The 127,503-nt window shown below is 36.9% G+C and overlaps 4 protein-coding genes across 5 annotated transcripts; 2 read left to right on the top strand and 2 right to left on the bottom strand.

The window, feature by feature from the left end:
* Positions 1-26,325: 26,325 nt before the first annotated feature.
* On the bottom strand, positions 26,326-50,475 carry LOC139123229 (dnaJ homolog subfamily B member 14-like). Its single transcript, XM_070689352.1, has 9 exons — positions 50,126-50,475; positions 44,583-44,748; positions 42,352-42,497; positions 39,034-39,192; positions 36,983-37,098; positions 35,892-36,001; positions 34,493-34,547; positions 33,684-33,792; positions 26,326-33,166 (listed from the first exon to the last, which is right to left on the bottom strand). The coding sequence occupies exons 1-9, from the start codon at positions 50,256-50,258 to the stop codon at positions 33,051-33,053; spliced, it is 1,110 nt and encodes a 369-aa protein (XP_070545453.1). The 5' UTR covers positions 50,259-50,475; the 3' UTR covers positions 26,326-33,050.
* A 208-nt stretch (positions 50,476-50,683) lies between these two features.
* On the top strand, positions 50,684-75,873 carry LOC139123226 (gastric triacylglycerol lipase-like). Of its 2 annotated transcripts, none has more exons than XM_070689344.1 (7): positions 50,684-50,886; positions 64,781-64,898; positions 66,552-66,750; positions 68,098-68,347; positions 68,981-69,208; positions 71,290-71,358; positions 74,356-75,873. In XM_070689344.1, exons 2-7 carry the CDS (start codon positions 64,856-64,858, stop codon positions 74,584-74,586), a joined length of 1,020 nt encoding a protein of 339 aa, XP_070545445.1. In that variant the 5' UTR covers positions 50,684-50,886; positions 64,781-64,855; the 3' UTR covers positions 74,587-75,873. The 2 variants fall into 2 exon arrangements, with proteins under 2 accessions (XP_070545445.1, XP_070545444.1); XM_070689343.1 differs by lacking the exon at positions 50,684-50,886 and adding an exon at positions 55,704-56,010.
* A 1,635-nt stretch (positions 75,874-77,508) lies between these two features.
* LOC139123225 (gastric triacylglycerol lipase-like) lies at positions 77,509-87,592 on the top strand. The gene is made up of 7 exons (XM_070689342.1): positions 77,509-78,011; positions 79,457-79,574; positions 79,985-80,183; positions 81,402-81,651; positions 82,355-82,594; positions 83,614-83,682; positions 84,233-87,592. Exons 1-7 carry the CDS (start codon positions 77,751-77,753, stop codon positions 84,461-84,463), a joined length of 1,368 nt encoding a protein of 455 aa, XP_070545443.1. The 5' UTR covers positions 77,509-77,750; the 3' UTR covers positions 84,464-87,592.
* Positions 87,337-89,797, bottom strand: LOC139123227 (histone H2A.V). Its single transcript, XM_070689345.1, has 5 exons — positions 89,658-89,797; positions 89,413-89,490; positions 89,171-89,284; positions 88,296-88,425; positions 87,337-87,960 (listed from the first exon to the last, which is right to left on the bottom strand). The coding sequence occupies exons 1-5, from the start codon at positions 89,658-89,660 to the stop codon at positions 87,899-87,901; spliced, it is 387 nt and encodes a 128-aa protein (XP_070545446.1). The 5' UTR covers positions 89,661-89,797; the 3' UTR covers positions 87,337-87,898.
* Between the last annotated feature and the right edge of the window lie 37,706 nt (positions 89,798-127,503).

Genomic DNA, 127,503 nt, shown 5'->3' with positions numbered 1-127,503 from the left:
GAATCCTTGCATTATTTAAGTTGGATGTGAAATCGGGTGGTAGGTTGGCGCCAAACTTTGATCTGCCATCTGGTCCCAGTTGACCTATCGGGGAAAAAACACGACACTGAGTCAGCTGACTTTTACAACCCGGATTCTCTCACAGGCTCACGGAACGTTTCGTAGATCGTCGTCGGATGGGTAGTGACTGACATTGTCAGGCCGAAGGCCGAAAGTCGGTACTGTACGACGTTCGGCCTTCGGCCTCACAATGTCAGTCACTTTCCATCCGACGACGATCTACGAAACGTTCCGTGAGCCTGTGCCTAAAATAGGGTGTTTGCTAAAAGATGTTTAAATAAACGAATGATCAATTTATCAGCCACTTATTTGAGCTTCATCGTTCAAATTAGTCGGAAGAGATTGAATTAAAGTAGTGATTTGTGACGATTCTTTGCATATTGAAACTTCGAAAACTAATCAGACATTATCAACTGTTTTCTTCACCAGTTGTTCCTTACAACTAAAATCATCATCGCACTCGAGCTAGAATAACTGACACATCATGATCTACAATGGAAAGAATTCACACATTTATGATCAGGATGAAAAACAAAATACATCCGTCACGTGGCAAAATTGCCTGGATATATAGTGATTCTTAGGGCTGCTTATGATGTCTTAAACAACTGTGAAGATTCCACGAAAAACAAAATGACGAATTGAAAGTATTTCCCAAGTTTTGGAACGATGACTACAAATTTCGTCATTTTTCGGGGTGATAAAGTTACTTGGACGAAGAACAGTTGAGATGGTACAGCACAGTTCTCCCTAAAACCATTTCAACGAAATTTGCATTTGTGTATACTATGAAATGATAAAAAATGGAGACAGTGGCACCGTACCAACAGGAGAAACACGACAATATCACCATGTCAGCTGTATTTACAAATACTTCATTACATATATTTCATTTAGTTGGTTCTTCTGCAAGTTACTCCGATTCGCAGAGGGCACACTTTCACTTTCGGCATTGTGAGCAACTACAACTGAACATATATGTTACCATATTGGCCTATCTGAGTGTGAAACTGAAAAAGGTCAGCTACTAGTCATCGAATAATTATGATTATACACTGAAGAAACTAAAAGAAATGAAGTAAAGGTGATATTCAGTCATGTGGTGAACTTGAGCGTTTTCTAGAGACTCTATCAAGGTTATCGAACTTTTGAAAGAAAAAAGCGAGTGACGTACCATTAACAATCGTAATCCTGGCGTAAAACAGCAGTAGAAAGATTATTGAAGTATTCTTCATAATGTACAGATGTTAAATCATGATATTTCATTTCCAGACTGCTACGTCATCTCTTCGGATGTCTTCGTTACCTGTCGAGAAGATGGCATTGTTGTGATAAATGCGTGTGCTTGACAGCGTGTGGTCATTGGTATGACCTAAAGGTCAGGTAAAGACGCACGACAGAAAAGTTACGTGAAGGCATTTATTCATGAGTTTTCTCGGCAATCTGAATGTGCTTTGTTTATCATGCAGGCATGTGTTGGCGAAGGTCACCATTTGATCTGCTGGATCAGTGGATGAGAACACAGAGTGCGGTTTTTACAAGAAAACACTTCACCGAATACACGACATTTCCATTTCTCTGCACTTTGCAAGTTAAATGTAACTCTCCAGACATACTTGAAATCTCTCAGCAGTCTGTTTACTGGTGTTCTGACTAAAACCCTATATCTTTTATCACTTAATGTGATTCTTTACTGGAAGATCGTTTACTCCCGGTGGAGTTGCACACGGGAGAACAATGTCAGGGTAAATAAAACACTGTTTTGCCAAGGAATGGAAGGTTCCTAATCACATTAGGCATGTTGTGTCAATCCTCGAGCGTCACCTTCACATTCCAAACACCGAGTATTCATTTAGGTCGTTTCCCCGGATCTGTCAACTGAGGGCGGAATTCGCCACCACCATGGGTAAATTTTGCTCAGTTTGTTGACCTTTGTTATGGAAATAGACATTCTTTCAAATAGTTGCCTTTATCACGTGATTATATAATGTTTCCAGATGAACGTGTATACTTGATTTCCTTTTTGAAGGTTAGTATTGTAGTGACACAATGGCATTGGTAACACCTTAAATATGTATTTGTTTGTATAACATTTGTCATTGATTCTATTTTTTGTTGTTTTTTATTTTAAATTCTTCTGCACGCATAGCGGTTGTCATGACATTTCTAACAACTCGAAATACTCCTAATTCATTTTAATGAATTGTGTGTATCATTTTTTCTGAATTGATCTGTGAAAGTCTTTCCCGAATGTTGAGTTCCCGCTCTTCATCCATTCACACCACGTTCTGTAGATTTTTTTTCTGTGAAAGGGGGATAATAGAAATCACTGAGAAATGAGAAGAGTATAGAAATTTAATCCAAAACTTTGCTATACACAAACCAAACAAATGCGTCACATCGCACTCGCTGTACCACAGTGAATTTTCAAACCCTAACATAGCTCCGACGTTTACGAATTTTAAGCCCCGACACAGAAAGGAGTGGCATGAAGCCGCGAGTGATATTTGTTATTTCCAGCTTACCAGTTGAATGCCTCGATAATAGTCGGAAAACTTGTAACTTCAAAGAACACTTTCTCTATTTCAGCTGTCATCTGCGGCCCTTTCAGCAATGACAATGATAAAACCTCATTCCTTGAGACTTCAACATTTCTGACCATTTCAAGACATGGCTTGCAGTTCTAAACTGTCACATTAAACACGGTTCCTCTATGAGGGACCGTGCATTAAAGGAAAACCAAATCGTGACCGTGTTGTGTCCGCATAACTGGGAAAGGCCTGCAGCTAAAGTACGGAGCTTGTAGATTGTGTACATTTTGTAATGTAAAAACTAGTGGGGCATTAATGTAACGAAATTTGCCTCGTACTATAGATTGGTGTCGTATGTCGTCAAAGTACATTGAAAAAAGTCCATTGGAAAGGAGCCTATCATGACATTTAATAACCAGCTGAGCTTAGCCTAAATGGTTTCAACGCCACGGGACTTACAAACAATATCATCTGGAACACGAAATCTACATGTAACTGTTCAGCACAATGCTTGAGCTAAGATCGTTAATCCACGACTCGAAGATATCCACACAGGAGGTGGCAGGACGCTGTCTAAAGAATACGTTGTTGCCATGGCCATGGTTTGAAATTAGACAATTTCTCGCGGCGAATAACAGACAATTAATGAAACGTAAGATTTGCTCAATCAACATGGATACAACAATCAGAATGTAACATGTTACATTTTGCGGTGTGTATATCTCTTTGTTTGACAAAATAAACTGTACTGTCTCCGATTAGAATGAGAAAAAGTTTAAAATACCAAATAAATTTGATTTAAGAGTGAGAAAATAATGATCTTACAAGTTCGGTCCAACGTCGAATTGCCTTCTTTTGTGATTTGAAGAGAAGCAAATGGGATTCTCATTCCATTTTATTATTGAAAGGGGTCGTTACACCATGTGGTAATTGCATGGTACAACAGGTGAAATGTACCACTTCCGTTGGAATCTTCACCACAGTACACGTAGAGCCCCAGGCGTTGCTGTCTAGCCTGTATTGCGCTGAATACTGCTAATTTCTTTTCACCTTTCCTACAAACAAGGTGTTGTGCTCTGAATACTAGTAATTTCTCCACAAATAATCCTATCAACAAGAAAACTGTTAACATGGCGGTTTTTGTCTTTTTGTCTTTTCATTCGAAAAGTACGGACAACCAAGTCATTTTGCACCTTACTCTAGCTGATCATCGATACTGCATGATAAATTTATTCTGACTGAAAAGCGTATACCCGTTAGGGCCTGGCTAATTGAGGATTACCTCCAGGACCCACACACCAGTCCGTTACCCGCCCTAATTGTTCTCTGAAATTCCAAAATCGATGAGACGGCTCTGTATCAATATTGACCAAAGTCCTTCAGTCTAGTATCCAAAATATTGTCGAGTTTGAAATAAGCTTATGAGAATCAATTGAAAATCTCACTGAACGAGGATTCGCCTTCGTTGGCAGAACAATAGCGTGGTGTTGTTTTGGAACTTCTGATATGACTGTGTTCAATATCGCATCATTGTGTCCGTATTATTGTGAGACATTATCGACTGAAGCAGACTGTATCCTAATCTATGTAAACAGATGTAAACAGTGTTTAAAGTCCCGATTACTTTGTCTTGATCGTCTGTCAATTCTTGATGGACATATAGCAGACAAGGTATCGCTATTGTGCATCGCATGTTGACAACTGAATTGACTTTGGAAGCACTATTGCACAGGACACCTAGAATATTTTTTTCATGCCTGACCATTTACGTTGTAGTGGATGGCAGTGTATTGAAGTGAAAGGTCCAATACCTACTACAAAGGTTCTTCTACTCATCACAGCAGAGTTTAGTCGTACAGACAGAGTGTGGTATTCACGTGAATCTGGCTTCGACAACGTGATCTAAGCTAAGCCTCTTCAAAAGTTTAGCAACACCATTCTCTGAATCCTCAAGAGGTTCAAGTCGACTTTAAAAAGCGCTCAAAAGTTGATCGCCGGGATTTGTCAAGCCCTAACACGTCTTACATCGACTCGTCGCCTATTCCCCTGCCAGTACCTCCCAAACCGTCCCCATCTTGACGGTTTGTTGACTGTCGGTTTTCGTATAGATATTGAAAGCGCAGACTTAATTGATCGTAAATGTAAATTAATAATGTATAGCAAATCAAGGCCATATTTCACAGCTATACTGGGGCAAGACAAGTGCCGGGAAACGTTCTTGGTAGTGCACACTTCTAACATAGGAAACTTTTAGCTCCCATCTAATTGTCGTTAATCTAATGTTGTTGTTCGGGTAAAAATTAAAACAGTTTATGTCACTCGCTGAATGCACGTGTTCATGAGAGAGGGTAATCCTTTCACCGCCATGGTTTTGCTCACACCGATTGTTTTCGACAGAAACTGTGGATCTCGTCGCAAAATCTGTCTGCCGTTTTTCTGACAATATCTTTAAAACGCAAATGTGCAAGAAACGTTTTCAGAGAACAGTATATAGGATCGTGTTGAAGTCAGAAAGGACAATATACATAAAGAAATACGTTTTCATATCATAATGTGGTTGTTTTTTAAAAATGGAGTGTGGTATCCAGTCGTTCGAAGATATATGAAAGAATACCGAATACGATTTGAACTAAGTTAGGATAATTGGATGGTGAAGTAATCTCGTTTTAATCTGCAAATGTAAGCTCACCGGCTTTTCTTTTTAAGTCATACACATGTTTTGAGTACTTGCAACATTTGGCTATGGGGCACCTAACACTTTTGAGAAATTTGAAAAATATGAAGATCCAATTATCCCAAATTAGTTCCAATCGTGTTAAATTACGTTTACCCATGGAATATCTAGTAATCTGGCAGAAATAACGGTGCTGAAAATGTCTTTTTTACCCAGTGGTCAAGGCAACGCTGTTCCTACATCTGACGCCAATACTATAGCAAACTAAACATCTTCAAACAGTTCTTGTTCCAAGCTAAATCCGATCACAGGCGGCACGGTACGGATATCCCTGAGCCTGTGTCTCTTTCAACCGTTCGAAGGGCGAACATTTCCATCGAAAGATCTTTTGCGATTTTGTACTGTCGCCAGGAAACACCAATTACCTTTAACTTAAGAAATATTTGCCATTGACCCAAAGCGGCACTCATTAATTTCTCCTCAAAATGGGACTCCATGGTAGCAACAGGTCACGTGACTGCACTTATCTTGATTTGTGCTCCAACAGAACAGATTCAATCTAACTTGATAGGATGCGGGTATTTTTCTTCCCAGGTTTCGTGCTGATAACTCGATTTTTTATAAGTTGAAGATGCGTGTACGGGTATTTGGGTAGTGTGTCGAGGTAAAAACGGGCGACTCGTCACTTTTGTGCTAAAATTTCAAGCAGCAATTGGCTTTTTTATCGTTTTTCCATGACGTTAACGACAACGGCACGGTAGGTTTTCCTATCCATAGTATGTTTTCAACATGTTTGAGACTCTCTACCAGGTCTATGGACAGTGTCCATCAAAGACTATATTATACAATGTCATCACTTTAAAAACGCGTAAATCAAATTATAACGCCAGGACATCTCCATACCTGAAAATATTTCAAATTTTCATTTCATTTACACCATGCTGGTCAAGAAATGCGCTTACGCGTAAAACTATTCGAAATATACAAGTTGTTTCTTAGGTCAGTCAGTTAGTCATAGGTAGTGTTGATTGTACTCCATAGAGTGACAGATTCACTCATGCAGCGAAAAATTGCAGTTCAAAGGTCACAACATCAAAAGTGTATCTCATTGGAACATTCCAACCGATTGTGTCAGAGGACAAGGTCAGCAAAGGTCAAGATGACAAAGCAGTCTCCTTCAGGTATGAACATTAGTGGATATTGTTAGTTTGTTGCTAAGGTGAAAAATGACCTCATACTGAGCAGGCAGGTTTGCAAGACTGTGTCACTAACCTTTCCTGAAAGCTAAAGGTTTTGCAGAGTACGAAGTACTTCATTGACCTGAATAAATCGCGCAAGACTTACTTTTTGAGCCGTTGCCAAAATATCAAGAATTGGTCTCACAACAAAGCCAAGAGGACATAGTTCAACTCGCAAATAACATGTCGGATCATCATCAATTGCTTTCCTAAAATACGTCACTTCTTAACGTGTGTAAACAGTTTGAAACTAGACAAGATTTAGAGATCTCGATGAATCGCTGAATCCCAATTCACTTTTTGTCGAGTCCGTTAAAGACACCTATAGAAAACAAAGACAGCGGTCCGTCATTTATTCGGCATAATCGATACGAATACGAATACATGGTAAAGATGTCGAGGGTGTTCTTTTATCTGGTGATTAGCGGAGCAGTTTGCGATTTTAACTTAGGTGAAGTGTACGTGTATCCGCAAAGCAAAGCCGTCCGTAAAGGCTCTGTCATTTTCAAAACCAACAACAGACTTATTCAAAAAAGTGTGTCGCTTGAGGGATGCATAGGCCCTACATACCTGTATGCTTGGCCTCTGTTGTCTCTTTGTCATCCCGTAGACCTTTCTTGTGCTTTCTTTTTCATAGTTTCAACATCGTTAGCACCCTTTCAGAAAAATAGCTTGCTTTTGTATGTTTTTGTGAAGTGGTTCAGCGCAGTACAGTATTGATAGACTAAACGAAGACTAAAGGGTGTCATTTATTCAAGGATGAACGGTCAAACGATGTTTTCTCGACTACATGATTGAAAGGCCCGGCACGCAAACCACAAAACAGCGCTGCGTTATACATTGAAAACAACAAACATGCTTGTACAGCGTACTTCGGTTCAGTACTGTACCCCGGATAAAAGACTATGACAAATAAGATAATTAAGTTCTTCTCTAATTATAGGGAGAAGCTCGTTCGCGCGATCTTGTTTGCGTACAAATATGAGCACTGTATTCACAAATGTTTAAATATTTACATGCACACATGATTTTGTATATATATATATATATATATATATATATATATATATATCATTGAGAGACGTAGAAAGTTTGTTCAATATGGAAGAAAGTCGTTTTCAACATATATATATATATATATATATATATATATATATATATATATATATATATATATATATATTATATATATAATCATTGAGAGACGTAGAAAGTTTGTTCAATATGGAAGAAAGTCGTTTTCAACATACCACAATGGCACGCAAGGTAAATGAATAAGACGAGTCAATGTAATCAATATTAACTGATTAAGCAATTGTCCATACCTTTTTTCAGCAAGCTAAATTATCGAGAAAGTCCTTCCTATTACTACACTTGTCTTCAGACTGTTCAAATAGTTTTATAAGAGTTTGCCAACAACAAATACGGTCTGACTCCACGGCGAGGACCGACCAGTCACTCTATTACCAGTGCAAGAAACCCACATTATGCAGGCACCATATGGTACCTCATATATTATTCATGTCGATTTCTTTTGAGTCTATTGTTGCTGAATGCGGTGTGTTAACAGTGGTTTCAATGAAAAATTAATTTCTCTTTATGTTGCGATAACTGTTTATTGTATTGTTTTTAAATGCTATGACATGGTGACAGACAAATTTATATGTATATGGATAACAATAGTACCCTCTCTCTCTCTCTCTCTCTCTCTCTCTCTCTCTCTCTCTCTCTCTCTCTCTCTCTCTCTCTCTCTCTCTCTCCACAAAGACGCAGGACGGGGTTTTGTGTACGTGTGGCGCAAGCTAACTTTGGACAATACACGGCTAATTACTAGAAACAGAGAGTGTTTACATTTGACGGCACCATGACATTTCTAACGGTACTATGCGAATTAACGTATAAGAATTAATGTTTATCTTGACGGCAAAAAAGTTTATGGCGTAATGAGTTCATTTTGTAATCCAAAAAGCAGAAATTTCGAGAGGTCAACGTACTTCGCGAAATATCTTCATCCATTAACACCATATGTGTCATAATTGCCAAAATTAGCATTCCAATTAGCCTACTAATGTCATCCGTCATGTTATCTTTAAAAGTGATGTAAAAGTGATGACATGTAAGAGATGGAATCTTTGCATGCCATTTCTGTAGCATTGAAAGCTTTGTAAGACGTCATGGGCTTCCATGCGGAAAATTGTAGAATAAAATATATAAAAGATTCAAATTAGTTGTTCAAGGGTTGGGAAAGTTTAGATTTTCACTACATCTGAAATAGTGTTTTTTTGTTCCATGCATTGATATATGCTACTTTATACCTGCAAAAGCAAACTCATTTTCGAAACAGGATATATTTCACTGAGCCGCTAATTTGAATACAGGTAGGTGACCTTGAAATGCAAGCATAACTCTGCTACATCCAAACACCATCCATTCACGAGCTCGCCGCATAACTTAACTGTCAAAACAATACAACGTTGCCGCGTTCGTTTCCTTTCACCGGGGCTTTCAGGAGGTGGACTTAAGATACAGTTAAGATTCCAGTAGACAATGACGGGTCACTGAAGATCACTGATTCGTGACACGGGTTCCTTTGTGTCGGTGAGACTTTCCCAGGCACGGAGGCCCGTCAATATGCGCTGAAAAGTACGCAAGGATCATTGTATAAGATAACAAACATGAAATGACATTCTTGTGCAGCATGCATTCTTCAGTGGCGAACGGTAATGTGTCATTATACCATTACGAGATGAGTGTCCTTTCTTCTGAGTTAGAGCTCACTGTACCAATTCGACACGAAGGAAGATCATGTCTGGAAATAAACAACGGTCACGAAAGAATGTTTTCTTTGGACGGACTTTGGGATACCTACTTTCGACCTTGAAGTCGAACGTTCCGTAATTCTTTATTGATTTATTCATTAATGGGTCGACTTGGTTGAGGTAGCCGTCCACTGAGAAAGTACATAGGGTCAATTGATAAAACTAAAGGCTTGACTTTCCTGCCCCGAATGTAATGAGATTTATGTGAATAAAATATTCCTTCAACATATAGTCCGACTACTTCGCGGCCGAGTCTCAACGAATCTAAGTGTTTTTAAAGCACCTGAATTCTTGTCGTAAGCATTTTCACACGGCACACTTTGTTTGTCGTATTTTCTCAGTAAGTGATGCGCACTGTTTACCCATCATGCAATTCGCCACAGAATGGTGGTAATTCCCGCACAATGTCCTGCACAGACCACTGAACTTTTTGTGAAGTTTTGATTGTCATTTTTCACTTCAGAGGCTTTGTAGCTGTTGTGCTGAAACCAAGCGCCTCGGCTTAAAAACTATTCTTCAGACACACAGTGGAAGTGGGCGAAACAGGATCCTAATCGGGCGGCCTCGCACAGAAGTTCTCGACAGAGAGCAACAGTCGAGATCCCTAAGTGCCTGTTCAAACATGAACAGAGACAAGGATGGTTCTCTGTGTGAGACGGTCAGACAACTATCGATTCTGAGGAGTATTGTCGACCGCAATAGTGATTTGAAAGGAGCTAGTGTGCCTACTACAGTAATATTACCCCACAAAACGGTACCCGTGTCACATTCTGCATTGTTTTACCTTTATCGTCGCCCTTAAAATAAAAATAAAATTTTGTTTGACAAATTGTCTTTAATTGTCATCCGATACAGGGGCGGGTCCAAAACGGCGATTCTAAAAACCGCTATCCAGTCTTGACGGTGGTATTCAGATCGTTATTTTGATGGCACAAAATTAACTATAATTTGGTTCATACGTCACAAAATATTCACAATTCTGGGATGGTAGAGTACATTTTTTTAATTGAGTGTACAACGATCGAGGGTGTAGGGGAATTTTTTGGGGTTGCAACATTATAATTGTAGGGGCAGCTTCGGTTGATTGTCAGTTGTCCAGCTGTTGATTGTCAGTGTTCCAGAAAACGAGTTCATTTTCCTCAACCTCCTCCTAAAGTATGTTGGAATACAAAAGATCAACCCTGCAAATACATCATATTACGTACGATATACAATGTTGTTGTCGGCAAGTGAATTCTATAGTTCGGAGTTGAACTCAATTGTCAATTAATGATCCTGGATATTACAAACACACAGGTGTATTGGCAAGATGGACTGGAGGTACTATGGTCGGACACAAGACATTTCGAAATGATGCCTGAGGTGGTGCCAGAAGCACTATTCTACAAGCAAATAAAAAAGTCTTGATAAGACAAAACAGGAAACAGCTAATGGACTTGTAGTGTTTATTTCATGGTACCTTTGAATGCTAGTGATCATGGGTGAATTTAATGTATCAGGGATAATGCTTATTGAGTTCATATCAAAATAGGCGCTTTATCATCATTGTGATGCTTTGCAGTGAGCACCACTGACCGATGACTAGCTACACGCGCACCACATGAAGTCGATTGGCCAAGAATGCACATCGCTTCAACTATTATAAACCATGAACCATGCGTATATCGTTTTAATTGCACGTTGCTAACGACAATACGGCGAACCCCATATCGGGTAATGATCATCGTTGACGGATAGGTGCTACAATCGTCAAAGTACTGCTTGTTTTAGTTCTACTTGATAATCGCAGTGCGAACGAGGTTGACGGCGGAAAAGTACTTTTTCACCAATTATGAAGTGAAAACTCTGGAGTGGCAATATTTCAGGGTTAGATCTGTCACAGTCAGAAGTTACTCAAAAATAGTAATGACATTGAAAATAATCCAAGGCACTCGGCTAAGCGGCATGTAACTGAGTGGATTTGTATGGATTTATTCCTTAAATAATTGCCATGGGAGTGAGGTAGACAGCAGTGATTTGTAAACAAGAAACATCTACTTTAGGATGGCCATGGCTACCGATGAGCAATTAATCCATAAATGACACACTTCCCACGATTGGTCATGTCTGACAATTAGCATGTTGGCTGCAAATCTTCTTACCATTCCTCTAAGCCCCATCCATGCAAACAATGCTTCTTTTCACTCCCCGTTCAACATGGATTAGAATATTTTTCTTCTGTCGATCTGAAATTAAGTTTTCGACGTCTTCCCACATGATAATTAAGATTAAATTCAGGTATGCGCTGCAGTCTGCGATATAAGATGCAGATGTTTTGCTGCCGTCTGTTTCATGGATAAACACGAACCTCGGAGTTCAAGGGGCAACAGTCAGAGAATTGGAAGAAATACACAACACTTTATTTGATAGCAGAGCACCACTACCTTTTAAGAATGAAAGGCAGACACTTCTATTGTTGTGTCATCATAATCTATAGGATTGTAATCCGGGCATTATTTCCAGGCAGATTCACACAGAAGTCTACTCTAGGCATATTCCAATAATCTGTCTATCCCTGACTAACCATAGACAGTAGAGGGGGGGAGACCCCTCCACAGTCTACGGACTAACTTACAGTCTGATGGAATGACGGTGTGGAACATAAGAGTCAAAGCAGGAATACAAAGTACAATACAACAAAATTGACCGTGACATGCCTTATATAGCCGCGGTGGAGGATAGATAAAAATGTAGTGGGCTGCAATGATGGCCTTATATTGACTGAGAAACGATGACTCAACGCTCGAATGCTAGGGGATTTATTGATCAGGGTAGACAAAGTTTTATATGTTCCCATCCGATTCACCGATGTAGAATAATTCGCCAATTTCAGACAACTGGACAGGTTCCATCTAAGCGGATGTGAAAATGAAGATTGTTTCCAAGTCGATCTGGCTCAATGGAATGGGAGTTGGAAGCCAGGAATTTGAAGGAGAGTTATTCCGCTTCATCTATCGAACGAGACGGCTGCGGCGGCGACAGTGCTGTTCAACCGAGTGATCAACCCCTAGAAACGTGTTTTTGACCGTTGTGTTTACGCTTGTCAGGTTCGTCAAGACGATATGAACTCTCTTCACTGCATTTTACATCGCATTCCACGCCCTCAAACACCCGGGATGCGGCAATAACACAAATAAGATGATTCGTACCGCAAGATATCTATCAATCTCTATGGCAACGACTCCCTGTTTGTTTGAAGTGCTCGGAAATATGTTACTTAAAACAATTCTTTTCAAAGTGAACCACCATAAACACAATGGTTATACTTGAAGAGCTCTTATTCATATAGATCTTGAAATATTCTGGTCACTTCGATTCAGTAAAGAGGTTAACTCAGTCATGCCAAGATCGCTGATTGGTCACTTTATCTTGACCTTGACTTTTTTAGACAATTTCGATTACATTTTGATCGCAAAGTTTAAAGCTCAGGCCGTTGACGTTAAAACGTTAAGAGTCGCCCGACACGAATATCTTAAACTTTCAATCAGATCGTGGATACTTTCTCAAAATTGCTTGGTTATTTTCCGAATTTTTTTTCTAAAACATGACGGTATACGGCAGCCTAGGACTAATTCATAAGCATGTAAAATTATATTGCAGATATATCATCATTCTGTAACATCGGTGGTAAGACATGTGAAATGGACTCTATCGGATGGAAAATGGTATTTTCTTAAAATTGTTGTTTCATTTTTCAAGCTGCCAACCTGAATGGTAGGAGTCACTGCAAACGAGACAGCCTCTCCAATTATGTCAACAAATCGATACTAAAGATTTTACGAACGAAATGTTCACCGGATTTTCTACAATGAAAAGAGATGATCTTAAAGCCCTGGTTTTCTTATTTCGGGGCATAAAATAACACGTTGGAAGAACAGCCACTCAAAGTTTCAAGTGGATAATGTCCACATTGAGTTTGATTATTCAGAATGCTGCTTTTTGTAGCAATAACAAACTGGCCAAAACAAGCACAGGTATAGTTGTAGGAACACTTTCTTTGCCGTGCAAATCAGTTTGTTCGGTAAGACGATAGACCGACAGAGTCGTGCGGGGGCTTTCTGTTCGATAGAAATGACTTTGTAATCATCTTGACCGGTCTGAGATATCGTCAGCATGTTTTACCTTTCTGCACCCTCCCCCGCCCTTGATAAGCACCACTCCAAGATCTTAGAGTGTGGCGGGGCATGGCAGTTCGGATAGAGCACGCGTTTTATTTGTGAAGGCGAAAAGGTTTTGTCTTCAGTAAATAACTATAGGTGGCATCTTTTGTCTCGGCCTGTTTCGATGTTATCAGTGGCCATTCTGAGAGCTTTAACGCGTGCAAACCAATCATCAACTGTCCGCTTCTGAGGTATTGTCATTACATTTTTCCAATTCTTCTTGAATGATGGTCAAAGAGCGTCCTGGGAGCCTCTTACGTGTCAAGATGATTGATTGATTGATCGGTGCCGGGACGAAAACAAATGCTCCCTCGGTCGGCCAGTTCGACTTCACGGGGCTTAAAAGGGAATGGCATTTGCCAAGGTTTTATGTTTTTCCAGCCAAACGGAAGGGTCGTCTGAAAAGATCCATTAAACGAGTCTTATTTGGCTTGCATAATTTAAGAACGATGCCGTAGATAGGGTCTTTGAAATCCCATTTCTTTCCCAGTTTATGAATAATTGATCCCTTTAGTTTCTAGTGGTAAATATTTCGCCCACTAAATTTAGCTTGTATAGACAGTGTGTGATGTAACCTAGCTAGGTCCCTGTCATGGGGTGCGTATTTATTGATTACAGCAAACAGTGTCTCCGGATTGATTTGTATGCCGACGGGTTAAAGACGCGGTATTCTAACATCGATTTCTAGGGCGTTTAATTATAGCCGTGGCAAGGTTCATTATCAAAAAAACGGTCAAGGTGTTCCGTTACATTGACAGTAAATCATGATCTGATGATCAAATTAAACATTGCTTTATGATATGATAAATCTTCCTTACTGACCAAGCGATAGATTGGTCCATTTCATTTGATGCGATGCAAATTCAATTCGCATTTCACACGTCCGTAGAAACAATGCATGCAGTTTTACACGATTAGTCCTAAACAGAAAGTTATACGCCCCATGATCTTGTTAAAGCTTTAAGCTGGGTGCAAATACTTGCCCCAAAAGTACATTCACCATAATCCAACAGCCTCGATTGTATATGATTTGGTCAAATTATTCACCAATTAAAGACGTTTATGGATTTCTTCTACCGTGGAATTTCCACTAAATCCATTGGTCACGCTAATTAGAGTTGGGTTCTTTGTTCTTAAACCCATTTTTGAACAAACTGAATGAAATTAAGCCCATCTAATGAACTGTTATGGTATGGTCAGCATTCTTCAAACCATTAGAGAATACAAAACCAGCTATGCAGTTGCCCTACAAAATGCGCCTTTCCTGTTTTCTGCAAAAAGTTAAAAAGTTCCCAGGAAGTTCAATATAGAATATCCTTTTTTCCAAACACAAAAGATGCTATGCTCATCGATCAATCATTAGCTGTGTCATTTATATTCAATGATCAGTGGTTTGAACAATACTTGTTCCTTACAGTAGTACCACGCACCATCGAGTCGTAACGACACAGTATAGGAACGTTCGGCCTATACGTTCAAAGTATTAAAAATGAAACGTTTCTGATTCTGTTCTGAGATATTTGCATCTATGTGGTGGTATCGACATACAAGGGAGCGCCGTATACGTTTAAAAAGTGAAAACCACCTTAATTGCAGTTTTTCAAGGGAGTAAGTACGTGCTTGATTTTCGAGTCACGTGGATTTACCACATGCCACTGATCTGGCATTGTTGTGACAAAACCCTGTCAGGATCGCGAGGACTACCAGGAATTTCAAGGACGTGGAAACAGGAAAAAGGTCAAGTTTGATACAGTATAACTCCTTCGACCATCACTATCGGTGAACTATGAAGTCATGCGGTGATTTACCCAAAAGAGGGGTCACATAATTGAGTAGCTTATTACTCAACGTGCTTTGCAAGGTCAAGTTCATCAAAACCATTTTCTTAAAATGATAATCAACGATCAGCTATTTCTTTGAAATTTCGGTTACAAATAATTTTTTTCCAAAATTGTATATAGTACTCGTCTGCACACCACACAGATATTTAAGGGATGCCGATTCTAGCAAAGAGCAATCTGCGTATTTGACAAGCTATCACGCATTCGGTACTTATCTACTTTCAGTTTGTATGTTAATTCTGTTACAAAAAGCTTTCAGCACACGTGCTTACAACGGAAACAGGGGCAAAAAATTTGTTCTGCCTCGTTTTAAAGAAAGTGTTGTGTAACTGAAATTCATCCAAACCAATCATTGAAGGGAAACAAAAACGTCATATTGTCACTAACAAATTCCTAGCTAAGTGCATAACATCAACATGGTGTGAAATACTTTTGCCTATTTAAAAAAAAACTGTACCCAGCTTTGTCATGCATGTACAATAATATGTACCTCTCAAACGAGCAAATATTTTCACTGGTTGGACGTTACCGAGATGTTTCAGTGTGTTTGTCAACTGAAAATGAAGCCTGCTGCCGTTTTCAAGACGGGACAACACTCTCTTTCTCTCAATTACTTCCCGTATTTCACACGTACCCTCAAATTGTACACCTATTCTCATAGAAGATTCCTGTTTTTTTTATTCTGATTAACCATAAATTAAAGGCATTGTCTGCATGGAATTCCAGGTACTTAACCTCCCCCCCCCCCCTCTCTCTCTCTCTCTCTCTCTCTCTCTCTCTCTCTCTCTCTCTCTCTCTCTCTCTCTCTCTCTCTCTCTCTCTCTCCTCTCTCTCTCTCTCAGGCTCTCTCTCTCTCCAAATGAACCAAAAGTAATTTTGTGTACATATTGTTAGTTGTTGCTTTTAGTTTTTAGGATTTTAAAATACTTTTTAACGATTTATTTTGTAAGCACGGGTAATGTGTTCTTGAATAAACATTTACTACCGTTATAACAGTACGATTTTCAAAACATGAATTGCATCATCATGAAGTATGGTGGCTCGAGTGTATGAAATATTTCGGACCAGTGCACTTGTGTAAACAAGTGATAGATTCGGACCAAGCTAAACCATTGAAGAGAAGCAAACTATTCACTGTTTTTCCTCAGCGACAAAAGTGTTAATCCGTGAGAGATGTCAGTATTTCAACGCTTAAGTTAAGCTGGATATCAGATTTATGCTGAAAGTGTAAAAACTGCCTGTCTCACTATGATGCATTCAGTGTTTCCTTTCTTACAAAATTTAAGGGAAATCTTAACTAACAATCAATATCTGTTCTTCTTCCTTCAGACAAACTATCCAAATGTTTCTGTTTTCGTGACACCTTTGTTTTAAAGTGACTTAGATGATTAAGGAAAGTGAGTTTCTGGTAAACCTGTTAGGCTTGCATGACTTGGCGAGACCGTGACTTACTCCTGATAAAATTACCAGTGTTATTGACATTTGAAGACGCAAGTACAAGTTGAGTGTTTGCACATTAAGCCACTATGTTGACTTTGTTCTTTAGCCGGAGGGTGTCAACGGGCCAGACGATCTAAATTCAAGTAGCCAGTTTGCCAGTCAGTTAAATTTCGTCACGTGACTTGATATGCAAATGAGATAACCTGTTGAAGGTTGGTTAGAAAACTGACGAACGGTCAGGCAGTAGCTTTTAAATCTAAAGATTCGCAGAAACATATAACTGAGGTACTTTTGATTTTCTTATATATGATTAAAGATTCTTGTATGAACTCGTTAGTTGCAGTATTTTCTGAAAACAATTATATTACCTGCTGTGATCTCAAACGAAATGCAGGCATAGACGGAATGCCCGTTGAAAGGACCCTTTCTGCAATTAGAAACAATTCATTGTTCGTGATTTTGTTATGTAACTATAATCGCTGTAATATCAAACAAAATGACACGTTTCTCCCGCTCCGTTGAATGCCTAAAAACAAAGACGCCCAATATTCATACAAAAAGATGACAATGATTGACATGGCGATTAATGCAAAAATAGTTTCTTTATGAATATTATCGTAATGACCGTGAGAAAAGAGACTAGACCGAGGAATCTTGTGTTGGGCATGCTCATAAACAGAATTATGCCCCGAGTGTGATTATCCTATGAACTAAGTCTTATAATATTCTCACATTTACAAAACTGATATTGACATTTATTTTTCGAATGTTTCTTTGAGATACACGTGCTCGCCTTGCTGTTGATAATTTCAGGGAGCGTCTTGATTTAAAAGCGTTGCCAATTATCAACTATACTATATAGGTGATATACAATTGCTCGTCCCAGTCACGAAATAGAACACTAATATTGCGGTAAATAATTGAGTTATGCGTTGTGTGACCCACGATTCGAAAGCACAGACAGTTGAAGCGAGGCTTGTGCCCATGCATTAACAGCGATTAGTTGCGTTCATCATTTTGCGTTCATCGTCATTTTTTAATCTATCTCACCCTTTTCAACAGTAAGATATCATTTACTATCGGGTTTTTATGAATGAAAGCTAGCCTCTCGTTTTGAGTTCTTTACCACAACCGCTCCGTTTCCGTTCACTCTGGTTTTGTTCAGGTTGGTTTTTTCTTCTTTCTCACTTTTCACCTATCACCTCCAAAACAAGCAGCGGGCATACAAGTGTTTGATGTTTTAAGTTTTTCCGGTTTCAGGTGTAGTGTCACCGCTGCCAGTGTATGACGCTGTGATTTCTTGGCATAATAACTGATTTCAGATCACAGTATAAGTTCTTTCTTGTAGGGTTTCTTACTTCTTCATTCCATTTTTATATTTTATTTTGTGTCCAACTCCTGTCTGTGTTCATGAAGAATGTTTTGCATTGTTGCCATTGTGGACAGAAATCTGTCTATAACTCTGTCCCCGTTTTCCAACCTTTGTCGTCCGCGGTTCTTTGTTTCATTTTAACGTAGGACAGGGCGATACTCGCATTGTGCGACGTGAATGCTCTTGTGGAAAATGGCCACTTCAAATGTTTAGAAAACACAACATTTATCTGCGGCGTTACAGAGAGCTTTTCACGACCGAGGACAATAGAAGTACCCTGTGTCTGTAAGACACAGCGATAAATCAAACCACACAGAGACCTGACCAGACCATGTTTTATTGCCAGCTTCACCAATCGATTTCCTGTTCATCTGAGAAATTGGCAGCCGTTTCTGGAAAATAACGGTTGCTGGAGACAAGGTTATGTTGCAGCACCACTCCTCTTCCAAAGATGAATAATGCAGAGTCATCACAAACAAACAAATGATATCTCAGTCGGCCAGGATTTAAACGATCTCGGCGTATAAATTCATAATAGTGTTTGCTGACTCATTTTAATAGTTCTAATTGCATTATCGCTAATAACGCAAGCTTCCCTCTACTGTAATGACTTCGAATGATGTAAACCCTATTACAAGCTGCCTGTCTCAGAAAAAACACCTAAGAACTGTAAAACTTTTCTTGATACCATGGTCATTTAAAACTTGTACACTTATTTAATTCATTTCAAAAAGGTCAATACCAGGTCACTTTGATTGTAAAAAAAAAGGTTTGCGCTGATGTCTAGTTTTAAAATGGAAGAGGTTATTGCTAGTTTTGAAATAAAATAGTATCAAATTCGGTAACCTAGCAAGTAAATTTTAAGTTCCTTCGTTTAAATCACTATGCGCAGTCCAAAAAAAGCTAAGCTTTTTTCAAACGATATAAGAGTGTCACTGAAAAAGAATGGTACCACATGTTATAGCACTTCCAAAATTGTCTCATTTTTTCACAAGTCGTGCATCACGCGGGAACGTTATTACAAGAGAATTGGTGTCGTGAAAGTGCCCGCTGAAAAGTCGAGATATGTCAAGCATGCATTCCAATGAGATCAAAAAGACTTGTTACAATTACGACGACACTTTGTACCAGGCTTCTTTAATGTTTGTTTTGGGCTAAGTCAGCAAGCTGTCACATCAGAGTGTTAACATGCCACAAATGGACCTTAATTGAAGGGTAAAATTTAAAGATACCTGTCAAGCGAGGCTGCCAGCAAAAACAGATAACTTGTACAAAAAGATGCTAAAAGCACAGCAACCATTTCATCAACATCTTGCTGATGGGTACATTTTGATCTTGTTATTGGATTTCAAAAGCTTGTCAGGTAATGATAAATGAGGAAATGGAATTTCTGCTATTCTATACAACCTGGTTATCTGGTATGAATCGCTATGCTAAATTTAATATCTTGTGTTGGCCTGTATGGGATTACGAATTCGCCAGGTTAACATTGCTAAGTAGCGTACTGCCTTTGGACATCCCTTGAAAGCCCTCCTTGCAATACCTCCCGAGGCGATGGCTTGCGAGCTGTTGTTTCCCTCCTCGGCCGCAAGAGTGACCCATTCTGCGCGGCACAATAGTGACACTTTTAGAACGTCCAGGCTTTGTTCTTATAGGGTATGACAAGTACGAGAACGTGAGGGAACGCCAAAGTTGTCCCGCGGCAGAAAGCCTGAGTCCTTATCGGGGAAAGGGGGGTTAAGAACAGACAGAGCTCTCTTCTGTCCATGCATAAAACCTACAGAGTGCCAGAAGGAGGAGAAAATGGTTTTGGTAATCCAAGTCCACACTAAAAGGACCGAACGTGTGAAATTTTGTAGGAACACCATTAGTCCGCTTTGAGGCTTTCATATATCATGTACCCTCCTCTCGTTCCTACACGACGATGAATGGCAATGACTTGTCTATATAGCTCTCTGGTTTTTAAGTTATACGATTTGTTCTCCACCATACAGGTAATAATACTTCAACGAACGTTCATAGTGAGCATAGACCCGAAAAGAAGAGCCCATGTTTTGAGCACGACACTGAGCTGACGCGGCTCTTTCAAATCTTAGGCTTCTGGGGTCTTAAAACCCCAAATATGCTCAGGGTTTAGACCAAGCTTGGCCAATCTGTACTTGTTTGCAGGTAATGCAGCTTTGCATAATGATCCCCGTTTTTCAAGTAATTAACTCTTCGCACGTAAACTGGACCTTGGCTGCCATTGAAATGTACATATTTGATGATGTCATGGCGACGTCTCCATGCCACTGGAATGGCCCTTCTTACATTAACCTTATTAATTATATGCGTGGAGCGTGTTTCTATCTAAGTGCACGATGATCTGCTAAGGAGGGCACCTGCATTCATATACTAGCATGAGAGTTTGAGGTCTATATGTACTTACAAAATGTTGTTAAATGTCGATGGGCCCCCAAATCGTTTTCGGTATACCACATGGACTTGTTGGCATTCCAGAATTCGTAAGTATAGCGGTATATACGCTACATTTTGCCAATTATCTTTTTGCAAAGGCATCAACCAAATCATCGTTCAACCCAAATCAGTGTTCTGACTCCGCCAAGGACAAAACATACACGATAAACAACATTGTTGCTTTCACAAAGTAAGAGGTAGTAATAGAGGTTAGAACAAGTTAGAACATAAGAGCTTTACAGAAATTTGAGAATGGGTAAACTTCAGTAGTACGGACACATCCCTTCCTCAACTGCACGACCAGAAGTTTATAAGACGTGGTTGGCATCTTGTTGGGTAACAAAATATCCACGTGCTGTTAGCAACCAGGGAAAATCCAGCCAAAAGTTAATTTACCTGGTTTTTTATCGCTATTGCGCGATGGGATTTAGGGCTTTACCCTGAGGGCTAACATGTTTTGTTTTTAGGGCTTCGATAGCCGCTGGGTTTGCACAAAACAAATGAAGCCACGCTTTTGTTTAGATTGTAACTGTTCCACCCACAGCAGCGCTACGGTCTGTGTACCGCCTTGTTTGTCTCTGCACACCTTACTTTATTTTCCCTCCCATTGTTCCTGATCCCTTTGTGTACCGAATGAAGACACGAGCCCGATTCACTTCTCGTGTTCTCCCGTGTTTTACGGTTTCAATGCGTATTTTCACGCTCGCGGAATCCTGCATCGCATTTGTGTGTACTTGTTTATGTCCCCCCTCATGACTGGGTTTCACTTGTAACTCGAACTCGATATGTGCGCTGTGTTCTCTGGAACTTTAACCCTCCCAATGAGTGCGCTTAAATACCAATAAAAGAATGTCATTAGGCGTTATAATCGTCGCCGCAGTTTGCCTGCTCAGTTTATAGTCCCACGGTCCCAGAACGTTAAATTTAGTCGGCAGAGTACTGTCGATGAAAAGCGTGGGCAAGGGAAACTGTCGCCACTCCTGTAAGCCAGGCAGTCCGACACATTAGTACCTTTGTATTCATGAGAATAGCCGATGACGACAGGAGGCATGCAGGTAGCTCGAGCGGGACGGGAAACAAGTCCCTCTTCAAGGTCACCAACCTTGGAGTAGCACCGTTTGAAATGATCGCCAGTGCTATTTTATCGATGAACTATGTGCACAATAATGACCGGAGAGCACCCATTATCCTACCTTTGATTAATGGCGCAACGCAACGGTGCATTTTTTTTTCACTTTCAAATGCATTTTATGGGTTTGGCCGGGGCAGAGATTCTCCATGTGAAAAACAACACAGCGAGTAAGAACTCTATGAAGCGTACCGGGCGTTTATTTTACCTTGAACATTACTGAGCCGTAACCGGGCCAATGTTCACAAATGCAAACCTAGGCTTCTTGTCCAGTTTTCTCATTCCATCCAAACACGTTTTGTTTTGTAAGTACAGTTGAACCGAAGTAACGAACCCGAAATTATAGAAAAACCACCTGTTGCTCAGTTTCCGCCTATCAGCGAGGCAGCACGCATTTTTTTAAAAAAAAGTCTTTGCAATGAAACTTTCGTATATCATCGCGGAGCACGGTACATTCCTATAGAACAGGCAGCAATGATGGTCGTTTTGTTCCCTGACGAGACGTATTCAGATAAATACATATTAAGAATTTAACTTCATTAAGTTTGGATGGAGGGGTGTGGTGTCTTTTAATGAAAACCCAACTGAGTGCATTGCCCCCCATCACCTGCCAACTCAAGTCTATCCTCACAAATTAGTCCAAGTGAGTAGAAATATGAAAACTTACCAAGTTGGTGGTCGACACCGCTTCGTAGGGGTCCTGCCTTTCAAGGTTGTCCCGCTCCTTGGGTCGATGAAGTTTATCCAAGACGGTTGAGCGGACATACAAGGAAACACACTAGTATTTGTCAGGCACACAGGTTATATACCGTGGGAACCGCCTTTGAAAACGAGTCGGGGAGCAGGTCAACAGACCTTCAGCTCATGACCAAACGAACTGAACGGTTTTACCCTTCTTCCAAAACGTGTCTCGCCGTTAAGTCTGAAACAACGATTCAAAGGATTTCCCGTTACGGTCTTCTTCTCACTGAACGGAGAGCGAGAGTTCCAAAACGATTTCTTTGGGTGTCTTATCGATTACAAGGCGCAGATTAATGCACTACGTCACTTAACGTCAAGACAGTGGTACTCGATCCTACCCGTCTCTTTTCAGCCAGTGCCTTGTTTAAACATTCATGTATTCAGACAGGGCAGTCTGTTGTGTCGCCCGATGCCACCTATTGAAAGGCAAATACTTTTAACGGGGGCCAGTGGTTGGCCACTTTACCTATTGAGTGTGGCTACGTCCATTCTTATTCAAAAGCTCGGGACAATCCGGTTTTGTGTCTCCCGAAAAGACGTTTGTTCCCGCCTGGGACAGGTATAAGCACTTTTACGCAGGCAAAATGACTTGCATGTTGTAAGCGACTCAGGTACATACGCTTTAGTGCTCACTTGTGCTTTCTCTTTTGCAGGGTTTGCAGCAGTTGCAGAACAAAATAGAAATTTCGAAGTACCAAGTCCATGTAGATACTCTGATATATCTCTGAATCGTTTTAATGACAAACAAGATCGAATACCAAGGTGTTGGGAGGGTGTGAACAAGTCTAATTAACCAAAACAAGAGCATAATTAAAAGTTAATCTCTCAATAGTCAACTATCAAAATGCTCGTCAAGGGCCATGCTTTATTGTAAGCGAATAATTCTATCACAGTTTCTGTTTAAGAAACATGTGTTGTTTTCCCACACTCAAAAAGCAAAACACTGGACCCGTTTATGAGTCCCGAGTTGTTTATTTAATAAATCGTCAAAAACTGTGATTCCAAGAATGAATTATTACTTAGAGATAAATTTACGTGTTGGTAGTTTTTACTGTTCAACACGTGATATTCCCTACCCTTAAAATATCAACCTACCGCGACTAGATCACAGCAAAAATGACCATGATATCTGAGTTTAAAGGGAGGTGGTCGTCGGAACTGCGCCTGTGCGACTTTCTTGTTTACAAACAATGTATTTCATGCACGATATCCATATACATCAAGTCAACATAGCTGCCACATTTAAATTTTACGATCTACATTATGACAAATAAAAAAACATGATTTAACATTCGTCAATCGCCAACGCACATTGAATGCAACGTTTACATTGGTCGTATGGGTTTCATACGACCTTTGAGTGCAGTTCTGACGATCGTCTCCCTTATAAGGCAAATGTGACGACGGTTGTGTATGTGGGAATAATGATATTGTGATGATGAACATTCAAGAGTGACTGTTCAAATATGAACCAAATCTTCATAAAATTAATTGCTGTTTTCTCATGGAATGTGCATGTCTCGTCTGATAGTATCGACTTGATTTGTTAATAATTTGTGACAAATCGAGGTATTTATAATTTTTTTTTGTAATATGTTAGCTATCATATCATGTTTTACCGAAAAGTCAAAATAAATACTGACTTGATGGTGGGCAAGGAAGTCAAGAGAAGTAAGTTATATTCCCCGACAGTAAAAACAAGAGTACTAGTATTAATATTTCTATGTCCAGGGGGCGCCGTGGTACAATGTTTTGTCGTGGGGAGACCCAACTAATTGTGAACACATCAATTGGGGTGATGTCACAGTATCACTTACGTTCACTTACATTACGTTCAGAAGTCGATTTCAAACTCATCTGTTTTTTTTTAATCTCAATCCCCTGAAAATTACCCATAAAGTTACAGGCAAGTGTGGATTTTGTACACAATGCCTGATTCTAAGGGACTGGTCAGTTTCTTCGGCCGGGGGGGGGGGGGGCGGTGGATTATGTTTTGCTGACGTCAAAAAGTGGCTGACCCCCCCCCCATTCCAAATTTTGAAAACAGGGTGACCCCCCTATTCCAAATTTTGAAAACAGGGTGACCCCCCCCCCCCCCCGCACGCGACAACTGTAATATGTAATAATATAATACTGTAATATATATATATATATATATATATATATATATATATATATATATATATATATATATATATATATATATATTGTGTGTGTGTGTGTTGTGTAATATATATATATATTATATTTTATATATTATATTTTACATACATTTATATTTTAACTGTCATTCTGTGTTTTAATGAAATTGTTGGTATGTCAGTTGTAAGATAGGAATTTCAAAGTGTCAATCTTAAAGTTTGAATACAGTACATTTGAATGAGCTGTGAATGTATTTCACACTTTCTATGCTTAACCAGATGTCCTGAACTGTTGTACAGAAATGGATGTCAATCATTAATATCGAACAGGAAAAAGCAGTAAAAACTTTGATGGGTGTTAAGACTTGCCAGCCATCCAATTAAATCTCCTGAGGAACCATAGAGAGGCATTTTAGCCAAATCTGATGTGTGCAGAGTCTGAGATGACCTTTTCTTGTAACATTGATATTTGTGCATGTTGCTTTCTCATACTGAATTCTCAAAGAGAGAACAGAAAAGTATCAGGAATTTGTCATGCTTTTCATATGAAATGCAGATTTCATAATAGTACACTTTCACTTAGCAAACATCAGATATCTCTGGCATATATCTCTGATTTATTAAAGTATGGCGCCCGAAGGGCGCGGAGAAAAATATGAAACATCCTGATATCTCTGATATATATGTCTTGTATATTAAAGTAATGCACAGGAATTGTGCTGAAAAATGTCTGATATATTAAAGTAATGCGCTTGAAGAGCATGCTGAAAAATATTGAACATACATATATCTCTGATATATGTATGCCTGATATGTTAAAGTTGGGCATTCTGAAAAATATGTCTGATTATTAAAGTTACACGCCCCAAGGGCGCACCGAAAAATGCAACTGGATGAAATTTGTGGCTGACATGATGCATTTTAGGCAATGATGAGCCTGTGTTGAAATTCAAAAACACACTGACCCCCCTATTGGGCATTTCAAAAACATGGTGACCCCCCCTATCACCAAAGTCAAAAACAGGGTGACCCCCCCATGAATCCACCGGCCCCCCCAGGCCGAAGAAACTGACCAGTCCCTAAACCCCGTTTTGACATGGTGCCACCGTGGAATTACATGGAGACCTGGATTACTAGCTTTGCTCTTTTTGTCATGCAAATAACCGGTGTTATTATTTAAAGTTTTGGACCTGGCCTGACTTGACCTTGATTAATACCTGCCAAAGGACAGGTTACTCATAATTAAATGTTTAGAAAGTAAAGTCTTGTACTTAGTATCTCAGCCATTCATGTTTGTTAACCAATTCAGACTATGATAGTATCATACACAGAACATATGAGCCAGAACATTGTAATATTTTCTTGAAGTTGTCTGTTGAGCAAACATGACAGTGTTCAGCTGTTGAGTATAGACTGTATAGTTGTGGTACACACTTGTTATTCTTGAGGCAACTTTGAGTGTGGAGAAGTGTCACTGTGAATAGCACAGCACTGCAATAGTCACTGTATGCTAAAAATATCACAAAACATTTCAGGAATACTGAATCATGTTTGAAAACAAGTTGTGGTGAAATGAAAATCACAAAAAGTATAAAGTTAAAGTTGCCACCTCTGGCAAATTCAATGATGAGCAGCTGGTGATTTGCTTTTCATTATCAAGTCAAGAAACCTTCCAGAATACCCTAAATTTCAAATATTTTTTTATTGTCATAATAGTCATTGATACAGAGGTTTGCAAATATTACAGGTTTATTTACAGAATAAAGAAACTATAATCCAACATTTATTGCCATCTAAAACAACAGAACTGTCATTATTATCAATTAGGTTTACAACTGGTAACTTAAGAGTCACACACAATTGTGTTTCTGATTTTCAAAATTTGTTGAAATGAACAACCATGGGATAATTTTCTTGTCTTGAAATTGAATAGGGTGAATGAATCCTCTCAGGATGTGCTGGTCTGAGGACCTGAGCCGAGACACCATCATTGGTCCTCCAGGCCAAGGTTGATGGCCCTGTGAGGTTATGAACTACAATGAGAGCATTAAAATGGGCCAATGAAATGGTCTTTTTCCCTGTTAATGTATGCATTTGAACAGCATTATGGGAGATATTCACAATGGTACTCCATCCAAAAAGTTTTCCTGGCAAGGAATATCAGTGATTTATGGATTGTATGTTTTTGCTACCAGACCTAGCACCAGGTAAGACACAGCTGGCGTTAGTGGACTGCACAGCAGGGCGTAGCAGATCCTATTAAGCAAGGATAGATCATAAATACATATAAGGTGCTCATGATGTTGTTGTAGAAATGGTGGGCCTGCGTCAGGGTCAATAGCAGGCGAGGTGTGAAATACATCAGGCATTAATACAAATACTTTAAAATCGGACAATCTTTGGAAAGGTGGCAAAAGTAGACTGGTCAAACTTTTAGACAATGCCCTTTCGTACATTTCCCCATCCAACAAACACATGCACTTAATCACTAAGAAATGAACATACTTTTTCCCCCGCAAGCCACGGGGAGTCATTCTAAGATGTATGTGTGCGTGAAACCATTTCACTGACCCTTTTAACTGGTCTGGCAAAACCACTGAGATAGCTGATACACTATTCTGGTCAAATGATTCTGTAATCTCACAGACCAGACCACTGGATCTGCTCAATCCAGCAGAGTGATATGACACCCATGGCAATGTTATCCTTCATTGAAAATGATGAAACTTTATAAATATTAGTTTTGTCAATTATAAAATCTGTATACACTGCAGACATTTCCCCCTCTTTTGTATGTTTGATAGCGTAGTATAAATAATTTATCGTGTTGTGAGTGACAGAAATATATCAGTGCACACACACACATCAGAGCTAACAGTGAGAACACAGGTCTTGGTTCTGATGTGCAACAACTATTTTGAATTAAAAATACCGATATTTAAATGACAAAAATTTGCTTTACATGTGTGAAGTGAAACTGTCTGGCAGAATTGAACTAGATGAAATAAGTTTTCATCCTTACACACCCTTTTCCAAATATAAACATCCAACAGCTATTGAAAACAACTGCTATGTACATTTTGTACTACTGTCCTGTGGTAACAAGGTTACCTGGTTCATTGCTGATTCCCGGAAAACAGGTCCACACTCACCGGGTTTTGGGGGAAAACTATGGTAGTGAAAGGGTTAAACTTACAGAAGATGAGATTTTGTGGCTCTACTTTGAGATCCCTTAGTTTCACAGTGGAAAAAAGTCCCTCCTAGACTGCAATATTCCAAGTATACAAATTCTGTTCAGATTCTCTGTAGAGGACAGGAGAAATTATGAATTGGCCTATTATGAATGAAACACTCTCTTAGTTTGGTGGTGCAGCTTTAGCAACATGAATTTTGGGCACTTGAAACAAAGAAAGATAAATGTTTATAAAATCTGGGTTTCAGTCTCCGCCTTAAATGAAGCCTGCCCTCTTGGAACACATTAACCATTGAGCTAAGGGTGCCTTTTTACGACCAGCATGCATCTGGAGGCAACAGATCCATAGTTTTCTAAGGGGACTTCTGGGATCAGAAAAGCTGCCCCCAGCTCAGTGGTAGAAGCTGGCTTATAGCAGCCCTGAAAATAATATATTCAAAGAATACAATGACAGACTAGTATAGTCATAGTGATGCCAGTGGTTTGAACACTACACTAAGCTATAAGAAAGAAATACACAACTCATTTTATCTTTGTAAATACATTTGTCATCAAATTCATCCCACATCTGCAATCCTGTATAAACTTGATAGGTTTCCATCCTGTACAAAAATGTTTCCAAAATAACCCTGAACACATACATCTTGTTTGCAAACATAAGCATCTGTACCAGAGAGAACCTGCAAAATAATGGGGCTAATGTGTAGTGTCTTGGAAGATTGTAGCGTGTTGATTGGCTGGATATCATTGTCATCAATGAATCATTTCTCAACAGCCAATCATCTACACTGTAGCCATGGTTTCAGACTCCCTAAATTGCTGTAAAGGATTAAAATCTACCTATCAGATGTGACCTCCTGAACTGCTGCACATCAGCAGAATAAAAAGTAATTTTACTTTCACTGTTTTTGTCTCGTACAGGCTACACAGGCAATGTAGTGTGGTGTAAAGCAGATGGTCAGCCATGCTGGATTACACTCCATGGTGGACAAAACTTGTGTACACACCCAGAGCTCCCTGCAAAAATGATAATAACCAACAGTGTACAATTGTTATTCAACTGAAAATCCAGTGAGGACTAGCCAACTGGTTGTTTGGCATTTTTCTAGAACTTGGCTTGTGTTAGTTTTCCTTTTGTATTTTTGATCAGGTGTACTGGTACATGGTTATAGTGGCTGTTGGTTTTGCGATCACACCACCATCAATGTGACAGAGTTAACTCTTTCAATGTGCAATCCCTCAGAAGGTCGTATCTGATTGGTAGATTGTCATCATTTACAGCAACTTAAGGAGTCTTGAACTTGGGCTATTTTCAACCCGATTGGCTGTTTGGAAATACATATAATCAAATAAGAACAATGAATTTCAAGCAACCAATTGGCCAAAAGCTTCAGAGACACTACATATCAGCCTAGGTTTACTCTTTCAATTTACTGTGTTCAGATTTTAATAGCCCACAGACTTTGGGTGAGTCTGAATCCTATACAGCAAGTTGCTGAAAATGATATGAAGCATAACAATCAATCTATATAGTGTATTGTGAACTATTCCATGGCACAAATGTTTTACTGAACCAGTCAGTCAAACATGGATAGCAATTTTTCTAAGTGTTACATACATCACAAATAAAAACCCATTTACAAAGAGTCTACACAATGATCTTTGAAATAAAAATATTACAACTTTCCAATCTTAAATCCATGTGTGTGTGAAATGAAATACAGATCTATTCTACTTTGGCATGAAAGGGACTAGAAATTTACTTGAAATCGTTGAGGTATGTCTCTATTTTAGAATGAAATATCAAAAATAACAAAAGTGCATTAAGCAGATCACTGTGAAGTCAATATTAATGTGCATACAATAACTAGTGTCTAATTAGAAGCCTGAGAGTGATACTTAGGGGTGGGGGTGCATGGTGAGGATAGCATAACATCTTCAAACAATCCAAGTCTGGCTTTTTGATTTTAAATTCTAATGGGTATTGGACAGGCATTATTTCAAACATCATTGAGTAAATCATCAGCATTACTTGAGTGCAGTATGGATCCTGAGTAAAATCTACACATAGATGGACACATTCTTCATCAGAATGTGTTTTTGATGTACTGACATCTTGTTGGCGTCCATTCACAGCAAGTAAGTGAGCAGTGTTTCAGACATTTTGACTGGTATATTACAATAGAAAGAATTTTCGGGCTGATACTGTGGTGTATTAACCCCTGCTTACTAAAGATGGCTATTACAACCTTCAAGTCTCATTTCAGTGATCAAAAGCATTAGGAATTGTGGTTATCTTCTACCTTCTATGCAAAATAGGAGATAAATGTACTTTGTGAAACTTTATCTTTAACTGACATGGTATAAAATGTTACACTCCAAGTGTACACCTTTGCCAACAAATCAAAAGAGTACAGTGTTTATGGTTTATTGGTTAACAGATATATTTTGTCTGACACTCCGAGAAACTGCTCACAAAATCAACTTGTCCTGCACATGGTCAACCACTGATGCAGGATATGAGCATTTGAACTCTAGAGGGCGATCTATCAACAGTTTGAAGAGAGCTAGAAGATGAAATTAGATATACAAAGGAGTTAGTGTAGAGCTTTTAATGTTTTAAAAACTTCAATTTCAATACTTTGGTGTTTTAATTGCAAGCTTATTTTAAATGATCCCACTGTTGTAAAAACATTAGGCTTGTGAAGGAACAAAATGTGTCTAATAATGTGTTGCAAAGTTCTACACATTTTCAATCTTTGCAATTAATATTTTACAAAAACTCTTACAAGAAGCAGGTAAGAGAAAATAACTAAGTATTGAAACCAGAAAGGAAATAAATGATTGCACATCAATGAGTCTGAAATTGACTCTGAAAAAATATGGCTATCTCACAAAGTATTACTCAGGATTTCAAAATAGCTGGGAATTTAATCGTCCTGTCATGGTAAATACACATTTGAGATCTACCACTGAAAACACTCCCAAGCCTACCACTTTCAGGATGACATCTTGTAAGACTACGATGGATGGACAGATTTTGCAACATATAGATTACAGAAATAAAATGGTTGTGCTTTGCTTTTGATATGGCAGAAAGGGAACATTAGTGTCAGAGAAAAACATACTCGGTACCTTCCACCAAAAATTTTATATCTTTGAACCAAAATCACTGTTTTAGCCGAAGAAAATATTGATTTCCATTTGTAAGACATTAGGTGGGATGACAGGAATTTTCATTGAAAATTATAAGTTACCGTTGCCAAGAACAATCATGAGAATGCCTTGTCACATGAAATGAGCAGAATTACATCAAAACTGGATAAATGAAGTTAAACTCTGATGGATAATAACTTTGGTTAGCGGCTTGTACTTGGCATAATCATGAGATCCTAGTGGCATTATTTGATGTCCAAGATGACAGGAATATCAGCTGAGCCAGTTATGACAAGGGTACTAGGGTACTGCAAAACACATAGCTAGAGGCAGGGTAGTACCCTTCAACTTCATTGGTAAGAGGAACAGCCATGCCTGCAGCAACAGATTTTCCAGTCTACAAGAAGGGGTGTCTCAACAATTTTCACTTTTCAGTTGGTATCAATTCAGACTAGTGTACACAATGGCATTCTTTCACACTCTCATCACCATGGTTTGGTCCACTCCCATTGTTTCCTATGGTAAAAGTTGGACTTCTACATTTGGAAAAAGGGGTGGAAAGCTTATGCTCTTTTTTCCCCTTCCAGTTCACTCCTCTTTGGCACAAACCCAGAGCACACACCTTCTGGTTAATCTGTCTCTTTTGTTTGCATACGTAGATGATTTTACAGCAGAGTGTGGAAAGGCAGAGGCTTCACAGTCAGTCATAACAGAAATACACCTTATAAAACAGCACTTATCAACTATGAGTGTTTCATTTGCTTTTATCTAAAGAACACTAAGATATATGGTACTGCCATCAAATTGAATCCAACAGAGATGAGAAAAAATACCAAGAATAAAAAGTTGCTTACAAGTGAAGATCAACTACCAGTATCTCCATGATCAGGTCATGAAATGCAAGATGACGGAATGAAACATTTCATATTAGAGATGAACAGAAAAACAATTAGGAATGCAAGATGTAAGCCAAACCTGTAACACAAATTTATTCATATAAAATTTCTTTATCTTAAAATGGGTTATTTTTGTAGATTATGAGATCATTATAAAGACTGAGGTGTCCAACTGATTAGATTGATAATGTATCTATAATAGATGCCTCTTGACAGCATGCCATATGCACAGGTGCAATCACACATTCTCCTGTAGTAACTTGCACTATTTTGCTGGCATTCATATTTGTGTGTGTATGATGTAAATTTATTTTTTCACAAGTCGTGTATCTTTTGTGGTAGCTACAGGCTGTTTTGATGAACAGCCGACAGGAGCTGACGTGTGTGTGTCCTCTACGACTTTTGAAAGTTTTGTTTCCGGGATATTTTGGGTGTGATGGGAAATCAGATTAGAAGACCCTTGCATTTCCACTTCAACAACATGTTTTGCATATTTAACTACAAAATGAAAACTGGAGACATTTAAAATCTCTGCACATTTACAACATTTCAAACAGCTGATCAAATATCAGGGCCAAAACATTCATCTGCACAAATGTTTGAAATATTTCTCTTCAATTCTCAATACTTGTCAGTCTGCCATCTTCATTTACTAAAGAAGCTTTTCTTCATGTCACAGAAAAAATTCAAGTTAAAAAAAAGTTTTCACAACTACACTGTTATTTTATTTCTATACTGTTCATTAATTTACTTATGATTGCAAGATTTTCACACTGTAGGGTTTGTAAAAAACTCTGCAGTTTCAACTCAAGTACTCTCAGTGTACGCGTAATGTCCATGTAAATTTTGTGGCTACACTGAGGTTATTCCACCAAACACAGTTCCACACGGAACCAAACAGAAAGGCACACAGCAGATACTGTGATATCATGGCTTAAACTTTATACCTTACCACCCCTATGGACTTCACATTTTGGTAGAGTCCAATTATAACATTGGTTGGATGCGTCCATCTTTTGCGATTAGAGGTAAGGAGAAGCAATTTGACTTCCAATTTTTGATGACATATTTTTTTCTCCTGTGAAGTGCTTATACGGTTTTCTTGAAGACGCTGTGTGAGTAGATTTCTATCAAGATGTCTTCCAGAAGATTCTTTCCTTCTTCTATCCCTGATTATAGAGCCTCCGAAGCGTATCGCAAGACGGTGTACCCAAATTCATGGCCTTTTCATGAAGCTTCCGGTCACTAAAATATTTTGCTTTGTAAAACAAGTTTTCCTCTGTAATTACAGAAAACAAGACAGACACAGTTAACAATCCTGCTATAAACTTTGTTGGAGCTGGTTACCATTGAGCTATGACTGTAAAATTACACCTCCAAAAGGTTGTCTCCATTTGATGACCTTTGACATTTGACATAGCATCATGGCAATCAAAATGATAGACCTAAATGAGGCAGCCGAGGGTAGACGTTTTTGGTTAAAAATGCCAAGATATGGCTTAGACTTTCAGATATGTTCAATGTTAATGTATGAGGGGGGTATTATTTCACATTTTCTTTGACTAAAAATATACCTTAATGTTTACTCATAAGGGTGATGAGAACAAATTGTCACTCACATTTATACAAATTTCATAAATTTGTTATAACAGCGCCCTCTATCAAGCAAACATAGATGAGGACTGTCCATTCAGTACAAGAATAATTCCCATAAAAGCAAGAAATTTTAAGCAAAATGAAGATGTACAGCACAGAGGACAAAAATGTTAATGAAAATCAACAGTATTGGTGCTTACTATAATTTTGCTCTTTCCAACATTGATTTCGAAGATTTCCCACATACTCCTCTTCTACCATTCTGTCAACTTCACGAACTCTGCCCTGAAATTCTTTAAGAAAATCTCTCTGCAGAGCCAAAGAAGAAAAAAAACATATCAGGTGTGTGTTTGGATATCACATATCACATATCAATTACAATGCGCTTTGTGACCTTTCACCCATATCTTTTAATATATGGGTCAAAGGTCAACCCTGACTTCATAAGCAATCAGCTGAGTGAGAACATTGATGAACCATGACTGGGAGACAACTGAGAAATAATACAATATTTTTACTAAAGTAAAGGAACAGAGATAGGTGGAACGAGAACACTGATGGATTCCTGCTTTCCATGACATGACTAAACTGATATAATAACAGCAACAAACCCTGGTAATATGTACTGGCTTGGTCTTCAGAACAAAAAAGTCAAAGCAAATCTTTTCACTCTTTAAGGTAAAGCTGATGGATATGTAAATGCTGAAAACGCCTGATCATCAATTTGTTAGATAACCATGTTATCACTTTAATTTCAAACTCAGTTGGAAAAAGTGATGGTGCTGCTGATAAATAAATTGGCCAGTTTTAAACTGTTTGAAAATTGTCTTTATACAACATATGTGCCCTGGATCAGAGGCAGATACATTTACACTGTCAGACATGGGTAAGCACAGTGTCTTTCAGTGATATGGGAATTTAGCTTGATGACAATATCCCATATGCTACAGTGGGACTGATGTACTGGTAAAGTGGCTAAAGTTTGCTGAAGACTGAAACCGACACTGACCTTGACATAGTACTTGACATCTAGATTAAATGTTCTCCTTTCTTCTGTGAATTGACTGTTGAAAAAACAACAATTGATAGACATAAGTCATCTTGTAAGGAATGTAATTATTTGCTGTGTTAAGGTACAGGTAGAATGTGCCTTGGGGACAGATATTTTGGACTCTTTAACTAATGCAGTACTCTTTAGTCTACCACTTGTTGAAACTTAGTTTGAAGCTGTCAGAGTAAATAAGGTTTTAAACAGTTTATTTTTGTTAAAATCAAAAATTTCATTTTCCCCATAGAGTTAACACAGGGAAAGCAGCCATTTTGAATTTCAAGTGTTGGTAAATATTTGGTGATTTGTTTCTCTTGTTCCAAATTTTGCACATTGACCCCTGATTTTCATTCTTGGTTTTAATACGGGTCTTTTAAAGTTTTCTCACAGAAAGTTGGAGCACAAGTTTAAGTCTTTCAATTTCAGCCACCCTTTGGGTTGAAAACTGTACGGGGGTGCCTTAATCAACTGACTTACCCTTTGGGTTGAAAAGTGTACGGGGGTGCCTGAATCAACTGACTTACCCTTTGGGTTGAAAAGTGTACGGGTGCCTGAATCAACTGACTTACCCTTTGGGCTGAAAATTGTACGGGGTGCCTGAATCAACTGACTTACCCTTTGGGTTGAAAAGTGTACAGGGGTGCCTTAATCAACTGACTTGCCCTTTGGGTTGAAAAGTGTACAGGGGTGCCTTAATCAACTGACTTACCCTTTGGGTTGAAAAGTGTACAGGGGTGCCTTAATCAACTGACTTGCCCTTTGGGTTGAAAAGTGTCCCCGATGCCTGAATCAACTGACTTACCCTTTGGGTTGAAAAGTGTACAGGGGTGCCTGAATCAACTGACTTACCCTTTGGGTTGAAAAGTGTACGGGGGTGCCTGAATCAACTGACTTACCCTTTGGGTTGAAAAGTGTACGGGGTGCCTGAATCAACTGACTTACCCTTTGGGTTGAAAAGTGTATGGGGGTGCCTGAATCAACTGACTTACCCTTTGGGTTGAAAAGTGTAGGGGTGCCTGAATCAACTGACTTACCCTTTGGGTTGAAAAGTGTACGGGGGTGCCTGAATCAACTGACTTACCCTTTGGGTTGAAAAGTGTACGGGGGTGCCTGAATCAACTGACTTACCCTTTGGGTTGAAAAGTGTACGGGGTGCCTGAATCAACTGACTTACCCTTTGGGTTGAAAAGTGTACGGGGGTGCCTGAATCAACTGACTTACCCTTTGGGTTGAAAAGTGTATGGGGGTGCCTGAATCAACTGACTTACCCTTGGGTTGAAAAGTGTACGGGGGTGCCTGAATCAACTGACTTACCCTTTGGGTTGAAAAGTGTACGGGGTGCCTGAATCAACTGACTTACCCTTTGGGTTGAAAAGTGTACGGGGGTGCCTGAATCAACTGACTTGATAAAAGTGATAACACTACAAGAACAAGAATTGGCAACAGTTGTATCATGTATGCATAGGATGCCTGCAAAGAAAAAGAACAACAAAGTGATGAGAAACAGATAAACAACATGTTCATTTACAAGCTGTAACATCTAACAGGTATGAAACATCAACTTCAAAATATTTTGTCCCGCTTTTTCATCTAATGATGCAAACTGACCTACAGTTTATGCACTGCATCTTAGCATATAAACTTGCCATCATAAAGAAACAAAGGTATTATTTACCAAGTACTGACAGCATAAAATCAAACGATCCAAAACATTGGCTATGGCTACACCCTCTTTTCACAATTAATAAACTAAATTTAATTAATCAAATGTTTAATTCTTGATGAACTTTGAAATTAATCTACATACATCCACGTTCCATTTAATTTGATAATCCATCTCTTCCATGCCAATCAATAGTCTGAATATGCATGTTCATTTTTGAAAAAATCAGAATTGCATAAACTATTGGCAGCTCTTTTCAGTTTTAATTTCTCATATTTTTTGAGTGAACTAATTTTCATATTTTTTGAGTGATCATCAACTTTTAAAATCCATGTGCTTCTTAATTTCATCAATTCTATGGTACATTTGCAATGTTGAGATATTTATAGTTATGGGATGGCTATGAACTCGATCATCTTGACCTGAGATGCTTGCTCTAATATCACATGCCAATTTAAACCCTTTCAATGTCATGGTTTGACCCAAAGCTATTGTTATCAATAGTGATTGTGGACCTGCTTACAGGAAGTTAGGGGTGGACAGTTTGATATCTGGGGAGATTGTTTCTCATGAACATACTTGTGTGTCAATTGAAAATTCTTGCACAATAACCCATGTAAATATTACCCTGACGATGACAAATCTGGGAAAATGGGCAATTTTTCCGTTTCATACAACCATATTGCATTCAGTGATTTCAGATGTATTAAGGACACTATTCCTTCTACATAAGAACAGTGACAGTGACTTGGGGGAGGAGAGTGTATGACAAACAATTTATAACTTACATCTGTCTGTGTCTGCTGTCTTCTATGTGGTCTGTGTTGTCTGTGGACATGTACCCGGCCTGTTGGCATTCCACCACCAAAGAACATGTTAAATAACTCTTCAGCAGAAATGTCCCCTGGAAAAGAGAAGGAATCAGGCTGAGTCTCTTGCCAACATGTGAAAATTTGAATCCATACACAGAAACCCCTCCTTTGACCATAGACCTTTAGAAAAAGCGGGACTGGAAACTGCGGTCTTTTCTTTGGTGCTATATGAGTTATAATCCAAAAACTGAATTAAAGTTAACAGCATGGATGAGCTGTGATTAGTGACAGCTAACCTGTGGCATGTGAATATGCAAAGCAGACAGCCTTGTGAATTGCCTATTATCATTGTCAATGTCAAGACTACAGTAGCCATACTTCTTGCAATCTCGCAAGTCAAAACGGAAGCTCTGAAAACTTACACATACATTATCTCACAGAGTTCATATACTAATCATGAGATGAACTTTGACTTGGGTTAGAGAGTGTTATATTTACAGTTTCATGTGCTGTTACATGTAACCCTGATGTCGAAAAACTTCATTGCCACAGCTGCAGAGAAGAAGTCTCATCAACAATGTTGACCAATTGAGTTAAAGCCACAAAAATTTTGTTTTGGTTTTACAAAATGGTAAAGTTTGATTCACTCAAAAGTCATATTGGTCCAGTACAAGAAACATGTAATGAAGAAATGGAAAAGTACAAATGTTGCGCACTTTAACCAAATGTCAAACACGAGATGACGAGGAAAATTATACAGATAACTCGCTGAAAGACAACAATATGTAAACAATGGCTGACCAAGTTCAAGATGATGCTATATGAATACATTTCATCCAGGATCCATCAAGAAAATCCAAACATTTGTGATCCCAACATTTGTGAGTATGACCATTTCATGGGCCCTTTCAACTAAATAATGGCAAAGAAAGCATTCCATGTTATGAAAAGGTCTTGATGACATTAATTTCTGACAGCATCTGTGAAATCATTGTGCAAACCGTTTATCAGTAAAAAATCTACATAATTAAAATTTATACGTCAATGCAAACCACGAACCATAATGTGCAGATATCATATGTGAATTTCAAATAAGTACCCTGGGACCTTAAAAAACATGCAGCTTTATGAAGTGATATATTTAGACTGCTTGTATTGTTACAGGCTGCACATGTTGCATTTACAAAGCATAATTAGTTTTTTGAGTAAGTATTTTACGCCAGATATTTTTTTCGCAATATTGCAGTCAAGCAATCATTCTATGCAAACACTCTCACTATGACAAATGCTCAAACATATAGGTGTTCAGTTTTTGTGCATATCTAAGCTACTCCAAATCCTGGTAGAGCGATGGAACTTTAAAGGGAGGTAGTCATTGGAACTCTGCTCAAAGGTTGCCAGGGACCCCTACAACCGATGTAAACACTGAATCTAGGCTATGTTGGCGACTGATAAAAGTTAAAACATGTTTGTTAACAATGGATATCGTAAAATGTAAATGTTGCAGCTATGTTGACTTGATGCATCTAGACATCATGCATGAAATGCATTGTTTGTAAACAAGAAAGTCGAACACGCACAGTTCTGACGACTGCCTCCCTTTAACTCTTTAACCAACATAGTTTGGCCTGGACCAATTTACTAGGAATTGGGATGAACGGGTTAATGTGCACATGAAAGTCAATTCTTCTGACAACGCAATTGCTTTAAAAATGTTGTGTGTTGTGATTGCATTAAAACTCTACAAAGTACAAAAATAACATGATATACCATGTCAGAGGGACAATCTGTCAATTAGGAAAATGCAAGCCTTTGGATACAGTGCACATACTGTATTAAAGTTAGACTATAGTCATGAATGCAATAGTCTGTCACGGAGGATGTGTAGGACAGACTGTAATTTCACCTCTGTTTCTTTTCCTGAACAAGTGTGCCTTATCCTCATAATCATGATGTCCCTTTATTAGCCATTCCTTGTTTTCACTTATTTCCCCTTGAACACGATCTTTCCATCAATCAATCCTTACCTTCAAAACCCCTTGTGAAATCCCAGTCATCATCATCGTGGTGGTGATGGTGGTGGCGGTAGCGTCTCCTCCTGACCGTGATCTCATCTTCACTGCCATACTGGTCGTATCTTTGCTTCTTCTCAGGGTCACTCAGCACAGCAAATGCGTTTCCAATTGCTGCAACAACAATTATTGTATACTTTTCACAATCCTCTCTGAGCATAGTGCTATGAGTAAAAACCCCCATGTTTGAAAAAATTTTCAACATTACACTTCAGCCCTACTAGCTCAAAGAAATTGAGTGAGAAATAAGCTATTTTTCTTCTGGTCAGTGTCACTGCATGGATGTGCCTGATGGAAATGGTAATAAAACAACACACAACGAAAACTGCCAGGTCAGTAAATAGCAGTATTGAGCTAAAACCAATTTTCACTTTCATCGTATTCTCAGATACAAGAATTCATGCAACAGCTAACACACAAGTACTTATGTTCAGGTTGGAAGTGGTAGTGCCATGGAAGGCCAACCAAGAAAAAAATAGCGCCAATGGCACTTGATCACAACTGGCACATTGTGAAACTACTCTATCTCTGGGTACACCTGTACATGAAATACTGAATGGGTAGGTGCTGCGGGTTTTGGAGTTTGTCAGTAAATGCACACAGAAAACAAAGTCCCGAAGTAGCGAATTCCAGCCATTTTCAAACCACAGTTTGTCAGTGGGGTAAGCAATATTCGCAAAAATCACATTTCCAGGCTAATAGACTATGTTTTACGAAATCACACGTCCTTATTACAAAATAAAACGATCTTTGTCTTTAAATCAATGCGCCAGTAAACAGGTCCAGCAGCTAGTTATGTCATCAAGTCTGTAATGTTAAGGGTCATAACAAATGTGAGAAATCTAAAACATTAAATATGTTGTTTTTTATCAATTTTATTACCAAAAGCGCATGAAAATCTCTGATACTTTGAATCAGCCATCCTGCATATATGTGTTGTAACATTCATCAAAACCTCATTTCTGTTCCACAACTCATTAAATAGTCCACAATGCAGGATTGGTGTACATTCCAAACCCCTAAAATCAATTAGTTAAAGGGGGGTTAGAAATTTCCCAAAACTATCTAACCGCTGCTCCGTTTGGCTCCATTTTTCGGAATCGGAACCTTGGAATTAGTCTGAATATCTCTACCAAATATCAATGCAGTCTGTTCAGCGGTTTTGACTTTTTGTCGTTTACGGAAAATGGACACTGTCCACCACCGGTTGAAGCTAACCCTATATCACAACTTCCAGATGTGATAATGACCTATGGTCAATATGTTAAAAAATACCGCCAATGGCGCTTGGACATAATGACCGCCTAGTATTATCGGCATTTATCAACAACCACACTCACTGTTAATTAGACAGACCACGAAGTCAATGAGCAACATATAGCTGAAAGACTATTTTTCACATTGTGATTTTAAGTTCATTTTTATGAGAAAAGAGACATGTATATGTATATGGAGAAAAAGCAGAAGACATATTTGTAAATTGTTTGTTAAGTGACAATCATATATGCATCTCTTGAAATTTTGTGGTTATAAGGCATAACAGTAGTGTAAGAATAATGAGGTTAGAGTAAGTTAGTAAAGCTAAGTTGACAGTATTTAAGATTACAAAATTATACACTAAGCTGGGGAAATCTGATTGAAATTAATGTTGAAAAGTAGCAAAGTCATGGTCATCTTTTGTCTAATACCTTGTGTAAGTTCATGAACTTTACATATATAAATCTTGCTATAGATTTGTTGCTAATGGGCAATAACTGTGTTTCAGATCATTTGAGAGCAATCTATCCATGACAGGTTTAAATTGTAATATACTTCTATTTAAAGGAGAGAAACTTCTCAAATAATTTTTTTCCCTGTAATTTGCTGTGAGAACACATGGACAGATGCTCAGGACTCTATGCTGGTGCTACCTTGATACTAACCTACAACTTGTAACGTCATTGTCTAACCTGTTCACCCCAATTTCCTGTAGACAGGTCCACACTCTCCATTGATAACAATGGGTTTGGGCCATACCATTGTAGTGAAAGACTGTAACATGTGAGGTTGTGGATACTTAATCTCTGGAATGTCAAAGTCTGTATATTGACTCAAGGATGTTTACTTAACAAATGCCTAGGGTCATCTCAAAAGTGAGAATCTAAACTATGAAATATGTTTTTTTTAATGATTTTGATGCCCAAAAGACCATAGAAATCTCTTATACTTCGAATCAGCCATCCTGTATATTTCTAACATTCATCAAAACCTCATTTCTGTTCAACAACTCATAAAACAGTCCACAATGCAGGATTGGTGTACATTCCAAAACTACATACCGGTATATGAAAGACCCCTAAAATCAATTAGGTAAAAAGGGGGGTTAGAAATTTCCCAAAACTATCTAACCCGCGCTCCGTTTGGCTCCATTTTTCGGAATTGGAACCTTGGAACCAGTCTATGTATCGGTATCAAATATCAACGCAGTCTGTTCAGCAGTTTTTGACTTTTTGTCGTTTACGGAAATGGACGACATCAAACACCGGTTGAAACCACCTCTATATCACAACTTCCAGTTGTGATAAAAATGGTGTGTAATGTTACTATTATAATTCTGTTCCGACATGACTGAATTTCACCAACTTGCTAGGATAATGGCCCCTGAATGCCAGCTTCTTGGCACACAAGTTCAATGGAAAAGGAAACCAATGTACACCACAATGATATGAAATCCAAAAGACCACAGGGTACACATATTTAACACTGACACTTCAAGTATCATGGACATACAGGTACAGGCAGACAGTGGAACACCTTGGGGCAATCAAATGTGTTTCTTAGGACAAGCATTTCCTCATCTCTCTCTGTATTTCTTTCTCTACGGACTATTTTAGTTCTCAGTGAGACAAACACTGATAAAACATGAGATCGCACATACATATTGTGTTCTAGTTTTCGAATAATTCTTGCATAAGTAGATACTTTTACTTTCTGAATTTTCCTCAGTCAATTTTCCTGGCTCAACTGACTTACTAGAGTTCCTCAACAAATGATAAGGGCAGCATGGTCAATTCAAAAATTAACAACCAGGATGTGAATGTACAGTGTAGCGACTGATTCTATGCTGAGCTGGTACAGACCTGTGTTCTGACCATCCAATTGCCTCAGCTGACATCACTGCAATCAAAAACTAGTCCAAGTTATTACGCATACAAGACAGAATAGCCTTACTATCTTTGAGTATGTCCTAAACACACTCCAAGCCAAATCAAAATAGGCAATTTTCATCGTTACCTTTGAATGCTTCAGTAGCGCCAGGAGCGTGGTTTTTGTCTGGGTGAAACTGTAATGCTAACTTTCTGTAGGCTTTCTTCAATTCGATTTCAGATGAGTCCTTCGACACACCAAGAATCTCATAGTAGTCTTTACATTTTTTTATCCTGTCATGAGAGATAAAGCACATTTTCAACATGTTAAAGACATCACATTTATAAGATCAATTTTATCACTATTACCGTTGCTGATGCTCAGACAGCACATGAGACCATCACTTTATTGGTTCATATAACTTGAATCACTGCACTTAGGATGATATTCAGTGATCGTTTTCTCACATATGTTACTATGCTTGTGCCTGTGCCATTAAATTGGCATCTATGCGCACCCCTTTAGTACGCTCATGCAACAGCATGCTAGTTGCTTATTCTTGTCTTGTCTGTAGTGGCCCTCAAATGATATGGTTTAATTCCTTTTTTCACCCAACAAATGTTTTATATATGGTGTGTGCCATACAGTGTGTTCATTCGAAGCCGGCAGCTGGTGAAATTGGACAGCTGTAACAGCATTTTGCACAGAATTTGATAATGACTTTCGCAAAATATCACAAGACATCAGGTGGTTAATGTAAACAGCTGGTATTTGGGCTCAACCACAACAGCAATCTTTTTACTATGTTGTCACTCCATTTGGGCTCAGAGTAGTGCTGCAGCCATACATGCATTGTGTCTCTGGCTGAAGGTAAGCCCTGACCTAAACCCATTTTAGGATGCTTATGTCACAATAGATGGAGACTAAAACGACCGCTATGGTTGGTGATTGCTTTTTGATGAAGGAATATGCCAAGTACAGTTGTCCTGCAGAAGAAAATTCAGTATCATTTGTAGGACTCCTATTTGATTTATAGTGTTAGGGCCATTTTGTGTCATTTTGAATAACTATGTACAGCAGAATATTTAAACAATGTGTTTACCAATACTCATTCATATCAGAGCAAGATACGGCAAATAGGGGATTTGTTTACAAGCGTTTTCGCAGTAGGTACATCAATTGTCTCTAAATGTAAACTCTACACTTGACAATGCTTTACTTTTTTTTAAGTTTTTCAGTTTTTATTGTGATATTTACCATGAATAGTGGTTTGAAGAAACAGAGTCAGGAGTATAATTTTACATGCTTTGTGATATTCACCAAAGACTGTATTCAAACTATTTAACTGTGACATAGTACAATAACAGTGGTTTGTTTCAACTTTGGAAAACCGGTCAGTTCTAGATTTCCCAAAACAATAGTTTTAATATCCATGGTTAACTACTTGCTTGAAAATATCAATGAGTACTCTGTTTAGTTCAGTTGGAAACACATTTGTCAGCAGCTGTCTATCTAAGATTACACTTGGGTGCATAAAAACTGGTTAACTTTTGTCAGAATTGCCATACATGAAAGAGGAGACATACTCCCATACTAAAGTACAATACATGAAAGAGGAGACATACCCCCATACTAAAGTACAATACATGAAAGAGGAGACATACTCCCATACTAAAGTACAATACATGAAAGAGGAGACATACTCCCATACTAAAGTACAATACATGAAAGAGGAGACATACCCCCATACTAAAGTACTATTCTTTTCGACATTGTGTTTGAAAAGGGAATATAAAATTAGTAATGCCCTTTCTCAGATTGCATCTAAGGACATTTGATAATGTTTTGTAGAAATTGGCATCCAAGAGGCATATACACGTACTCCCATTTGATCTCTCCCCCAAAAAGTAATCTTGTTTGTCTTTCTCAGATTGTGCATACGGGCATCAAATCTAGCTGACAATTTAAGAAATTAAGGTAAGAGAGGTGGGATAGCCCCCCTCATGCTCATACTCTCAAAAGAAAGCACTCTTGTTTTCAACTTTATCTTTTCAACAAGAACACATTTTTAGCAAATTTCTTTCTCCAATTGCACCTTGGGCATTAAAATTGGTTATTTACTTTAGAACTGCCATGGAAACACCCCTTCTCATGGTATACACTACCCATCTGCCATTTGTGGCATATAGTGTACATTTCTCCACCTGAATAAAATTCTACTGCAAACCCTGCTCACACTTATAATACTGATATCAATTGAAACTTTGAAGAAAAATTTTCACTCGTGTTAGTTACTTGCGTTGCAATGTCCTGAGAAACGATCATCATGCATAGTGGCTATGTGAGTCTCTAATGTGTGACTGGCGTGACAGACTTACTTTTTCACAGCTTCCATCTGTTCTTGCGTGTATTCAACTTTGATTTCTCCATTTTCTTTGTTTTCTGTCTGTGACTGGTCTCTCTCTTTCTGTTTTTCATTCTGTCCACTTTTGGTTTGGTGTGACCCTACTGAACTTCCGTTCTTTGACAACGACTCTAATAAAACTGAAGAATATAATTTACAGGTTAAGTATATACAGACATTTGGGACTGTTGAAATAACTTCTTCTCAAGTTTGACTGCTGACAAAAAATAAAATAGTTTCTTTGTCTTTCTGGTAACATTAGCCTTGATCTGAAAAAAAAAATGTTCACAATAGATTTCAATACCATGTGTGACATTAGTTAGACATTATGTCCCTCAGTCCCAGTGTTTCATTGGTGTGACCTATCTGTCATCAACTGGTCAAAGTGCATATGCAATCAATAGATGATAATGAAAATATTTACAAACTTAAATACAAAGGTTTGCCAATTTTACTTGGACTAATTTCATGAAGAGGATTCCTAGAATTTTACTGGAAACTTACGACCTCAAACTTCTTGTCCCTTCTTTCTTTCTTCAGCTTTCACAAAATATTTGTGTGACATAGCAACTGCATCATGACCAAACAGAGTAACATCTACAGTAACATGTGTGTACACTGTACAGTACCTCTTGCCATTAAAACTCTGCGTCTTGCAAATTTGACTTTCACACTCAAACCACTGTTATCAATATAAGTAAGGATCAGAAAGCCAAGTTGGCCAGTACAGCATACTAAATATGTATCATGTTCAGTATTAAAATGTAAAAATGTGATTTTTTTTTACCTTGTTATAATAATAATAATAATAATAATAATAATATTTTTATTGCTTGCTTGTAAATATAGGATTTACATCACATTTGTGGCAATAAAAGTGTGATACAAAAATAAGTTAAAATTTTCTTCAATAAAGATAAAGTATTACAGTATAATAATAGTAGCTAATAATAAATATAACTAGGTATTTCTTTGTTTATATAAAGTAAAAATATAATCAGCAAGTTGTTCATTAAAAGATAACTCTTGTTTTGTTAGTAGAGAAATAAGCTGATTTTCAGTATCGTCGTTGGGAAATTGATTTTACTGAAAAAGTACTTTCTTTGGACTTTGTATTTCTGACAGACTAATAAAAAGTGTGTTTCATCTTCAATACTGTTGGTGTTACACTGATTGCAGTATCTTTCAGTAATTGGGGTTTTTGGAACAGTGTGTCTCCCTTTTTCAATTGCTAGATCATGATTGCTAATGCGAAGTTTGGTGAGCAATTTTCTTTTCTCACCTTGCAACTGTGTTAAGTAGGGTTCTAATCTAAAATTACGTTTTATTTTGGCATACATTCTTAGTTTACTATTTTCATCAGTGATCAACTTTTTCCAAAAGACTTCATAATTGTTTGTTAAATTTGTTTTCATTAAACCAGTTATAACTTTGTGGTGTTTAAGTGATGGAGCTTTATCAAGGAGAAAGTCCATTCCATTGTCTTTAATTAAAGCACTTAAACAGTTAAACCAGGATCTATTGTTAGTGTTGTTTACCATTTGCTCCAGAAAAGCTTCTTTAGCAAGATTACAATGTGGCAGTTGTACGATATGAAGCCAGTGTTTAACAATATTAAGTTTGATCTCAAGTAGAAGTGGGAATTGTCCTAGTTCACCCCTCACAGCGGCATTACAAGCTTGTCTATTACACTGTAAAATGTTCTTACAAAATTTGAGGTGAGTTTTTTCAATTGCTGATTTATCCCACTTCTTGTAATCCATGAAATCTTGTCCCCAAATCTCTGAGCCATACAGTAAAACAGGTTTAATGAAAACATTGAATAGATGTAGGGAAAATTTTATCTTTTTGTTGTGCAATAAAATCCTTTTTAAACTATACAAAGATTTTGCTGCTTTATCAGCCAAATTTGTAATTGTGTCACTAAAACTACCGTTTGATTTAATTGTCAGTCCTAAGTATGTATAGCTCTTAACAGATTTGATGCATGTACTACCATAGTTAAATAAGTGTTTATCTACCAAAGGAGATTTACTAAAATTAATTGCTTGGGTTTTCTGTAAATTAACATCAAGTTTCCAATTGGAGCAAAATGTGTGTAGTGTATTTAACTCCCTTTGTAGACCTTCTTTTGAAGTAGAGATTAAGACTAGGTCATCAGCGTAAAATAATGAGTTAACTGGGGTATTATTCAACACTGGTGGTTGAGTATTTACTTTGTCTAGATTTGTTTTCAAGTCATTGACATATAAATTGAACAGACTAGGACTTAGAACACAGCCCTGTTTTACTCCTTTTTCAACTTTCAGGCTGGGCGAGATAAAATTATTTGTTTTGATGTGTATTTTTGTGTTGTGTACATGTGTTTTATAAGTCTGTATAATTTGCCATTAATGTTATTTTTGAGAAGTTTATGGAAAAGACCAACTCTCCATACCGAGTCGAAAGCCTTAGCAAAGTCAACAAAACAAACATAAATGTTCTGCTTATTGTTAATATTTATGTATTATTGTCTTCAGGGTAAATATGTGATCTATTGTGCGATGGTTTTTGCGAAATCCAGCTTGATTATTATGTATAATATGATTGTCATCTAAAAAACTATTTAGCCTTTCATTTAGAATGTAAGAAAAAACTTTTCCTACACAACTTCCGACAGAAATGCCCCTATAATTTTTCGGGTCATATTATCTCCTTTTTTAAATAAGTGTGTCATAATGCTTGTATTCCAGATGTCTGGAAAGTTGGATGTATCTAGAACTGCATTAAATAATTTAGCTAAGGGTTTACAGAGAAAGGGGGAACCATGTTTTAACAACTCTATACAAAACCCATCAATCCCTGCTGTTTTACTTTTTAAATTTCTAATTGCTGATAACACTTCATTAGTTGTTATTGACTTATCCAGCTGCTGATTAGCCTGATTCTTAGTTTCTTCAGATGTTAAACTATCAATAATTTGCTGTTGGAAATCATTATACCTGTCATTTTCAATTGAGCAAGAATTTTTGTAAAATTCCATCCATGTTGCTGCTGAGACACTATCTCCAGTATTATTATCTTTATCATTATTTTTTAAGTACTTGATCAATTTCCACATATCATGTGAATTGTTGGCATGTAGACTGTTTAGTTTGTCTAAGTTGTTTTGCCAGAATTGCAATTTCTTATTTTTAACAAGTTTTTTAAACTTCTTTTTCTTTGTGTAATAGATAATTTTTAACTGACTGTCATATGGAGCTTTGTTTAATAGTTTTGCTGTTGCTATTAGGTCCCTTTTTGCTGCATCACAGTTTTTGTCAAACCATTTTGATTTCTTTCTCTTTAAATTTTTCTTTCTCTGCTTTTGTCTATTAAAAATTCCACTGCAGGCTTTATCTAAGATGTCATTAAAATGCTTAGTGGCTGAGTTAATGTCAGATTTGTTATTACCAATATTAGTATTCTGCAAAATCTTTTTGTAGCTCATCTGATGCTAATCTATCCGTGTAATTAAAAACACATAACTTATCCCATTTCCATTTTTGGGGCATTTGTAACAAATTCACAGTATCTGTAACACTGCTTGAATTAAAATTTGTTAGTTTGAGAAGAGTAGAAATTTGACAGTGATCTGAGAAAATTGTGAAATTGTGTATTTTAAAATACTCAAAGTTATCGATGATGTCTGTTGTTGCAAGACCATAATCTACTACACTGTTTCCATTCCAGTGGTAACATGTAAATTTTCCACAAATATCTCCAGGTAGTCTGCCATTCATAATTCTTGTATTTGTGGTTTTACATAAATCTATGAGGTTTCTACCATACTTATTTTCGATCTTATCCATATTGCAGCGATTAAGATGTGTATCAACAGAATATCCTGGTGGAACTGGTATATGATTTGAGAAATCATTGTCAATAAAATCTGGCAGTAATCCTACTCTGGCGTTAAAATCCCCTAAAATCATGACAGATCCAGAACAGCTATATTTTGTGATCAACTGTTCTAAACGTTCGAAAAATGATTCAGACTTATGTTTGGAATTTTCTGGTGCGTTGTAAACAAAGCAAATAAATATATCCTGTTGTAATCTGAAAAAAACTTTTGAAAGTTTGCACCACACCATGTCTTCAACATCTGAATGAACCATTTTTACACCCTTCTTTATAGTATTTTTCACCAAAAGTGAAAGACCACCCCTCTGTTTTTTCTTTTTTCGGACAACAGAATAGTCATAGTACCCAGGAATGTGAAAAGTATGTTTCAATTGTTCTGTGAGCCAAGTTTCTCCAATACCAATAATGTCATGTTGAGTAATATTATTTATAAAGTCACTGTCTTGAAACTTTCTCTCTTGGTAACCCTGTATGTTCCAGTAGGATATTGACAGTGAACTTTGTATATTGCTGTTTTTCTGAAATGTAAAGTTACTCATATCTGTTGATTGGTATCATTTGCCTATGGCTTTGAGGTGTATCAACATATTTTGGCAAAATGGGGTGATTTCTAGACCAATGAAAACCTTGTGTTGCGTCCCCGTATTGCTGTACCACCGGATTAACAGGATGTTGAAAAAACTGTCTTCTCCTGAAAAGGTTTCGGTTCACACCAAGGTTTGGAGCGAGCATATCCTTAATATTCCTTACTAACAAAGCTGTACCCTGGTCATTTAAATGAACATTGTCATGCAAATGTGTTGCTGCATTGATATTGTTGTGATCGATAAACACTAAATTATTATGCATATTGCACATTTTATGCAGTTGTGTGTTTAAAGCATGGAATAATGAATTGTTTTGTCTTGGAATGACTTATAGTTGTTCTACGCACAGTAGCAGAGTGAATTTGAAATTTTTCATGGCACCAAAGGCCAAAAACTGGGAGGGGTGTTGAGAGGGATGACAGTACATTTTCGATTAATATTCAACATCAGAACAACAAAGAGTAGTCTAATAACCTTACACTGCCCATCACTATGAGCATGATATGATGTCCCCTCCAAAGAACACGTATCAATTGAATTAACACGGCTATCCGTACACTCCATCGAAACAATTCTAAAAGTTCAGGCCAAGAAAATACTGCCACACATTCCCTCGATCAAAACCGACAAAATTACCGAAATGCTGAATTTACAATGACGAAAAAGAGGGAATTGAAATGCTCTATCACAGTGTCGGAGGGACTGTGGTTCCGATCCCAACTTCAACTTATGTATATATTGTATGTAGTTGGAACTTCTACCCTATTTGTTTCAAAATGGTTTGTGAATCCAGTCAATTGTCACACCCCGAAACATGAACAAATCAGTACACTAAATTTTCCGGTGTTAGGAATGTAAAATAATTGACATCAACTCGTAATAATAACTGTAAATGGTGATGAGTTAATCGACACATCGGTACAATTCTCTAGATGCACCGGTTCTAGCTTCGATGCACTGTAAATGTACATGTACAATGTAGTCCTGCCACTGGTAATGTGGTCGACATACACCAAACTTGTTGTTTACAAGGAAGTGAAAACCTTACCTTTAGCCCTTTTTGATGGGTAGAGTCTTTCTGCTTTCTGTAAAAATTTTACGGCCTTCTCTCTTAGTCCTTGAGCGATACATTTTTGTGCGATTTCTATACATCGCTCGCTCTCATCTTTATTGCCGTCCATATTGGATTCTCATTCGACTTCCATTGCACCACAGCATTTGTAGTAACAATGTGACATGGCAAAATTGTTGTCTAGTAAACAGGATAGAAAGAAAATATATGAGCTAAAATTAGGAAGAAGTTCATGAGTAGAATTAAATGCCAGTTTATCTTAGCATAAGACGCAACATTAGACTCAAGAGGAGAAAATATTTTTTCGAATAATTCTACTACAAATTCTACATTTAACTAACTCGTTCTGGTACGCAATATTTGATTGGACAAAGTCATCGTTGTCTCTTATAAAATTTATCAATTCAGTCTTTGGTATTTTCATACTTGGTAAAATCTATATAAATAAATATTGATTTTGAAATATTGATTGGGGTATATCAAGACAATTCGCGATTTAGGTGATTGACGCTGGCATGCGTGTCAAAGGTTAATATTAGCATATGGATGAGTAAATTCTAAGCAATGAGTGAATACAGGATTAGCCCTACAGGTGTGCAGCATTCACAATGTCACATGTCAGTTCTGAACAGGGTTCTGCACGAAACAGATTGGTCGTTCGATTCACAAGTTTTACGATAATTACACAAAATCTGTGAAAATGGACAGCTTTGCACCAGGAACCACCTTCGCATGACGTAAGTTGAAATTTGCAATTGTACCGGTATGTTATTTTTAATATCGTTTTCTTATTTGTATACAGGTCCATGATACAGGTGTTTGCCATGAATGATTTTAGAGCTGAATTTGAAATTCAGTCATTGATCCTGTTTTTATAATAGTACCCCGTCCATACAGTTTATCAGGAGTGGTCAATATAGGTATTATATTAGAGTCTGTTTAAGCTCGCCCAGACTGGCTGGTCTGAGGTTAGTCTGTTAATAAAGCCCGCCTAGACTACTGGCTGGTCTTAGGTAAAAAAATGAGGTACACAGGTCCTTTTCACAGAGAACTTAAATCTGGAACAAGTACTCACAGTTCTGTATCACTGCTACATTGTCTATATATATATATATATATATATATATATATATATATATATATATATATATATATATATATATATATATATAATATATATATATGGATGGATTAACGGACAGTGTACGTCATCTTTTATTGACAAGAGGTGTACATAATAGGCACATTCTTAACATGTTGCTGATGCCGTTTTAGCTTTGTTCTGCGTTTGTTTTGTTGTATTGTATCTTGTTATTTTTGGTATATTATGTATTTTTTTCTCTTCTTTTTGAAGGCTAAATAAATAAATAAATAATATATATATATATATATATATATATATATATATATATATATATATATATATATATATATATATATATATATATATATATATATGTTCTAGTGTTATATGTAAGAGTGTCGAGCTAGAAATCCTGTCACTCTATCTGAGGATTGCAAGATGAATGAAACTTAAGTAATAGATTTCATTACTTTGTACTTGAAGTAATCTGTTTATATATATTATATATATATATATATATATATATATATATATATATATATATATATATATATATATATATATATATATATATTAATAAGATGCTTCGCAGAACCTTGCTGAATGAAATCATTAGTTCCCAATTATGTTGTGTTAGAGCTTTGTGCGCTACCAAAATGATTGAGAAGCGGCAGATCCAAAATTGCTGAAGTGCATTGACATGATGGGTGTGAAGGTGAAATTCGTCGCCTACAGAGATATCCAGATAGAAAATGCATATTTTTCAACAGTTTTCTTTGTAAATTGTGAAGTTGGTTTGTGAGTCATTTTTGTCATGTTCACAGTGTTATATTTACAGTTACTACACAGTGTTATACACTGTGTAAGTAACTCTCGCCATAAACTGAACCTTGGCAATGGCGTCACTTGCATGTTTTTGCATATATCATGAACTAAATAGGGGTTTCCAGAGGGTTGTTTAAGTAAGCAGAGATTACAATGTGTAATATAGGACTTTATTATTCATAATCATAATTTATTGATAATTACAATTATAACAACAATTGGGTTTCCAGACGGTATTTACACAAAATGGACAACATCGTTTGTAAAAAAAAGGTTTTAATGTTCTGTAACATTCATATTAATAATTTAATAAATATTCATAATTGATTTTTGATAATAGTAGGAAAAATCATCACAAATAATGCCTAATCGATCTATGATTCCACCAGCCCAAAACATGAATGTCCCATGGCGACAGAGAAATCGACATTAACGTCACCTGATAGAAAATGTTTTACGCCAATTAAGATAAGCGATGCTCCTTATACGTCTCTCCAAAGAAAGCATGTAAAGTTCTGTCCCGGAAAATACTATTTTACTGGATAATTTTTCTGGTTGATGGAATTTGGTGGGGGGGGGGGGGGGGGGGGGGGGGCAGTACAGGCGATTAAAAGCACTGCGTGAAATCGCGAGATCTCCTGAGACTGCAGAAAAAAATCACATTTTTCGTGAAAAATATGAATTTTTAGCATCTAATTTGTGCACCTCCGTATTTTTGACCGTACAGAGAAGGCAGGGGCCAAAAACCGCATCCTTCTGTGATCTGGTATTTGAGAACGGCAGGCTGAAAAATCTTTGGCGACAGTGTGTAACCCGCGAACTTTTTATTATATTGTACTAACAATTTTATTTATCAAATTTCAACACCACCTAGTAAGTCCTGTCCATACAAATGACAGTGAAGATCTAAGGAAAATTTAGTTCTGTCTATCGATTGCAGGATACATGAAACCTAATCAACAATATACTTTATTTGCATTTTTAGCTACTATAGACTATAGTCTATAGAAGCTATTGGGATGGGTATCTGTCCAGCGTCTGGCGTCAGTCTGTATGTTTGTATGTATGTATGTAACGGTATGTATGTATGTATGTATGTATGTCCGTTTGTGTGGCGTCCATCCACTCAAATATGAGAACCGCAGTACTTACTGATTTGATATTTGTTGTGTAGATGAAAAATATGATTTTGACAAACAATTTTTTAAAATTTTTTAATGTTGTCGAAAATATGTAAATTAGCACCAAAAAAGGCGTTTTTTGTAAAAAATCTTCTTCTTTATAACCGCTGGTCAGACAGCTTTGTTATTTAGTATACAGGTCCCAAGGGATAACCCAACTTAGATTTGTTCAAATTGTGATAAAATATGCAAATCTGTATTTTTAAGGAATTTTTTTGTCATTTTTGGTCAAAACTTTATTTTATCAAAACCGCTTGTCTGACAGCTTTGATATTTGGTATACAGATTCCTGCAGATCAACTTAATATGATATATTGAATATATGATGAAATCTGCAATTTTGTATTTTTGGTGCAATTTTTGCCATTTTGGTCAAAATATTTGTTTCTCAAAAGTTACTCATCTGATAGCTTTGATATTTGGTATACAGGTTCCTAATATCTTAATGTAATATATTGAAATGATGATGAAATCATCAATTTTGTATTTTTGCAGCTAATTTTGCCATTTTTGGTCAGGCCATCCTTTAATGAGCTATCAAAGATATCCACCTTCTTCATCAATACATGTGTCACAAAAAGTTATTTTCTACATAACACAGCAGAGCTCTGTCAACTGTTGGGGCGCTTGTTTTTCAAAACCGCTAGTCAGCTTTAATATTTGGTTTACAGGTCCCTAGGATGACCTTAGTGAGATAATTTCATACAGTCAGGAAATACTTAATTTTGTATCCATGTCTATAGTAGCTTCAGGGACTTTGGCCCTATGTTTTTATATGAGAGAGAGAGAGAGAGCGAGATTATGCAGATAGATAGATAGATAGATAGATATGTATACACACACGCTTACAAATTAGCCTGTCCTTTCATGCAGATGCTTAGACTAAGTTTCAATTGTTTGTTCTTGAAGCTTTAGCATGGGGAAAGTTGTCTTGCATTCCTGTTGAAAATAAATTGTATGCACCAACTACATCTCAAAACTGGCACTTTGCTTTCCTATTGTGTTTGTCAGAAGATTTCAGATTGTGCATGTTGTGAATTATTTAAGTCATTATTTATGCTAAAATTGTACTCAAATGATAAATAGTGAAGATTTTTTGGCAGTTTAGGTTAGAGGCAATTTTGAATCAATTTCTCGCGTGTCTCCAAAGAATGAGTTTTTTTCAGATGCATCAAGGCTGGGTTTGGTTTTTTTTTTGGGGGGGGGGGCCATAAGATGCTATGACTTCGTTTGTATATATTTTTGCTGATTCATCCATTTTATATGAAATTTGCAGCATGGACACTCTGTCTCACAAATAATTTCAACATTGTGGTCCAGTCTACATATTCAGTGTAACTTAGACAATGTGTAATCTTACCATCAAATACACTAACAGTTGGAAACATGTGATAGTAACAATAACTTACATTAGGCCAAAAAAATAAAAAGTTTGTTTCTCATCCCCATGCGCGTTAGTTCAGACCCGCCGCGTCACCCCTTTTTTTCTGCTCAGGAGGAAATAAAATGAAAAAATAAAAAATAAACGCAAAAATAGGCGACGATAGTGCATAACACAGTGCTGTATAAAAGAGAACTGTAAACAAAATAACTGACACTAACATTCCATCCATAACTGTACACATATGTCACCATTATATTAAGCTGTCAAAACTCTGCATTGCTGCACTAAAAGTCAAACCACAGAACTGTTGCTGTACAAAAATACTAAAGCAACACTGCTTGGCATCTATCTGTGCGTACATTCCATGTTTTTTCATGCGTTCTTGTTGGTTGAAGAATAAATAAAAAAAAATTTGAGAGAAAAAAAAACCTGTCATCGCATCATTTTTGCAATATGTTTAGGATGAGAAACAAACATTTTATTTTTCTTGGCCGCCTTAGCAGTGTACCAAATGTGTAACTCGCTTACATGTGAGTTTATTTTAATTGTTGTTATACACTTAGAAGTGTGAGGGATCACAACCATTTTCAAATGATGATTACCACCAGGAAATTTGCAAAGATATGCTGTAACAAATCATAACTATTTGTTGTTCACCAAAACTATCATTCTAATTTCTCAAGCAATATTAATCATTGCATGTTTTATCAGCTGATGCTGGGAGGAAAAAATAGGAAAGCTGAAATCAATTACTTACATAATGATCACAGACTGTCATAATGGAAGACGTGGAGTAACTGATGAGAATAGAAGTAAACTAGGTATTGTCAGACGCAAGGATAAATTTCAAACATGTATATCTATCTCTTTATTGCATATACTCTGTGTTTTAATGATTTCTTTTATATATTTGGACTTTTCCTCTGTAAATTTTATGCTCAGGACAAATTTCACTGTATCTGTGTTATGGAGTGATCAAAATATAGCTCATCCGTTCAGGATGCATCACCCCTGCTTCTAGTGGAATCACCCACTACAGTTAAGGTATTGTTTCCAGGGGGTATTACAGGTCACATGATGAGTGTAAACAATAGGTACCTATATACTGTGTGTGTGTCATGTGTGTGCAGGCAGCAAGCAGCCGAGTATTGTAGTGCTGTGAAACAGATATCCCACTCACATACTATGACACCATGCTTCAACATAGTGCTTGCACTGTCCTTTTGGTTGTAGTCTTGCTTTGCCAAGCTAGTATCTCAGAATCCTCAATGTCTCAAGGAGTCAGTATTTTTCCAAGGCTGATTATGGCAATTGTGCCGAAGAAGCATATCAAGAGTTAGTGAGAGCGAAACTCCGTCAGCCCGACCCAGAAACCAAAATGAACGTGGTGAGTTTATCAGTGTGAATTTTTCGGATCTTTTGTACAGGAGTAGATGAACCAAACTGTAGAAGGTAAATGACTTGAAGCTGATAGGGTTTGACAAAGGATGTTTTCATATCTGGCAAAGGTATACCGTAGTTACATAACAATCAATATGGAGAGGGTGTGTATGGCTGTATATAGCAGTACATGGCATGCGTGTAATAACAAACAACTGCCGGTGTCATTTTAATATTTCACCTCTTTTTCAACAGACTATGTCATGTTGCTCAAAGTTAACTAGGTCACATATGCTGTCCGTTTCTCCTCTCATAAGTCGTAGATTTCTGTCCTTTTTTTCTTTTTTGTCAAGATCTTGTTCTCTCACTGTGGGAGTGTAATCAGTGTCTTGTGATATGTTCATTGTTTATGACTTGTTTTGTTATACCTTACACTATAGCTATGCTGTCCTAGGCTTTATTTATTTCACTGTATAATAGATCAGCAGTTGAAATCTGGTCTGAAAACTCTAACGAAACAAATAATGAAGTACATAAATGTATGTTTAAACCATATATGCATGGAAGTAGCCTAGTATCTAAAGCAGAGTCTTTGGCCTTGGAGTTTTTTTGTCTCCGCCACATTCTGAAGGCCAAAAAAATTCTGTTTAGGGACTGAACTAACATGGGAACTGGTTTAATAACTAAAGGATTAATGAAACTAAATAGTCTAGAACCTCTAGGCAGTTTTTTGGGTACGATATGTTTTGAAGATGTTATCAGCTATACCACATAATGGCAGTTTATGATCGTTCAGAATGCGAGAGTAGTTGGAAGTGATGATTATGCCTATGGCACATTACTGCACCTTAGGTTAGAATCAGTGTGCCTGCTGTCACATGTCATGACGTAGTGAAAACCCCTGACTCATTGAAATTACAAGTCATTTGACGCATAACTGACACAGCTGTAAAAAGCCTGTCAATGTAAAGAAATGCTCAGTTGATTCATAATTTACAAATAGATAACATGCAATACGTCATTTCTATTAGTTTCGGTGTGATAATATGTGCAGGGTTAATAACCTGTGTGAATTAGAACCCAAAATATGATTGCAAAATAAATTATTACCAACAAAGATGGTGCAAGAGAGCTTCTTTGTTCACACATTTTAGTTGTGTAATACATGGATCTGAGACTTGTTTGTGTGTTTATACTGCATGTGTCCTTGCTCATTGTTTTGCTATGTTGATTCAATGTATCTTTAATCATAACGCATAGATGTCTTCAAGGATGTGGCAGAGCTTTTATAGGTATTGTATTTAGTGTTGTAAAGCTTAGATATATCTGGAAAGATATCTGGGAGGAGGGTTATAATTTTTCTGATTGTTTTGCTTTACTGTTTTTTTCAGACACAGTTTAATAGTGAAGTCTTCCCTTGAATAAAGCTTTTTAGAAATCTGTATGTTTTTGCCCAAATACATGAAAACTTTTAAGTGCATTCATTGTTCTTTGTGTTATGTAGGTCATTTCCCCCACACTCATCATGACCTGAGTTCAATTAGTCTAGAACATTCTCAAGGTCACTGCCCTTGATGACCTCACAACCTTGAATTCAATTAGTCATGTTTGGAATGTTCTGGAAAGTTGATTAGTTGTGTAAGGGAGATAATTTTAGAACAGTAATTAGCATGTCAATAAAAGTTCTAGATTGTTCTTATATGCCTTTATAAAAGGGACGTGCACAGCTTCCAGTCAGACTTTTGGGATCGTGTCTCTTGTGTGTTACTAAACTCCAGCAGTAGTCATTCTCAAGACTTTTCAAGACCTTCACTGTCAACGCTGGATTTATACTGTGGACTTTGTGCAACTTCAAGCCTGCAAGCCAAAGGACTGTTCATTCATCCGACAGACTGTTACAACTCTGAGACTGGAGCTTTGCCGTCCCAGCTGAGATAAGTAGTCTGTACACTTTTAAAGCTTGTACTCTGTCCCTGACTTAGCAATTAGTTTTATTTTCATAATAAATTTGTTTAAACGGAAACTGCTGAGTTCACCCTTTTGTTCGTTTTCTCTGCACGTAACAAATTGGGGGCTTGTCCGGGATACGAACATTTTGAGCCGTTTGACAACATTTTGCCAGCCTTTTTAAAACTACTGTATACTGTGAACTCAGCGAAATTTAATCATGGCGGAATTTAAACCAGAGGAAATGGATGACCTTGATCAGGACACATTTGATTCCCTCAGAAAAGACGACCTCATTGCACTGGCCAATTTCCTTAAAGTAGAAGTCAAAAGATCTATGCGCAAGAGGGAAATACAGTACCGTATTGCCAAACATCTAGTTGATTTAGGCCAATTTGAGGAATCCACCCTGAAAGATTATGAGCCCGAGTCTACCTCTGAACTCAGAAAATTAGAATTAGAAATGCAGACAAATTTGGAGATCAAGAAACTAGAATTACAAATGGAAAAAGAGAGACAGGCATTAGAAAAAGAAAAAATACAAATGCAATTAGAAATGGAGAAAGACAGAGAGAGAAAGATAGGCAGGAAAGATTAGAAATGAAACGTTTAGAGCTTGGACAGTCAGGAAAATTCTTCCCTTCGGACAAGTTTGACATCACTAAGCATTTCAGGTTAGTTCCCCCTTTCCAAGAAAAGGATGTTGATAAATATTTCCTTCATTTTGAGAAAATTGCTCAGAGTCTGAGTTGGCCTAAGGAGTCCTGGTCTATGCTTTTGCAGAGTGCTTTGGTGGGTAAAGCCAGAGAAATTTACATTCAGTTGTCAGTAGAGCAGGCTTCAGATTATGATTCTGTGAAGGAATTAATTCTCAAGGGTTATGAGTTGGTGCCTGAAGCTTACCGTCAGAAATTTAGGGATTGTGAGAAGGTAAAGGATCAAACTTATGTTGAATTTGCTCGAACAAAAGAACAACTGTTTGATCGTTGGTGTTCTTCTGAAAAGGTTAGTCAGAATTATGACAAATTACGACAACTTGTTTTGATTGAGGAATTTAAAAGGTGCATCCGGAGTGACATCAAGACGTTTATCAATGAACAAAAGGCAGATACATTGGAGGTTGCTGCACGTTTGGCCGATGATTATTCATTGACCCATAAATCTTCATTTCTCAGCAAACCATCCCAGTCTTTTCCATACAGAAACAATGCAGGTAAATTTAACTCCTCCTTTTCATCCAAGAATTTTCAAAGGACAGTAGGAAATCAAATGACAACAGTTCACAAAATTCAAGTAACACTCCCACATCATCAGATCCCAAGTCTCAATCTCCTTCTGACAAACAGTTGGTACACTTTCTTGTAATTATTGTAAGAAAGACGGCCATTTAATGTCAGAGTGTTTCAAATTGAAAAGAAAACGTGAAGGTCAAAGTGGTCAAAGTGGATCTAAGCCAACCGGCTTTATTTCTTCATCAACTCAATTAGAGTCTAATAATGTGTGCAACACATTTTCTGAGGTTAAACCCCTCTCGTCCCCAATTAATGAGGTCAAGGTCAATTCTTCTCAAGATAGCATTATGGGTATTTTCGAGCCATTTATTCATAATGGTTTTATATCACTTTCTAGTGATTTCTCTTCCGCTACCCCTGTCAAAATTTTAAGAGATACCGGGGCTTCCCAGTCTCTTTTGTTGGCAGATACCCTGCCGTTTTCTGAAAAGTCATTTTCAGGTTCTAAAGTTCTTATTAAGGGGTAGATTGTAATGACTACATTCCTGTTCCTCTCCATAATGTCTATTTGTCTTCGGACTTTGTTTCTGGACCTGTGGCTTTAGGTATTAGGCCTTTTTTGCCTTTTGAAGGGATTCACCTTCTTCTTGGAAACGACCTTGCTGGGGACAAGGTCATTACTAATCCACTTGTGACTGATAATCCTAGTTTAGATCAGGATCCGGAGCCAATTGAACAAGAGATACCCGATTTATTTCCTTCATGTGCCATTACTCGAGCCATGTCAAAGAAAACTTCCGAGAATCAAATACTCTCAAAAATAATGTCACAGATGTTGACTTAAATGACACCTTTCTCAGTCAGGTGTTTGACACGGATCATTCCGTTATCCCTCGTGGATTTGAAACTTCCAGTAAAACTTCTGCGACCAAAGTCAGACATTTTCTAGATCAAATCTCATTGCAGAACAACACAAAGACCCAGATATTTTGTCTTTGTTTGACAGGGTAGATGATGAAGATAAAACTTCAGATAGCTCTGTTTCCTATTATACAAAATCTGGTATTCTCATGCGTAAATGGAGACCTCCAGATGTTTTGGTTGATGACGATTGGGCTATAAAACATCAAATTGTGGTTCCAAAGCCTACCATGCTGAAATATTGCGCCTAGCCCATGAAACCCCCTGGGCTGGTCACTTAGGGGTCAGGAAAACTTATCACAAAATTCTCAGTCACTTTTATTGGCCTAATCTCAGGCAGGATGTAGCACATTTCTGTAAAACTTGTCACACATGTCAAATGGTAGGAAAGCCAAATCAGACCATTCCAAAGGCCCCTTTACAGCCAATTCCTGCATTTCAAGAACCATTTAGTAGGATACTAATAGACTGTGTTGGGCCCTACCAAAAACAAGATCAGGAAATGAGTATATGTTGACAATTATGTGTACATCAACTCGGTTCCCAGAAGCCATACCACTGAGAAACATAAAGACAAAGACTATAGTGAGAGCTTTAGTCAAATTTTTCACTTTATTTGGCCTCCCTAAATGTGTCCAGTCCGATCAAGGCTCCAACTTTATGTCTGGAATTTTTCAACAAGTAATGGATCAGCTAGGCATTAAACAGTATAGGTCATCCGCCTATCATCCAGAAAGTCAGGGTGCTCTTGAGCGATTTCATCAAACTTTGAAAAACATGATTAGGACCTACTGTTTTGACACAGAGAAGCAGTGGGATGAAGGAATTCATTTTCTGCTCTTTGCTGTTAGAGAGTCAATTCAGGAGTCTCTTGGTTTTAGCCCATTTGAGCTTGTATTTGGACATACAGTCCGTGGCCCACTTAAGCTCGTTAAGAGAAATTCCTATCAGACGATGATGATTGTCTGAATATTTTGCAATATGTGTCAGATTTTCGTACAAAACTCTCTAAAGCATGTGAATTAGCCAGAGAAAATCTTGAGTCATCTCAGCAGTCAATGAAAACCAGATATGATAAAAGCACCTCAAAACGGAAGTTTGAACCAGGTCAAAAAGTTCTTGTTCTACTTCCAATTCCTGGCAAACCACTCCATGCTCGTTACTTTGGGCCATATCTAATGATAAGAAATTGAGTGATTTAAATTACATCATAATACACCTGACAGGCGAAAACAAAAACAGCTATGTCACATAAATATGCTTAAGCCATATTTGGATAGGGATAATCCTACTATAACTCAGCCTGTCAGTGCAGTCAGTTCAAACCATTATGAAGATAGTGATACTGAAACTGACTTGAGTGAAAATACTCTAAACTCAAAGCTGGGCTCGGTCAAGCTTCAGAACTCAGAAATCCTGGAGAAGCTGGAGTCTACAAAGTTGGCACACCTCCAGCCAGAACAACAACAACAGGTAAAAGAACTGCTCCACGAATATAAACACCTATTTCAAGATGTTCCCAACGAGGACAAACGTCATCTATCACGACGTTGATGTTGGGGACAGTAAGCCTGTAAAACAACATCCATACAGACTGAATCCAACAAAAGCGAAATATCTCCAGGAAGAAGTCAAATACCTGCTGGACAATGACTTTATTGAACCCAGTAAAAGTAACTGGAGTTCGCCGTGCATACTTGTTCCCAAATCAGACCACAGTTATCGTATGTGCACGGACTTTAGGAAGGTCAACACTTTAACAAAGACAGACACTTTCCCAATCCCGAGGATTGATGACTGCATCGACCGAGTGGGAAAAAGCCAAGTATGTGACAAATTTGATCTACTGAAGGGATTTTGGCAAGTCCCTCTGACGGATCGTGCTCGTGAAATATCCGCCTTTGTTACACCAGACGGATTGTTCCAGTACAAGGTGATGCCATTTGGAATGAAGAACTCTCCGGCAACGTTCCAACGGATGATCAACGACGTCATATCCGGGCTAGACGGGTGTGCAGCTTACGTTGACGACGTCGTCCTGTATACTGACACCTGGGAGGAACACATCAAGCTCATGCGGAAGTTCTTTGAGAGACTGAGTAAAGCAATGTTGACTATCAACCTTGCCAAATCTGAGTTTGGTTGGGCGAGGGTGATTTACCTCGGACATACTGTAGGACAGGGTGAGGTAAAACCTGTTGATGCCAAAATCAGTGCCATTTCAAGTTTTCCCATACCAAACTGCAAACGACAACTGATGCGCTTTCTCGGTATGGCTGGTTACTACAGAAAATTCTGTCCAAATTTCTCCACAATTACTGAGCCTTTTGACTAACTTACTTAAAAAGAAAGTAAAGTTTGTTTGGTCAGAGCAATGCCAACAGGCATTTGATACACTTAAAGCCATACTGCAAAGTGCCCCAGTGTTGTCTGCACCAGATTTCACTTTGCCATTCAAATTAGCTGTGGATGCTAGTGATACGGCTGCTGGTGCTGTTTTATTGCAAGAGGATAGTCATGGTGTAGATCATCCTGTTTGCTATTTTTCACGCAAATTTAACAAATCCCAGAGAAACTACTCTACAATTGAAAAAGAGTGTTTATCTTTGATATTAGCTTTACAGCATTTTGAAGTTTATGTTACTTCTTCAAATCAGCCAATAGTGGTTTATATTGATCACAACCCTCTTGTTTTTCTGCAGAAATTTAAAGGCAAAAATCAGAGATTGCTAAGATGGAGTTTAATGTTACAGGAGTTTAATCTTGATATTAGACATATCAAAGGCAGAGACAATTTAATTGCAGACTGTCTCTCTCGTATTTAGAGTTTATTGTTGTTCACTTTCAAGAAATTTTATTGTTGTTCACTTTCAAGAAACTTTACTTTAGAGTAAAACAAAATTTGAGTACTTAAATCCTTTTCAAGATTACATTTGTAAAAGAAAGATTTTTCATTGAAAAATTTTCTTTTTTTTGAAGAGGGGGTGTGTTATGTAGGTCATTTCCCCCACACTCATCATGACCTGAGTTCAATTAGTCTAGAACATTCTCAAGGTCACTGCCCTTGATGACCTCACAACCTTGAATTCAATTAGTCATGTTTGGAATGTTCTGGAAAGTTGATTAGTTGTGTAAGGGAGATAATTTTAGAACAGTAATTAGCATGTCAATAAAAGTTCTAGATTGTTCTTATATGCCTTTATAAAAGGGACGTGCACAGCTTCAGTCAGACTTTTGGGATCGTGTCTCTTGTGTGTTACTAAACTCCAGCAGTAGTCATTCTCAAGACTTTTCAAGACCTTCACTGTCAACGCTGGATTTATACTGTGGACTTTGTGCAACTTCAAGCCTGCAAGCCAAAGGACTGTTCATTCATCCAACTGACTGTTACAACTCTGAGACTGGAGCTTTGCCGTCCCAGCTGAGATAAGTAGTCTGTACACTTTTAAAGCTTGTACTCTGTCCCTAACTTAGCAATTAGTTTTATTTTCATAATAAATTTTGTTTAAACGGAAACTGCTGAGTTCACCCTTTTGTTCGTTTTCTCTGCACGTAACATTTGTCACAGTTGCTAGTGAACTCTAGGCATTATTTCTGTGTGGTCATTCAATGTCACATTATGCATACCATGTGCTTAATGTGATGAAGAAAAAATTAATTTCTTTTTCCATATACATATTAATACCAGAGGTTTTGTCTATGTATACATGTTTTGTTCATGTTTTCAGTCGAAATCAAAGGACTGATTGCCAGTTAGGTAATACAATACTGATTCAGACCACCAAGCAGGCTGCACAGTGGCTAGCTTCTGATTTTTACACTCACAGTGTTAGAAAGCTGAGGACAATGCTAGAAAGCTGAGCAGCTTTCAGGAAGTGTTAATCTTTCATACAGATTGAAAAATTTATTCAGGAAAGCAAGCATTACAACACAACCCTTGGAAGGTAATTTCTGCAAAACTTTGGTATTGCAGAACAATGTATTTGAGCTTCATGCTGGATTAGGAAAAAACTGTTTATGGAAATAGTCACATTGTATATTGAATAAGGGTCTTTTGCTCACATACTTTTAAGGTGATCTTCTAATGTTGCTAAAGGCACTTTTAATGGTAATAGGTCCAACTCTGCCCTAGCAAATCATTATGATGTTACAGAAGTCCAATCAGCTGAACTGTTGGTTATTTCTTGTTTTTGAACCTTTGATGTAAAAAAGTCCTTATTTACCAGTGCTTTCTCACCAACTATGATAAAACTAGAATTAATATATAGTTGACAATCAATAGTTTTGCAGAAAAATGAAAAAAGAATGGGTTAAAATCAGTCTTGAAAAATTGTTCATCTCATAAAAATATGACATGTTTACTCCTACACACCCCTGGATAATCTTTTTGATGTGACTAAAACTCTATCAGACTTGGTTGGTTTGAGTGTGCATATACATTGTAGACACTTAAAACTTTGTCACATCATTTGCAGTGATATCAATGAGATTAAAGTATCGAAGTTAGGTCTGTCTTTCCTTATCAACAAAAGACCCATCTTCACCGTAAATTCCTTGCAATGTTACCAGCCAATAATAAAATGTCAGCTTCAGGCCCATAAAAATATTGATGGCAATATTGCATAAGAGCATTTTTCAGTTTATGACATCTCAATCTGCTATTTTATTGCCTTCCAGACTGAACTGATCACAAGTAAAGGGTTTCCATGTGAAGATCACTATGTACACACCGAAGATGGATACATCTTGTCAATGCAAAGAATTCCACACGGTCGGAAAAATGCCTTCTATAATGGTATGTAAGTTGCAAATCACAGCGTGTCTGTAATATTCATTCAGCTAAATTTAGCCAACCTATACTACATGAGGTCAATTTTCATGTTTTGTTATTTTGAGATTATATTATGAAGTTCTAACATACTGACCACAGCTTGGCTGTAATATTCATGCTGCTAGAAAGGTTCATTAACGTCTTAGTAATGTCAACACTAACTATTTTTGGGACAGTAAACAAATTGTCATTAATTTGTTCCTGTTTTCAACTCAAATAAATACAGTCAACTCCGAACAATACAGTTATGTCCAAATTATGTGTGTTGTAATTTTGTATATTGGAAATGCTCAAAGTCCAATGATTACATAGAGATTAATTTTATGTTTTACATGCACAGGCTACCATGACATTTTTACAATGTTATTTTTCTCATACTGCCATAAAAGTTCTACTCATACAAAATCTTTAACTGATAGATGTAATTGACAGCAATCCATATAAATAAGTTACTTTACTGTACAGACACTGAGTAATGGAAGGCTGGCAATGGGTTTGTAATCCATGTGGATAATATTAGAATTTCATTTTCGATCTAATCAAAAGTAATCCGTGGCAAAATGATGTGCAGAACAATGGTTATGTAATAATCACCAACCTTACTTCAGTAATTTAGATCACATGATTTCCTTGTGACTGTCACCTGATAGTCATCTCACCAGCATGCAGGATGTTAATGTGGATTATGTTAGAATTTCATTTTCGATCTAATCAAAAGTTATCTGTGGCAAAATGATGTACAGAACAATAATTACGTAATAATTACCTACTTCAGTAATTTAAATCACATGGTTGTGACTGGTGACTGTCACCTGATAGTCATCTTACCACATGCATGCAGGATGTTGTCTTAATTATATGAAGGCATAGAAATGCATAAAGTCTTTTCAAGCTTGGCAAAATAAAGTCACAGCAACAAGCAGTAATCTATACCATGAAGTAACATATTTTTTGTTTTTTTAACTTATTTTTGGGTGACTTATTTTCTCACCAGCAGTTGCACCCCTCCCTGGTCCCCGTCCTAAGATACACCCCCTATCACTGGACGTAAATCCTACCATAAATTTGCACACAAAACAGAGGTTAACCAAAGTTACATGATCAAAGGAGTACAAGTTGTTTTGATGTAAACATGATTTGTCTTTGGCAAACTGTAATTGGAGCATAATTCTGTACATTGCTATTGGTATATTATTCCCCTTTTCCTGTATAGCATTTCTGATATTTTAGTTTTGATTAGCGATGGTTAGATTTTCTCCGAGTCTGTGGGCTGTAATTTACTGTATAAACACATTTCATCAAAATTTGTCTTGATTTAATTTTGCATGAGTGATGTGAGCATGTTCAGATATAAATGATTGTGAAATATCTGCATGATTGAGTATTGGTGAGTATAAACCTATACCTGGCCAAAGCACATATCGGCAAAGGAAGCAAAAGATAAAAATGTTTATACGAATAGGAGACAAGGAATGACTGAATTGGTTGTAAATCTTTATGGAAACATCAAAAACAAAAATAAATTGTCAAATGACTAGTTGGCTTATCTAAGCAATCGTGGGAGTTTTGTGAGAGGTCAGTTGTGTAAAATTAATAATTCATTTCTTTTTTATTCAGATTCCAGACCAGTAGTGTACTTACAGCATGGCCTGCTTGGTGATGCCACCAATTTTCTGACAAACTTGGTAGATCAAAGTCTAGGTTATATCCTGGCTGATGCCGGCTATGATGTTTGGTTGGGCAATTGCAGAGGGACGACATACAGCAAAAATCACATCAGTCTCTCTCCAGAAAGAAAGGAATTCTGGGAATTCAGGTCAGACCAATGGTATTGCATTTGTAGCGGAAGTTACCTGCATAACATAAGGGATTTCAGTTTGAAATTTTCCTAAAAAATCAAAATAATTTTGTAGAATTATACATTGTGATTTGATTGATCCAAAATGCTAACATTTATATTAATACCATACTCGGTTGTGTTAAGGTAATGTGCCTCAAAAGTGAAAATGAAAGACCATTCTCTTTCTAAATCAAGAATAAAAGTCAGGGGTCAGCATGCAGTTGTTTACAAGAGAAACAAATTACATTGACTGATATTTTCAAATTGGCCACCATCTCTGTGTTAACTCTATGGAGAAAAATAAACTTTCCTACTTTCAAAAAACTAAGACGATGGAAATTTTTCTTACTCTAAGAGCTTTAAAATGAGCCTCCCACAAGTGGTAGATCAGAAAAGAATTGTAGAAATTTGAGAGTCTGAACAGCTATCCCTGAGGCACAGTCTGTCTTGAGGTTTCAAGTCTTATGACATTTTTAAATTTCTACATGTTGAAACTTTTGCAGACATTCTATCTTCCTTTTATTCAGGGTTAAGATGATACATTCATGATAAGCTGCAACCTATTTATATTATTAAGGAAATATGCCATCTCGATCAGATTAAGTAAGCGTGTCAGTTGTGTATACAGCTTATATCAGAAAAGACTCACTCAAAAGTTTTTTCTAGTAATAAAAAAGTGATATGAAAGTCAAAGTCTTTCTCATACAGTATGTGGTTGTATCATACTCACAGCAATACTGGATGTCTCAAAGTTTTATGTCATGTTCACTGGACAAAATTCTTTTTTATTTATTTATTTATTTATTTTATTTATTAAATTTATGACGAAACAGACAAACAAAAACCAACAGAGCAAGAACAGATGTAGACTGCAAGATCCCTCACTTGAGAACACTCCCTACGCTCCCCTCCTCTACGTAGAGAGTGATCTTGAGCGACGGATCTTCCAGTCTAGAACAGATGAAAACTATAATCAAAATGAATAACAAATGCACACAATACCAGTAGTCTTAAGCAAGTTATAACATCATATCCAGGCTACATAAGAGTATGCATGTGTTATTGTTCAAGTAACTTTTTATCCAAGCACTAAAGATAGTGTTTGAGATAGCACAACAAGTCAAGTACATTGGTTTTGTCATATATGTTAGCTGATAGGGTAACATTAATTCTCACACTGTGGCTATCATTGAAAGAACCATATAAGTTGTAAGTACTACTTTGAAAGGAGTTTTGAAAGATTTCTTACAGATTAAGGAATAGATATTTGATTGTTTTGAGATAAACATTATCATACTGATAATTTTTTTTTTTTAATTTCAGTTGGGATGAGATGGCAAAGTATGACCTGCCAGCGTTTATCAACTATGCCCTGAATGTGAGTGGCCAATCACAGCTCTACTACATCGGTCATTCTCAAGGTACCACCATAGCCTTTGCAGCGTTTTCACAGAACAGAGAACTTGGCAAGAAAGTGAAGCTATTTACAGCATTGGCACCAGTGGCGACAGTTGGTTACAATGAAAGTCCTATTAGATTTCTGGCTGATGAAAATATCTACAAAGGAATTGAGGTGAGCAGATGACAATAACTCCCAAGGCTTGCTACAACCAAATTGTTCCATACGTGCCAAGTTGGTCAGTGTTGCAATGATCAAATGACACATAACCAAACAGTGTCAACTTTGCCTTGATGTAGATTGGAAAATATGTTGCTTGGGGGCACTTTGTACATCTGATTTCATGGGGCACCCTCAAGTGACAGATCTTTAGTTTGGTCTCACTCCCACTTGGGACTTGGATATGCATTAAATTGAGCAAAGGGACTTAAACGTGAAGAAACATTTTTGAAAGTCTTGAATTCACGTAGTACTTTTCTGAAATCCTTGTGTCACTCAGGAAGTCAAATGTTAAATGTTGACAGGATAGTAAAACACAATGCACAGTAATCAATTGATGTACATGTAGACTATATTTTCATAAAATTTTACCTAAATGACAGGTAATAAGTATTTTAGAGTCAGAACGACATACGTAAATATTTGGAAAAATGGCCATCATGTAATCATATAATGGCATAGTGATCACTGGTGTATGGTAAAAATTGTATGTCCAAAAGACTCTTGAAAATAGCACACTGAATATGTTATCTGTACTCCCTGTTGATTGTATTTATTTATAATTCTGTGTTTTTCAAATCATATCAGGTTATACTAAATACCCTTGGAATACATGAATTCTTACCGCACAGCAAGCTGATCGAGTATATTGGAAATGCTGTATGTGGAAAGAAAGAAACTGTCATCATCTGTGAGGTAGCCATCTTACTGATTGGCGGGTTTGACTGCAATCGCATGAATGCATCTAGGGTGCCTGTCTATGTCAGCCATACACCTGCTGGTACCTCAGTACAGAATATGGCCCATTGGTCCCAGGTGAGTGGCATTGTTTGCTTTTGTCGGTACAAAGTCTTGTTTTTAGGGCAAATGGGTGCCAATGCCATAGTCAGCCTGTGTGCATCATGTACATGCCATTTATGCTGATCAAAAAAGAGCATAACAGACTGTCATACGCGACATAATTATACACCTACTGCCGTAACCTATGGGAGTTTGACCGTCCAATAACTTTCCGTATTGTGTATAGTACGCGGAGTCCCAAATACGGGAGACGCGCGACGCTATGAGTGTACTGCTGTACCATGTGTGACTGGGAAGTTCTATTTTAAGGTGTAATATGCAAATTTTCAGGGATTTGTAGCAATTTTATTTCAACAATCGCGCGCGCTCCACTCAAATGGCGCGTGCCGCATCCCTCAAAATTTACCATAGAATTAGTTTATACAGACGATTAATGGAGGGCGATGTATAATAATAAGGTTATACACAAAATACGGCCCTGTATGGACGAGGGCTCAGTGAGTGACGTATTGGACTCGCCTTCAGCACGTCCAATACATCACTCACTGAGCCCTCGTCCATACAGGGCCGTATTTTGTGAATAACCCTACATTATAAACATTATCCTTTTTCTCATCAGAGAAAACGTGTACTGTCATGTACTAAACCCTTACCATTCTAGCTTGGTTGCAAAACTTTCATTTTAAAATCTGCTTTACAATATTCTGTCACTGCTACATAATACTTTGGATTCAATATTACCTATGATGTTAAATAATATCTGCCCATGAGTAACAAACATGAACCGTAATTCATTCAAGGTTCTTTAAGGACTGAGGAATGCCCTTTACACAAAATATATCAAGGGTTGTTACACATTCTATAAAAGTCACTGGTTGTTAAACTTTAAAACTTACACTGATGGAAGAAATTTCTGAGTGTTCTTAGTATTTTTTTACTTTACCATTTGATAGGAGAGCCACTTATAGTTTTTGCCAAAACATTCTCCTTCCCACCCAAGTCATCTGCAGGCCAGGTACATTTTTGTTATGAGTATGTTCTGCAGTACATATGGCATCATATCATCTTGGCAGACTTCTCCAAAGCATTGCCATCACCAAGAAATCAGCTTTCTGGCTTTGTAGTATCTGGATTTCAAAGCAGCACTGCTCACTTTGTGCAAAATGAGACGGCTAGAATGGCTAACTCTCTATTTGTGATACTCTATAAAGACATCACACATTTTATTCAGTAATTCTTCTTCATAAGCAACTTTGAACTGCTAGCTGCCATGTTGTAACTTTCAACATGAACAATGTGTAACTTGAAACAGAATATTAATGTGCATTTTGGATCATAAGCTACAACCAAAGACCCTATAAACACAGAGTTGATGGGGGGGGGGGGGGGGGGGGGGGGGATTGCTTCAACAATAATTCATAGCCATGAACTTGATATTTTTCATTTCTGTGTGTAAGATAGCACAGCCAATCAAGAAAGTAAGGTACCTTGGTATTCATGTTTGTCTTAAAATTGACTTGGCTGTGAATTTCCTGTGTTATTTTCACTGTGTTTCAATAATTCAGACATGCTTTCCCTCATAGACTCACATTTCATATGAACAGCGCCCTCTGTGTCAAGTTCGGATAAAAACATGACATTTGTTGCTACCTGTTTCTTTGTGGCTGTAAAAGGAAATTTATGAAATATCTACACCCAAGTAGCACTTCAGATTAATATGGATAATAGCATGACAGCCATTTATGAAAGAGACATACTTTACTGTACTAATGCTGCATGTACAGATAAACTTTTCGCAAATCTCAAACTGAAGGGTCCAACATTTGAGGACGTTCCATATTCAAAAGAGGAGTTAAGTGTGATTGCGCGGCACCCTCACACAAAGTGCCTTCCAGTCTATGCAATGCATACAGTTCAGCAGGTGTTGATGGATCACACAGACAACTACCCGATAACATAAAACATATTTTGCCCTTTCAGATTGATCACAGAGAATAGTGAAAAAATACTGAGGAATTTTCATGGAAGGTTACGGTATCATCATTTTATAACTACGTTGATGATAAAAATGACTTCATTATGTTGTTTTATTTCAGATGATCAAGTCTGGTAAATTTCAAATGTATGATTACGGCATATTTGGCAACATAAAACACTACAACAGGGTAAGTTTCAGTAGATTATCCACTTGGTCGTTTAGTGAATATTAACCCAGTTTAAAATTCCCATGTGGCTACAACTCACAACTACAACTGTGAAGGGCCAGAACCTGTAACTTTTGTTGAATTTGTCATTATTTTTGTATTGTAATGTCAATGGAAGTTCTTGTTCTACTCCCCAAAGCATGTTTAAAGGGAAGTGGTCGTTGGAACTGCGCATGTGCAACTATATATAGATGCATCATGTCAAAATTCAAATTTTACGATGTACATTAAGACCAACATGTTTTAACTTTCATCAATCGCCAACGTAGCTTGGATACAGTGTTTATATTGGTCGTAGATGTCCCTAGCGACCTTTGAGCGCTGTTCCGATGACCACCGCCCTTTAATCACATGCTATTTAGCTTGTCAACACAGCATCTATACATGTAAAATGCACCCTTATTGTTTTCATTTGAATTCTACTCAAGACCAGAATTCACTTGTTAATAACAACAATGCAGTCTACACATGTACAGGCTGAGTTGATAAGCTGAATACCATGTATTTCAACTTACTTTGGAGAGAAGAACAAGAAACTGTAGTTTACAGCATCAACAAAAATAGTGAAAAAAACCATCAAAAATTTAAGCTACTGGCCCTTTAAATTAAATTGAAAGCAAATCTAACTGTCAACCAACTTTCATCTGTAACTCACAAGTTCCATCAGATTTGATGAGTCATCTATTCTATACATCACTGCATTGGATCTCCATGGAAAAGTTAACAACATACACATCCTGTTGTACGTTGCTTTAAATTAGAATGCACTTCGGCGATAGATATTCGGACACAGAAGCTTTCACAATATCCGTACGCGGCATGTCTGGAGTGAAAATAGAGGAGTTTCAGCTACTTTGTTTGTCTGCTTCAAACAATGTCTGGCTAGAATTACACTGTCATACACATGTAGATGCTGCCCCTCTAGATATTCCTTTGTACCCACAGTTTTTAAGTACATTTGTCTGGTATTTTCATGGAAAATCAGTATGGTGAATCCAATGTGCAGAGAAATTTGGTTAGGGAATAAACTTATATGACATAGGTATTGGTACACGTAGGCCCATGGATCTGATCAGAGAACGGGACAGTATCTATATCATGCAGGTTAGTTAGTATTATATGGGTATGCAATTTTTCACGGTGTTTGGTTTTCATGTTGTACACCACATCAGGTAGAGTTGCTGAATTCTAAGAAGGCCACCACAACTGTCACAGGTGACTTAACATAACAATAGTGTTTGAATACACTCACCTCGTATATCATAGGTAGTGATCTTTCAAAATAAAAAGGTCAACAGTTTTTGCAAAATCATGCAACTTGCCATATCAAACATATTCTTTGGATTATTCTGGGGGTTGGGATTTAAGCAGTGTGAGTCATCTAGCATGTCAATTATAACATCCTGTGGTTTATCTTTGTTTTGCAAAAAACACTGAAAATGACCACATTTTGGCGAGTTACAGCAAGTGTATGGTATTCATCACACCTCCATTACATGGAAGTGTGGCTGTACACCCGTAGCTGTACAGACATTGAATTCAATTTATGAAATTCCTGCTGATATTTTAGAGGTATAGACTTTTCTTCAGCCATGCTTGGTCAAACTTTTTCAGATTTTTACCTTCTTCTTATCTTTATGCTATAAAATAATGGCATCATGATATCAAGAACATCTGGAAACACAGCTTCTGGCATTATCGTTTGTTGAAGGGAAAACAATCATCATTGCCATGGTAATAGTTACACAAAATTTCATAAAAAAACTCTTTCTGGTGATATTCCAAATTATTGTCTGATTTATGTAGGGCACTTTCTAACCTTAAGACTTTTGTACCAAAGCTGTGACAGTGCGACATGATATTAGTCTGGATATGCAGACTTTTAAGTGTATGCTATTGAGGAAAGTAAATAGTGCATGAAAAGAGCATGCTGCTACTTTGACACAACCAGCCTTTGTTGTGATGGAAACCTTATTTGCACAATGTCAAAGGTCAAGGTCACAGGGTCAGAGCGGAAGGTCTGTACTTCCTATTTCAAAAGGTCTTAAAATATGAGTCAGATTAGGTTTCTGGTGATCACTGGTGAAAAAATAAAATCCTTGTATAATCAGAGCAATACAGACGGGTATTTTTTTGCTTTTACTGTAAAGTTATGTTAACAAAAGAGAATAGTTTGTTCAGGATTATGGAAATCATGAGAAAAACAGTCTGCAATATTCATGCTAGGCTTGGTATACTAAGTTTCAATACTGTTCTGTACTTCTCCTTCTTCTTTCCCATTTTCATTTTACGTAATGTCAGAGTTTTGTCATTATGTTTATTTATTCAACAACAGCCCCATACCTATCTTGTTAAGTTCTCTCAAACGGGAGTGCGTATCGTTTAATTGTGCCTTGAAGTGGACACCGTGTGAGTTTCAACATTGAAATAGACACCATGTGCAGTGGTAGAATAAATGCTGCTTAGTAATTCCAAACTATCTGTGCCACTGTCTCAGAACTCTCTCAGTGCAGAATCGAGTAATTCTTGAACGTTCAGCTTGCACATGCCAAAACCAGACATCACCAATTCCAAAGCATAATAGAACATTCATATTCATGACATGCATTGATAGATAAATCATGTAAAAGGCTGGATGACCTCTTGACCTCTATTTTCGATACATAAACAGGTAAAGACAGACATTTCTCAGCCTGTCCATAGCAACATCTAACAGTCTCTGTACAGTCCTTAGGAAAAAAGTCAATTTTAAATTTATTGACTTGAGCATGTGAAGTAGCTCCAAATCTGTAAACAACAAGAGGTTGGTTTGTTTTCACTTTCATATCCTACATATATTTGCAACCAGAAGGCAGCAACATGGAATGAAAGTCATGTAAATACCATGGCAACAACCAATCAGATGCAGAGGAAAAAAAAAATTCTGAATTGAATAAATCATTTACATATTTGTTTCAGTTTGTGGCTCCTGTATATGATGTCAGGAAGATGAAAGTTCCAGTGGCAGTGTTTTCCGGAGACTGGGATGCTCTGGCTGATCCCAAGGATGTGGAACTGCTCATCCCGAAACTGAAAAGTCTAGTTTATTCCAGAAGCATCCCAAAGTTTGATCACATTGATTTTATATGGGCTGTGGACGCAGCCACCGTTCTGTATAAAGATGTGATCAAATTATTACAGAAGTACTAGTGACAATGACATTGAACCAGAGGTGTGAAGCGCACTCAAGGTACTTAAGATGTGAAGATGCCATGTCCAAAAAGTAATGTCTTGAATCGTGTGTGTTGATTAATAATCACTGAATCACAGTCTTCGCCAAAGACAGGGTCTTTTCCTTCAAACAGATTAAATTTATGATTTTATGAAACCCTTGTGTGCCAAATCTGCAATTCATGGAAATTTATATGCCTTGCAAAAATGATACAATGCAGGTGTTTGTTCTAAATTTTTAAAAATATTTATGGTGAAATGGAAATTTGCTTGTCAATGGAAATTTATGAACTTCAAAACAGATTTAAGTGACACACAGCCATTTTTTCTGCAGAATGTTGGCAAAACATGACTGCATTCTGAAGATCTCAAAGTAATTCAGATACGGATGTATTTCTTTGATCATTTATAAAGAATCCTACGCACATGTCTAAGATTTACACACTATGTGACGGATGACTTTGCATTTTATGATGACATTGTACGTGAAAATCTCACACAGATGATTGTACTTGTACTTGGCTCAGTATACTGTATGAATATGTGAATTTGTGACTTTTACAAAGCTTCAATTGTCTGCAAGTCATTCAGCTCATTAGTTATGACATGTCATGCAGACTTGGTAAATATACAGTAGATGATGGGCTCATTTACTGCATTGCCTTCCTTTTTGACATGACCATGTAGTACAGACTTCAGTAAAGTCTGACTTGTAACAGACGAAATGTGAATTGAACTTTGACCCTCACTTCAATGTATGTAGGTTCAACCACCATATTGAAAACCATGGGGATGTACCAAATTGTGGTGATGAAAAGGTAACCTATACACCCCTGATTTCCTGTAAACAGTTCCAAAATACCATTGATAACAATGGGTTTCCGCCAAACCATGGTGGTGAACAGCATTGAAAAACACAAAAAGAAATAATCAAGGAAACGACAACCATTTGCCAGATACTGCCTCTTGCAAAACACAATGAATATTTCTCACCTTTTTTAATATGTCAAGTCACTCTGTGTAATCAGGAAACAGATTTTAATGACTTTATCAATATCTCTCAGGTATTAACAAACAAACAAACAAACAAACCAAAACTTTAATACACACCAGAACTATATAGATTTCTAGTCTTTATGAATTTTATATCAAGATTATAGTTCCATTACATTACAAAGTTTTTACAATGTAATACTTATTTACATCAGAAATTTACATATTTTTATTCAAGATCATGCAATAAATAAAAAATATATTGAAAGGAAATCTTTACCGCTTGTCTTCCGACTATCATTTCAGTTTACCTCTATTTATGGAAGTATGTTGAGCATTTTGATAACCATATTCAACATAAGGGCCCATGTTCAGCCCAGGAACTTTGATTTTTCAGTATTTTTGGAGAATGGGAAATGATTTTGAAATCAGTGTGTGTAAGTCTCATTCATTGTACATTTTTTGTTGTGTTGATAGATCTCATCATATTTGATGGCCCCTGTTAAAGGGATGCCTGTTTTGTACATGACATAAAACAAATGTGATGACATATTTTGAGCAAGGTAGTGTATGTCACAATTTCTGCTTTCTTTTCACTGACCATCACTGCAGTGAAACCCATCATTTTCAAAACATCTCATTAATTGAACCAGGTAACCGCTCAGCCCAATTTCTATAGAAAATGACGTGCTGTGGACCCTTGGTGCTTACAAGGATAAATGTATGTTGCAATGGTTAAGTATTGCTGTTTGACAGTGAAACAATTTTTATCATACTTTTTCTGTCATCAGATATAGTTCATGAACATGACAGAAAACAGCATTTAAGAATCACATGATTTCAAAAAAATTGCCTGTAAATTGATGCCACAATATAGTAGAAGAATCATTTATGTATGATTCAATTGGCCAAATGTTTCCTCCTAAATTCTATAATTAAAGGACCAGCAGACATAAAGTTCGTTGATTTTTTAACTATTTTTGTTTATTATGTCAACTGTAAGTTCTCTTCTACTCTCCAAAAGCATGCTGAAACACCAACTATCAACACGGCATCTAATGCACTATTATTGTTTACATTTGAATTCTGTCCGGACCAGAATTCACATGTCAACATGTACATGCTGAGTTGACAACCTCAAAATTGTATCTCAACATTCTTTTGGGAGTAGAACAAAAAACTTAAGTTTTACTGTACAAAACAAAACAGTAAAAAATCATCAAAAGTTACAGCTACTGACCCTTTAAACCACAATACAGACTGGCCAGTTTTGACATCTCTGTACTTGTAATGCCTGGCATATCTTTTTTTTAACCTCCATGGACATCTGCAGATGCCCTATTCACAAACATGTGCATACACTGTACATGAAGTGTGTATCACAATGATGCTCTACAGTCTATGATCACAACCGTCTCAGTATTTAGGGCAAGCATTTTTCTGTCAGGAGCAGAAGTCTGTCACTTTTCAAACGTGCAGAATTAAAAGTTCCAAAGGTTATGATGTTTAGACCCAAAGTTGTTGTGTTCATTTAAATGAAAGGATATTTATTTATATTGTGCTGCTATGTTTCTTCTTGCTCCAGTCTATGGTTTCTTGGCTTTATCACAGTGCCTCTGTGGTTTTATACCACAAACATATTGCATCATTTCAGTGTCAACTGTACATGTACTGGTAGTTTCAAGTACTTGAAGATTTATGTTGCAACTATTGACCCACAAACCTTTCCTCATCTGACCAATAGCCATGGTTTTAATCAAGAAGTCATAATGAGCATAATATTTTGCAATTTTTATTTCTTCTCTATTTTACACTGAAGAGAATCACTTTTCACTATTTCATCAATGTACAGAGTTTTCCATCCCCTCGACAATCAACCTTCCCACCCCTCACAGAAGTTGGAACAGTCTGGTGCAGTTAATGTTTACTATTGAAGGGGGATTATAGCTTCTCCATAATATGTGACCCAGATGCATGCTTCCATATTGCAACCATCAGAATGTAACATATCTTGTTATATTGGGTTGCCGTAACTGATTGAGTAATTTACATAACTGTGGGCCAGACTGCCCAACGGTGGAATATATGCACTGCAGTATCGTGAGTCGTATATGCAATAAGCCAGAGTCAGGTTTTAAGGACATTACAGAATGCATGTGTCAATTACTAGTCAGACGGCTGCTTTCTTTTTTCTGCTTGTCTATTTATCTTGTCAAATCAACATCTCTGTTTCTTTCAACTTATCACTGAATGACATCATACCGTCCGACATCCTACCGTCTGTCTCTTTCAATGTATCACTCAACTACATCATGCCATCAACCAGTGATAATACCAGTAAATGCTGGCACGATGCCTTCAAGACACTGCACAAAGCTGATCGTAATCACCCAGAAATGAGGATGAATGTGGTTTGTATACATTTAATTTCTATATTCTGATATTTCCAGGGTCAATAAAATAGAGCTGCTGGTATTACCACATCAGTTGCATAATTTTACACAATTTTGATGCACTGCACTATTAAAATAGATTTATTTTTTCCTTGAGTTTGCCCTAATGCTGTCATCATATTTTCAGTGGTAACACTGTGGAATAATGGAAGTGAAATCTGTAAAATTAATTTTCTTGCACATTTTGGATTCCACACTGTACTCAAAGTGAGCTAGCTTATATCAACGGGTGTAACTGTAGTGGACAACTTAAGTATGATTACAGATCAATGGCTTCACCTTGTAAACTCTTGCCTGCTATGCAGTTATGTAATATGTTTTTTCCCCTCAGGGTTTTCGACAAAGGTGTAAGTTTAGAATTCCTTCCCCCTTAATTGTCATGATCATTGTTATTCCAAATCCTTCTTTGTGTTGAAGATGTAATAGCATTCCATTACTCGGTGATGGAAAAGCAAAGATTATTGGAGGATTGAGATGGGGTTGATCTAATTAGTTGTAAATTAAAAGGTGGCAAGTATTCCCAAAGGGATTTATGTTCTGTTTTCAGTAGATATATTCCAGATAATAGAATTGCTGTTTGCACTACTACATCAGTTCTCACTCAACTGCTGTTTGATCTTTGTGGCAGAGATATATATTTAATAGCAACATAAAAGGATTAAATTTCAAACCAATTAAGGAAATGGATGTTTTTCCTTATCACATATCCAAAGACCATGGCAGTCTCAATCACCGGAATCTTGAGCCCTCAAAGGCAGCCATGCATGATTCATGTATTTTCATCAACAAAATTTTAATAAAAACTTGAAAACGTTTAATACGTTACAGCATTCATATATTATATAAGTGAATTTTCCATCCAAATTGATGACCTTAATTTGACCTTGTAATGTTTTTTTATGAATAATTCAACCAATTACACCATTTTAGATTCATGGATTAGCGAATTCACAGATCTGATTGAGTTCGGAGATCAACTAAACTGTTTCCCTGGACAAATGATTTGACTATTTTCATAAATTTCAACTTGCTCAGTTTATGTTTAGGAAGAATATGATATATATAGGACTGCCAAATTCAAACTGTGCACCCCCTATTACTTGTGAACCCCCGGGCAGGTAGATCATCACAATTGATAATGGTGTGTTTTGAGCAAAACCAATTTTGCTAATGAATGGATGCATTTTTATATTGATTCTGATTCAGAACCATGATTTTCAGATCACCAAAAACCTAATGAATCGACTCTGACAGTCATCCATTATCCAGATCAAAGTCTCTTTGTTGATTGACACAGCAAATTATAATTTGAAATGCCAGAGATGGGCCAAAAAGTATTATCAATAAGAATATGAGAGAAATTTGTTTGAAAAGCCACTGAATATCTGTAATTACAAATGTAGAGTGAACTGATCAGCAGCAAAGGCTATCCCTGTGAAGACCATTATGTGCAAACAGAAGATGGATATATCTTGTCAATGCAAAGGATCCCACATGGAAGACAAAATGCTGACAAACATGGTATGTTCAACTTCTTGCATTGTGTGCTGTATGGCTGGTCATTTTCAGAGTAGTCATGACAGTGCTGCCATGCAGTCAATGATTGAACAAAAGATTTGTTAAGTTTTTTACTTGCTAAATCAAAGATTGCAGTGAAGTACAGAAAATTAGTTAAAGGGAAATTAAAAGTGGTGTTGATATAATTTATATGGTTATAGTTCTTGAAGATGTACAATGTGGATATCACAGCATTAATTTCAATGATACCACATGTCTACAGTGACTTAATGATAAAGTAACTTATATATTTATTCCATAATTATTCCTCTTTTTCATTAAGTGAAGATTATAAAAAGTTTTTTGTTTGGATGTGCATGCCGCTCTTATGACTCTGGATCTATTTCGAAAATGTACTTTTTTTATAAAATCAGGACCAAGGCCAGTGGCGTACTTGCAGCATGGCCTTCTTGGCGATGCAACCAACTGGCTTGTCAACCTGGAAGAGCAAAGTCTAGGTTTCATACTGGCAGATGCTGGCTATGATGTGTGGTTGGGCAATTGCAGAGGCACCACCTACGGCAAAAAACACAGTTCCCTTTCCCCAGATGATAGAGCATTCTGGGATTTCAGGTCAGTCAGAGATGAACCTTCACTTAGATAGAGTCAACAAATTTACAGTGGGTCATCTCAGGTCATGCTGTGGATCATCTCAGGTCACGCCATATTCTCTAAGGCTGAGCTGTTTCAGGTTAAGACACAATGTGTGCAGTCACGAAGGATTTACCATGATCATGGAAAAACACCTACCATTATTATACAAATCTTTTTAATGGCGTGTTGCAAAGGCTTTTAAAGCAGTGTCAGCTCCAGTATATTCCTTGGCTTTAAAAATGATTTTCAACATTATGTTCAAAAATTGTATGCACTTTTAATTTCAATTGCTGTATACAATCAACATAGTGTACTATTAAATGGGTTGTAGATGGTAAATATGTAGGTCCATGCTCTGAAACTCATCAATGTCTGAGCTTTGAACTCTGGATAATTTTTAGTCAAGTGATTGTGTTCCTGGCATATTTATTGTTGGCGTCATGCATGAATAGCCATGGTAACAAATACATTGACCTGCAGACAAAGCAAGGACACAAATCATTTGCAATTTTTTTTTACACAGTATATGAACCAAATACTTTTCACGTTGAAAAGTGACATTACACCAGAAATTATGAAACTTTTCAATCTAAAATAAGTATACTTTTCGCAATTAATTGATAACTTCAAACTGAAAAAAAGAAAAAAGAACTGGTTAATTCAGTGTATATTATTAACCACATATCTCTTCGATAAAATAACAAAAGCCTGATTAATTACAGAGACGGAAATGAACTCCTATGACAGGGTTCGTCCGTTTAATAGCTAAACTATCAATTATAAATGCATGTTGCCAGCCAGTCCTCTGACAGATAATACAGTATTAGTCAGTAATACAAAGATTATTTTGCAACAGATGAATAGGTGGTGTGTAAATTGAGTTCATTTTCTGATAATATCTACGATAAGTATGTAGCAATCTAGAGCAATATGGACAGTGTATTTGAATACCAGAATTTGCAAGTATCATGTATTTGAATCTGTTATTATTTTACTTCTACATTTTCCTTATAAAAAATAAATTATGTAGTAAAATATTGTTGTAGTAAAATAAAGCATGAACAGTAATAGTAAAATAAAGTGCATGTAGTGATAGAGTATAATGAACATTTCAATAAAATATTGATTTTTCAACATCACACGCATCTGTTATTAATTTGACTCCCATATTTTCTTCATATTTATGAAATTTTACAGCTTAGACGAGATGGCTCAGTATGATCTACCAGCGTTCATCAACTACGCTCTGAACGTCAGTGGCCAATCACAGCTCTACTACATCGGCCACTCACAGGGTACGGCGATCGCTTTTGCGGCATTCTCGCAGAATAAAGAGCTTGGCAAGAAAGTGAGACTTTTCACAGCACTGGCACCAGTAACGACAGTCGGCGGAATCGATGGCCCACTCAAATTTCTAGTCGATACAAATGTTCACATGGGCTTTGAGGTAATGCAGTCATTGTTTAATACTGCAGTATTTGCATAGATGAAGAAAACTGATATATTTGTTTTCTAGATAAAATATAATAAAATATTATTAAACAGTTAGCTATTGTGCCTTCAATCATCATTAATTATGTGCCCTGAATGATAACCAGTGTCAGTCACTCAAGGATTCCGCCAAGAATTCTCAACTTTTCTACCTCCCTGGTTTGGCCCGAAGCCCATTGTTATGTGCATGAGGGCCCTGTTAACAGAGAATCAGGGTGTACCAAATTTATATTAAGTTAAAACTTGTTGTTTTGCTGTTTAAATCTCATTAACTTTCTATTGATCCATTATTACTGTGCATTTGGTGATGAAGATATTTATGTTTATTGACACTTTACACACATGTAATTATTATGTATACTCATGGGAGGGCATTTTATGCATAAACAGTTCTCAGTTAACCCTCTGAGTGCTGTAATTTTCCCCACCAAAATTTGAGTGCAACATTTTACCAATTTTTATGGATTTTTCTGTAATCTTTTTGATAAGCTTGGACCAAACGGACACCACATTACATTGGCTAGAGTTTTTCATCAAAATTTTGGTAAAAATCTGAAAAAAATTGACTGAGGTACATTTCATAAAGGCAACAAAAATTGAGTTTGGTGCTCAAAGGGTTAAGATATAATGCTGACAGTTTTAGCCCACTTTTCCATCAGGTACTATTAAAGGCAATTGGTATACATGAACTTCTGCCCAAGAACAACAGTGGAAGCCAGTTTATGGAGTTCTTTGGTGATACTGTGTGCGGAAACAAAAACACAGCCATTATCTGTGAAAATATCATTTTCCTGGCTGGCGGTTTTGACTGTTTCCGTATGAATGCTACAAGATTACCCATCTATGCAGCACATGCACCTGCCGGTACATCCACAAAGAACATAATACACTGGGCCCAGGTCAGTATTGGGAAACTCTCTTTGTCTTCCCATGCAAGCTTGCTGCACACAACACTCAAAGACATGCACAATACCAGGGCCTGGGTCAAATATTTTTTCCAGTGGTTTTCCCAATGCTATTTTCAGCCCTGCACCCGAACACAATTTGAGTTTTTTCCACAAAACTTTTTATCGTTGTCAAAAAAAAGTGAATTCTCATATTTCTGTTAACATCACAAGAAGCAAAAAATTTCACAACTTGCCTGACAACCAACCCTAATTTTTAGAACTTATATTTTGACCCTACACTAAAATTACAAGAAAGTTTTTGCACTGGCATTTTCCAAAGCTAACTAGTCTAAAAATGCAAGTAAAATTGTATAATCTGGTCACAGGAATAATTTTTTATATTATACAGTTCCAAAACTCTAACATTGGTTATTTGCCATAATGTATTACTGCATGGGTACACTGACAAAACCAAACACATGTGTTACTTTCTCCATTATGTACAGCCTATTATGTGTGTACAGCGTTCATGAATTGACTATTGTTGAATCAAAAAGTAATGTTAACACTTTGTGAAAGGTTTCTATATTTAACTATGCACTCAGCTAGTCAACCATATATCCCATCCTATTGACATTTGTTTATGATCCAGGTCACCACTATCCAGAGTGATCAAACACTTCTACTGGCTTTCTGAGAAAGATTGTCGCCGCCACTGTTTATTTCTGTGTGACTATTAGTTAGCTTGTATATACATTTTGCACAAAGGACATGGTCTGTCAGTTATTGCTACGTTCTTTGTACAAGGGGAGTTTTTTATCAAATTTTCAATCAGAATACTGCAAAACAGGTTTCAAAGAATGAAAGGTACATCAAAGTTTGATCTTTTATATTTGTTCATTGTGAAAAGTAAAAAAATATCAATCTCACCTGGTGTAGAATGTTTCAATCAGGTTTTTGAATAGTAAATCATTTTGTGCTCACTTGTGCTTTTTCATGAAACTCAATGATTGCTGGATTTCTTTTCACAGTTGGTAAAGTCTGGCAAATTTCAGATGTACGATTACGGTTTCTTTGGAAACTTCCAGCACTATCAAGAGGTAGTATTTTTGAATATAATATAAAATCCATTTTGTACAGATTGTGTGATCAATTGTATTTACAAACACTCACATTTGTTGACAGTCATTGTATTCACCTCATTTGCTACATTTGACAATGCTGACTTTCAAATTAAGCATGCAAAACCTATTTTTAAAACACAATTGGGATTGACTCGAAAAAGTGTGCATATTATATTACAGGAATTTCACAGTAAAACTTATCCATAAATTTTATTACTTTGCCAATTTGCACTGACAGTATTTTGACGGTTGTTTGGCTCTTGTGTGCTCAGATCCATGTAGCAAATAAACCATTTGTGTGCCAATGATCATAGAGACACACAGCCCATCAGAATGTATGATACAAGTTCATAAAAAAAATTTATGTCAAAAACAACAGCATGTAGTCACCAAAGAGCAAGTGTCTAAATATTTATATATGTTAAAAATTGAAGACTTTTTAGATTCACAACCTAAAATAAATCCAGTTTTAAAAAGTCTGATTAAAGTTAATGACTAATTTCTTTCTTTCTCTGCATGGTAACAGTCTACTGCTCCAGAATATGATCTATCACAAATGGATGTACCTGTGGCAATATTTTCAGGAGAGTGGGACAACCTGGCAGATCCAAAGGATGTGGCGTTACTCCTCCCAAAGTTGAAAAACAAAGTCTACACAAGAGACATTGCCAAATTTGACCATGTTGATTTTATTTGGGCATTTGATGCCGGTGAGGTTCTGTACAATGATGTGCTACATGTAATGCAAAAACATTAAAATCGACTAATGCACAGAATTCTTTAATAGGCTACTGTTATATTGGAAATCATAGGTATAGGATGTTTTTAATGTGGGGATAATATTACAATAATAATAATTTTCCATTTTATGCAGGTGACATTTTATAGTGATGAAATCAGTGCAATCAACATTAAAATCGATGTTGTATAGAATTTGTTATTGGCTAGTGTTTAATGGGAAATCAAAGGTAGACGATGTTTTTAATATGGTATTTATCAAAGGGACAGTAGTTGTGACTTTTGAAGACTTTTTACCGCAGATACTGTTCTACCCATCTGTGCATATTGAGATTTATACAACATCAAGCTGGTCAACTCAGTCTGTACATGTGTATAGCTGCATTCGTTATTGGTGACAAGTGAATTCTGGTCCGGACTATAAAATGTAAACAATAACAGTGTATTTTACACATATAGATGCTGTGTTGACATCACAGCATGCTTTAGGAGGACAATAAGAAATTGCAATTGACATACAAACCAAAAATAATGAAAAAAATCATGGAAAGCTACATCTACTGGCCCAGTAAGGGTTTCACTATTGTTCTTCTCTATTCTCAGTAGGATGGTAAAAGTCATGTCTGGTGACAAGATACTGATTGAATATTTATCTATAACAATGGCAAATTCAAAATGAAGATAAAAATTTATGTTATAAAATGTAGTAGTAGTCCATACAAGTTACGGAAGACTTGTATCGATTAATGCTCCTAACTCTGATGATTAATTTGTTTGGTAAACTTACAAGGTGAAACTTTTCTTCCTGCTTCAGGCCCCCATCTCCTTCAAAAATGTATTTTCAAAAATTTTAATGGTAATTACACTTTTTTACTTATCACTGAGACCTTGAAATGGATAATGGTGCTCCATTTTGTCACTGCCTTTTGTAAATAATTACTTTGTGGGTCTGCAACAAAGAAACATTTACAGTCTGCCTTCGTGTGAACTTTCTACATTATATAAATTACCTGTTCGGAAAAATTTATCTGATATTTTCTTGAGTGTCAACATAGACCAAAAGACCCTCCAAAAAACGGAGGGTCTATGATATTAACATCAAAGTCTCCTTTCTTTCTTTATGGTAGCGTACATTTCAGTGTTCTCCACACCTTTGAAAAACATATGGGTTGTAATTTACATAAAAATGTAAAACTTGCATAGTATTGTGTGAATATTATTTTTAAATGGTATTAAAATATGGCTAGATTGCCCAAAAAATTGTGGTTCACCACTTTAAATCTCCTCGTGGAGTAGCCCAATATTCAGTACATTTTTGTCATCCAATCATTTCTTCAAGCTCGCATTGATGTGAGAATATTTCCAATGTATTTCCCTTCATTTCTATGCGTAAAATCCATTCTTGTTCTACTACCAAAGTCATATCCATAGATGCGTTCAAATTGTCAACACTAACCCTCTATGTGACCCGTGCTATCACTGGTAACTGAATTTTAGCTGCTGATGTGCAGCATGCTCGGAATGTTATATCTGATTGGTCAGTTGTACAATTTGTCACTATTCACAGCAATTTAGGGTATCTATTTGTATTATTTAATTATAACGGTAAGATTCATCCACCCAATTTGATAACTTCCGAGAGGCTGCACATCAGCCCAATTTTAGTCAAGACTGAAATTCATTTTTCAACCCCTGGAACTCTGTTTTAAAATATACATCATGTGGGCAAGGCTCATACCTTTGAATTCAAACGCAGAGAGAATGAGAAAATCTTTGTTGAAAAGAGAAAAAGAAAAGGTCTATAATCAATCTGACTACAATCAGATTATTGCACAACGATGTCTATACTTAAGCGGTATTGCAGTGAGAGACAACGGGAAGAGAATACTGAACAAGTCTAGTGTAGACATCCCCGTACTTTACATCTGAGTTTAATCAGATTGGGTCTGTAGTATAACAGCAAAAAAACCCTCTCTTGGAATGCATAAGAGCAGTTGTATATTTCATTCCCATTAAGAAACTGATACAAATTTATCTTGCATGATGAACGGAAGAAAATTTTTTACAACATCATTCAAGTTATGATTTTAATGAATTTTCAACCTTGGGTGGATAGTGTTCTCCCCAGGACTTTGTGGTAGAGTGGTAGCTAATTTGCATAAAAATAATGTGTTTGTTATGGTAATGATTTATATTGTTTACCAAAAATTAAAAAGTGGCAGCCACCACTCTATACTTGCTCTGGGGAAAACACTGGGATAGTTCTGCTTAAGCATAAAATGGTCTAGGGGCCATCTGAAACCCAGTTTAGCTATGTATCCATTGCTATTAATTGATGTGTCATATGTATGATAACGAGTATGAATGTGTGAGAGCGCTTCAGGAACACTACAGTCTGTACAGGGGTTGCAATTAGAAAATTGTTACAGCTTGGCTCAGTTATTAACCAATCTTTAAAATTGTGAAATGAGGCACTGGTTTTGACATACTATGAGTTTCAATCTGCAACAGATTCTACAAAAACTATCAGAATTGACATCCAGGAAATGCAAAAAGGATATATTGGCATTATTTTACAATCCAAAAGAGCTTGGACACTTCTGTACAAAAGTTGCAGTATTATTCTATCTCATCAAGATGTGTAGTGTTCCGCTCGTAGGTCAAATAGGGCAATGCTACAGCGCCCTCTAGTGGTTTTTCTTGAAATTTTCGAATTTGTGTAGTTGATGGGATGCAGTACAGAAATTGTTGCCTTATGGTCTGCATTATTCAATACAATCAAAAGATGGAGCTTATCAGTGGTATAAATCTCATTTACGATACCCGAATTACAATATTAAAGGTGATTTGCTTTGCCAAACAAACATTCCAACAAGGGAAATGACAGACACATTTTATAAAAGTCAATAATAACAGTTTAATTCTTTGATATTCTACTATACATTCAAACTACAATTCAAAATTACACCACTGGCACAAAATTTATGTATCCTTGTGTCCTGTTAACAGCCAACATATACAAAGTGCAACAATGATGATGAGGAATATTTCAGACGTATAAACTTTCTCTCTCACACAAGTAGCAGTAGCTCATGCCTAAAAATAACTTGATTGTATGAAAAAAAATGGCACTACAAATTGTGTAGACTCAGAAAAATGTACATTTTGAATTTTGCCTTGCATAATTAGAAATGTTCTGATTTTGGACCACCTCACTTCAAAATAAGGGACTTAACTTGCACTAAGGTAAAAACACATGGGCCACTGCCATCTCACATAATAGAATACATATTATAAATGGAAATGGAATGGATTCAAAAACTTTACAAGAATAAAGTGTGAACCTATTGAATAACTACAAAGACACCAAAGAACGTTTTTAAAAATAAAGAGCAAGTGAAGAAATTAAAAGCTTGTGCCTGAGGTATGAAAAGTCTTGCAGGCAAAATGTTGTCTATGTTGCTTTTTGTGATCCCTTCTTTCCAATCAAGCTCTTGTGGATATGAGGAATAACACCTGAAAGGAAGACAAACAGGTCAGACAGGTTAAACAATGAACATTTGCTATACCTCCCTATAGATAAACCTGGTTTTGCTGAAGAGCAACTTGTAATGATGTGCATTTTCATTTGCCAAGTTGTGTGCAAGATAGCGAGACGGATTTCTCTCTCGAATTGATGAGCAAAATATGAAATCTTGCTGTCTCAAATTGATAAGCAAAATACGAAATATTGTTCTCCATATGCAGCAAAATAAGTTAAACCTATATCTACCTTGCATTCAGTAGATATAGCTAGCCATCAGCACTAGTGTATGAGTTTGAAATACAATTTGCACAGAAATAGTACTCACCACCACCGGCAATTGTTGCTTTGATGAGAGAATCCAATTCTTCATCACCACGGATGGCCAGCTGCAAGTGACGGGGTGTGATACGTTTGACTTTGAGATCTTTACTGGCATTGCCTGCCAACTCTAGTACCTGCAATGCATAGAGAAGCCATAGCCAGTTAGTTATACAAGAAATCACATTCACCAAAGCAAACTCTCTAAATATGCATAGAAGAAATAATTTCGAATGCGGCATCCTAGCCGTAGACGAAAAAGACGAATGGAACCGGAATAGATCACACGGTATGCGAACTGACATGGGGAAAATACAATGTGGGTCGAGGGCAGGACATAGCGCAAACACATTCATTTGCATAATGAGAATCGATAGTAAATTCCAAGCTCGTCGCCTTGCACAATACAAAGGCCATTTGGCGCCCAAATGTACAGTATGGCAATGAATGTGCAAAGCATCTTCGTAAACAATACGTTATAATAAGTTTGATATAGCTATTCGGTTAGCCAACAGCTGTGAATGTCAAAAGTTGTACCGGCAAACTGAATTTCCCGCCAATTTTTGACGAAACAAGGGTCACGCAAAAGAAACAAACCACCAAAGGTCATCCTTTGAGAAAATTGACTAAAACGGCAGCTCACAGAAATAAGACACTGTCATGAAATCCGACGCTTTGAACAAAATGCCTAGGTAAAATATGTGGAACCGTCAAAGACTTAAAATGATAATACATTTCTGCGTGCTGGGCCCAACAAAGGGTATTTCACTACCTATTGACAGCCTGGTTCGTTTACATTCACCATGGGGCCCCTTTTTGTGCAATATAGCGCGGGATATACTTTCCCGGTTCTGTGCAACTTGTTTATAATGTAGGACTTACCTCAGCCGTTAAATATTCGAGAATAGCAGCAGAATATACAGCAGCTGTAGCTCCAACGCGGCCATGGCTTGTTGTGCGATTTTTCAAGTGCCTGTGAATACGACCGACTGGGAACTGCCAGTAAATACATAGAGAAAGACATTCAGTCCATGGATGTTGCGCTGCATTTGCAGTCAAGAGAAAAGTGCAGACTGACAAAATCACTTGTGAGGAAGAATGTAGCAATAGGGTATCAATTTTACCTGAAGTCCAGCCCTTGACGAACGAGACACTGCTTTCGCCTTTGCTTTACCAGAATCCTTACCAGCTTTGCCGCCTGCCTGTACAATATAAACAAAAGCACAAATTTTCTAAATCAAAAATAAAATTTACACGAGACTGCTGTTGATACTTGCATAAGATGCAGTAGTAACTTTTCATTAGGAAAATATTAGTGGATGGCAAGATATTCCGCTAAATTAGACCGGATTTTTTGCAAGCTCCTCACCATTTTTGGATGCTAGAGGTGACGCCAATAGACAACTGATGCCCGCCAATATGCTAACGATATTTTTTATAGAATTTCTATGCACGTGACCAGAAATATCCAATCGATACCGCGTAGCTTTTCAAATAGGCCAATCAGCTTCAAAGGAAAGCTATAAATACTCGTGTCTTTCCGAACGATTCCGGGAATTAATTACCAAACAACAGCATCAATGGCCAAACAGCTGGTCGAGGAATCTCATTGACAAACACTGTAAGTAGTACAAATTTCTACCTGTACGCGATTGAACATAATATTCCTTACTTTTCAATTGTCAAGACTCTCTGTATATCCACTTGAACCCGACATGCAAAATAATTAATTTTTCCATTCGTTTTTCGATAAAACTTGTAATTTTTTTTATGATTTGTGTTCAAGTCTCGGTGTGTAATACACACAGGCAATGTGAAGGACGTTGTTTAGCGCTTCCGTGTTCACTAGGGTCGTTTCTTTGGGCAAATGGGAAGTTTTGCAATAATCCAGAAGCTAATCACAGCGTTTTCGAAAAAAAGCTGAACATAATTATTGAGCTGCTGACAAGTATGGCTTTGAAATAATACACGTCTTCTGTAATAAAATATAAACAATATCGTCTGCTTATCTATCTGCAGTATGTTCGATTCTGATATTGGGAAACAATGTCACATATCGCATGAATTCAAAAAACTAGTTTGTAGAAATCATTGGTACAGATTTTTAATCAAATACCGAAATTTGCCAGGGTGGGATTGGAAATAATTAATGATGTGTTTAACCGCTGTACTAGGGAAACTGAAGAAATACATGAAATACTTGAGAACACACCGGAGAACATGATGTTTGATTTCATTGAAATCACAGGCCTTCCACTTGCGATGAAATACATTATGATATCATCTCAAGTCTTTAGTTTATGTGTGAGGGATTTTTGATATACGCATGACTCTTCATGGGTGGGAGGAGGGGGCGTTTCTGTCCTAATTGATTTGACACAGATGATCGGGGGCGGGGTTGGGCGTTTTCCGTCTTAATTGGTTTAACACAGATGATCAAGGACATCAGGTTGTCCACTAAAATACTGCTACTTTTGTTTGTTTGCAGAAATTATGGCTATTATGATTATGGCTCAAAGCTTGCAATGTTCCAGCTCCTTATAGCCAAACTTAATAGAGGGCAACATTTTATGTGCAAAATATTGTAAAGTGACAACTGTCATTCAATAACAATACTGATCATTTGTTGTCATGCTGAAGAAATAAGCATAAGTTCATGTCTACAGGAAAATTTTGAACCATCAGTTAAGATTTTGCAATTTTATGAAAGTCCAAATACCAATTTTCCATGAAATAACATCAGAGCATCTGCTTTATAAATGGTACAGTTATAGTCAAGTTAAGGTGACAACAAAACCAGAATTATTTAGACATATCTATGCAAATATTTCATTGTTGGCAAACTGTCATTAAATGCAATCATGTATATTTTGATATCTTTAGACAGGAGATAATAGTAGAAACAAAATGGACAGTCTTGATATTTGGGATAGTGGAAATTCAGAAAGTACTCACCAAAAATTATGGTCAAATGTCATTTGGCAAATGCTACACAATTCAAAGTAAGACTTACTATAAAGGAACAACATTTTTATGGAGCATCAGTCAAAAGTTTCATCTATTTCCGATATCCTTACTTAACGGTACCAATAGTATTGAGATCAAAGGGAAGAGACAGATGGTTTGTCATCCAACACAGTGCGGCACCAATATTAAGAATCACTTCCAGGTCTTCAAGACATATACATATATCACCACTAAGATACCAAAATATCAATTTCAATATTGAGTGGATATCATTGATAATCAATGAGTTACTGTTTCCAATGCTACATGAATATGCATAATAAAGCAAGCATTTACCCTTTCACTGCCATGGTTTGAACCAATTCCATTGTTTTCCATGGTAAAGTTGGATCTCAAGAGAAGGAAAGTGGAGGAAAGAGTTTAGGCAATGAATATATAAATAGATGCACAAACAAAAGTGGTAAAGCTAGGTTGAAGAAAAATATCTTTTAGGATAGGTTCATGGTCGGTAGACCCACTATTTTGATTGTACTATCTAATTCACTCATTCTACAAGTCACTCTTTGTGTGTAATTTAAAATCGTTTGAAGTATTCACTTTGTATTCAAAATCATAAGGAATCATACCTAGTACCTTTTATGGGGTATTCCTAAAGCCAAGCAAGGAAATACGGCTAGTTTTCAATCGGGTTCGCACTCACAACATACAGCATCAGTCGCCTAGCGGAGAGGCAACAGACAGAACCGCTCGGGTAAATCCCCATCCTGGACATTTGTGCCAAACTAGGGTATATCAGGCATAAGTAGAAAAAACTTTAAATTTTCTTTTACTAGCTCTGATACTGCAATGATGATAATGATGTACCAACCTACAAAGTACAAGGGGGTGTTCCAACAGAGGGTTTTAATGCATACTGCTGGCCCACGGTTTGGTTTTTTGTTGTCTTGTTTTTTTGTTGTTTAAGTTTGTTTTGGTTTAGGGGAAGTACAGAATAAAAAATATATAATGCAAGAATCTAAAATTACAATATTTTTGTTTGTTCAGAAATAGTGTTTTGTCCCCTCCTCCTCAAGATTTTTCCTATCATAAAATTGTGAGAATGACAGTAACAATAATAACACAAGAAAAATTGAGACTTTTGTGGTCTATAAATTCAAAGTTTGCTTCAGAAATTAGAGTTGTTTCAGCCAGACAGTCTGCAAACCCTCGTATCTAAGTATTAAGATATATGTCGGTATACCTTCAAACAAGACCTGCTATGCCAAGGCATCTAAGTTTTTCATGTTACCAGGGGACTAACTAAATAATAGAAAGTAATGTAATACATTACCATTATTGTGAAAGTGAAGTAAGAATATGGGTCCCTGCCCATCAAAAAGACCATGATGACACAGTCCACTCTCCACATACCACATTTTCACTTCGGTAGAGAATCAACCTACTATAGGGGAACAGATGCAATTGAAAAGGTGGATTTATTTGGGCATACGGTTGTGACAACACTTTGCAGTTCATAGTATTTTATATGCAAACTGCCACAGTATATTTAAACTGCTAGTTTGTCTAGGCTGTCAAAGTCATGTTGCATACTTGATCACATAATTTATAATCGTCACCTCAACACACAATTATATGATTTACAATACCATCATTCACATACCATAATTTTGTAAAAGATTTATCATACTGGTTTGTACTTCACAAAAATTCAACATTTTGATAGTTTTTTTCAGAGCACACACACTGACTTCTGTTTCTGTCATGCCTATCAATCATAACATTATGTAAATTAATTAGGTAAACTCTTTGATGAATTGGGTACAGTTCACCAAAGTCAATGATAGCTGCTGGCTACCAGAGCAAGAGTCACAAAAGGTCATCCAAAGGTCACAATTGACATCATAAACGCAATAGAAAAACACATGACCATCATACACTAATTTCATGCAAAAAATTTTGATAAAGTCACTGGTATTTCCAAAAGTCAGACTTTTATATTTGTATATTCTAAAGTGAAAAACTCATCATCAATTGAGATTTCTGAGATTTGCCATTTTGATGTACCGAACCGTAAGTAAATTACAGTCAAGTACTTGTCAAATCAGACATAAACTTTTGTGTTTTAAACAAGAAGAACACAGTCAAGATCTGGAAAATATCACAAATGCACAACTATAAAAGTTTGTTGTATTCAGTAAATTGTACTTCAAAGCATTAAAATATCAGCTATACTCAGCGCAATGACTCATTGAAACAATAAACTTCCAATTAAATTGCTTTTTTATTCTTGTAATATATTACAACTTTTTCCCGGAACATAGCTGTTTTGAAATCTAAGTGTGAGAAAACCATAATGATTGATGCACAGCTTGTTGCAGAATGTCTCTTAAAATTAAAATACTACTTCATTAAAATTTGAATGAACAGTGTGTTACATTTGTGGTGTACTTTTTCTACATCTGTGTCACTATAAAAATCTGCCATTCTGACATTAAGTAGAACTATTTTCAGTCCTCATTACAAAGTGATGTTTTAGAGTAAAGAAAATGAATGTCTGAGTACTTGCACTCATGACAAATATTACTCAGAATAAATTGAAAAAACCCACAAGCTAGTGTTGATATGTCCCTGTGCACATAAAACTAGTAGACTTTTCTGAACTGGTTATTACCCATGACCACATAATGACTGATTGATGATTTTTATTTTTTTTCTTTGAAGTTCATGTCATAAAATTGTGTGACATCTAAGTCAGTTGATTATTTCCATTATGACTCTTTTGAGGAGAATTTTGAAACTGCAGATTCATTTCAGCTTTCCTCCGATACATTTGCATGGTTTACCAACGGAAATTTGGCAAGTGACTTGGGAACCATATAGTACAATTCATTTGCTGGTAGTTTTTAACGAATCACTGAAATATTTTTTGTTAAGGTTTGAAAAAGGTTCATGTAAATGGTTTAGGTCTCCTGGTACCAAGTCTAATGTCAGACATCAGATTGTCTTGCTAGGAAATTTGCTGAAACTACACTACAACTTCAATGGAAAACAAAAGGCTATGACACCTCAATACTCTTTAATACACACTAGTACAAACTTGATCCTAGGGGTAGCTCCGGTAAGTTACCAGAAAGTCAGGCCTGAAAGGGTTAATGTGATTGCATTGCTGTACTATGGGGAACTTCTGTAACATGATTGGGAACTTAACAGTATATCAATCATACCCAAAAAAAACAACTGTGAGATTCTTTCTTGTGAAATACCATTTTTTATGGTGTTTATTTATTTAGTTGGTGTATTTGTCTGCTTGTTATTTACTTCATCTTGTTTCTCTTTTGTTGGTTACAGGTATTTGGTTATTTTGTTTTCTGAAGCAAGCAATCCAGTAGTAGAACCCCATATATTTTGATTTGTTAGTGTTGTGAGTTTATAGCCATCATGGATATGTTGAAATATAAGCTATACGCTGACAGGGCTGTCATTAAGATGTACTGGCAGGTATAGTCTCAAAGAATCAAATAACTCCATGCCCATTTGACTTCAAGGCATAGTTTGAGTTTATACATGTACATGAATAAAGTCTATCGTTCAGGTTACACAAATTCTACTGTCAAGTTTCCAAAAGTAAACTGCCTTTATACAAAAAAAATATTTTTCAGTTGAGTCAGAGCTCGAGTTTTTTCAAAAAAATCAAACCCTGATTGAAAGCTGGTTGATTTTCAATGAAATTGAAGCGGGTTAAGGTAGAATGCACCTCGGGGATAGGTATTCTCACTCTCAAACTTTTACAAGTCTTTTCTAATCTACATGTACCACTTGTAGGGGCTCATTTTAAAGCTCATGGTAAAAGAAAAATATTCATAGTCTTAGTCTTTTTTGAAAATTGAACATATTATAAATAAAATAATAATAATAATTATTATTAACAACATTAACACAGGGATGGCAGCCACTTCGAATTTGAAATATCAGCAAATCTTAGGTAATTTGTTTCTCTAGTACCCAAATTTACATGGTGACCCCAATTTCTATTCTTGATTTTGAAAGAGAATGGTTGAAATATTCATTGAGGAAAGTTTGTGTAAAGTTTAAGTCTTTCACTATTGAGGAACATACTACCTGAAGATGAAACTTGAGTTTTCATCCAATATTGATGTTCAATACCTTTGATATTGGACCTTGTAAAAAATTGATACTAGGCCAAGGATTTGGCCAAGCCTGCAGTGTCAAAGCTATTATTGAACTTCATAGATATAAATGATGTAATACTCTAAATGTAGCTCCTTGCCCCCGGAAAAAAACAATAATAACTTTCTAGCTAAAATCAAATAAAATCTATTCCTAAATAAAGCTATGTTCTTAGTGTTATACTTATATGTAGCTTAATTGTCAAACCTTTCAATTGTGCTTTTCAGAGACGCCAAAATATTGTGTCGATAAAGTTCCCGTGTCCGTGGCGTATTTTCCATGTTTTTTTGTTTGGTTTCTGGAAACGTTTCTCTCATATTGAAATGTCAAATGTTCAACTTATCATTGAATACAGAGTGTGTGTTTGTGATAAATTTACTCTTGACATCTGAATTTTAGGTTCTGATAGTAATTCATTTGTCAGTTTAGTACCTTACACACTGAATTTTGTTGTTTAGGCAAGGCTTATACTTTTTAATGAAATACTTCAGAGACAAGAAGTAGAAATGAACTCATTTCTGAAACAATAACCAAAAGTTACAGTTATTGTCTCTCTGAGTATTTATGACAGTTACTACAATATTACCATCTTGATGAAATTCATGTTTTTTGTGAAAACCTTAATACTGATCCAGACTGAATCATTCCTAATACATTGCTGATCCTATCATATACTGTGTGCATCATGCATAGTGTAATTTAATGCATTTTGTGTCACTGTAAATAGACATGAAACTCAAAAAGCCAATGGTACATATCATTTTAATTTGCATGAATTTACATCCTCCCTGAAATCTACATTATGAGAGAATCATCCCCAGCAATAACATTAGCATATAGTTATTCGTCTGTTTTGAAAACAAAATTGTGTACTTCTAGTGTTTCTGATCACATTTTCCTGAAAGTTACATTTAATATCTAGTTGTATAAGAAACCTCCCAATGTAGGTCAACAACAAGCTGTTGCTAAGCAACCAGATGGGACATATGATCAACAGCTTCACTTATACAGGTTAAGTTAAGAGGATGTGTGTTCGGCATTAATATTTTCAAAGGTGAACGATGGCCATATTTTCTGATAATGGCAAATTCAGTGCAATCAAATGATTTTTATCACATTATATTGAAAGCACTATGATCATGTGAATTGAATGTCAGTACATGACAACTCACTAATCTTTTTTAAATCTTGTACGATAAGCTGTCTTTTTTTGTATAGGAAAACATTGATTGTATATATTTTCTAAATTTTATTGTGTTGAAATTGGTCCTTGTTGATGTCACAATAGCAAAATAATAATTGCATGAAACAAATGTGAATCTCACATAGGCAGGAAATTGAGATACCATGAAAGATTAAAAAGTGAAATATTATACTTGTGAAAAATGTAAACATTTTCTAACCACCTTTTGCTTAATTTTAAGCAAGTTGTAAGGTTGTTCTTTTTATAGTGTTTTCGGATTTTCTGTAATCAACATTTGAAATTTGAGTATTGTCACTAGGTTGTGTATCATTTTTCACACATGAACTTTGCGTATACCGTAAATTTCTCAGCTACGATAACTGTGCCTTTTTCCAGACATTTTACCCATATTTTCTACTTTTCTCTCAGAACTGTAACTTATCCATTCAAAGCATGCAAAGGATGGATGTAAATGAGAAATGTCTTTTATACGTTGTCACTCATTAAATAAAGGACAATAGTTGCCGTTTTTTTAAGATGTTTCCTTATATTTATTTTGCAAAACAAGTACACTTTACTATTTTTCTCTCTGAAAATAAAGTAGAATAATAAAATAGAAAATAATAGCCTTTTCAACACAATAAATTGTGTGTACATGTTCATAATTTTTGACAAATGAATTCTTGTCAGGACTGAAATTCTGACGTCAACAATAACATTGGACATTGCTCACATGCTGGCTTGTTGACAAGCTGAATATGGGAAATTTCAACATTGTTTTTAATATGAAAGAAGGAAACTGCATTAAATTTACAAAGCAAGAGAAAATAATGGAAAGGAGGTAATGGAAATACATCAAAACAATGGAAATACATTGAAAATAATGGAAATACATCGAATAATTGAAATTAAAAATAATCGAAATACTTTTCAAAATAATGAAAATATATTCAAAATACTGGAAACACATTCAAAATAATTGAAATCAATTCAAATTAATGGAAATACATTCAAAATAATTGAAATACATTCCAAGTAATGGAAATACTTCAAAAAAGTGCAAATACATCAAAAAAATTAAAAATCATCAAAAATCACAGCAGGAGGAATGGAGTTTTGAATCCCTGCTTGACAAACCATGTTCCTGAAATATTCTTCTCATTTTTTTTAGTTCACTCTTGACATTTGTGCCAGAGATATCTAGTTCTTTACACTGTTATCATCATATTTCAAGAAAGATTTCAACAAAGACTTGACATATATCATGTTATTAACTCATGGAGTGATAAAACTAGAACAGTGCATTCTGACAGTATCTGTAAATAATTTATTGAAAAATCTCAATGGTTTTGTAAGAAGAGAAATTACTATCTTAGAAGCTATGCTTTACAAAAAGAGGAAAAATCGATTACGACATAAAAGGAATCAAAGTATTAAAGGAACAAGTAAAATTCATTAAAGGGCCAGTAGCTCCAACTTTTGGTGATTTTTTTCATAATTTTTTTGTATATCAAACACACTTTCTTGTTTTCCCTGGCAAGGCATTCTGAGAAACACAGTATTTAGCTTTTCCACTCAGCCTGTACTTGCACAGGCTGCATTGTTATTATTGAAGACTTAAAGGTATACACTCACCTGTAATCTCAATATGCCCATATATGGTCAAAGGGGCATTCCTTGGCATTCAAAATGTGCATTTGAGGGCGCTGTTTTAAAAAAGCAGCCGCCCGCTTACAAGCTGTGATTGGTTAGATTTTCTCTTTCCATCGTAACTGTGGCAAAATTGGAACAGGTGACAGTATACCTTTAATTCTGATCCCTAGCAGAATTCAAATGTCAACAATAACACTTCATTGCACATGCAGGCATACACACTGTGTTGACAAACTGAATAGTGGATGTTTCCACATGCTTTGGATACTAGAACAAGAACTTTTGCAGACAAACAGAACAAAATTAGTTAAAAAACCATCAATAGTTAAAGCTACTGTCCCTTTAAAGTACAAATGTGAAAACTGATGCACATACATGTACCGGTATGTTCAGCTACACAAACATAGAGGCACACAACATACACACACGCAATTGTTTATGTTGAAAGAAATACAAAAAAATTGCTCGTCACATCACATAGCACATACATATACCATGAAATCTTCATTCACCTACAACCCATATATTTTTAACTATAATCTGCGTATATTTATAAGCCCTCATATTTGGACAATAAATGTCAGAAATATGATGTATCACATTGAGTGTGCTGATGACATAAAAAGCATACTGAAATTTGAATTCAGTTTCCTTGGGCTGCTAAAAAAAGAAACTACTATATGCATTGAATACCCTTATAATTCAATAAAGTATAACTCTTTTGAAATACACATAAAAGCTCTTTCAAAATACAACATTGCTGATCAAAAGCTTGGCTATTATAACATTGTTACACGTTACACATATTATGTCCTACAGGTACTATTTTTTATTAAACTTTATATAATTGTAATACTGTATGAGAGGTAACCGTTTTCACATTCAGACCTTATTGTGCAGGGACCAGCAATGTTTTCACATTCAGACCTTATTGTGCAGGGACCAGCAATCAGTAACCCTAGCAAGCAACAATGGATAGATAAAATGAGACGACCCATGCCTGTTCAACATCAACGTATATCTGTTACTCAAATGCTTGAAATTCTGTCACTAGCTAAGGTAGAATGCACCTGGGGACACATATTAAAATTTTTTACAATTCTTCTCCGTTCTACTGCTTGCAGGGCCTATTTGAAACTGTTGACACAAGTTAAGTTTTCACCATCTTAGTTTTAATTTTCACCACAGAGTTAACACAAGGATGGCGGCAATTTTGAATTTCAAATATTGGCAAACTTTAGTAATTTGATTTCCTAATACCAAACTTTGCACAGTTGACCCCTTATATTTATTCTTGATTCATCAAGAAAATGGTTGAAAGTTTCAATGAGGAAAGTGTGAGCAAAAGTTGAGGTCTTTCATAATTTTCGAAGCGGTACTGCAATATTTATTTTTTTTCTGTTAATGAAATACAGTTTCTTCTTCTTCTTCTCTAAAGTCATGTACAAATGCCTGGTTTTCAACTTGCAACATAGCCTGTATGTGTGTATGCCCAATGTTATTACAAGTCACCAAGTGAAAAATCTCAATAGTTTTATAATATTAATAATAATAATAAATAATAATCTTTATTTCAAGAAATTGTACATAAAAACATGAAACAAAACAAATGTCCACATCACAAAACAAAAACGAAAAACACGAAAAGACATTTAAGAATTAAAAATTAAAACAGTGTGAAACAGTTTTACTCCAAAAGACACTTTTCCTTACAACATCCATAGATAGAGCTGTTTTGATCAAGGAATAGGTGCTTTCGTCCAATCTAACTTAGAATGAAGCATGCGTTGTTTGCTACCAAATGTCACAATGTGATTGCTCACAAAAGTTTCAGAAATACTTAAGTGATATTTGATACCAAGTAGGTTCTGTGAAAATTCATTTATTTAAGGTGTACTATTCAACCATACACTGTGCACATTTGTGAAGTGTGATTGAACCCAGGTGGCTTCATCTGCAACAGCACAGAACAGGCAATGCCGCATCTTTTTTGAAATGTTATCATGTGATTTTTCATTCTAGAAAACTTCTGCTCTATAAAAGCACGTCTTACCAATTACTCTGGTTTCTTATTTCATTATGAACATTATGGCTGGAAAGCTCCTGTTGGTAGATAACTTCCATAATGTCTGATAATAGATCCTCCAGTCTTCAAGTGCATAAGTAAACAGGACATCAGTGTACAATACATGTATATTTAAGCAATAAAACACACCCAGTGACGGTACCACTCGATTTTGACCAGTTCACGACATATATGCACGAGCAATAACGAGTACATATATGAAGTGAAATGGCCAAATAGAGTGGTATGCCGTCGCTAGGTGTAATTTATTGCTATTATATCATAACAGTATATTGAAATTCTGGCGTTGAACGTCAAAAACGGATTTTTGCTCAAGCTGAGAGCTCGGGGGTATGCCAGCCATGGTATATCGCCAATATACCACGGTTCTTTTCGCGTCTCGACCAATCAGATCGCTGTATTTGGGATATCAATATACGGTATGATATAATCTCTATTATATCATACCAGTGTTTTGATGGCATAAATAAAGTGATCTGATTGGTCAAGACGTGAAAATAACTATGCTCTATTTGCGATATAGCACGGTTGTAACACATGGAGCTCTTATCTAGAGAATATTTCCTTTTTCAATGTTTTACACCAGAATTTCAATATACTGTTATGACATAATAGCAATAAAGCACCTCAGCGACGGGTATAACACTCAATTTTGACTTAGCTCGCTCCATATATGCACTTGCTATGGCTCTTGCATAGATATGGTCAAAATCTTGTAATATGCCATCCCTTTGCTTAATCATTTTGGTCTTTATAAATTTACCTTCTGATGGGACAGTCTAAAGACAATAGTTAGGGTCTTTATATTATGGCACTTTTAGTGAGTCTCTCAAATCTAGCTTATGCAAGAACCATACAAAAATATTATGCAAATTGTATGCTCTATGTATGAAATAACACTAATCAAAAATATTTTGTTGAATGTTAAAATGTAATTCTGTTGTATTCATAGCTCGTCTTTTAGTTTTGGATAGAGTCCATGCATAGATCAAATGTGTTTGTGATGTTGCAAGACCTCAGAAGTATTCCCTAGCTCAAGGTTGACATCTTCACATCATAGTTTTGGACACATCCAATGTCAAAATTGTAACAGCAAACGAAAACAATCTAAACATTATCTGAAAATCATGAAAACTTTCAATTTCTACAGCATTCATTTTAAAATTTTATCATAACGCCATTAGACAACTCAGGTTACCAGTGTCATGGAACAACCTGTAAGTTTGGAAATCCAACGAATCACACAGGAGTGGATTTCACTTTCATAACAAAGAAAATCCTCAAAGAGACTTGGCAAAATTCAACTGAAATTGTTGGTTGAAACTTTGTAGAATTAATGTTGATGTGCAAATAAACCTGTTGTGATGTAAATTGTGAGCCCTGCTTACTTACAAACACGGTCCACACATTCTTTTGTTGAAAAGTTATTTTTTCATGATATGAAACGTTGGTAGCAGATATGTACACCCTCAACATGAAAAGTCATGTCTACGTAACTTTAAATAATCAAAATAAATGAAAAAAAAAATTAATAGAATGTGCGCAAGAAGGAAAAATATATACCAACTCTATGCTCTATGTAGTAGGCCCTCAACGTCATTAAGTATTTCATTGTTTTGTTTTTACCCTACAGGTTTTACGACCGCCATGATTTCTATGTTACTATTAAAAGTAGCTATATGTCAATATACTTTTCGATCAAAACAACAAAGACTGGTTGGTCGTATTTCTATATACAGGAGTGATCACAAATGCCTGAATGAACGAAATGGAGGCACCGTGGGGCCGTGGTTTTCGGACTCACTATCGGAGGATGGTGAGTTCAAGACCTGGTAGGTCCAAAGTAACCGACTCATTGTCCGAGAATGGTGAGTTCGAGAGACTAGAACGGCACTTCACTCCTAATTGCTCCATTGGGTAGTGGGTTATGGGTGCGTCATGCTGTAATTGGGCTCGCCTGTTGGATGAATAATAAAATAAATAATAAAAACAAATAACAATAAAAAATGGATGGCGTACATAGCCAGCAAATATTTGCGAAAGCTAGTCTGATGGAGATTGCTGAAACAAAATAACGTACCATTCTCGGTTGGAATTGTTAGGATAATGACATCATTGTTCTCTCATTATTCCTATAATAAGCTTATAGTAAAATCTTTTCGACTTGCACGATTGTGATCTCGTTTCTTATTTTGCCCCGTTCTCGCGCTATAGGTCGAAGAACGGCGTGATTTTTTGGCTCAAGGTTCTATACGATTTCAGAAATATGGTGGCATAGGAATTTTGTGATAAAAATCCCGAAATTTGACTAAAATTGCGATTCTTTAAACTCGCTTTAGTCTCGCGAGACAGATGAACGTTTAAAAATTCCGTCAATCGTCGGTACCCGTTTTCGAGGTACCGTTCTTGAATGGTTGATTACAGTGATTTTTCAAGTTGCAAAACAAAAGTTAAGTTTGTAAACGCTAAATAGTATGTCATTAAATTTTTACTATATTTATGTTCTTATTTCTTCGATTTTCGGCAGAATTTGCACTTTTCCATAATTTTTAATATAAACAAATAAATATGTCTGCATTTTTAGATTAAACCTTTGAAAATAACGTATGCAAGAGCAACGAAAATACAGTCTGATAGATGACTGCTGGTGTTACAATGAATACTACTCGGTAAAAGACATTCGGCTCAAAATGCAAGGGACAACAACACACTGAACAACAACCACATATGCAACACCGAAAAACATTGTCGGCATTTCGAGCTGCATTGTCCGATATGACATGTCGCGAGAGTCATGTGTTAACATCACAAAAACTATGGAAAGCCGTTCGGGACCCCCGGCAACAACAGTCAAACCAATGTAAAATTACACAGGAATGTACCGGCAAAAACTATTACACATATCTGACGAAAAAAAACGGGACAACAACAAAATTCCATCCGATACCACACAACAGCTGACAACTATAAAATTTCACCCGATACCTACAACTAAAAAGTCGTCACCTACAACTTAAAAGCCGACACAACAACAACAGGGTGCTAACCCGGCAGCGGCAGTGTTATTCGTTTTAACCTTTGAAAGATGTAATTTTCCCCTCCTAAATTTTAGTGCAACATTTAACAAATTTTCATGAATTTCTCTGTAATTGTTTTGGTAATTTTGGATCAAAAGGACACAACTTTTCATTGACTACAATTTTTTATCAAAATTTAGGGGAAAATCTGAAAAGAAATAGTCTGCACTGTATTTTATGAAGGCAACAAAAGTTGACTTTGGCACTAAAAGGGTTGAGTGCCTGAGCACTTTGGTTGTACCATAGACCCTCGAGGTTTTTCTCGAGGGTCTATGATTGTTCCCAATACCGGTGGCGATTGTTGTTGTCGGGGGTCCCGAACAACTTTCCATACAAATCGTTCTGCCTACAGGGGCCGTTGCCGTATGGAACCACAAGCGACTGTGTACCTATCGAGGAAATCGTGTCGTGAATGTCTTGCAAAACAAAAACGTAGATCTAGCCGTATAGACCCTCCAGGCTTAAGTGAACTCTTAAAAGATTTTATCGGGGTTAGTTGAAGCAGAGGCAGGGTCACAACTGATTTTATGGGTGTTGTAGCCCAAGAGCCGGTTGGTATGAAGGATTTCAAGCCAGCTCTACATATCGCCGTCCGGTCCCTCCGCAGCTGCAGCGCTGGCATGAAATGGCGCTGCAGATACTAAAGTTCGCCCCCAACGCCCGAAGCTCCAAGTCACCAACTTGTAAATGTAATCCAACGTACTTGTGTTGAGGAACCTGTAGTCATAGGCATTGACCGTTTGAAAAACTTCTTGTCAAAGAAAACGTAAGTGAGTTGTGAAAAGACGTCAGTAAGTCTTATCCGGTTTTAGCCTCACGCGTGCACCTGTAGCGTCGTTAACATCTAAATTTGCCATAATAGACCCATCCTCAGACTATCCACATAAGGGAGCCGTCATTATTTACGGCCTGGGGGGGGGGGGTCCGGAGGAATTGCTTTAGAAACTCCAAAATTTCGAGACCCCCCCTGCCAACCATGACGTGTTTGAGTAACGTAACCCCCCCTCTCTGCTTAAGAAATTTTGAGTGGACCCCCCCCCCCAAAAAAAAAAAAAAAAAAAAAAAAATTGGGAAAGTTAAATATCTATACAGTAAAATGGATTGCTGCTGCGAAGGCCCTGTACAGACCCTGATTAAACCCTGTGGAACAGGTCTGTGTCGGAAAGAGGTTCCATTGCTGTGACAGGGGCTGATGTACAAGTCTGTATCTAGTGCTCTGATGACAATGCAGTGTTCTCCGTAGGATTTTTTTACAAGAGGGTGAAGATGTGGTGCAAAAGCACTACAAACGACCGTGCAAGCGGTCACGGGGGTCACGGCTGCCGTTGGAACTTTTGAAAAATAGAGATTAAAATGGTCTTATTTGGTGGCACTTGGGGAGTATTTTTTTTCAGATTTTTTTCGTATAAAAAACTCAAAGGAACAGAAATCTGAGAGTGTATTCCAAAACTTATATTCCAGTTCACTGATTTCAATGAAGATTACATTTTTTGAAAACGAAAAAAAGCGACAGACATACATTTATTCACATTTATTATTTATTATTATTGTCCTGCAATAAAAGATGGGTTTGTTGTCAAGGCATTCCACTGGTTTTAAACTTTATAGAATCAGAATTAGCTTGCTTTACACATTTCTTCCTATCGGTAACCTATACAATGTAGAATATAAAAAGCAGACGTTTCTCATGAATGATCAGGCAAGTATATCAATCTTTAATCAGGAAATACTGAAAAATGTACTCAGTACTAGCCTCTAACATAAGGCTTGCCACGTCGAATAGCTGATCATTCTTGTCTGAAGATCACAATAACGTGAAACTCATAGTGTAATGAGATTTTAGTTTCTACTTGAAACCACTTGTATTATGATATATATATATATATATATATATATATATATATATATATATATATATATATATATATATATATATATATATATACTCTCTGTGCCCAAGTTCAGAGGTTGCCATAAAGCCATTATGGTGATAACCGGGAGGGCACATTGTATACATTTTGTGTGTGTATATATATATATATATATATATATAATATATATATATATTATATATATATATATATATATATATATATTATGTGTGTGTGTACATATACCGGGTATGAACATACAACACGATTGGAACTAATGTGGGATAATTGGATGGTGAAGTTATGTCTGCTTAACCTGCAAATGTAAGCTCATCCGCTTTCCTTTGTAAGTTACACACTTGTTTTGATGAGTAATTTGTAATATTGCAACAATCAGCTATAGGCCTAGAGCACCTAACATTTTTGAGAAATTTTAAAAATATGAAAATCCAATTATCACAAATTAGTTCCAATCGCGTTATACACATCTCAAGCATACATATTGCTGTTCTTTACTATTATTGTTGTATTAATTCATAACTTCACTAAATGCTTCAGTACTTATCAACAAAATTGAGTACCCCCCTTCTTGTTCTCCACTTTTGAACCAACCCCCCCCCCTTGTAGCTTTCGATTTTTTGAGTGACCCCCTCAGATTCCTCCGACCCCAGGCCATAAATAATGATGGCTCCCTAAGCAGTCCATTGGCACAATATAGACTGTGCAGGCGTCAACCTGGTCCATAAACTTTTTCCCAATGGCTAATTTAAATCCTTTTGTATCATTGTGGCACCAGAAAGTAAAATCATTACTGTTTAATCATTGAAACAAATGCTCCCGGAAACAGACAGACAGTATAACCATTTCAAAATGTTACTCAACGTCGGATATCAGATTTCTACATTTGGCTCCCTCTCTCTCGAATATCACATCTTGGTTTACCTCGCCACTCATTCTACGTTAGAATACAAATGTTTCACTCGATTGCTGTATCGGTAAGCTGTATTATGCAAACATTCCACAGCGGCTAGTCTTTCATGGGTCTTCCGCAATTGACCCTATGTCACCCAGGGAGTATCATCCCTATAGCGCCGTACAACTTTTAAGAACGTTATATCACGTAAGATTTCAAGCTTAGAGGTTCAATATGTTCACCTTCATCAAGTCAATTTTAAGGCTCTAGATATACGGAAATAAAACTGTCTTGACCTCTGGAGGGCGTTATGGCAAAACTGATGAACTGATGTGGATGCAGTGTGCCATTTCAGTCGGGTCTTGGAAAGCAGTCACCTATTTGATTCTGTCTGCATGTTTTTTACCGTATTTATAAATGACGCAGGGCCCTTAAGTATAATAGATAACGCTGAGAGAGAGAGAGAGAGAGAGAGAGAGAGAGAGAGAGAGAGAGAGAGAGAGAGCTGTTCACAGTACATATGTTTTTCTTGGTGCAATTTCTGTCTACTGTCATCAATTTCTAACTCTACCGTCATCGTGTGTTGATGTTGAGCGAGATGCTACGTAAAGGATATATCCTTTGTCTTCACAGTACTAGCGTAAGCAAAGGTCATTTTGTCATCACAGTTAAGCTTATAGCGTGAGAAAATGTCATCGTTCTCCTGCAATATCTGTGTATTGTCAACCCTCTGGAGCAGTCCCACCCCTTGGTATTATAAGAGTATTTTATGAATATTTGAATTCGTCTCTCATGTAAGATTGCCACTTTCTCTTATATTGTACCTTCCACCCTCTATTACATGCCATCGCATCGATGGAATATCGCTCATGTCTTTATAAAAAAACACTTCGACTCTTCAAGTGTTGTTTTTAATAGAAAACTGTACGCTAGAACTTCCAAACGATACCGCTTTTCCTTAACTGCCCGTTTTGATGGTTGCCTTTATGTCTCCATCAATGTGCACGCTCACATATGTAAACGAATATGGAGTACTTGTGGCAGTCTTCACTCTTATCATGTTCAGACAGTGGGCAATTAAAAAACTTGAGACATGGGAAGATCAACTTTGTTTATCACCTAGTAAGAGTAGTTCTAAATTTGAAGTAAGTGCGCTGGACAAAGCTGGACTCCAAGATGTGTTGTAGAGACTTAAAAGTGCGCGTGTAGAGCACAGGGGGAATACGATCATTTATCGCCAGCTCTTGGGCTAGCTCTGCGCTCAGTTTGATAAAACTACATCTCAGCATTGTGTGTAGGGACAACACGACTACTGTAAGGAGATTTAGAACACAACTTAGGGAGAAGATAACATTATGTGTCGCAAGTAACCGTAAACAGTGCATCTATGGTTTGATGAATTCGACAAAACTAAATCCCCACACTAGCGTGCAGAGACAAGAACGACTGGTGCGGGAGATTTAGAAGAGCGTGCACCGTCCGGGGAGAGGAAAATTTGTATTTTGTATCAGTAAATCGTATACAGTAATCTACGATCAGATACATCAGGATTTGATGTGATCTTGACATTTCTAGGCTTCTTGATTTATCGAAAAATAGCCCTTTTTCGTTTCTCAATATCAAGTGAAGAAATCGTACCCACCCACGCCAATTCGACAAGAATTTCTCCATAAATCGATGTTCAATCACAAATTAATCAAATCAACAGATATCTGCAAACAGCTGATATCGTCAACGCCTTCGTATTCTCCATATAGCCACACCCTGTCATAATAATATTATTATATGCATAATGTCGTCAACATATATGGACGGGCGTATACGTAATTGCTTTCTCCTCTCTGTCACCGTGATATCATATCAGCGCCTCAACGACACAATTTTTTCTGACGCTCAAATGTTTGCAATATTTTTCTGACTTGCTGTTTGTGTAAAATCATTTTGAAATCTGTGACGTCACTGACGTTGTCAATTGTCTTTTTTTTGTAAAAATCGAAAATCTACTTTTTCCTCACAAAGGTAACACTTGGTTTAGCGGCCATTTCGAATTTTCTGATGTAGATGAATTTTTCTATATATTATTTTCTATTCCGAAGATTTGCGTGGCGATCCTAATTTTTTTATGTCTTGATTATGAAAGAGACGGGTTACAAGTTTCCTCCAGAAAAAAATCAGCAAAAGTTTAGGCTAATGTTACTTCAATTTAGCTTACCTTGTCTGTACGCGCTTGTCCACCTCTGCACACGTTCTTTCTTCTCAAACAATGACATGGTTTGTCTCGATTAAATGTTAATAACAGTATTAATAATGTTATGAATGGTACCTTAATATCCATAAGCTACTTTGTCAACCTGCATGCCAGCATGGTTTTGTAATCCATGCCAAAATTATCGTATCCATTTTCTGATGCGTGACTATATCTTACACCTGATGCCTGACTTATTGTCCCAGAAAATGAACAATACGCCAAAAAGAACGAGCTTTCGCACTAGAAAAAGATGATCGGGTGTCAGGAAAAAATGGTCACGCATCAACTACAGATTGTCATGCATCAGAAAATAGGTGTTATTTTTAGCATGAGGTACACTCCGAACAACAATTTAGAATTTAAAAGATTTGACAAGGTCATGACAAAAGATGTTCTTCTTTTTTCATGACGGACCGGGTACCGGGTATACCGTTGCACAGTGAACAACCGCGAAACTTATGTGAAACGAATGTAATATGACTATAGATGAACGATCTGTAAGACAGACTCGAAATAGGATAACATTAGGTAGCAACCTTTCTATTTGTTCTAGTTAAGAATCTGTTAAAATGATTAGAAATACACATTCCACAGAAAAATGTGTGCAAATGAACGGACTTTGAACATTCACGGCCTCTATCACCGGCTGAATGTTCCGCCAACTATAGGATGAAAGCCATACACGAACATTGATGCAAATCTCAAAAATAAAAAATAAATGCTAAGTTGAGAAAGACATTGAGAGAAAATTCAAAATGGGATATGATGTTATTTCACGTGGACGCCGTGCTTCCATACGCGCCAGTCTGTGGAATTTAAATGTGAAATTTTAGATTGCTCCCAAGGAAACTTGCCATCATTGCCGTCACAGAGGCCATAATACGCAATATTTTCTTCGCTAAAATAATTTGTCTGTGCGCATGTTCTTACCTATTTACGTATGTTTGACGTATGTATGTAGGTAGGTAGGTAGGTAGGTAGGTAGGTATGTAATGTATGTATGTTTGTAAGTATGACAGTATGACAGTATGTATGTATGTATGTATGTATGTATGTATGTATGTATGTATGTATGTATGTATGTATGTATGTATGTATGCTGCAAGGCGTACGAACACAATTACAATTACGGGGAGGGAGTCGAGGACATCGGAACGCTTTCTCCTCACAGAAAACCAGACAAAAGACGACAACAGTTTTGCCTAACATACCGGTACTCATCATTGCGAGTGTTGCACTTGAGTGAAGAATGAAAAGAGAAATACTTGCTCAGATTGCAAATAATGTTGCTCTATATTGGATAATGAGGATTATCCCGTGAAGAATTAAATAAAGGATACATGGAAACGCTCAATGAAATATTTATTGATTCACATGGTCTTTGACACTTTCTCATTAATCCAGTTAGGAGAGCTACTACAATCTGCTTTAAAAGGAAGGATTCAAGATTTAGTTGACGTTTCAATTTGTCTTGGCGTCTCGGAAACGATTTGCTATTCTGGTAAAACCCCAGACGTCAAGGCGCTAAAGCATTGGTTTACATTGCATATATTTTCAGTGAAATTAATTGGATTTTCACAAAGATATACGAAATGACATTCCAAAGAATTTTAGGGAGTCTTGTTAATCGTCAGAGTAACTGACCACTTGCTTTTGGTAATATTGGTATTGGGATAGTAACTAGCTTGTAAGTATGATCAGGTACACACTGGTAATGTGCTTGCTGCATGGGGGCTGAGTAGAACGAAAAGGTTTAAAAAACCTTGAACGGCAGAATCAACATTTTTACACCTTGGGTAAGGATGGTGCTGTGGTGAAGATTAACTTGTTTTCTTTGAAAGAGGTTAATAAGGGTAGTACACACCTCGATAATGAAAGACAAACTTTTGGCTGAAACTTTCAACCACTCTCCTTTGAATTCAAGTGTAAAGATTATGGGTGACTGTGCAAATTTAACATAAGAGTAATTATATGCACACCAAGAGCTTTAAAGTAAGCTCATACAAGCGGTAGATTAGAATTGTACTTGAAAAAATTAAGAGTCCTGTAACCTCCATAAATGTAATAATCTCCATAGATGTAACACCAACCATAATTTTACTACTAATAAAATGCACCCATAAATGTAATATCGCCATAAATGTAACATAAATAAACCAAAACTTTAATAAAAACACCAACCAAAATTGTCATAAATGGTTACCATAAATAAAAAATCACCCATAAATGTAATACTTATCAACCATACATGTTATATCTATTTTGTTTTTGTTTTTGTTTTTTTTTTTTTTTAATCAATCCATCATCCAACAGGCGTTAGCCCAATTACAGGATGAGGTATGCATAACCCACTTACCCCCAATGGAGCACTGAGGAGTAAAGTGCCTTGCTCAAGGGCACAACACCGTGCTAGAGTCTCGAACTCACCATCCTCCGACAGTTAGTCCGTTACTCTGGTCCTACCGGGTGTTGAACCGGTTCTCGAACTCACCACCCCCTGATAGTGAGTCTGTTACCCTAACCACTAGGCCACGGTGGCTCCTCATTTTGTCATCGCAATGGAAGAATTAGCCCTTAATTTTTTATCTATGTTATAAGGAAAGCAACTCGAGCCACACATTGGTCGTATCTTAATCGTTTGCGTTTAGTGTGTTTTGTGTATTTTGAAAGTGTATTTTACGTTTCGCTCTTTTGCGTGCAGAACTGCTTGGCAATGGGAGACACAGCTGTAATCTGCGTGTCAGTGCAGTCTCTACTCCAGAGTGGAGAGATTGTATAATACTACGATCCTTTAACGCTGTTTTCCGAAAATTTGCCATACTTTCTTTATCAGTCGCCTCAAATTCATTTTCAGTGGATAAATCGTGTGAAATAATTGATAGATTGTGTGCATTCCTATAATGTCCCACTTGATGTTTGTTCATTCAGTGGGGATGCTCATTTTGTTCTACTGTGTTCAAGATAGTGTTCATATTGATTGAAAATAGATATATGCTCTCGCAAACATGTTTTGTGTTGTTTCTGTTAAAAGGTTGTATGTTTCTTTGTTGTTTGTTCTGAGTCGTCTGTTGTAAAGTTTGTGTGGTATCACTGGTTGGTGAGTTATTTTGACGCTTCCTTATTGTGTCACCATTAGTGTCTTGAACTGCTGTTCCACTTCCTTTATCTGACGGTTTGATCGGTACCTCACCATTTTCTGAGTGTTCTCAATGTATTCTTTTCAGTGTTTCGGAAAGAAACTCAGTTTCAGGAAAAGTATGAAATAATATTACACAAGTCTTATTAACGTTTATTATTTACTCAGGGAATTGATAAACAAATGATCATATGTACAAGTTCAAGTTTATTAAATTTATAGTTAATTTGTTCATTACATTTGTTGTTCCGGGTTGTTACATTAAATGGTTGGCCGTTTTATCACCTTTGTGGGTGACTTTATTAGAATTGTGGTTAATATTACATTTATGGAGATTATTACATTTATTGAGGTTACAAGTCCTATTATCTGTTCCCCAGACGCATTCGAACTGACTCAGTATCACAATATAAAACATCACAGGCTCGGTGACGGCATTGTTAGCGGGAAACCAATAGTCAGTTTACCGTTGATACGCTTTGTCGTAATCTAGGGGTGTTCAAAGAATTGGTTCCGTCTGTTCGTCCTTCTGGATGCTTTGACCAGATTTTCCTTCATTGACTTCGTTCGAATTTTGCAAAAGCACTGTGTGCAATGTGAATATAAATTTGTTCTGTGATAGATCAAATAAGTATATGGCCCATTTCGTTTTTTGTGCCCCAATTTTTCAGCTGAGTACAGACACAAGTTTAGCATATATACGTACACACATTGATTTTCTTAAGTTTAGTAATGATACAAATCAATATGGCCGCTTTGCATAGGAAATATCGCTATGACTCAGTCACATGTTCTAACGACAGTATTCAGTATGTATATTTCATGTTAGTTGTTACATGTTTACAGCTTTATTCAGAATGTCCGTAAACTCTCTCACTTTGGCCATGGAAAAGGATGTGACGAAGTAACATCTCATCCTGGCTATTTAAATTGTATCTATTCAAAAATCTTCAATTCAGAAGTCATGACCCGTTGCTCAAAATTTCAGGTCATTTTTCTGATACGTTATGTAATCACTTTTTAATTTAAATTATCAGACTATGGATAACTGCTAAGTGTGTTGCTCCTGCTTGACATTTTGGGCCGTAAATTGTTCTTTGAGTCTCCAGCCTCTTGAATATTCTCACCGATTATGACATTTTACAGATGCGTACGCGTCGTGACAAGCATTGCTAAGGACCACTGTATAGTTTTCTATGGAACGTGATGTGACTACGTGGGTGTTGACTGTGAGCGTTTAATCATTCCCCAGTACATGCGTGGACGGACTCACCGGCACGAATCAGAATCAAATGAAATCAACAAAAAAATCTTCAAGTCATTTTAAATATCTGAATAATCTTGGAATGTCCTGTCAGCAAGAAACATCTCCCTACGATGGAGATGTTTCAGTCGTCTGTGAAAAGAGATGAAAGTGACTTGAAATTAAGTTACAGGGCATAGTCTTTAATCGCCTATATTTGCAATGCAGTTCCTGTGCCTCAAACTAAAAACTATGATACATTAAGGTAATGCACGCTTCGGGGATAGACACTCAGCCCCTCATTTTCCAATTCTTTTCTGATCTACCACTATGGGGGCTCATTTTAAAGCTATTGGAGTAAGAAAAAAATATGCCATCTTAGTTTTTCGAAAATCGTAAATGTTTTTCCCTTATAGAGTTAACACGCGGAAGATGGTCAATTTTATGTGGGTATTAAAAACGTCCTGTTAGTTGTTTCTCTTATACCAAACTTTGCAAGGTGACCCTGAATTTTATTCTTGATTTCGTAAGAGCACGGTTCAAATATTCATTGAGCGAAAGATTGAGCGAAAGTTAATGTCCTTCATTATCGAGGCGCGAACAACCTTAAAGTGTTGCGTTTTAATCATTGACTTCACTATTCAATTCGAAGTGACTTATCTTGCACAACTCTTTGATACACCCATTGAACCCTTGAGGTCACGACAATATATCACGTTTTCGCATTTTGCATGTACCTCGGACATCTACCTACCACTGGGTCTGAGTTACGCCACAGTTTTGTCACCAATAGGGCAAACAGTGTTACCTGCTAATCCCATGGAGTCATTCGACAGGTTCTTTCAATTCACCTGACAATGTACACCTCTCTAGGTAATCAACACTCAGTGTAATCTAAACCCATGTTACCGTGTCATCCCCATACAGTGTTAAAACGGGTTGAACGCAAGCTGAGTAGAAAATATCGCTTTGGTTTTTTGTTTTTTGGGGTTTCACGTTGATTCAATTGCTACGGTCGGATAAACAACTTTTCTCCATAAAGTGTGACTGCTCGGCATACAGAAGAATTCAAATTTTACAAATCTGGTTTACTAGGGTAACCTAGTATTTAAGTCAGCCTTATAGTGAAACTCTTTAATACGCCAATTCACGCAAGAATTGCCTGAAAGTAACATTTGGAATGAATATGTCTTTCTTCCTCGCAAGCTTATAAATTTCCTATTTCAGCTAAGGACACTTCGTCCAGTAAGGAAGTGAGGTTTCCTGTTCTGTCTTTTTTTTACCTTGGGTTCTAAAACATGAAAATATACACGCCTTGATTGAGTTCTATTAGATGCAATCTTCTTTTGATCTTTCCAACTCTTAAGTCCCAGGGCGTTCTTTCTACACAACTGCATCAAATAAGAACGTTTAGTAGGCTTTCGTCCCGCGGTGCACAACGAAACAAAATCGAAAACGAAAATCGGAGCAGATTCAGCAGGTCTTCTTTCCCGCAAAGCCAGACGCTTTGTAGTTTGACGTGAGTAATTCTCCTTATACACATTCGACCTTTGCAGTCACTACGAATGGCGGCAAGAAAACGGAACAATGACGCACTGGCAAGTATCTTCAGCGCTATACATAAATGTATAGCGTAAAGCAGACAACATGTCTATGACTACAGTCTCATAGTGATCGCCACACTCCGTATTTGAAATAATTGTATATACGTACGTATGTATGTATGTATGTATGTATGTATGTATGTATGTATGTATGTATGTATGTATGTATGTATGTATGTATGTATGTATACATGCATGTATGTGTGTGTGCACGGACGGACGGATGTGTGGATGTATGATAGATTGGATGTATATATGCATGTATGTATATATGGATGCGTGCATGGACGAATGGACAGATGGATATCAGACTCGCAAAATCATTTTTTGCCATCCTTTTTTAATCTTTTTTAATCTTTTATTTTACCACGATGAGGTACCCATAACTCACAACCAATTGAAGCACTGAGGAGTCAAGTTCCTTGCTGAGAGCCACAACTCATCATCAGTGAGTCTGGTACCCTAACCACTGCCCCACGGTGTCTCCCTAGTTGAGTTCTCTGCATTTAACACACATTTACAGGCACATATAGAAAGAATACACAACCATATTAAACAGAGAATATATGACATTCATGTACAACCCGTAAGTTACAAATGTGTAACCTTTGAGAGGGAGAGGAAATTGTTTTGCTTCAACCAGTCGATTCCATTTTCGTCGTGTGAATTTCGAATAAACATAGAAGCGGCAAAACCAGTAACGACGGACAATTCAATTGTCATCCACAGGTGATGCCTTTAGTTTTGTTCAATGTGTTGTCGGTGAGTTTTTAAATACGTTTTGGAATTGAATTCTGATGAGTGATCAAACAGATACACTATAGAAAGTGTTTTTTTATATTGTACCATCACAACAGACAGGGTGTAAGGTGAACGACTGCTGTCTGCTGCAATATGAAGACTAAATATACATTTGTAATTGGAATAATAAGATGCAAAGGATTATTTATTCAGTTGCGACAAAAACGTCAACAATCACATTCACGCAGATATTGGCAGCCCCCTGGTAAAATTTGAAGGACCGAGCTGCAATTTCAGGTCTATACCCGGTCACATTCGTGTCTGCGGAAGGAGTTTGAACTGTTCAGAAATATCGAAGGCTGGTAAATGTCAGTTCTGATTCTTTTATACTGTACACAGTACACACTCCACATTTAATTCTGGACTAGTTTGTACCTAGAGGCCAAAACTCTTAACTAGCCACTCATTACGCTGCTACTGTTGGCCGTGTCTTGCCCAGTTTTTGCTCTATTCATGACCACTATCGTCAGAACAGAAGACGCTCAAAGTTGTAGTTAATGAGTCACATTTGAGTTTTGAAAATGTGGTCACACGCAGCAGTTGGTACTTGCTGCGGCGATGCTAGGGGCAGTATTGACAAACTCTACGTGGCATTCAAATAGCTTTATTGGTGACATCTGTCAGTCTATGTCTGTTCAGTTGACCTGATAACTACTCGACCAAGATGTCAACTATGCTAAAGCGATCTTGGAGGTTTAGCTCTATTAATCCCATCAAGTGATTCACCCACTCATCGTATAATCCTACACAGTCACCTGTAATCTAAATATGCCCATATATGGTCAAAGGGGCGTTCCTTGGTATTCAAAGTGCCCATGTGAGGGCGCTGTTTTTAAAAAGCGGCCACCCGCTTAAAATCTGTGATTGGTTAGATTTTCTCTTTCCATGGTAACTGTGGAAAAATTGGAACAGATGACAGTATACCTTTAAACTAGGAAAATGTTCAAAGTACCCGAGCATAGCCATATCAAAGCATATTATCGCTTTTGTAGTCAATACTTGCTTTCGTACGTTCAACTATATTATCATATGCATTTTATTCCTGGTCATAATTTGAACATTTGGGATTACATCTGGTCCGTGCGGTGGCCTGACGTATTAGTGAAAGTCCCAGCCCTAAGAAACACCGCCTAGCTATCGAAGAAATGCTGTAATGAAAAAACCATGAGAAAACAACTCGTCACATTTAAGAACAAGCGACCGAGGAAAAGTAAAGACCGATTTGAAAGCGGGAAAATGAAGTGTGAAACTAGACACAGATGCAAGTATTTGTAAATGAATATACGTATAATATTATATATTAATCACATAGAAATGTTTCGCATCATTGCTTTTTAAAATTCAAATATGTGCCGACTGCGACATGATATAACATGTCAAATTCTTTAGCCAATGAATGGGCGAACATTCAACTTTAAGATTTAAATTCGACTCTCGTAAAATGCTTATTCGCCCGGCCATCGAACTCCGGTACAGTTGTATTGCGGCTAGCAGACTAGATTTGCCTGCCTGTACTTTGCAAAACTGTGACTCACGGAGTACAAATTGGATCTTTCGGTAGGGTATAGTCTTGGACGTTCAGACTAGTAGAAAACGCAACATGAAATCCATGTAACCATGGGTACGTTAAATAGCTTTTCGGGTTTCTGTAAGACATTATGTGTAGAGATACGAAATCGTCACATTTTGGAGTCTCGGAGATGAAACAAATTGTCTGTGTGTCCTATACGGCTACTCTTATTTTTCGTATGGCGACACAGATCTAGTCATTGACGAAAATGAACGGCTGTGCAAATGTATACCTAACACATTATCATACCAAGTACCGTTTCTAACAATACCACCATCCACGAATTGAGATGTTGATCAGATAAAGACGCGAATATATGCAAGTGAACATGCGAGTGATAGCATCAATTAAGTTATACATATATTAACATTTCGTTTATCCCAACTCTGATGAAGACGTAAGTCGACAAAGTGGTGTTAGCAAGGGCGAACCTCTTGGAGAAGCATCTATTGACTGAAAAGAGTTCAGTGGAATTGAAGATGGAGTCGTGGGTAAAGTCACATATAAGTGCTTTTCCCGTACATTAGCTATGGAGAAGAAAAGTATTATTCCGCAGTCAAGTTAGAGATAAGAAATTGTCGATAAATCCTCTCCATTCATCTACCCGTATATACCAGTCTGGTTGTCAGCGTTTTACAACAGAAAGAATATATCCAGTTTTACACGAACAGAAATAGAACACACACCAAACATTTACCGCTAAAACACCAATAGTTCACGGGCTTTAGATTAGCAAGAGTGATCTAAACGACGTTACAAAGCAAACCAAAATGTGCCCCTGTGAGTGTCGATCACTTAAAGAAACAAGCATGCACAGACATAAGGAAATCTGTATCTCAAGAAGGAATGATATCAAATCTTGGAAATAACGGATATTTTGATGATTATTTACACATAGGAAGAGACAGTAGAGAAATAGGAAACATATATTGATTAACTATCACTTTCATGCATCAACACCAACAAAGTTAATGATACATTGTGAGGTTAAAGCCCTACAAAGTACGTGACTGGCAAAATAAGTAGTTACTGTGGGCCATCAACCATCTACTTCGAATCCATCCCCTTCGAAACAGTATTCAACACAGGAATTATCGCAAATCGCAGTTCAGAGACAAGGATGTATTGAGTAACCTTATGAACACTTCATCACAGCGGTGCTTACGGTGCTTGTTAGTCCCCACGGACACCGTCCGGGGGACTTATAGGTTTGGTCGTGTCCGTGCGTGTGTGCGTGCGTGCGTCCGTGCGTGCGTCCGTCCGTCCGTGCGTCCGTCCGTCCGTTCACGCAGATATCTCAGAGATGCCAGAAGCGATTTCATTCAAACTTGGTACAAGGATTACTTCATATGTCATACAGATGCACGTCGATTTGTTTTGTGATACGATCCAATATGGCTGCCAGGCGGCCATTTTATTACGATTTTTTTCATGTACAGAGCCATAATTCAGGCATGTTTCAACTGATTTTATTCAAAGTTGGTACAAGGACATTGACCAATGTCATAGATATGCACGTCAATTCTTTTTGTGATACGATCCAATATGGCCGCCATGCGGCCATTTTGTTACGATTTTTTCATGTACAGAGCCATAACTCAGGCATATCTCAACCGATTATATTCAAACTTGGTACAAGGACATTGACCTATGTCATACATATGCACATCAATTTGTTTTGTGATACGATCCAATATGGCCGCCAGGCGGCCATTTTATTACGATTTTCATGTCCAGAGCCATAACTCAGGCATGTTTCTACAGATTTTATTCAAAGTTGGTACAAGGACATTGACCAATGTCATAGCTATGCACATCAATTTTTTTTGTGATACGATCCAATATGGCCGCCGTGCGGCCATTTTGTTACGATTTTTTCATGTACAGAGCCATAACTCAGGCATATCTCAACCAATTTTATTCAAAGTTGGTACAAGGACATCAACCTATGTCATACACATGCACATTGACTTGTTTTGTGATACAATCCAATATGGCCGCCGTGTGGCCATTTTATTACGTTTTTTCATGTCCAGAACCATAACTCAGACATGTATCAAGCAAATTTATTCAAAGTTGGTACAAGGAGATTGACCAATGTCATACATATGCATGTTAATTTGTTTTGTGATACGATCCAATATGGCTGCTGTGCGGCCATTTTGTTATGATTTTTTCATGTACAAAGCCATAACTCAGGCATATTTCAACCATTTTAATCAAAGTTGTTACAAGGACATTGACCTATCGTATATCATACATATGCACATTGATTTGTTTTGTGATTCGATCCATTATGGCCACCATGTGGCCATTTTATTACGATTTTTTCATGTCCTGAACTACAACTCAGACATGTATCAAGCGAATTTATTCAAAAGTATTTTTATCACAGACCTAATGAAGAGGACTCTATCCTCTCTGAGGACCTGTAATCAAAGCACCCATTAACAAGTGGGGACTGTGTCATCAACGATGACTTGTTGAATGTACATTTGGATAGATGTGTGCGTGTGAGTGTTCAATTGATATGAGCCCTGTTAAGCGGGTTTTTGTTTTTCACATCGCGGCTGTCAGTCCCGGCTCAGCTTGAAGTCAGTTACATTTTGATGCAATTATTCCAAGCTGCCTGCAAAACGATGGTTTGCGGTAATTCATGAATAAACGAACTGAACTAAATAAAACGTATTCAGTTCCAGAACTTTCACCTGGCCGAGCAAAGACTGGAAATATATATAATGAATCATTAGATCGCAAGTAGTAATCAAAATGGCGTCATGTGCAATGACGTCGATACATTACCTTCCTAATAATAAGGCCAAAATGAATGATAAATTGATCGTGATGGAGGGATTCAGTCATCATCAAAGAAGGAGAAAGGAGAGTTTACCCTGCCTGAGATTGGCAGTAAGCTTACCCTTGACGCACTTTATCTCGATTATGTTTGAAGGCAAACATTTTGATACATATCACTGAATATTATCATGATTTAAGTTTGACACATATTTTGAATATGATAATTTTGCACTATTTATGAAACCACACTGAGTGTATATATTTACCTTGTGGTGAAAAAAAAACCCAGATGTCTTTGAAATTTGGTCATATCATTTATTTCGCAAAAAGCAAGCATGAAGTCAGCACGACAGTATTATACAAGGAGTCCCGCTTAGGATACTCCATGGTAAGCAGTTTATCGCATGCCCACTGGATTAATTGTTCCTTTGTGAAATATTGCACTTAAGGGGACAAAGTTGGCCATTTTTCATGAAATTTGTTTGGTACGAGTTACTATTTATATTGTTTGACACGGTGAAAGACATTGAATTAATGGTCTTGACCATTAATTCATTTTCGCGATTGTTTCATGTATCGTGTCTAAAACCGGGGTCGAATATATGCATGGTCACCCATTTATTCAGTATCTTTCAATATATCAAACAATATAAGTATTATCTCGCATCAAACAAAATTCATGAAAAATGACCGACTTTGTCCTTTTAAGGTGGCGCTGCATGTTGCCAACAGTTTTTTCAAAGCAATATTTCCCCGCATATTATATATTTTTAAAAATCAGAGAATCAAAACTTTAACATGGTAGCAATAGTTTACTCGGAGGATGAAGTGAATGTATATTTGGGGTAAAAAAACCTCAATTTTGGTATTAATGATAAAAATTAATTTAAGTCAAAATCTTGATACTATTTTCTGAAATGTAATGCTTCACTTGAAAGAAGAGTGTATGCAGAAAAAAACGATTATTTTATTTTGCATTATCTATCCTCATTCTATAATATGGCAAGGGTTGAAAGACTGACACTAAAAAAAGTGATTAAAATCATGATAAGCAAAATTGAAATGCCTCTTATTCAAAATGTAAGAACTTTATTGCAAAACAAAAGATTCGTTTTCTTATATAGCATTTAAAGAACATGATGTGAAAATTTAAGAAAATTTGACCCAGCCAGAGTGGAGTTAAATTCTTTGGAAATATTGAAATTGGGAGAGACGAAAGGCTGGAAAAATCGGGTAATTTGCACACATTTGCATAAATTAACACTTCTTTATCCTGTAACTTACGACTGCTTTACAAGGTCAAAGGTGAACCCCACCAACATTTTAATCTTGGGTTAACAAATTAATCAAAACTGTATGAATATTTGCAGAAAAGTGATTTGGGAGCAAAATACGCTGTGTTGGGTGCACGCCCCCTTAAAGAATACTCATGTACATGTGTACTTATGTTTTTAACATTTGATTATAATTTCACATACTGTTTTCTAGTTTTGACTACTCTTATCCCCTGAGGACTTACTTGGAAATTCCTGGCACGAAGACTAACTCCTCTCATTCGACAGATCTTAGCTGTTCACCTCGAAGGAAACACATATCTTGTTTAAACAAGTTTTCCAGTGATAAGTTCATCAAAGGAAATATTGTAGACAGGACTGCTGACTGTCTTAACGTCTATCTGACAACATTTTTGCACTATATATTAGGCCATATTTTATGCGTTAATCTGGGAAATGTAAAAACAGAAATATTGGACCTACAAAAAGATTATGTGTGAGACAGCTTTTTTCCTAGGTAAAATTCCTTAATTTGAAATGATTTCAGATCAAAATTGTCATGATGTGGTCACCGAAAGAAGACAATATGACTGAGGTCAGATGCAATTTGCGTGGTCGTTTCCTCTTGGCTTCGTCCCTCCATTCATTGATGATTTGTACACAGCGATCGTGAAAGGTGAATAGCATGTGCAACACGTCTCTATCGTATTTTTTATCCGTGGTATTGATTCACTGATATATTTACACTGGTTAGTTCCCTAAGTCATAAAGACTCATTTCCAGAAGGAAGAGTGGAAAATGAAAAAAGTAAATAACAATAATAAAACAGCTTGAGGGTTACAGAATAAAAGCCAACAAGCGTATCACCACACCAAACACACATACGAAATCGAATAAAACGAATGACTGTAAGCATAAATTACTGGCAAGGTAAAGACGAAAGGAGGCAATACAAAGGTTGGTGACGTAGAGAATCAAACGAGATGATGCTTCCTGAATAAAGCCTTAAAATGTGATAAGGTACTGACCTCTTTAAAGTTACCAGGTAAACTACATGGTTGTGAATTATATTTTTGATAATCAAGGGTTATGGTATTCATTTGTCTTTTATGAGTTAAGTCATGAATGTAACAACCTTTAAATTGAGGAACGGTGGGAAAGGGGACGCATAAGTTGTGTCAGAAATTTCAGCTTTGCGTTTTTTGTAAGCGCCAAAGTCAATTTTTATCACCTTTGTAAAATATACCCGAGTGATTGTTTTAAATATTTTTCCCAAAATTTTGATGAAAAATGTAGTCAATGAAATATGATGTCCATTTGGTCCAAAATTACCAAAAAAAATTACAGAAATATTCGTAAAAAATGGTAGGATGTTGAACTTAAATTTGGTGGGAAAAATTAAAGCACTCAAAGGGTTAAAACATCCCCAGAACTGGCATCCAAAGACAAAGTTGGAATCCTGGAGGAAAGCATGATTGATGCATGGCCCCTAAAATATGTCAAATCTTAGAAAGCGAAAAAAAAGTTCATGATCCTGATTCTGACCTCCTTCCAAAAATGGTGACGCCCTAAACGTCAATCACACTACGGAGAAAATCAGTGATGACAGTCTACTCTGTAATTCTGCAAGGCAAATCACGCATGGTATCAGTGAGAACATACTAGGCCTAGTGCGTTTTCGAGCGTCATGGCGTCGTAAAAAGATCGCGATAGTGAAAGGCTGCTTGGGTTTCTGAGGTATGTCCTCTGTCATGCCTAATTCGGCGTGCTAGACAACGGAAGTAGAAACATATGAGTGACAATGAAATAGCGTCTCCTTCTGTTTGATAAAATGGCTCAAGACCAAACGGTTAATTTACAGACTTGACGTAGAACTCTCTGAATTGTCATTACATCAAAAGAAAGGTGCATTAATTAGTGAATCCATTATGAGCTCACCACGGTCAGCAATAACCAATAAATAAAGAAGAGTAATAACCCAGAAGTAATGGAACAAGGAATTTCAAACCAACTGAATAGTGGTATAGGAGATATGTTTCTGAACTCGTCATTGTCTGCTTTATACCGACACGGGAGAAGCATAATTATTTTGCGTTGTTAATGTTGTCATTGCTTTTTATTTGGGATATCCAAGAAGCGGATAAATTTGAAAGCTCGCATTAAAGAAGGACCTTCCATTAGTGTATGAATAACGTAAATCATTTTGATAGCATTGGCGTCTACACGCCGTTCTTAAAATTTCCGTGTCCGGAATCTCTTCCCTATCGTTATTCCACTGAACGTAACGCACATGTGATAACATCTATACACAAGAGACGTGACATTAACGTAATGCGCCTCGGGGACAGGCACTTGAACTATCAAACTTTTTACCGTTTTGGTCTACCACTTGTAGGGACTCATTTTTAAAGCATATGTCGCATGAACAAAATTTTCACTTGCTTATTTTTGTGATAAACGAAAATCAACTTCCCCAAATAGAGTTAATCCAGGGATGCGTCTTTTTGAATTTCAAGTAACGGTCGATATCGGGTAATTTGTTTCTCTAGTGTCAAATTTTCACCATGAACCCTGAATTTTATTCCTGATTTTGAAAAAGAAATATTTAAAATTTCCTTTTAAAGTCTGAACAAAAGTTTAAGTCTTTCAATTTCGACGCGCATACTCCCTTAAATAGATGATGATGATGATGATGATGATGATGATGATGATGGTGATGATGATGATGATGATGATGCTATCCATCTGATGCCACATTAAATCAAATACTACGGGGAGACAATTATGAAAATAAATCAAATCTCGTTCGTAATGTATTGTTGATAGCTGCCTTACCAGTCTGCTGAACTAAAGTCATGACCACGTTAAATTAATGAGTCGATATAGCATGAATTTCCCCGCGTCTGTTGTCCCTGATACCAGCAATACATGGCACCAAATGAAAGTACTTGACGATTTTATCATCATTTGATCTCAGGTCGTCCGATACGTGTGACTCTCTCCAGCGTGCCAGATAATGTGTTTTGATATTCTACACAGGCAATAGAATCACTTTCGAAGAATCTTGAAGTTAGTCTCATCATGCATGGTTATAAGTCAGGTACCCCCGACATTTTACACATCAGACGCTTACCTTCACCATATTCCTAACTCCACCCTCTCCATCCCAACTGATGGACGGGATTGTAACCTCCACAAATGTAATAATCTCCACAAATGTAATATCAACCACAATTGTAATAAAATGCACCCATAAATGTAATATCGCCCATAAATGTAACAAAAATCAACCATAAATGTAATAAAAACACCAACCACAAATGTAATAAATGGTAACCATAAATGTAATAAAAAAATCACCCATAAATGTAATACTTGTCAACCATAAATGTAATAAATCTATTTTGTCGTTGATTGAGGAATTAGCCCTTAAAATATTGATCTATGTTATATGGAAAGCAACTCCACACATTATTCATTTCTTAATTGTTTGCGTTTAGTGTGTTTTGAAAGTGTATTTTACGTTTCCCTGTTTTGTGTACTGAACTGACTGGCCATGGCTAGACACAGCTGTAATCTGAGTGTCAGTGCAGTCTCTACTCCAGAGTAGGGAAGACTGTATAACACTACGATCCTTTAACGCCGTTTTTTCGAAAATTGCCGTACTTTCTTAATCAATCTCCTCAAATTCGTCTTCAGTGGATAAATTGTGTGGAATAATCGATAGACTGTCTATATTCCTATGTTGTCCCACTTGAAGTTTGTTCCTTCACTAGGGATGCCAGGATGTCTAATTTTGTTCTACTGTGTTCAACTTAAAGGTAGTGTTCGTATCGTTTTTTACTAGATTGAAATATATGTTCTCGTCAACATGTTTTGTGTCGTAAGTTTCTGTTATAAGGTTTTATATTTCTCTGCATATTTGTTCTAAGTCATCTGTCATAACTTTTGTGTGGTATCACTGGTTGACGAGTTATTTTGACGCTTCCTTATTATGTAATTATCAGTGTCTAGAACTGCTGGTCCACTTCCATTATCTAACGGTGATCAGTACCTCGCCGTTTTCTGATAGCGTTCTCAAAGTATTCTATTCTGTGTTTCGATAAGGAAACCTAGTTTCAGGAAAGTATGCAATAACGTTACAGTAGTCTTATTAAAGTTATTATTTACTCAGGGCATTGATAAACAAATGATCACTTTTGCAACTTCAAGTTTATTACATTTATGGTTGAGTTTTATTACATTTATGGTTAATTTGTTTATTACATTTGTGGTTGCGGGTTATTACATTAATGGTTGACTATTTTATTACATTTGTGGTTGATTTTATTACAATTGTGGTCGATATTACATTTGTGGAGATTATTACATTTGTGGAGGTTACAGGGATGTCAGGGGGTGACCGTCTTGATACTTCACATATACAAGGGACAATGTCTCATGACGAAGGGATTTAGAATAGATCTTTGAGTCGGCTATTTCTAAATTTTGTCTTTGACGATAATACTCTTATAGTCTTGGGGATACATCAGAATCTTGATATACTGATAACAAGTAGCTTGAACCCCGAATCTTTCCGTTCCAATCTGAGGATGGTCTCTTTCGAAACTTCTTCAATTATCTCCCGTATGACTTTTTTCTGCTTCAAAACAAACAAACAAACAAACAGTATCGCATGCATTCCAAATCAAAATCTGACGAAGAGTGAAATTGGGGCCTGCCATTATTAGAATAATCAGGTTAAGTCGTCTCAATGTATTACACTCAGTATTGTCCTTATATTAAAAGTAGCCGGGTAATTTAAGAAAGTAGACGGGTGGACTGTGAGGGAGCGGAGCGACCGAGCGGGGAGTGAACGTAGCGAACGAGGGGGGGGGCTAGAGCGCGAGAGGGGGTGTTCCCCCTCTCGCAAGGCGAAAAATGAAATTTTGGAGTGGAAATGGTGTTCTCTGGTGGCATCTGAGGTGACATTTGGCTGAGACTGAAACAGTACTTTTGTTGTGTGTCTTAGACGTGGCTCACATACAACAAAACAAACAAACATTATTTTGTTTTGTTTGTATTATTTATGACACACTTGTGGTTTTATTTGCATTGAAGATTTAACATGTAATCTTAAATCACCTGCAGTCTGCTCATTTCATTCCTCATTTCCCAAAATCAGGATGGAAAATTCAAAATACCGACAGTAATCTAACAAAAACTCATTCACTTTTGTTAAAAAAACATCGGTAAGATGATTCACTGTAACATTGTTCGCATTTACGCAAAAAAATGCGTTTATAGAAAATTCATAACAATGAAAAAAATGCGTAGAGAGTCGATCCAATACGTAATAATATTACACATTGGATTGAGTCTCTACGCATTTTTCATTGTTATGAATTATAATATGCAACATGTAGTAAAATGTTTGCGAAAGCACTCTCCGCGACTGAGCTTAGGCGACAACCAGACGAGATGAGTGCCCGCAGAAATGGCAGGACCTGAATGGTTTTGCATGAATACATCAGACAAGAAAAATATAATTTTGTACATTTTGCAAAGGTCACAACCACTTTACAGTGAAAAACAGGTGTGATTAAATTTGTTGCAACATTTCTGTCAATCACTCATTTTGTGTCGAAAGTTTCGGATTCTCTGGGTGTAGTCTGAAAAATTGGCATCGTAGCTCAGAGGCACGTTATCATGTCAGGGTATTTAGAAAATGTTTTGTGTTTGTACAGTTCCATGCGGGGAAAGGGGTCGCGAAACTGCTAATCGTACGTGTGCCGTCTAACAGCTGGCAGTGCAATCCCGAAATTACAGGTCTATAAAAATAATCTAATGACGTTAAAAGTAGCCGGGAAAAAATGCAAAACAGCCGGGTTATTTAAGCTTACCCGGCACCCGGCTTCTAAGGACAGCGCTGCGTATTGCAGCCAGCGTGAATTTATGTTTCTTTCCTGGTCGCTGCACAGTCAAGACTCCATTTGTCGATTGTATTTTAATTGCCTAAACCTTAATATTAGGAAAGACCGCAAGATAAGCATTGAGTAATACGTCACAGCGCAACTACAACTTTTGTAGAGTCATATTGTGGTGAGAAGGCTGTAAAATTACATCTTTCTTGGTTTCATTAAATCATTTGTATTGATTCTTAGTTTTTCTACGTCACAAATACACTTCTGAAAAATCGAATGACATTTCCTGAAATTCCCTCGTGTTCAATTATCACATTAGATTTTCGACAGTCTTAATTTATTGAATACAATAAACACTGTTGATAGAAGAGCGTTGCTAGTTTGGAATTTGCTACTACTCCCATCCCATAGTTTTCAGTTTAGTTCAGCGCTCACTGCGACACGGAGGGAATATCACTAGGGAATAGTTTCTAGACAATCATCAGAATAAAGCTAAATAATAGCATGAGAAATTCATCGTTCACAGCGGATTTCCTGATCCCAAAGATGATAAGATATTATTCCTTTCGCGAGTTTGTAGACAAGCGCCATATATGACGTTTTATTACGCGCCTGAAACGCTATAAATTTAGACGGATAGCCATACCACGAGAAGTTTTTCAAAACAGATCTTTTGGAATCTGAAAAGAGACGGCATTTCAA

This window comes from Ptychodera flava, chromosome 22 (assembly GCF_041260155.1).
Source record: "Ptychodera flava strain L36383 chromosome 22, AS_Pfla_20210202, whole genome shotgun sequence".
Taxonomy (NCBI): Eukaryota; Metazoa; Hemichordata; class Enteropneusta; family Ptychoderidae; genus Ptychodera; species Ptychodera flava.
The sequence above is the reverse complement of the archived record's forward strand: the minus strand, read 5'-3'. Positions and strand labels throughout refer to the sequence as shown.

Excerpts from the sequence above, each read along its gene's own strand:
- LOC139123229 (XM_070689352.1), bottom strand. The coding sequence starts at position 50,258 with ATGGACGGCAATAAAGATGAGAGCGAGCGATGTATAGAAATCGCACAA. Across the intron at positions 39,193-42,351 it reads CGCTACTGAAGCATTCAAAG|CAATTGGAAACGCATTTGCT; the intron begins GTAACGATGAAA and ends TTGTTGTTGCAG. Across the intron at positions 37,099-39,033 it reads TTTCACAAGGGGTTTTGAAG|GGGACATTTCTGCTGAAGAG; the intron begins GTAAGGATTGAT and ends TCTCTTTTCCAG.
- LOC139123225 (XM_070689342.1), top strand. The coding sequence starts at position 77,751 with ATGCATGTGTCAATTACTAGTCAGACGGCTGCTTTCTTTTTTCTGCTT. Across the intron at positions 79,575-79,984 it reads ACAAAATGCTGACAAACATG|GACCAAGGCCAGTGGCGTAC; the intron begins GTATGTTCAACT and ends TTATAAAATCAG. Across the intron at positions 81,652-82,354 it reads ATGTTCACATGGGCTTTGAG|GTACTATTAAAGGCAATTGG; the intron begins GTAATGCAGTCA and ends CTTTTCCATCAG.
- LOC139123226 (XM_070689343.1), top strand. Across the intron at positions 64,899-66,551 it reads GAAAAATGCCTTCTATAATG|ATTCCAGACCAGTAGTGTAC; the intron begins GTATGTAAGTTG and ends TTTTTTATTCAG. Across the intron at positions 71,359-74,355 it reads ACATAAAACACTACAACAGG|TTTGTGGCTCCTGTATATGA; the intron begins GTAAGTTTCAGT and ends TATTTGTTTCAG.
- LOC139123227 (XM_070689345.1), bottom strand. Across the intron at positions 89,285-89,412 it reads CGTCAAGGGCTGGACTTCAG|TTCCCAGTCGGTCGTATTCA; the intron begins GTAAAATTGATA and ends ATTTACTGGCAG. Across the intron at positions 87,961-88,295 it reads AGCAACAATTGCCGGTGGTG|GTGTTATTCCTCATATCCAC; the intron begins GTGAGTACTATT and ends TCTTCCTTTCAG.